At 47.0% G+C, this 121,896-nt stretch overlaps 2 protein-coding genes across 2 annotated transcripts; both read right to left on the minus strand.

Annotated features, from left to right (window-relative positions):
- Positions 1 to 22,282: 22,282 nt before the first annotated feature.
- On the minus strand, positions 22,283 to 43,540 carry RBP2 (retinol binding protein 2). Its single transcript, XM_065876490.1, has 4 exons — positions 43,468 to 43,540; positions 28,737 to 28,915; positions 23,863 to 23,964; positions 22,283 to 22,333 (listed from the first exon to the last, which is right to left on the minus strand). Exons 1-4 carry the CDS (start codon positions 43,538 to 43,540, stop codon positions 22,283 to 22,285), a joined length of 405 nt encoding a protein of 134 aa, XP_065732562.1.
- Positions 43,541 to 79,659: 36,119 nt separating this feature from the next.
- RBP1 (retinol binding protein 1) lies at positions 79,660 to 103,116 on the minus strand. The gene is made up of 4 exons (XM_065876206.1): positions 102,913 to 103,116; positions 102,201 to 102,379; positions 82,553 to 82,654; positions 79,660 to 79,894 (listed from the first exon to the last, which is right to left on the minus strand). Exons 1-4 carry the CDS (start codon positions 102,983 to 102,985, stop codon positions 79,841 to 79,843), a joined length of 408 nt encoding a protein of 135 aa, XP_065732278.1. The 5' UTR covers positions 102,986 to 103,116; the 3' UTR covers positions 79,660 to 79,840.
- Positions 103,117 to 121,896: the final 18,780 nt, after the last annotated feature.

Below are 121,896 nucleotides of genomic sequence, written 5' to 3' on the forward strand. Positions count from 1 at the left end.
GACTAAAATTAAAAAGACAATACCAAGAGTTAGCAAGAATATGGAGCAACTGAAACTTTCATACACTGCTGGTGTGAATATGAAATCATAAGGCCACTTGGGAAAACAGTTTGTCAGTTTCTTATAAAGTAAAACACACACTTAATGTAATTCCTAGAAATTCTACTCCTATGTATTTACCCAAGAGAAATGAAAGCATAAGTCCTCACACTGCTTGTATGTGAATGTTCATAGCAGCTTTATTCATAGTAGCCAAAAACTGGGAGCAGTCCAAATGCCCATCATCTGGTGAATGGATGAAAGGCTGTGGTATGTCCATACAATGCAATGCTATGCAGCAATTTTAAAACCAGGGATGAACATGCAAAACACGAGTGAATCTCAAAAACATGGTAAGTGCACGAAGGCAGACACATAATTACACAATTCCACTTACATGGTGTTCTGTCAACTTTAAACAGGGATGTTCTGGGAAAAGTAATTTAGGGGTGATGTGGAGGTTACTTGACTTGTGGAGAACCCCATGGTGGTGTACCTGCCAGGAGGTTGGCTGTAACCTTGATATGACCTGCTGGGAGCCTGGGGGGATTAGAGAGAAGGTATGAACATCAAGGGCATTATACAGAGACTTGGCTTCTCACCCTGGCTCTACTAGAGATGGGCTGTGTGCCATTGAGCAAGTCACTTAACCTCTCTGGGCCTCAGTTTTCTCATCAGTAAAATAGGGGTAAACTGGAGTTATAGGTAAAGTGTCTCATACCCAGAACAGAGGTGGAGCTTTTTGAAGATTAATTCCTTTCCCTGTGTTTTTCTTCGCCTTGCACCTCATTGACATGTACCTTGCCCCTTCCCTCTGCTTCTCTTTGGTAAGAAATATAAGCATAAACCTGGGCCAAAATGTGTCTCCTGGCCAGCTTTTTCTCAGCACCAGCCCTCAGTTGGGTCTTTCTTCAGCACACCTTAGTCACTAACATCCTGTGTGACCTTGGGCAAGTCAACTTCCTTCTTTGGGCATCTTCTCCAAAATGAAAGGCTTGGGCTAGATGATTGCTCTGGGCTCCACTTATCAGCTCCTTCACTCCAAGATTACAGTCTAGGAGTGAAGAAATGGCAGGACTCAAGAAGCAGTTGCATATGAAAGTCCAAGGGAAGAGACAGATCCTCTGGGACCTTGGGCCTGGGTCTGTGGTCCAGCTGTGAATGGAAAGGGAACCTTCATGTCTGTCTAGAGCTAGAGAAGAAGGATGGTGAATTCAGAGTGGTCTCTGTTTCCCCTCTGGCACAACGCCCCACCCTGCAAAATGTTGTGTGTTGGATGGGGGCACTGTCCTTTCTCGGAGGAAAGTCACTCAGGGTCCCTGAGTATCTAAAGCAGAGGCGCTGACCTGCTCTCTTCCCCAGCACAGCAGACCCATCAGTGGCTTCCAAAGAACAATGGTACTTGGCAGCGGCCCGCCTTCTTGAATTTCTAGTTTTCCTGTTCTTTCCTTCGGACTAAAAGCAGTGAAAACAACAACAACAAACAATCTAACTTCTCAGCCCCCTACTTTTGGTTGGGGGCTACACATTTTGGTATGTCTTTCTGTAACCCAGCAGGACCCTATGGGTCTTTCCCGGGACAGGCCTTCCCTCATATCCTCTGCTTTAGTTCCTCTCTGAAGTACCTAGATAGCAGTATTTCATGCCCATTTCCTGAGTTGTTTTACATATGTGAACCCTGCCCCCCCAAATGGAAGATGTTAACTACTTGATGACCATGAGCACATAGTCCCAGGCCTCCTGGAGCCTACGGACTGATAAGGTTAATCCCTGTGACACTGCCTGGTTACCTCACCTTCAGCCAATCGGAGAATTGTGCCCGAGCTGATCACTTACCCTGGGACCCACCCCTCCCTCACCTGGCTTTTAAAAATGCTTTGCTGAAACCCTTCAGGGAGCTTGGGGCTTTTTAGGGCACGAGCCACCCACCTCCTTGTACGGTCCCGCAATAAACCTTTCTATGATCCAAACTGCGACGTTTTGCTGTGTTTGGCTTCACTATGCGTCGGGCCCACAAACTCGCGCTAACATGTCCTGAGCGGGGGCTGCAGTGTGGACTTGGCTCCTTCCTCACCTGTATTCTTTGTGATGAGTAAGACATCTCCTATGGGAGCAAACTACCATCTAGGGAGTGCTTCAGATCCTGGCCTCACCAGACGGAAAGGGTCTGCCTTCCCAGGTTTCCTCCCGCCCTGCCTGTCCAGCTCCAGCAGTGTGTGGTCTCTGTGGTGAAAAATGAAATGCCAGCTCATCTGGAGCACTTGGCTGCTCTGTGATTCTTTCTGTTCTGCAGGCTTTCATGTGTTGGTGTATTCTCACGGTAGGGGTATGATGGTTGCGGAGATTCTAGATGTCACACCCAGACTTTGTCAACACTGCAAGAAAGAAGTCTATTTTTGTGGCTCTTTCTTTAGGAACCAGGAATCTTTTTCTGCAAGGTCCTGGAAAGTTTCCCTTCAGGTCTCACTGGTTGGTCCTAAACTACATGCCCACTTCTAAACCTGTAACCAGCAAGGTGGTGAAGAACCGTATTGGCTTATACCAATCTTGGGCAGCTGTTATGGGTTGAACTGTGTCCCCATTTCCCATCTCCCAAATTTCCATGTTGAAGTCTTAACCTGCAGTACTTCTGAAGGTGACCTTATTTGGAAATAGGGTCATTGTAGATGTATTAGTTAAGATGAGGTCATACTGGACTAGGGTGGACCCCTACTCCAATATGCTTGTTATCCTTATAAAAAGGGAAGCTTGGACACAGGGAGACCTGCACACAGGGAGAACAGTATGGGTAGAGGAAGGCAGCTATCGGGGTGATGCAGCAGAGGCCAAGGAACACCAAACATTGCCATCAAACCACTAGGAGCCAGGGAAGAGGCTGGGAGTAGATTCTTCCTCACAGCTGTTCGAAGGAACCAGCCCTTCAGACGCATTGATCTTGGCCTTCTAGCCTCCAGAACTATAAGACAATAAATTTCTTTTGCTTAAGTCACTCACTTTTGGTACTTTATTATGGCAGCCCTAGCAAACTAATACAGAGGTAGACTAGACGTTGGGGAGTGAATCACCATGATCACTACATTTACCATCAGGTAATGAATGTTATACTAATATCACTACTATGATGTACACTTAAAATATGAGACAAACAGGATCATGAGATAGAAACTGCCCAGGCTTTGGAATCCGAAGGTCTGGGTTCAAGCTGTATCCGTGACTAGTTATGTGACTTTGCGCAAATCAACTTAAGCTCTCTGAACCAGTAAACTGGAAAGGCCACTACTGAACTTGAGATAAGATACCAATTATTAGCCTGGAGAGATTCAAAGATATTCCCCTTTCCCAGCCCACCAAAGAGAACCCACTCTCCTTAATTTCTACCCGGTTCCATTCTAGCCCTACCTCAATACTTTCCCGCCCCTCGTCCACACCAGGAGAGTAAAGAGTTGAGAGAAAAAATGGAGGGGGTGAGAAAAAAAAAGTTGTGAAGGCTAGAGGTAGGGAGTCATAAGTCTGAGGGCATTTTGGCTGATGAGGGTCTTCAGAGAGGGTGGAGTATAAGAGAATTAGGAAGGAGAGAAAACATTTCCAAGGAGATTTGCTGGGGGTTATGGGTTGGATTCACCTTTGTGTTTTTCAAAACGTTCTAGTAAAGAATATAATTCCTGAGCTCTAGAGAGAGAATGAAGTTGGATCACAAATTCACTTTCCTGGGATACTTAGTGAAAGAATCACAAAATTAAAACCAACCTCCCCCTCCCACCCACCCCACCCCACAAATAAAAACCAGCAGCAGCCATTCAAGGAAAGGGGTACAACTTCATGCCAAAAAGTCCAAAGAGTGGCGGTCAAGGAACAAAGCAAAGAAGTCTGGCTTGACTTGCCATGACTTGTAAACTTTCCAGAAGAATGTGAGTGAACAAAATTCTGAGAATTCACACAACTATGCCCTCATCTGGAGCAAGAGTGACAAAGGCAGGGCTGCCAGCTGAAGTATAGACTATCTAGTGACATGTGAATTTCAGATAAACAGTGAATAATTCTTTGTTCATTGCAATATAATTTTAAATTATACTTATAAATATTAAATATAATATTTATTCCATGCAATACTTGGGACTTACAGATCCTAAAAAATTATTTTTTTTCTTTATCTGAAGTTCAAATTTAACTGGGAATCCTGGTATTATTATTATTATTATTATTAAATCTGGCAACACCAGACCGAGGTAATGAGCAGATACTCTGTAGAAAATTAAAAAACAAAACCTAAGCACCTCAAGTAGAAGCCCCTAACTACCCTAGAAAGGTCTCATTAGCAATAGGACTTAACATTCCTTAGGCTCCTTTCTGAAGGGGGGTTATAAGGGACCATTCTAAAGCCTTAGGGGAGCTGCCTATAGCTTAAATAAAATCCCAGGAGAGAAAGCCAAAATCCTCCAGGTTTATACATGAGTCCTCCTCCTTACTGCACCCTCAGGATATAAAAAATTGGAGAGACTTGCATTACCCCAGTTTCTAGAGCTTGGAGAAGACAAACAACCTTTGGGTACATTGGGACAGAGTCCACAAAGGAAGTTTTGTCAGAGGTACCTACATTATAACGACCAAAGCCAAAAGAAATATGTAAATATGAAAGCAAGCAACACATAGAAGTCAAAGGATAGTTGAAGAACATTGATTAGAAGAAGAACTCAAGGAATAAAAGAAAATTCCCTCTAGCCATTTTGAGGCAGCTGTTTTTGTCCAGTTGGCCATTCACCAGATTTTTATAGCAACAAAAGAAAAAGAAAAGAAAGAAAAGGCCTTAGATCTTTGATTAGCCCTCTACTTCTGGGAATTCATGCTTAAGGAGAAAATGAAACAAACAAAAACAATATACGTTCAGGGATATTTCTACTGTTGTCTACAATCATAAGTAAAACTGATTTATATAGTCAAAAATTGGTTGGGTAAAGGATGGAAATTCATATAGTGGAATACCTTGTAGTGTTGAGATTGAAGATTGGGATTTTAAAATTTCTGAGTGAAAATAATTAGGATATGAAGCAACATGTAAAGGAAGACCCCATCCTCTTTCATTTCTGGCTGCACCATGTGGCTTGTGGGATCTTAGTTCACTGACCAGGGATTGAACCCGGGCCCTTAGCAGTGAGAGCATGGAGTCTTAACCACTGGACCACCAGGGAATTCCCAAGGAAGACCCTTTTGATGCTGATCTGCATACTTGTAGTTGTGTACTTATGTTTGGAAAAGTGCCCAAGAGAGTGTTTGCTAAGATGTTATCAATGGCTGTCTAGGGATGATGGGATTTCTCATTTTTCACTCTCATTTCTCATTCTCTGCATTTCTCTCTATTGAGTTGACTTTTTTCTTCTACGTCATATATATATTGATTTTATTTTTTTTTAAAAAAAGAAGCTTGTACCCCCTTCTGCCTTTCTTGGGCTCAGGGGACTTGCAAGGTTGCTGAAGCCATCTGGGATGAGATGGACAAGACAGAATGAAACCAGGTCACGTTTGCTTTGTAATGAGTGGCTGAACACCTTGCCTGGTCTTAGGACAGTTCTATAGCCCTGAGCCTTTGGGAAGTTTCAGCAACAGCTGCTTGACCTAAAGCTACCTATGACCAGCTGGGCAGGCAGCAGTTGGGACGTCAGACTTGTGGCAGATGACCTGTTTTGGGAAGCAGAATGGGGTGGTGAAAGATTAAGAACCCAGCAACTTTTTGGGAAGGCAATCTTGGGCAATTATTTCTCCTCTCTAGCTCAGTTTCTCTGTCCATAAAATACAGTTAATGGAGCCTATGTTACAGGGTCATAGTAGGAATCAGATAAAATAACATACTAGAAAGATACTCCATAAATGTCAGTTTCCCTCTTTAAAGTTTTTCCATTGTGCTGTTAAAATTAGATTTTTAAAATTTTATTGATGATTGGACCTTGGGTTGAGGGCAAATTTACAAGGAGATATTTGTGGAGGATAAATGCCCTCCCTGTCCCCTGGTCCGTATCCACACGTCTAGCCTTCAACATAATTTAGGATTTCACTACTGGCGGGAGACTTATAACTCAAATATTTGTTTTCAGAACTTGATTTCCCTGTGCATTATCTTATTTGATATGTGGGAAACAAGAGAATTCTACTGTAACTTCTATGAATAGAGTACGATTAAACATTTGTCAGGAAATCAGAACAAAGGGAAAGCTTTGCACTGAAAAGGCTCACAGTCAACGTTGAGAGGTCAGAATGGCATTTGTCATGAGATGAGTAGGGTTTCCATTTCCCCCACGGGGTGACGGGCTCTTGCTTTGCAGCTCTTCATCTCTGGATTTCAGCTCAATCAAACAGCAGAGTCAGCCTGCTGCTCTGGGCGGAAACACAAGTTGAGCACATTCGGTTCCTTCTAGCTTATTCAGAACAGCAATTTGGATTTTAAAAAATAATTAAGATGAGTGAACCAGCCCTCCATGTTGTTTTTGGAGGGACAGTCTGTCCCAGGGTACGGTGAAAACATTCTCTCTGAAGTCAGCTAACACAGGAACCCAGCAAAATGGAGCTGTTCACAGGATCAGAGTTTTGGAAACAACATTTAAAACAAAGACTATTTTATGGCTATTAGTATATCAAAGCGGTGAACTCAAAGAGCTGAGTTCCAGTTCAGGCACCAAGCCTATAGCCATGGAATCCAGGATTCATCACAGCAAACAACACACCTGCACATCGTCCAAGCAATTTCTCCCTCAGAGGACAACATCTGCTTTTTTCACTGAGGTCAGTGTTTAGAAAAGTGGATATACAAGTGAACCTAGGTGTGTGCTTAGGCCAGGGGCTTCAGAATTTAAAAATGCATGAAGGTCCAGGTGATAACTTTCCCAAGTCAGAGTCCCTCCACTAGGTAAATTTCATCTCTGTCAGGTGGGTGTGCCTCTGCAAGGGGCTTGACAATATCTTGACCCTCATCAACCTTCTCTGGATGGGAGGGTATCAACATCCTTGGTGTGGGAGGAGGGGATGAGGTGACGTCTTGGGGTGAACACGATTAGGAAATGATGAAGTTGATGAATCAGCCATGAATCAACCACCATCAAACGGTCAGTCGTTGAGACCAAGCTCTTCAAAATTTCCGTCATTGGTAACCATGGGATTAAGTAACTTGGCCCGTATTGTGAGGGATTGTGTGTGTGTGTGTGTGTGTGTGTGTGTGAGTATGTGGTATGTGTGTGTGGCTTCACACACATTAAGTGGACTAAGAGAACAGAAATAAAAGATTCCAAACAATTAATTGCCCAATTAGCTGTCCTCGTAATCATGGGAATGTGACATTTAGTTAAAAACGCAATGATTGTTTAAATTGAATTGCCCATTTTGAAAGCATCTTCCTGGCTCAGTCGCTGTGCCAAGTGGTTCTTACAGTGGTGCCCTTGCTTTTGAGGGGCAGGCTCAATAGTCTCCCTTACAACCAGGCCTAGTCTGCTTTCTTAACTAACAAGGTTGAAACCAGGGTGGGAAAGTGCTGTGACTGGGAGCTGGGAGCTCAGCTAGACTCCCTTTTCAGTGATTTCTCCGGCTTGAAGGCCGCCTGCCTGGCCTCTGCATTGGAGGAAATACTGCAGGCGGAGGCAGGGCAGGGCCAGAGTCCGGCTGATCAGGGACGTTTTGCAATCAGCTAAAGGTCTCTTTTTTCAAAGCATGGTGGTGGTGAATAAGCAAGAATGAAAGACAAGTGAATATAAATAAAGTCTCAGGGGCTTCCCTGGTGGCGCAGTGGTTGAGAATCTGCCTGCTAATGCAGGGGACACGGGTTCAAGCCCTGGTCTGGGGTGATCCCACATGCCGCGGAGTAACTAGGCCCGTGAGCCACGACTACTGAGCCTGCGCGTCTGGAGCCTGTGCTCTGCAACAAGAGAGGCCGCGATAGTGAGAGGCATTCGCACTGCAATGAAGAGTGGCCCCCGCTTGCCACAACTAGAGAAAGCCTTCGCACAGAAACGAAGACCCAACACAGCAAAAAATAAAAATAAAATAAATTAATAAACTCCTACCCCAACATTTTTTTTTTTTGCGGTACGCAGTCCTCTCACTGTTGTGGCCTCTCCCGTTGCGGAGCACAGGCTCCGGACGCGCAGGCTCAGCGGCCATGGCTCACGGGCCCAGCCGCTCCACGGCATGTGGGATCTTCCCGGACCGGGGCATGAACCCGTGTCCCCTGCATCCGCAGGCAGACTCTCAACCACTGTGCCACCAGGGAAGCCCTAACCCCAACATCTTAAAAAAAAAAAAAGAAAGATCGTGCTTTAAAAAAATAATAATAAAAAAATAAAATAAAATCTCAGGTTCTAGAGATTTAACAACATTACTGATTGAGGTCCTGCTGGATTCTTACCAGCATTTCCCACTGGCATCCAGAAATCCAAAAGGGGACAGATCATGAAAACTTTTCTTCCTCCTCTTCGTTTGCAAGTATCTGGTCTTGTGGACTGACCTGCTCACCCACCCAGGGCCCACCTCTAGGACACACAAGAACCTTGGGGTTTTTTGGCATGCTTTCCCCAGCCCCCCACAGCCGGCATCTTGCCCACCCATAAAGAGAGCACAACCTGAACACAATGGGGCCCACTGTTCCCACATGTATCATTTTCACATCCCTGAGCTCAGAGCCGAGGGGAATCAGGATTCTGAAGGGCCTTGAGACCTCCTACTAGACCGGTCTCTTCTGCCCTGAGTGGCCGCTCAGGTCCCAGAGCCCGGGGAGGGCTCTGCCCCAGTGAACAATGAACAAATACAAGCTTATCCGACACGGTGCTCCTGAGAAAGCCTCGCTGGCCAGCCCTTCTTCTCTCCTGCTCTGTGAGATTTGCTGTTCATGATGTGTGTTATAGGACGGGGACCAGCGCTTGCTTAAGAGCCAGCGGGGCTTTTGGATCTGGGTTTACTGTGGGCTCTGCTGTTTTGCAGCTGGGGGCGCTTGGACAGTTTACATAAAAGTTCTGAACAGCACGGAGCCTCATCTCTAAAATGGGGATCAGAAATGGTTACTGAGTTATTGTGAGGACTCAATAAGTAAATGGTTGGGAGGGGTCTAGCACTGTGCCTGGGATATGGTAAGTGTTCAAAAATGGCAACCTTTATTACTGTATATTTATTATTCCTTTCAAAACAATGACTCAGTGTCAAAGCTGGGACTCCAGAGAAGATTGATCAACCTGTCAGCCTTGCACAGACCCTGGGGCCTGAGGCCCAGACACAGGTCCACTGGGCCCACTTCATGATCCACCCTCCACAGGGCCTCCAGTAGGGTCTTTCTAAACATGGAGTTATTAGACATACCTTTCGTACTACTTGAAGCCCTTCGGTGGCTGCCACTGATGACAGGAGTGGGGCAGGGGCTTCTTGCAAGATGGAGGGTCCCTCTGAGTCCTGTAGGGTCTGGGTGGGCCCCTGAGCAGAGGCAAGGTGTGCAGGTCCAAATGAGGAGCCTGCCCATAAGGGAAGGGCCTGGGGGTCTGCATGGGTCAGCGTCCAGGGTTCCATCCAGGTCTGGAGAAGACTCAGGAACAGAATGGAAACAGAGATTTGGGACAGGCATTCCAGGACGTAAGGCAAGCTGGGAGGAGGAGAGGATCTGAATGACAGGGGGACCTGAGAGTGACTGTTGATCCTGGGGGTAGGGGGAGATAGTGACCTCGCTCTGTCCCACCACCGTGTGGCTGCTTTGCTTCCTAGGGTGTGAGGAGAAGTGTGGCAGTTTCTAGCAGCACCTGGGACAGCTTCAGTGGCTGGTGTGAGAAAGACACCCTCACCTCAGGCAGTTAAGATGCTTGGGTAGCCAGTCTCAGAAACAGGCTTGAAAAATAGGGCTATTTGTTTTCGCACAATTCTAGAAGTCCAGGGGTAAGGCGGTCTCCATGTGAAACCGAGCAGGACCCAGTGGGGCTCTTGGGCACAAAAGCCTTTCTGTGTCCTCCTGTTTTCTTGTTTGCAGGAAATAGGCTTCATTCAGCCTCCAGGACCTTCCCTGAGTTCCAACAGGCAGGTTCAAACAGTTGCTAATCAGAGAAGGGAGGGGATGGAGAAGCAGGAGAGTAACAGTTAAAAGAAACAATAGGGCAGCCTTGGGGCAGGGTCCTGGCACCCCCTCAAGGGATACACACAACAATATCTTTGAGCTCTTCCGCAGATACTGAAACCCCCTGCAGGTGGGAGAAGTAATGGTATGCTGCCCATAAGCACGTAGACCCCAGACCAGTTGGAACCAGAAGGTTGATGATGCTGACTCCCACTTACCTCCCCACCAGCCAATCAGAAGAATGTCCACGAGCTGATCACACCCTCTCTGAACCCTTACTGTAAAACTCCTCACTACCCACTCCAGGTCGGGATGCACAATTTTGAGGGCATTAGCCCACTGTGGCCCCTTTTGCCTGGCAAAGCAATTTTTTTTTTACTTCACCCAAAACTCTCTCTGAGATTCAATTTCGTGTCAAGGTACAGAGGTTGAATTTTGACTACACAGGTGAGGGACTACAGGTGGCTCCACGATGTCATTAAGAATGCTGGCCGTCCTTGTGTCTGGGCTCTGCCATCCTTGCTGTGGACATCCTCCTAAGGGTTTTCTTCAGAGTCTCCACATGGCTGCAGGGAAAATGGCAAGTACCTGCCTTCTTGTGAGGGTGGGGGATGAGTGCAAGAGCCCCCTCCCCTAACCATGAAATGTAAATCCTTGCAGCCCGACCGGACGACTTAGGGCACCCCAGAACCAATAATATGGTTTCCTGCTGGAGCTGGGTGGGTCCCAGAACAAACGTGAGACTGGACTGGAAGGGGGGGCAGGGGAGAATTATGGATTGGGTAGGCAAGCACCCCCCCAACATGTCCTAACATATACATGCCTCACCCTGGCACACGGGAAGCACTCCCAGGGTTTTTTAGGACTGTCATATCCTCTAGCTTCTTTTTTTTTTTTTTTTTTGGCGGTATGCAGGCCTCTCACTGTTGTGGCCTCTCCCGTTGCGGAGCACAGGCTCCGGACGCGCAGGCTCAGCGGCCATGGCTCACGGGCCCAGCCGCTCCGCGGCATGTGGGATCTTCCCGGACTGGGGCACGAACCCGTGTCCCCTGCATCGGCAGGCGGACTCTCAACCACTGCGCCACCAGGGAAGCCCCTCCTCTAGCTTCTTGAAGCCTGTTGGGATACACCCAGGAGGCATACAAGGCCTGTGCTTGCCCAGCTTCAAGACCAAAAAAGAGCCCAGAGTCAGCAACAGAGACGTCTGTGTTTTAATGGATGGGGGAGCTTACACATCTGAAGTAAGGTCCTGGAGTGACACTCCATCGTGTGAGATAGGTGGTAGGCAGGAAGTGGTGGCAGTCTTAGCGCCCAGGGGCAAGGGGAGGTTGCCAGTTATAGGGGCGTGACATCAGGTGGGTTCATTAGTTAGCAGGGAAACCAGTAGAGGCGCACACCCCTCACCACTCCTTTGAGAAGCTGTCGCTAGCTGGGGCAAGTATGTAGAAAGGTCAGTTATGTGTGTAGGGTGTAAGTGAAACAGGCACTGGTTGAGCCGGGGATGTCCAGAGAACAAGAGAACAGCCATCTTGAGTAGCCTGACCATAAGAAGACCCATGGCAACTTTGAGAGGTGGGCAAGGATTAGTCTACCTACTTGCCAGAAGGGGCTCAGAGAGGTAAAGAAAGGACTCAGTGTCACACGGGTGGAGGAGAAACAGTGGGTCTTTCTTTCCCCTCCCTGCCCACTCAGAGCTTCTTTGTGGTCTAGAACACTATGGAGGCCCAGAGGCCATTGAGTTTTTGTTCTGTAGTTGACTGGTACCTAACAATGCGCTCAGAGACAACCCCGCCACATGCACATCCTAGAACTTTGGTGCTAGACTTGTACCAACCCCCAGCCCTTAGCCACCAACCAGCTGCTCCCCGGCACCCGGCCCTTCCCCTGAGTCCTACCCACAGGCAATGCTTTTTCACATTTTCCCTTCCTACCTCTATGTACCTTTGTCTCCCGACACCCCACTATCAGTTAATGATGAAGTCCTCCCAGTGTGGTTGTGACAGGCAGGGGACAGGGAGGAGGGAGAGAAGAAGGACATTCCCATACAGAGGGGCTGGGGCAGCTCCCCCGGAGGCTACATGGCAGTGAAACCCATCCGGGCAGATTTGAGTGGATCAGTACAGGTCCTACCCCTGGAATGTCGATGCCATTGAGGCAAACACACTGACTCATCCATTGGAAGATGTGGTTCCTTCCAAGGAGTTTCCCTGTTGATGTTTGGTGCAAAATAAGGGAATGGAAACAGGACTTTGGACAAGCTGGTTTTCAAAGTAGCCAAGGGGCAGAGTCCACGTGTGGGCTGGAGGCGCCTAACCTTTGCTCCTGGAGGGGTGCAGGGAGATGGGTGTGTGTGGCCTTTTCCTCTTTCTTCTTCTTATTCTGATGGGAGAACCAGAGTCAAAGAATATCCATTCCATCCCCCTGCCCTGGACAAGGGGCCTTCCCTTTCCAGGCGCCAGCAGGAGGCTCTGGGCTCCTCTGGCCTTTCAGACGCCCACCCTCCATGTCAGTGAGTGCCTTGTTCTTTCAGGCTCTTTCTCTCCTTTTCCAAAGGGAGTCCCCCAGACTTGGTGGCTCCCACTGGGGATTTCTGGGCACCCTGAGGTTTCTACTGCCTTTTGGATTTCCTGGGGCTGGAACAAATGTAGTCCTCAGGGTAGTGGGTGATGCCCTGGAACACGGGTTAGGAGAACTGCAGCTGAGGGCCTGCTCTGCTGTTAACATCTGAGTGACCTGGAGAAAGTCACTGAACCCCATTGTGCCACAGTTTCCTCATCTGCCGAGCAACTTTTAACACTACCTGCCTTTTCTTCCTGGTTTTTAAGAAGACTACACACAATAACAAGGATGAAAATTCTGTGCAAACTTAAAGATGTTTCATGAATGTCAGGTGGCCCTTTTAGTGACCCCAGCGCTGTGCCTTGTGATTTCTCCCTATTTGGAAAGAAGGGCATGGGAGTGGGCAGCATGGCATTCAGTGAGGAGGTTATTCTCCTTAGGTGCCATTGTGATTGGGAAGCGATCTAGAGCGGAAGTTGGGAAAACATGAATTCGAGTCCCAGCTTCCACATCAGTAGGCCATTTTAGCAAGTCCCTTCTCTGGCTTCTAGCAGGGAGAGGGGTGTCAGATGACCACCAAGGCTCCTCCTGGCTCCAGTTTTGTGAATTTTATTGAAATCCTTATCTCTACAGCCAGAGTTATAACCAGGTTCCCACCATACAGCTTTGACTTTTAAAAAAAGAGCTCTATTGAGGTGCAATTGACATACGACAAACTAGGGACCCGACCTCTGGCCAAGGTAGAGCAAAGGGACTAGGGTCCCTTTGGTTATGTGTGTAGGGTATCTTGGAAGGTCTTCTATAGCCTCACCTGTTACAGAAAATGTAGCTGCTTCCCAGCTGACACCTCTGCAATCCTAGAACCTCACCCGGATTAGAGAAAGTGGCACCATATTTTCTAATTATCCCTACAATTCCGACAAGGCCACTGTTCTTTAAGTCTAAAGGGATTTGAAGTTGTTCTAATCTGGCTGGGCTCACATCACATGGCGCTGGCCTTCAGATTTCCCATTATTGGAAAGTGCATTAACATTCCCTCAAGATCATAATGGGACTAAGAGGGGCCTCCAGGCCTGTGACAGGGAGAGAAGGAACTCAGAGAGGGAGAGCACTTCAAAATAGGAACTAAGTCTTGGAGTTCTCTTTCTGCAAAGAAGTAGGTCTTGTCTAACTCCTCCATGGTCCCTGAGAGAGCCAACAAGATGGAGGGGGGGTGGGATGAGTCAAAGGGTGGCAACGTGCCGAAGCTCATCTGTGAAGCTGGGATAAAGCAGATTAATCCTATGCTTAGGTTACAAGGAAAAAAGAGTCTTCCAACTGTCTAGATCATCAGCCATGTAATCCATCTCTCTGTGTCTGCTGAAAATAATGTTATAAAAAATAATGATGCAAGAAAAGTCTCCAGGAGACCAGCTTCCCATCCTCTGCACTATTGGCATTGGGGCCACAACATTCTTTGTTGTAGGGCCTTCCTGTGCATTGTAGGTTGTTCAGTAGCATCCCTGGTCTCTACCCATTAGATGCCAGTAGCACCCCACCCCTAGTTACGACAACTGTCTCCAGACAAGGCTGAATGTCCCCTGGAGGGCAAAATTGTTCCTTTTTGGGTTTTAAAATACGGTCCCATTTTGTTCTTAAAAACAAGTAATTACAGACTATTGTCTTAGATCTGTTGTGTGACTGTTACCTGCCAGACACTGGGTTAAGGGCCTTACAGACAAGATCTTGTTTATCAGTGGCTAGTGGATTACAAGGGTCTTTTATTTTCTTCTCTTATTATGGGAAACACATAAAGCAACAGCATCTTCCAATTTCTCTAGTTACTTTGCAGGTTCTCTCTCTGCCTCCTGCCCTGTCCAGCAAGGAGGAGGGGCAGTGCCGGGCAGGGAGAGGAGGTGAGATGCCTGGCCCGGTCACTTCCAAATCAGGAGTGTGCTTTTGGAAGCCTTCTTATCCTGTTTGAGCCTCATGTATAAAAAGAGGATAATGATGCCTGCCTTGCAAGCCTGTGAGGCTTAGAAACAAAATCCGGTAGGAGGGAACATGGCTACTTTGCTTCCCTCTATCCCGTCAGGGCCTGGCCACTGGGTCTGGTTCAGAGTAGATGGTTGATAGTGCTCCTGGAATGAATGGGTTGATGAAGAAAAATGTCTGCATCTGTCACAGGCCCTGGCACCGAGGTGTCTGATAAACACTTCCTGGCTGACCGTGTCTGCGATGCAGACAGGCAAAGGCCAGAGGCAGCAGCAGGCACCAGAGGTTGTAGAGAGCAGGATACAAACCAGAACCGCCTCTGCCCTTGCGGGAGTTTGTGATCCAGGAGGATGGGAATGACAATGCATACGAATTACAAATCACTAAACAATTACAAGTGTGAAAGGTGCCACAAAGGGGGTGTTCAGAGCCACTCACATCTCACACTTGCCCAGACACGTGTAAGCACGCCGGCTACAGCCGTGGGCTAGCCTGTGGGATTGTGGTTAGCCAAAGATCTGGGCTCTGGGGAAGTTTTAGAGAGGTTTCCATTGCTTTTTTTTTTTTTTTTTTTTGCGGTATGCGGGCCTCTCACTGCTGTGGCCTCTCCCGTTGCGGAGCACAGGCTCCGGGCGCGCAGGCTCAGCGGCCATGGCTCACGGGCCCAGCCGCTCCGCGGCATGTGGGATCTTCCCGGACCGGGGCACGAACCCGTGTCCCCTGCATCAGCAGACGGACTCCCAACCATTGCGCCACCAGGGGAGCCCCTTCCATCGCTTTTAAAGCTTAAAACAGTGAACTTTAATAAAAGAAAACATTTCCATTGAGCTTTTAAGTACTTAATAGGAGTTAAAAGTAAGGCGAATAAAATAGTTTGTTTTGTTTCAATTCAGTAAGTGCTCCCTTTTATCAACTTCATTGTCCTTTAGGATTGGGATGAGTTTGTCTGCATTTGGAAAAGGTCACATTAGCCCAAAGGCTGATGGATGTCAGGAGTAAGGCAGCCACAGGCACTGGAAATGCCAACAGGAGCCTGGGCTCTGTGAGGCTGCATCCAAACCCCTGCCCTCCCGTGTCTTTACTGTCACCCTCCCAACCTTGCCAAGCCTCAGTTTCCTCTTGTGTAAAATGGTGATGGTACTGCCATGCAAGATTGTGTTGAGGATTAAGAGAGCTACAGTACATATGGAAAGCACCTGGCACACCGCACGGCACAAGGAAGGGTCAGTTCATGATGACCCCTCCCCTCTTCCCTGGCCTGAGTCAGACTGGGAGCTCTTGGAGGGCAGGGCCTGGGGGCCACTCCCCGGAGTGCCCCTCGGTGTCCATTTGCTCTCAGATGCCTTCCCCTCCTTTCCCTGTGCTGTTGCCTACGTTTCCTAGGCTTCCTGGCAACAGGCTTTGGGCTAATTTCTACTCGTGGGAGCACTGATGGGAGATTGAAAAGTGGAAAGAAAGGAGAAGCCAGGGTGTTTCTCTGTCTTTTCCTCCCTCTTCTGTTACGGTGGTGCTTTTTGGTCTCCTCGGATAGCCCCTCCTGCTATGGTCCAGCCCCTCCTGGCAGCTGGCTTCTGGCTTCTGGCTTCTGATAACCATTTTCCTCCTGACGCATCTGTCCCTCAGCTTCCTGCTGTTGCCAAGCTCCCAGCTGTTCCACATCTCCTAGTAGGCTTCCAAGCTTTCCCATCTTCTGTGTAAGCAACCCCCTGAACTGAATGCCCTCCACGAGTAATGCCTAGCATCGCTCTTTCCCTGACAGGAGCAGACTGACACATCCGTGTCTCCAGCCTCTGACCATGGCAGGAGCTCACTAATCTCTTATTGGTCAAGTGCATTTTCGATTATAATATTCTAAAAAGGTGGGATTTGACCACATTTTCCAGGCCTCCCCCTTGGCGCTCCTTCATTTTCCATAACCTTAGCAATCAGAAGCATGAGGAACAACTGAAGTAAGGGCCAGTCCCAGAAAATCTATGAACAAATCTTGAAAGTTCTGAAAATTCTATTTCATTTTCTTAAGCCCCAGCTTCTAATAGGATCCATCTATATAACCAGTGTAATCAGTGAGCCAAAATTAAATATCCCCAACTCCTGACCTTCTAATCAATCACAAATCACGAGTGAAAAATGCCAGTGCAAGTGGAAAAATCAGTTCCAGGAAGCCTGCTCTGTCCATCAGTTCTGTCAGGCTCTGCACAGCGGCAGGACCCAAACCCCCAGCCGGGAGAATGCAAATGAGTCACTTCCAATGACGTCCTGTCAGCAGCAGAATTAGTCTTGAAGGAGACAAAGTGAATGTTGATTTAAGAAAAATAAAACCTGATTTCAAATGATTGGGAAAAAATGGCCTTCGTGGTCTCCTGAACATGCCGGGGGCCCGGAGCCTGCAGGGGTGGGACTGGACGTCCAGGAATGGGGAGGGCCACCTTGTCCCTGCCAGGGGCTGCCTCCTCGGTGGCAGGTCTCCAACTCTGGAGACAGACCCACCTGGGTTCGAATTCTGCCTCTGTGACTTACCAGCTGTGGAGTCCTGGGTGAGTGTTGGACTCAGTCAGAGCCTCAGTTTCCTGCTCTGTGAAATGGGCTCCTCTATCCTAGTCCTAGAAAGTGCCCCAGTACTGATGAGGTGCCTAACAAAAGGCCCAGTATCCTCTCTTTGAACACCGATTAAGGACCCAGGCCAAGCCTATCGAGCGCCTGTAATTACAACTGCTCTGTGTTGACTTGCCTAGTTATATTTAAAGAAACCTTCCTGTGCTTCGGGAGTGTCTGTGGGGGGAACAAAACTAGAGAAAGCCCCTGGGGTGTGTCTCAGTCACTGCCACTCTGGCTATGGTCTGTGTACTTTGTTAGTCAAGGTATTCCTCCTCCTCCCTCCCCTCCCCTCCCCTCCTCCCCCTCCCCTCCTCCCCTCCCCTCCCCCCTCCCCTCCCTTCCTCCCCCTCCCTCCCCCCTCCCCTCCCCCCCTTCCTTCCCCTCCTCCCCTCCCCTCCTCCTTCCCCTCCCCTTGGTGTCATCATCACTTCCTGGCCTCACAAGTGTCTGTGAGAGCTGGCCACTCCTTCAGTCCCAGCCCCAGCCCAGCCTCCTGCCCCAGCAGGAAGGTAAGATGAAGGGGGTGACACTTAGCCACTGGAGGGTGGCAGTGGGCAATGGGAGAGGCATGTGGGCTTTGCCATCACTGCTCTGTCACCGCATGTGCAGCAGGCCTAACCCAAACCCATGACCTTCCCTCTGGCCCCACTCCCCGCCCACCCCCCCCACTGCTAAGCCGCACTGAGGCCCCTCCTTCCCCTCTTCCCCAAACTCACACCATCCTGTTGCCTCACGTCCTCTAGGAGCTTTGTGCAGCCATCACCTAGTGCAGGGGCCCCCCCCAGCACCTCTCACCTCCCTCCCTCCCTCCTTGCAACCACTCCCTGGCCCTGAGGTGGGTCCCTCGCAGCCTCCTGGGAATGACACTGTAACAGCCTCTGAGCAGGTAATCCTGAGTGCCTCTGCCCGCCTCCATCCGTCCTGCCAACAGTGGCCGAGCATTACTCCTGGTGCATGAATCGGATCACATCACTTGCTGCTCAGAAGCTCGCACTGGCCCCCATGATGCTTCCATGAGGCCCGGCAAGGCCTTTACAACCTCCCTCTGCTGACAAACACCTTCCGCACCTGGCCTCCTCACTGACCCTCACGGCAGGTGCTCCGCTCCCCCCACCCCAGCCCGCTTTGCCTTTTCCGCCCCCTGACTTTGTTCACGTCACTTCCTTCTCTGCTGTGCCCTGTCTCCATCACCCACCGCCATCCTCCAGGGCCCAAGTGCGTTCCCTGTCACACAGCAGCTCCAGAAAGTGTGCCGTCACTTCTGTTACAGGGCTCAGCCACACAGGCAGTGGCCCCGATGCCATATGGCAGGAAAAAAAAAAAAAAAAAATGTGTGGGTGGGTCACGTGACCTTTGGCCACCTGCAGAGATAGACCCGGCTTTTGCTTGAGGGTGTTCATGGGTGACACATGGGTGGGTACACGTTTAAAGTGAATCATGCCTTACCTGAACAACGTAGGGTTTGTCAGTGTGCTTGCCAAGCACCTGAGGGCGCTCACCTAGGGAGCTTGTAAGCACACACACGCCTGGATCCTGCCCGTGACCTCAGGGCCAGAATCTCGGAAGGGGTGTGGGGGGCAGGAATCTGTCTTCTTAGTAAGTCTTACTAGTGATCTTCCCATCTGGGGATTGTAGTAAGGATCTCAGTGTTGAAGCTTTTAGAAAGCAAAGAGTTTTAATGAAGGGAATCACTAGCTCATTATGTATGTATGTATGTATGTATGTATAGATGTGTGGGATTGGGGTGGAGAATGTGTGTATATATGTGTATATGTGTATACGTAATATACACATACATGTGGTCATCCCTCAGTATCCGAGGGGATTGGTTCCAGGCTAGCCACGGATACCAAAGTCCGTGGATGCTTAAATCCCTTATATGAAATGGTATAATACAATTGACCCTCTGCATTGGCCGGTTCTGAACCCACGGATTCAACCAAGCGGGGATCTAAATTCAGAACCTGCGGATACAGAGCACTGAGGGTAGGTAATAAGGGTAACTGACTGTTGGTTCAGTTACCGTGCTAAGATCTTATTCAATCCTGACTACCCCTTATGAATCACAGTCCTTATTCCTCATTTTGCAGATGGACAAACAGAGGTTCAGAGGGGGAGAGTAACTGCCAGACTGTCACACAGCTGGAGAGAGGCGGGGCAGGATTTGACCCAAGGGCTGACAGAGAAGTCCGTGCTTAAACCACTCAGCGGCACTGCCCAGGTGTGCACTGGGATTTTCATGGGACAGATCAGGCCCCCTGGTTTATGTTAACCCCAGTCTCTCTCCTGACACGCCTTGGAGGCTGGGGTCCTGAAGGTCTGGGCGCCTTTCCCACCAAGGTGACCCCTTCCACTCTGTCCCCAGACAGCCTTGTCAGTATCAGGGTGAGGCATTCCTGTCGTGATTTGGTTTTGAAATAGGCTGAGGGAACAGGAATAGGAGGCAGGGGACTCGCCCTATCTTATCCGCAGTGAGTGCAGGACTGGGAGGTCAGCCCTGGCCCCAAATACCTGCCCTTGCTTTAAAATAGGTGCCTCCATCTTGACTACTTCTGATGAGTTCAGATGCATCTTAGTTGAGAAAGAAGGACCAGTCTTTCATACCATATGTAAAGTAATTCAGTTACTCTTCCTTTGTGGAAAGAAAATATACTGAGAAAATCCCACTTGGGAAAGGGGAGTTTTAAATGATATTGTTTGTTTTCTCTCATTGAATGCAGATGTACAGTGTTTCCAAAACACCCTGTGGACAGGAAACGCTGCAGGGTGAAGGTGGTCCTGGGGTTTAAGGCCGGGCTTCTTTGCTACAGGAGTTTTCAGGGCTTTAAACACACTAATGCTCACTGTACATTTCTAAGAAGGCCATATAGTTCTCAGCATTTCCGAAGTTCATTTGACCATGAACTATTTTGCAGAATCTTGAGTGGCTAACATTCCCTAGAATATACTTTGCAAAAACTAGGATCAAATGTTACTAATACATATAACCCCTTACACGTGCAGAACACTTTTTAGCTAGTCCTCAATGATCTCGTTCAACAGAGTTTTCTTGAGCGACAAAGGAGAGGGTCATTTGAGGCTGTGGTGAGCAAAGGCAAGACTTGGGAGGGGTCATCTGGAGACATGGGGCTCCTCGAGAGGCTCTGGGGAAGCTGGGGACAAGGGGCCCACTTCACCAGTCCCTCCACTTGGTCCCTGGTCTGCCCCAGGAGACGGGCCTGCACCTCCTCAGGAGGCTCCCCCTCCCCGGCACCCGAGAGAACACCACACCTCCCCTAGGTCCTCAGCCAGCATGAGGCCCCACCAGGCACTTTCTTGGACATGGCAATGGCTGCTGGGGAGCACGGCCTGCCAGGATGTCCACGTCGCGGCCGCCTATCACAAGCGCTTGAGCGAAGGCTGGCCCTGGGTCACGTGGGCAGCTGACAACCTTTCTCTCCTTTTAGGATGTTCAGGATCAGTGATCATTCAAATTATACCAGAGGGCTTCCCTGGTGGCGCAGTGGTTGAGAGTCCGCCTGCCAATGCAGGGGACACGGGTTCATGCCCCGGTCCGGGAAGATCCCACATGCCGCGGAGCGGCTGGGCCCGTGAGCCATGGCCGCGGAGCCTGCGCGTCCGGAGCCTGTGCTCCGCAACGGGAGAGGCCACAACAGTGAGAGGCACACGTACCACAAAAAAAAAAAAAAAAATCATACCAGAGGGTGCTAATACCACCTGCTATCCCTCCTGGCATGAACCTACCTTTCAAAAGCAGTGCTTGTCTAATGGTGGGATTCCAGGCTCTGCTACAGAAGGATACAGAGATGGCTCTGACCTGCAGTGCCTTCTCAGGATCCCATGAACAATCCGCCATAAATCCATCCCTGTTGACTACTCTCCTGTTCCAGGTGCACTATTCCATTTACGTATCCAGCAGGAAAATACAATGCTGCCTCGGAGTAACGAACCTAATGATCTGGAAGCAGCAGGAAGTCTCGGAGGTGTTGACCTATGCTACTGAGCATCCACTCATCTGGACCCCGAAGGTGGTGGAGGGGGTAGATCCACATAATGACCAGAGCTAGCAGGGACTGAGCCCTTACCACGTACCAGGTCCTGTTCCAAGCACTCTGTACGTGTTAACTCACTTAATCCTCACAGTGACCCATCCCAGTGGAGGAGATGCTATTTTTGTCTTCTCCATTTTATAGAAGAGATCAACAAGGATAGAGAGTCCAAATGATGTGCCTATGGTCACCCAGCTAAGAAGTGGAGCACAGGGCTTGAACTAAGGCTACCTGGCAGAGCTTGGTGACCCCTCTGCAGGGGTGAAAGTCTGCCCAGGGCTGAAGGGCAAAGGACTGGCCTGGACCAAAAGCAGATGATACTGCAGACCTGCAGAGGCCTTTAGAGGTAGAGCCAACTCAGGCTCCTTAAGGGAAAGTACAAACTGGAAAGCGTATGCTTCCTAAAATAGGATCTTGGAGAAATAAATGTGCTATCCATAGGAAAGAATCTCCAATAGGCAATGTCCAAGAATTAGTAGGGGATACGTTGTGCTGGCCAGAGAGTGTTTCCAGGTAAAACAACCCCACACCCAAACTAACGACAAAGAAACGAAGCTAAACTAAACTGAAAACTAAACAACAGAAGCTGCACAGAAAACCACCATGCAGGCAATGACCTCTTTTGCTTGCGGATAAAAGTGACGGTTCTAGAAATAAAGGGGAATAGATGGAAGGGTTTCAAAGTATGGGAGTGATTTTTGTTTTCTCGTTTAATGCCAGTTTTCAAGGAAGGATGGCTATGTCTCTCACTGTTACACACTCGTTCTGTTTAAAACCCATCCAGATGCCTCCATGGGCTCTATCAGGAGTAGGGGGTTTCTGCGGCTGCTCCCCAAAGCCAGCCGAGAGCTCTTCATGGGGAGCATGGAGCGCGTGCTTTTGAGGGTCATTTGAGGCTGTGGTGAGCAAAGGCAAGACTGGGGAGGGGTCATCTGGAGACATGGGGCTCCTCGAGAGGCTCTGGGGAAGCTGGGGACAAGGGGCCCACTTCTCACGGCCATCACTTCTTCTTGAACACTTGATGGCACACCTGGTCGCCGCACGTCAGCTCCTGCAACATCAGAAGCAGGTGAGTGACTAACAAGCCAGGCCTTCCTTCCGCCCACCCCCAGCCCTCTGGGTGTCTGTGAGTTGGGGTGGGGGAGGAGCCGGAATAAAGAGGACACTTAGTCATTCTGCGCAAAGAGCCTCTCAGAGACCCAATCAGCTGGCATGCCCTGCAGGTAGCAGTAATTTGATTTTGACACTTGAATTGAGCTTGAACAACTATAAAAATGAAAAATGCAAAGAAATTATCCTCTTGAGCAGGATTTCTCCTACTCTCGTGATTAAAGCAACATCGCTTAATTTATAAAAGGCAGCAAAGCCACAAAGAAGGGCAGGATCTAGTGGGGAGCATTTGGAAGGCAAGCACCTGGTGAGCTGTCCCTGCACCCTGTGGATTTTCTGGCCTCTGGTGATTAGAACGTTGGTTGGTGGCAGCACAGGCAATGACAGGGCACGGGCTGCGGAAGGGCTCCCCCAGGCCTGCCTGGGCAGACATCTGGACAGAGGGAGCCCCCAGGCCTTATCTGCGCCTCGTGACCCTTTGAGGGAGGAGAGGAAAAACACGAGTGTGGGAACGACCACAAAAATCATTGCAGTTGTTGATGAATCCCTTGGCTTAGCCACAGGGACAGTTGGGGTTTGTACTACAATTAAAAAAAATCCACCTTCCAAACTGGAGCAGGTAGGGAAAACTGTCGATGGAAAACAGTGACTGCCTCCCATTTATCACCAATTGACATTGTCTCTGAAATAAAGAACTCAGGTGAGGCAAGGCTGGCTCTGAAGGGCACCCTGTGACATGAATACTGACACCAGAGCCAGGTACCTGCTTGACTCCACAGGTGAATGAAGAGCCATCCATTAAATGAGCCATTCATTTAACAAACGAGTGACTGAATGCATGAAGGAGTGAAAGATTTCTCACTATTGAATGTTGGACAAATCACTTGCCTTAAAGACTGAAGGGTGAAAAATTAAGCTATCTAGATGGATATAATTTATACAAGGAAATCAGAAATAATTTATTCCAACTGCTCTGTTCCGGTGTCAAATTAAACTAGAATATTTTGGGATCAGGTGGACATAGCTTAGGATAGGAGGCCAGTGCCTGCGGTCTACAGGCAGTTCCCAGTGCAACCTGCTCCCATGCGTCCCGAGCCCGCCGCCACCCCTCTCCTTCCTAGGCTCACATCACTCAGGAGGCCTGGTCTCACCCTCCTCCAGGGCATCTTAATTCTGTGCCTCGCATTTTTCCCCGGCTGACCTTTGACAGGTTCCCTGCCTTTCTCCTTGGATCTCGGCTTCCTAACTCAGCATCTTGAACTTTCCTTTTAATTTCAGCCATTCAGAGAAACAGCCATATAGATTTCCTCCTGGAGTCCCCTGAGCCAGATGGGAATGGCTCACGCATTTGACCACACGCATTTGGCTGGAGCTTAGGGGAGGAGGGCATGGCCATTGTTCTTGTCAAAGCGCCTGGCTGGGTGAACCGGTGGTTGGCATAAGCAGAGTGGAGGGGAGCTGGGGACTTACCAGGTGCAGCTTGTCCCCCTCGACCCACTGCTTCCAGCCTCGGTTCTTCTTTTCCCCCTTCTGCACGCACACGAGGACGTCACCTTCCCAGGTGATCAGAGTCTGTAATGAGAGGTTTCCAGGCAAATCAAATGTATGGTCTTGATGGGGACTGAACACATGTAAACCTGCAGTTGCATTTCCTGCAGCCACTCCTGGGCTTCTGCTCCGTCCCCAGAGCAGAGCTCTCAGCCACAGCCACGCCAGCAGCCCACCAGCCTCATTTCCACATACACCCTTCATTCTAGCCAGACCGACTTATCTTGGCCAGTTCTATTCTCTTTGAAAGACTTCTACTCTTCCATTCTACCATATGGTAAAGACAGCATTCCAAATCGGTGGGGGAAAAGATGATGAATTTAACTATGTCACAACGTAAAATTTCTGGAAGGGAAAGATACCTCAAAGTCAATAGATGAATAACAAACTGGGAAAAATAATTGTAACACATATCAGACAAAGACCTGATTTCCTTACATACAAAGGACACCTGTACATCAATAAGGAAAAAATCATTAACCTAATAGGAATTTCAACACAGGACACCAAACCAACAGCTTACAAGGAAAAACAAAACAAAACGAAACACCCTAGCAAATGGCTTTTAAACATAAGAAAATATATTCAACCTCCCTTATAACAAGAGAAATGCAAGTGAAGTCTGTTTGTTTTTCAGATACAATTCATCCTGTGATCAAAGATCAAAGAGTCTAATAATACACTGGGTTGGAGGGGGTACCGAGAAGCATGGACCCTCATACAGGGCTGGTGCATATATAAATCGGTATGAATCTTTTTGCAGGGCAATTTTACATTACCTTTCAAAATATAACATTGTGTATACTCTTTGACCTAGAAATTTTACTTCTGAGAATTTTCCCTACAGGAAACACATTGTGAGGACTGCCCACTGTAGGGCAATAATAAAGGCAGGGAAGCTACCTAGTTAGCAGGGGGCTGCACATATGGCTCCAAAGCCAGCCTTGTCATCCAGAACCGGGAGATGGACCTTCTCCTGGTCCTGGGTTTCCTCCAGGCAGCAATGCTGATCAATTAGCACAGGGAAGGCAGCAGAGATGCAGAGCTTGTGCTGGACAGCAAGGCTGAGTTGACCAGCAGGTTGGAGAAGCCACAAGAGGCTGAACCACAAGAGGCTCTAACCCCTCTTACTAAATTTGCATGTTTACAAATTTCACACCCTGTCCCAGTTCCTCTTCCTCCTGTTCCCCCCAGTTTACCTGTCTTAGTACCTGCCAAGGGACGATGTGTACTATCCCTAAGTGGTCCTTCAAGGCCACCCACCTCTGTGTCCACATTAGGCTTGCATGTGAGGTTGACGGTATCATTCCCATCCGGGCAGTGGTGGTGTCTTGGTGCTGCCCTTTCTCGGGAATGATCCTGATGTGAGTTGGTTTTCTTCCAAGTATGTGCAAAACCATATTACGCCTCTATGAACAATAGTATGCTAAGGACCAGGCGTTTATTTTTCTCCCTATCTTGCAAACCCAGTTGGTGATAAACGAACCCGTGTTTTTGGGTTTTTTAAAATTCACTTCAGGTCTGTTTTTTGGTAGATATCTGTTTTCTACAGATTGTTAAATCTACCTGTTTCTAAAGCAATATTTGACCTTGACCATATTATATATTTTAGGTACAATTTTACTCCTCCTTATTTTACTCTTCAGCCTATCACAGCGTTGTTTGTTACAGCAAAGACCTGGAAACCTCATAAATTGCATCAGTGGCGGCTGGTTAAATACGGTGTGCTTCCTCCCGGCTCCGTAGCCCTTGAAAGGAGAAGGCAGTTCTGCACTTACAGAGAAGAGCAGTCTCCATAGTGTATAGTTTAAGTTAAAAAAGCAAGGAGGAGGGCCACGTGCGTAAAAGAAAGGAGCAATGGGGACGCGTGCATATGTTTGTACGCATTCTCTCCAAGGAGGCAAAAAAAAAAACCCTTAATAGTAATTGTCCCTTGGGGAGGGAACTAAGGAGCTGGGGGCCAGGATAGGAAGGAAGTTTCACTTTTTAGTGTTTAATTTTTTTTAAAGCATGCATATGTATTAATATTCCCCAAATTAATTTAAAAGTAAAATTCTACATGTTTTCTAAAGATAACATGTCTCCTCCTCCTTTAGGACCATCTTAAGCCTCACAGTTTCGAATGTCTTAGAGAAGCTTAATTCATAGGTTGTTCTCTTTCCTCTTCTGGAAGAGAGATGTTGTCTGGAATATTCCAGAGATCCCTCCCACGTAGATGAGAAAGGACTCACGTCTTCTATTTGGGCAAGGTCTGTGTCTTCCAATCCCCCAGCCCATATTGTCTTGTACATCAAGGACACCTAACGCATGTTGATTGAATGAATATCTGTCTCCCCTCTTTCAGAGGGGCTCGTGAGGGTGACCAAGGAGTTAAGAAGTGGAGTCCTGGAGAATACGAGGACAAGAGTAGAGGAGCACTACACGCACACGCAAGTGCACACATGCACACAGACGCAAGATTTTTGTGCACTTGGGTGTGCCACCAAGGGTGGGCAACAGAAAGTAATCAGAGAGAGAGACTCACCCACTCCCTGCCGTGCCTCTCCAGCTAAAGGGTTGCAGTCAAGTTACAGGAAGAAGGTAGTGCCAAGGGCACCTGCTCTGTGTTGTGATTCTCATGGGAACAGCCCTTTGCTGGGGGCTGGGCAAATTCTGTCTGAGTACTCCTCAGTCTCGTGTGTGTGTGTGTGTGTGTGTGTGTGTGTGTGTGTGTGTGTGTGTTTGTTAGCCCTGGCTTTTTGCTTCAGGCAAAGCAGACACCAGAAGTGAGAAAGGGGATTATCTCTCTCTGCAGGGCTAAGAGCCGATCCTGGAGAGAGGATGGAACTCAGAGAGGACAGAGCATGGAAGGGAGAGGCAGAAGCCTAGGTGTTAACAAATGGAACCCTTTAAGGGTCAGGAAGGGCCAAAAGGACATGACTTATTTCAGTAAGAGTGAGTTCTCCACCATCAAAGGTGATAAAAAATGAGTCAGAGAGGATAGGCCTGCTTTTCAATAGCCCACGCCCCAAACTGAGAAGCAAGGGGAAAATGGATCATTTGGAACTGATTAGGTTAGAACAGCAGAGAGTTGCAAAGATTCTGAGACTGACTTTCCTATCATTTCTGGTGTCTGATGAATTGGCCTCGCAGCCACACAGCTCTGAAAAGCTTGCCGATCCAGCAACTCCTCGGGGCGGGATTTTACAAGGGGCCGTTCCGGAGCTCGGGAGCTTAGCGTCTCCTGCCAAGACTGGTTTGATGGAAGCATTTCCAAAGGGCTTTCCATTTCCCACTTTTCTTTTCAAGGAGCCCAAACGTCATTCAACCCTGACTCATTGGCTGAGATAATCAATGTGGCGGGACAACTTGATTGAGAAATAAAATATGTCCTGCTCTTTTGGCTTTAGAATCATCCCCAAAGAATGATGACAGCTTTTCCTCCCCACCCCGGGAGAGCAGCCAGAGCTTTGGGGGAAGAGTTGAGACTTCGACTTGGAAGGAACTCCTGGAAGCACCAGAAGAGAGTGGGGTTCTGGGGGGAGTGGGGCTCATGGGGAAAGGGGAAGGGCAGGGTGGTGGGTCCTGCTTCGTTGTGGTGCTCTGAGAGGGTGGCCCTCTGCAGGCTTGAGAGCATGGATACCTGGGCACAGGAATCTCAGCCCGGCCGTCCTCAGCTTGGGAGCCAGGGCAGAGGTCTTGGTGGCTGCGTTGGCACAGAGGGAGTGGGTGCCACAAGGGCTCAAGCTGCCCACTCCTGTATAAACCACATGGGCTTGCACTGGACCGTGCAGTCCCCGGCGTTCTTGTATAGATGCTAAGATTTGGGTGCGGGAATCCTTAAATGCGGCTGAGATTGGATTTTCCCCCATTTCTGTTGGGCTGTGATACCACCAGGTGATGCAGGAGGAGAGGGGACCTGCCGATGGCCCCGCCTTTCCCACCACTGCCCTACTTCTCCCCGCTGCTACCAACCTCTGTCTTATTCACAAAGAGCCCCTTGGATGCGGGCCTGCCTACTCTGCAGACTCCAGTTCTCGGGCTTGGAGATAACTCCCCACTCTGCACTCAGAGTTCTCTGCTCATTTTAGGGGCCTCCCTACATCCAAAAGCTTCAAGCGGCTAGAAGTGTGCCTTTTGATGCATGGAGGGTTTCCTCGATTGTGACCTGAGAGTTAAGGTGAGGCCGAGACTGAAGCCATAAGCTTGCCAGAGATTTATGGGAGTTTCTAGGATTGGAGAAAGCCTGACTTCATCTAGTCTACTGATTTTTTGGTGTGATTTGCATTGCATTTTCCTAAAAAAAAAAAAAAAATTAAATCAGTTGGGATCATCTAAAATTGAGATAGTTCATATAAGAACATATGAATGCTCAACAGCTCCTGAAAAGAAAAAAAAATTCTAGCAACACGAGGCCTCAGTCCTCTATGGCAATGCTTGACTGCTGCTGGGGAGCTGCTCCCAGGAGGAAGCTATGCTATCCCGCTGGCACCGTCAACGTCCTTCCCTATGAGCCCACCTGGCCTCTTTGCTTTGCCTGCCAGGCCCATGTCAGTGTATGAGCTGGCCTCCTACCCTGGATCCTGGAGGGGTCAGCATCCTTTAATACCTCCTTGGCTTATAAGCTTCACGCAGAAGCCAGCCTGCTTCTTCCCACTAAACTTTCGATACTTGCTTCTTGCCAGCATCATTAAGTCCATTCTGGTCCCCCTCTCCTGATGCCTCCCAGGTTGTTTCTGTCATTTTTTCGTCGTGCAGCTACACAGCCAGCCCCTGCACCAAGACCGTGCAGATGAAAACTCCACTCTGGTCAGTACCTTAACATTCCGGTTGTCCAGGCCCTTCGTGTACTCGTCAAACTCCACCCCGACTGTGAAATCCAAGTTATAGTTTCGGAATGTGCTGTTGGTTTTTGTCTTGAAGTTATCGCCGTCTTGCTCAATGATCTTCGTCTGAGCCAGATGGATGGCGATCTTGCGGGTGGCAAAATCAATATCTGTTGGCAAAGGGAGTTGTGGAGGTTATGATGTGCTCAGCCAGACGCATTCATTTCTTTAACAAGGCCAAACAGGACCAGAGATGCAGATCTCAGGCCGGCCACATTCTTTGCTCAAGTGGGAAACGAGAGCTGTCTTGCACACGGCCAGTTTGGGCATCTCAGTCAATGGTCGGGAAACCCAGGGTCCCTGGGCATCTCCTCGGGAGCCCTGGTGGGAGGGGAGGTAGCACCCCTGAGCTGCAACTCCCCAGTGTGTGTGTGTGCACACCCATGCGCACATACACATATACACACGCACACGCCTACATATACACACGCACATGCCCCTGCCCTCACAGCAGCTCCCTTCTATCTATTTGACATAATTGGTTTCCTCCTAAGAGTTTGCTGAACAGAAGACTTCATGGCTTAAAAGGAAAAAGACTGTTTAAAAATAACCAGTCTAGATCCTGGGTAAAGATGGATCTTTTTTTCATGCCCACTGAAGGGAAGAATACCTACAAACTTCAATTTTTACAGCAGATCTGGGGGATGCTCTGCCTCAGTCATGGCCCCAGCGCAGCTTAAGCATATTTCAGACACTTAATAAACACTTGCTCAGACATTTCTTTTGTTGTTTTTAAGGAAAAGATGAATCATTGTTTATATTTTTATTATGAAAGATTTCAAACAAACCAAAGTAGAGGGGAGAGTACAAGGAACCCGGCACACCCATCATGCAGATTCAACAATTGTCAAGGTTTTGCCGCATCTACTCCATTTACATCTGTTTTTTTGCCTTGATATTTTAAAGAAAATCTTATTCATTTCTGAGAGACCATTTGTAAGTAAAAGGGAACATGCCCTTCAATAGAGTGTTTTACTTCCTAAGCTAAGTGCTGAGTCCACCTCCTGCTAACCTCTGATTGTGTATAAAATGTCACCCAAGCCAAAATGTCACTGTCCTATAGAAATGAGGTAGAAACAGGATAATACTGGAACTGCTACATCTCTACCCTTGCTACAAACATCATTAAGCTTTTTGTCTCTAGCCAAATCATATTTGACCTTTGACCTCCTTTATGCCTGTGAATTCTCCAGATATCTTCGGATGCCAATATAAATCTTTAATTTTTTTTTTTAAAGAAAGTTTACCTGGAAGATTTCAAAAAACACTGAGATTGATTCACTCATAACCCAAGGTAATAACGACTTCAAAAGTAGGAACAGTTCAGATTCACTGAGGGCCGTTTCTCTGAGAATTGCAGCTTCATCTCCACGGTAGTAGGTGATTAAACTCCACACTGTGTGCTGTCTGGTGGGGGATAAATACTAGCGTGCCCATGAGTGAGACCAGCAGTTACCAACAGTTCATGGAGCCGCTTTCAATTCGGAGAATGAACATCTCCGATGGTCGCATCCCCACCCCTTCTGCTGTCCTTCCCTGGTAGCCAAGCATCACTTCCCTCACCCTCTTTCCCCATTTCCCTTCTGACACATTTCTTCCTGAATCCCTCTTTGGTCATTATCACCTTCCTTCTCCTAAAGGACCAAGAAGAAGAGGTCCAAGCTGGATGCTTGGACCACAGCAGAATCCAGGAAGGACCTTGGCTGGTCTTTTGGACTCTAAATTGTATAAAGTCAGGGAATAATTTCAAGTAATAACAGGCAACCCAGAAGGTAAAAGGATTATATACCTGTATCCTAAGTTGAAAAGAGAAATAGGTTCGAGTTGGCCTGAGCTGGTGTATACACGCCAGTGCTTTGTTCAACTATTGTTCACTACCATCGGTTGAGAACTTGCCCGGTCTAAGAATTCACCAATGGCTGCCCATCAGAATCACCTGGGAAGATGTTAAAAACTACAGATTTCTGAGCTTCATCTCAGACCCTGAATCTCTGGGTGGTTTTAAACCTTGGATTTCCTTTCAGGGGGCTGTTTGGAGAAAGACTTCAATGGTTTAAGAAATTTGAAAGCTACTGTTTAAGCACCTACTCCTCATGAGGTAGGAAAAATCAAGGTTGGGCCCAAGCACAGCCTCCTCGTGCATAGGTATTAGGGAGAAGGCAAAGCCACCTCCTTGTTTTGCAATTAACGAGGCCAGGACACATGGAGGAATGGCATCCAAAACAGAAACTTTGTAACATCTGAGCAAGAAACTCTGCCCATGAAAACCGTGGAGTCTGTGCGATAGAAACACACAGGTGGCTGATGACCGGATGAAAGACAAAGGAGCCCACTGGCAGCCTCCTCATTCTTGCCTTCAGAGAGGACTTCTCAGCCCCACACATGCACAGAGGGGGGTCTCAAGTCGCCCTCTAGTAACCCTGGCCGTATTGTAATATCATTATAATATCATTAGCATTGCCGTTTTGACCCCATCCCCACCCCTGTGGGTTTCGCTTAGGTGCTCAGGGGAAGGATTCAGAATGGTGCCTGGTGGAAGTCCAAATAAGGAACTGCCGATGACACAATCACAGGGGAGGAAAAGGGGAGTCAACCTCATCTAAGCCCCAGAAGATTAACCCCATGTTAACAACCTAAGCTGCCCCTACTGCGTGCCGCTCACTCCCAAGGACGCCCCACTCTTCTCCCTCGAGTGTGTAACTTGCTTCTGCCCTAAGTAAACTGCTTGTGTGCTCTCCCACACGTACTGTGCTTCTAATAAACTCTGTGCCCACTTTACAATCTTGGTCTCTGTTGAATTCTTTCCTCAAAGAAGACAAGGACTGAGGTCCTTTTGCTCGCCAAAATCCCTCATGGTATAGGTGATGACGTGGAGGCCCAGAGAGGTTAAGTGACTTGTCTAAGATTACACAGGTGGAAAGCAATCACAAGGGTTTGATTATTGGAAGGATGTGTGGAAGATCAAGCTGGGAGGTGAAAATAGAGGTTCTGAGTTTAGGTAACCAAGGTAGAAGCAGAGAGGTAAAGAATTTTATGGGGGAACTTAGGAGCTAAGTTTTAGGTAAGGTGACTCTGGGGGCCATGCTGTGTGGACCTTTGGTAGTATTTGGGGTGATAGTTTAGCCATGCCTTTTAACCAACCAGGAATGCTGTCCCATAGTGGAACCTCCCTTGGGAAGCTTCACTCACTTCATTCTCCCAAGAAACACACGAGGTAAGTACTATATTATTCTCCATTTTACCAGTGAAGAGCCTGGCTCAGAGAGGCTGTGTCATTTGCCCTCGATTATATAGTGAGGAAGCAGTAGAGGTGGTAATTGAACCCAGGATGGCCTGGCTCCAGGGCCAGCACCGTGCTCCACGAGCTCTGGGCTGACCCATCCCATCACGTCAGACCACCCCAGTTTGTGCACTTCCAGTGGCTGCCCAAGATACCAGTAACTTCTGACTCTACGTTTCCCCCCTGGAGCCACAGGGGCTTCTGGATCCAGCTGGATGAGCCCTCTCTGTTTGGGGCAGCTTATGTTCTCCAGGGCTCATGCACACTGCCCCCACCAGACAGCAATTGTTTTCTAGGCTTAGGGCTCTACAAGAATTCGGAGCTGGAGCAACCACGTTCCAACGCTGGACATTTTCTGATAGCTTCAGCTTTGTGGCACGTGAAATTGTACCGGGGGCTTCCCTGGTGGCGCAGTGGTGGAGTGTCCGCCTGCCGATGCAGGGGACACGGGTTTGTGCCCCGGTCCGGGAAGATCCCACATGCCGCGGAGCGGCTGGGCCCATTAGCCATGGCCGCTGAGCCTGCGTGTCAGGAGCCTGTGCTCCGCAACGGGAGAGGCCGCAACAGTGAGAGGCCCGCATACTGCCAAAAAAAAAAAAAAAATTGTACTGGGGCAGGTCCAAGCCACACAGCCTGCAGGCCCCAGGACATAGGGGTAGATAAATGCTCTCTCTGCTGCTGTGAACCTTCCTAGGCATCTAGGCCAGCATTCATAGAGCCCAGGGTGCCCCATTGTATTTGCCATGGACTCAGCCTATAAAAGACTGGTGGTCAAAAAATTTTTTTAAAGGGGAGCTCATGATCAGCTAAGTTTGAGAAATGAGCAATTAAAACCAAGACAGGCTGACTGCTTTCTATACTGAAGAATTTCACAGAGATTTTAATCTGGGAAAAATGCTTTGTAACTCCAAGAGCAGGACAGAAGATGCAGCCTTTCCCAATCTTAGGTGGCTGTAGAACCCTCCGTGCTGGGATCTCCAGCTGGCCAGGGTTCCACAGAACATAATACAGGAAAGTTTGACAAACCCCTTTCTGAGGCATTTATCTCTGTCATTTGGTCCCTGAAATTATGGTAATATCCCTTGTTTAAGGCAACTGCTGGCCTGTTTGGAAAGGAGAAGACTAGACAGGACCAAGTGGTCAACTATATCTGACTTCACAATGAATCCTTCCTTAAAGCTGCTAAAACCTGCAAAAGAATGTTCTCTGCATTCTAGTCAGTATAAACATGTGCCTGTGCTAGGCAGAGGCTAACGTGTTACACTCCAATTCGTGTCTCTCTCCTTCTGCCCCAGAAACACAGCCTAAAGGGCCAGGTGACATCTAACTTCAGCTCCATCGCTGGACACTAGGGTCCAGATCTGGAAGCAGCAGAGAGCCAGTAGCTATAAGTAGAGTTATTACTAATTGCATCAGGCTATTTTGAGGATGAAATTTGATGGTGTTTGTGAAGAGATCTGCCCAGTGGCTGGTGGCTTGTGATAATGGCCCCATAAGCGGTAGTTGCTGGCACCATCATAATCAACTCCCTGATCTCATAAGCTGGCTTCCTCGAAGCCCTCTGCATTTTTCCAGATACTCCCTGCACATCTGGTCCCTGAATCCCTGCCCCTCTCCTCCCAGCCCCAGCCTTGCCTGCTCCAGCATGTTCTGTTCTTTCTTACCTCCTTCCTCACCTGCTTTCCAGGCCCAGGGTTTAACCCACAGGAGGTACTACCTGGCATTTCCCTCTCTTTCGTGGGGTTTATTATTTTTTTCTCCAAGTCTCACCTCTGTGAGTTCAAGGATGATGCTGTCTCTTTGCTCCCGTGTCCCCACAGAACCAGGCCCAGGGCTGCGCACACAGTAGGAGCTCAGGAGATACTTATGGTTTGGTTAACGTGGGCACCGTGGTCTAGGATGGTGGTTCTCAAAGTGAGGCCCCTGGGCTGGCAGCAGCCACAGCACGTGGGATCCTCTTAGAAATGTAAATTCTGGGATCCACCCTAGACCTACGGGGGTTGGGCCCCTCTTGTTTTTATAAGCCTTCCAAGCGATTCTGTGCATGCCAAAGTTTAGAACTTCTGGCATAAAAGAGTGAGGGTCAGATCCAGGCATAAATCCTGTCTCTGATCTCCCATCTTTGTGACCTCAGAGAAGTCACTTTCCCTTTCTGAGCCTGTTTCTCACAGTAAAATGGGGAAAAGAAAGCTTATCTCATAGGGTTATTTATGTAAGGATTCAGTTAAAATAATGGCAAAAATGCTTTACACAGTGCCGAGGAGCTGGGGGGTATTTGATGCACATTGGCCTCCACTCCTTGGCCTTTTGCCCTCTGGTCAAACAGTGGTCAGATCGGCATTCAGTCCAGAGTGAAATATTCAGGCCATGTTTATGCATCTCCACAGCCATCTGCCATTCCCTGCGGCCCAAGTGTCCTGGACTCTGAAGAAACAGTCAGAATGGTGGCTGATCTACCCCCTCCCTCGTCACGTAGCCCTGGCCTGTCACATGGGCGTTTAATCCAGCCTGGCCAAACCTTTTTTTTGCATGGACTGGTTTCCTCATTCCATAGGTTGACCAAAGGGTAGAAACGACTTTAGTTCCTGCTCTAGCCCTCTGTGCTGAGTGAGGAGAAGTTTAGGCTGTGCTAAACCATGCTGGAGACACAGTTAGGAGTTGAGGAAAGAAAACCACAGGTCATGAGTTAACCAGATGAAACGGAGGGGAGGGCACCAGGCAAAACTGCAGTTGACCCTTGAAAGACACGGGTTTGAACGGCACGGGTCCACTTACATGTGGATTGTTTTCAATAGTAATTACAGAACTACACCATCTGCGGTTGGTTAAATCCATGGATGCAGAACCACGGATACGGAGGAACCACATATATACGGAGGGCCAACCATAAGTTACACACAGGGTTTTGACTGCACGGAGAGCAGGGCCCCTAACACACCACTGCTGCCTCCGCCCCCACTGTTGTTCAAGGGTCAACTGTACTAAGGAAGAATTGGGAATTACAGAGAAATTTAGAAGTCTAAGTTTAAGTGGTCTTCAGAGAGCAAGTCAATTTTCACTCCACAGATGTGGAAATCAAAGCCCAGAGAATTTAAGTGGCTGGTTCAGAGTTGCCCAGCTAGGACAGCACTCCTGGCAATTTGCCTACAAACACGTTCTCTTCATTGTTCACCACTAAAACACACTGTGTTTAAGCCTCCCCAAATGGAAATTACTGCTTGTCCCTGGTTGCCCAGAGAGGTAGATCACAGCTAAAAACGTCTACTGCCAAGAGAAGAGGTTTGTCCTGGAAACACCACCCCCAGTCAGTCTTTCGGACCAGAGCCGGGGAATCTTACTAGGGGCTCTATGCAAATTGAATCAAACATTGCTTCTTCTCTGGGTTGAAAAATGGCTTGGCCTCTTGGCTACCCTTCACTGTGGGCGCAGGCTAGTTAATCATGACACCTCTGCTCCACTCCAAGGAAGGAAGCCAAACATTCTGTTGGTGGATTTGTGATATTTCTAATCAAAAGGAAACGTTTAACTGCAGCTGTAGAATACACAGGCATACACACACAGACTACAAAAACACTTACTCTTTGTACTTTGCAGGGAAAATTATTTTCCTGGTATGGTGTTTGAACACCAGGGTTATCAAATATGTTTCATCTGCTTTTCTGGATTAAAGGTATCTCCGAGCCTGATTTATAGCCAGGTGAAATGAATTTCTATCTCAGAGGAAAACGTACAAAGGCAAGCTATTTCTGAATAATATATATGGCTTATAGCTGCTGCAGAAGAAAAAACGAAAACACTGAAGTGTTTATTAAAGCATACTTTTTTAAGTATGCTTTAATACTTAAAAGCTTTAAGTATTAAAGCATACTTTTCATAACTGCATTTTGAACAATGCAGGCCATAAAGTTGAAATATGAGTATGCTACTCAACATTAAAATGCTTTGTAATATGCTTGTGGAAAAAGCTAAAGTTGTAGCCTAAAAAGGTAGACGCGATTTGTAAATTAAAGAGCAGAAATACACACGTTTTCATCTTATGAAACCTGGAACCCATTCTAAGTGCAGCTTCCACGGGCTTCGAACCTGAACTCCTTACTTCACAAATCCTCAGCACTCAGGCATTGTGAGAAGCAGAGTGGAAGAGCAATCTTCTCCGTCTTTCCATGTCATTTCCTCCTCCAGATAATCCATGGAAAGAGGAACTGTTTTTGCCCCTTCCTGCCTCCTTCTCTCTTACCCTCAGGGACACCTCCAAATGCATTCAAACCCTTGCCTAGCCAGCAGAGGCAGGCTGGAGACCCTGGGGTGCCTCCCTGCTCCCCTTGTACTTTTCACCTCCCCCCCTACATAATCTAGTCTGCACCATTGGGATGGGGGTCGAGGAGGAGAAGCTGCCACTACACGCCAGGGGAGACCCATAGGAAGGGACCAAACTTATCTTCACTTGGGCTTTTCCCACCTACAGCACTGTCCCTGTTTGAAGGTCCAACTAGGTGCCACACAAGCAAAGTCTTTGGCCAGTGTCCAACTTTATTGACTTGTGAGCACTGGCAGGAATCCAAATGCCGTGAAATTAACTCCTCTTTGGCTAATCAGACATTCATTCATTCATTCATGTATTCATTCATTCATTTTTACCCAGGGACTCCGAGTGACCCTCTTGCAATGTATCTGAGGGTCCTGCCCGCCTGCTCCGGAGGTCCCCATCCTGATGAACTTTGCTCAGCACGAAGCTCCCCCTCCCCTAACCCCACGCTTAGCACCTGCACCTGGAACCGAGCTATGGCAAGTGCTTGGGGGCTAGAAGCAGGCAGACCAGGCTCCTCTCTGAGCAACACCAGTTTCCAGCCACAAGTGATCCCAGGAAAGTTCCTTCACTTCCCTGACCTTCAGATTCCTCACTCCTTAAAATGGCAAGCATTCCTTTGGCTCTATCCCTGGCTCTACCCTAAGCTCTAGATCTTATATCAACATGCCAATTTTAATACTCCACTTGGATGGGTAATGGGCATCTGTAATCAAAAGATGTAAATCAGAATTCTTAACGCATTCCCGCCTGTCTGGCACCCCTGTCCAAACTCACTCCCCGCCATGTCTTCCCCATGTCAGCTGATAGGGCCACAGCCTTCCCAGCTATTCAGGCCTAAGCCTGGGGGCCGTCTTCATTTCTTCCATTTCCTCTCGCTTCATTATTATCTGCAAGCCCTGTCAGCTTTACCATCAAAATATACACTGAATCTGTCCTCTCTTCTCCAGCCCTGGGCACCACCCTAAACCAACCATCATCATTTCTTGCCTGAACAACACAGAAGCTTCCGTAACGGGCCTCCGTGTTTCTAGTCTTGCCCTCCTGTGATTCATTCTTCACGCTGTAGTCATAGCGAACCTTAAAGAATATGAATAAGATGGATTAAGTCTGCCCATCATAAGGCCTGACCTACCCCTGGGCTCACCACACGCCCAACACGCCAGGCTTTGCTGTGCCCTGTGCCCGGAACAACACTTCACAGCATTCAAGCCTCGGCTCCAACGTCACCTCCTCAGACAACCTTCCCTGACCACCCATCACTCTCCACCCAAGAATTCCTTTTTATTTTCTTTAAAGCACTTACCACTACCCAAAGAGTCTTAAACCATTACCCCGTCTCTCTCCCACTCCGCAAGGGCAGGGAACGTGTTGCCTCATTTACCGCCGCTTCACCAATGCCTAGAGCTCTTCCTGGCATGTCACAGGTGCTCGAGGCATTTGTTGAAACTGAATTAATTAAATGACACAATGTATAGAAAGCTCACGCTAGCACGATCTTATCACGGCCTGAGAACGTTTTGTGCATGCGCTCACCTCTGATGTTACACTTTGGCCCCTTACAGTCAGGACAGGCTTTTGAACGTTGTGGGTAATTAGGAAAGATTTCCCAGCAAAGACCACTCAGGTGGCCACTGCTTGACTTCAGCCTCTAAGGTTACCGCTCTCCTGGTAGAATTTTCCAGAGATCCACTAGGACTTTTTGCAGTAGCCACTGCTCTTTATTTATTTTTTTTCTTTTTATTATTTGACCTACATGCTATTTATGATTATATTGATTAATTTTAAATTCTTTTCTTTTTTTTTTTTAACCCCACATTTGTTTAGTTATTTATTTTTTAGTTGTGTTGGGTCTTCGTTTCTGTGCGAGGGCTTTCTCTAGTTGTGGGGAGCGGGGGCCACTCTTCATCGTGGTGCACGGGCCTCTCACTATCGTGGCCTCTCTTGTTGCGGAGCACAGGCTCCAGATGTGCAGGCTCAGTAGTTGTGGCTCACGGGCCTAGTTGCTCCACGGCATGTGGGATCTTCCCAGACCAGGGCTCGAACCCATGTTCCCTGCATTAGCAGGCAGATTCTCAACCACTGTACCACCAGGGAAGCCCCGCCACTGCTCTTTTAAATCTGTACATGTTGACTTCAATGAAAAGATGCTCTTCATAGAAGATGATCCCCACCTTCTTTTGTGAATTAAGAGAACTGGATTTTTCCTAATGGTTACAAATTATTGAACAAAGATTTCCTAAAATATGTCTAAGTTTAATGTTAACTGAGTATTTTTATTTTTATTTATTTATTTATTATTTATTTTTGACTGTGCTGGGTCTTCATTGCTGCGCGTGGGCTTTCTCTAGTTGAGGCGAGCAGGGGCTACTCTTCGTTGCGGTGCACGGGCTTCTCATTGCGGTGGCTTCTCTTGTTGCAGAGCATGGGCTCTAGGCGCGCGGGCTTCAGTAGTTGTGGCGCACGGGCTCAGTAGTTGTGGCGCATGGGCTTAGTTGCCCCTCGGCATGTGGGATCTTCCCGGACCAGGGCTCAAACCCGTGTCCCCTGCATTGGCAGGTGGATTCTTAACCACTGGACCACCAGGGAAGTCCCTGAGTACTTTTGGAACAGATGCCTTCCATTATACGTTCCTGTCTTCCTGATTAAAGTTACATGATGGGGTTTTATTTCTTAGGCTCACCCCCTGCTTCTTCTCCACTTAGTTACCAAATCTAGTCAGTTTCCGGCTATGGACAACCTCTTGGACACCCTCCTTGACACTGCTCTCGCCTCTTCCCAGGACGACTGCAGCCACTTCCTCCTTCAGTTCTCTGACTGTCTCTGCTGATCTATTCACGCCCTGGCTGTCAGTGTGATCATGGCCCTTCTCTCCTCTGTACACTGTTCTTCCCAGGACCCTCTCCTTACCTGATGTCCCTGGGTGATGATCACACATGGTGTCACACCGCTTCAAGATCCAGCCCTGGTACCTCTCTGACTCCTCTTACCCCTGCGGCCGCCCTTGCACTTCACTTCCTGGTAATATGGCTTCTGCTTCCTTTGGCCGCCCACATCCTCATCAGCCTGACCTTGGCACATGCTTACAGGTCCAGACCTGACTCTATCCTTGTGTAGAGCACTCCTCTCCTTCCTTCAAAACCCCACCCAGAAGTACTCAGGAAACCCTCAACGATCCATCTATTGTAGCTCCCTCCACCCTCACTGCCACACACACTGTTTTAAAAAATTATGTACATTTCAGGTGTACAGCATCATAATTCAACGTCTGTATAGACTGCAGAGTGATCACCACCACAAGTCTAGTTACCATCCATCACCATTCAGCGCACACACTTCCGGTCACCACTGTTCTATTGTCACCACAGCCCTTTCAGGCCCAAGGGACAGAATCACCCACTGTCCCATCTGTGGCAGACTATACTTTCTTTAATGGCTGCAATACCACCACCTCTCATCCTACAGGCTGTTCTTACAATAGGATTTTGACATTTTGAGAGGCGGGGTCTATGTACCTTCCCCTTGAATGTGGGTGGGCTCATGACTGCTTCAACCAATAGAATATGGCGGAAGTGATGCTGTGTGACTTCTGAGTCTGGGTTATAAAAGGTCATTCAGCTGCTGCCTCCTGTCTCTTTAGGCACAACCAGAGTGCTATGAGGAAACGCAGGCCACATGGGTCACCACGTTTAGATATCCACAGCCCCTTCTGAGGTCTCAGTGGCTGGCCAGCACCAACTGTCAGACACAGGAGCCAGAAGCCTTTGAGATGGCTCTGGCCCCAGCCACTGTCCTACCGCAATGGAATGAGAGCCTCCTAGCAAGAACCCCCTATGTGAACCTGGTCAGTTCCCATAACTATGAGAGACGATGATAAAATCACTGTATAATAAAATCAAGCCACCACGTTTTGGGGGTGATTTATCACACTATAATAGAGAACAGGAATGCAATTTGTACACAGCTATAGCTTGACTCCCTGCACCAGTTTGAGCTCCTTGAGAACAGAGGCTGGGCCCGGGCCTGCTGCAGATGGCACCGTCCCTGGCTTCCACGGGCGTCGTCTAAAGCTTTGGTAAAGAAGCTGAATGATTCCCCAGGTACGTGCAGTGCTGGTCTCACTCCAGGGCAGAGTGAATGGACTCTCTCCAAGTGTTCTTTCACAGCATGGGGACCTCACTTTGAGAGGTCTGCCCTTTAGACTGAAGACCAATTCTCCACTCCCTGACTCCCCGATCCAAGCTGAAGGAGGACCTCAGGGCATGACAGCTTCCTCAGGGTAGAGGAGTTCACCAGCTGCTCTCCTCACTGCCAAGAAAGAGTCTAGGGCCTCAGGAAACAGGAGATCTAAGAAGGCAGGAGAGGAGGTACAATCTACCCTTGTCACCCATTCTCTGAACAACGAATGACTTTGAAAATTTGGGGCAAACCCAAAGGTTGCCCTGATGTGTCATTGCTGAGGCTGGCAGCCAGGTCATGTGGGGAGGCGGGGGGGTGGAGTGAGTCACCAACTGGGAACAAAGACAGTTTGTCCCCAGACCCACCTCTCGACAGGAGTATCTCCTTCCTAGGGAACCAGCCGCCAGGCCCACAGAGAAAGCCAACTCCCTGGTGCTAGGGATTAACATCTAAGAAAGAGACAGCTCTTTGGCAGGGAATGGAGTTATACTTAGTGATATTTTCATGTCTGGGGATTTGGGAGGATCTCCACATATGTTTTTCCCAAATGCGAAGGGCTTCGCGCTCAAAAGGGCAAGAAGACAAGCTTCACTGACTTGTCAGTGTTGGGAAAGCAACCCCTGTCTTGTGGGGTGGATGTGGAGGAAATTGTACAGATCTGTTGGGTTGCATTTTGGTTTTTTTTTTTTTTTTGGCCACACCACATGGCATAGTTCCCACATACCCTGTATTGGAAGCATGGAGTCTTAACCACTGGGCCACCAGGGAAGTTCCTGCTGGGTTGCTTTCAGCAGATTCAATTGTGGGAGGCAGCCCCACCCGGCTGCTTCTGACTGAGCCCTTGAGAGATACTGTAGGCCATCAGCAGCTGGGTAAACCGAGGCACCAAGCACATCCACATTCTGGGTTTAGCTAGTACCACCCTCTATGGTGTTAATCTCCATCAGGAAAGTGGGAGCCCACCCCTCTCCACTGCAGAGACTCGTACAAAGGGGTCAACCTGTTTGCTCATTACAGTGAAATCAATGTAGTTAAGTTGTTGAATTGGAAGTCATGACTGTAGCTCTGAGATAAGAGGTGTCCGATACCAAGGAGAACTGGAAAGGCCACTCCCTCCAAAACCTCCTGGACAGAGACATCCAAACATCACATTCACGATCCACGCACCCCTCCTGCACAAGGAGGGTGTAAGTGGGTGTGAAAGAGTCCAGAGGAAGGCTGCTTTTAGGAAGAGGATTTTTTTGCACAGAGCTGACAGGGTGCCCTGCATCCCGGCATCCCCCAGAAGGAATAGGGGATGGTGACAGGAGTGCTTGCCTCTCACCTTAAGACTAGAAAGAGGGGCTGCAGGGGCCCAACCTGTACAGCCGAAAACTAAACTGAGACTCGATTTTGTACCTAAAGCCACCGTAGGACTTTATATAATTTAAGAATAAGCAACAAAGGACACAAAATTGCTTTCTTATTATATTCCCTGAGTTGGGCTTGTTCAGTTCACTGCTGAAAGCTTGAAACCACCAAATAGCTCTTGTTAAAGTACTTTCAATCATTCAAAACAACCACTAACATCATCTGGAGAAACAAGGCTGGTGTTATTTCTCTATCTGGTGGATGAGGAGACTGGTGCGGAAAGGTTAAAATATTGGTCAAGGTCAGAGAGAAAGCCTCAGCTGGCCCACTGGTTTTGTTTCCTCTTCTGTATGATCTTGTTCAGAATTCTAGTTCTGAGCTCATATCCAGCCCATTTACTCACGTATGGAAGCAGGACTCCATTTCTAGTCTCACTCAGGGTGCTAAAAGCAGGGGCGACAGGGTTAGGGTTCTGATACGGGGATCTTTGTCTCCTCCCCCCTCTCCCAAGTATATTGGTAACATTCTGCAGCCAGGAGGGGGAAAAAAGCTATCCAGTGTTGTAAACATGTCTAAAGTACATGAAGAAATTTCCAACCTCTGTAAATTGCAAAACATGTCACATGAGCTCTCCTTGTTTGTTGACACGGTGGAAGTGTCATCAAGCTAGAAGTGATTTGCACAGAAAAACCCACAATTCCCATTCCTGATGAGACTTCCCATCATCACATCCAAATTATTGGGTCTCAGATCGCACCCGCAGCCCTTTTTTCTCATGCTTCACGTAGAGAAGTTCCAGCTGGGAACTCCCTATGCGGAGAGATCTAAAGCTAGAAAAGGTGATCAGGAGGTCATTGCAGAAATAAGGACAGGCAGCCAATGCTCCTTGCCGGGGCCTGGCCTATAATATCTGCCCCCAAAAGTGAGCTCCCCTGTGTGGGCCCACTTGCTCTGGTTTTGTGTGTTTTCTGCCAGCCCCACAAGAGATCCCACAGGAGAGTCAACTCAGGATACATGGTGATGGAGCCCCTGGCTTGGAGCCTAATTCAGAAGTCAGGTGAGCAGTGAGTTGTTTGATGTATATGATGAAAGCCTTTCCTAGCCTGATTTTCTCTAGGCTGAGAGCTTTGTTATCTACTCTTTTTTGTGCTTCTCCACTACAAGACTAATGAAAGAGCAATGCAGGGGTCATTTGTGCATCATATCAGATCCAACTTGTTATCTAAGAGATGGCAATCACAAGGCAGGGGAGCTACTGCATTTTCCTCACAAGTCTGGCTTTCCTCACATATGCGTGCGTGTGCCTCCCCCGTTCAGTGAATCTCTTCTGTACGCCAAGGACATTCTAGACATAGCCTCATTTATTATTGCTCCCAACTTGTCGATGAGGAATCTGAGCCTCAGAGAATGAGTGTGACTTGCCTGATATTACACAGCTGGTAAAGAGCGAGGAGTGAGGCTTGAACACAGGTCTGGGGAGCTCCACAGTGCCCTCCCTCTCCCTTTCCCACCTCCTCCCCCTTTCCCACCTCTGGCAACCCCCTTACCCAGAGCCTTCATTAAGCCTTCAAAGTTGTCATTACTCTCCAACTCCCAGGTTCCATTCTGGTCCCTTGTCATGGTGGTGGCCTTTGGTTACCGTGGGTGTGTGCTGGACGGCAAGGAGCAGGCTGCAGGGCGAACGTGTTAGAATGAGCTACTTTTATAATCCAGCGGACCAGGTTTATGGCTTTGAAGATAACACGCTCAAAGGTCAAAAGCACAGCCCAAAGGAACTTTCCTTTCCTTTGCAAAATTCAGCAGGACCATGAGCAACCCATGCTCAAAACCTGACGTGGCCCGGCGTGGGCGTCCTTGTGACCTCCAACGTACACAAGGCCTGGAATAGCTCATTTTTGGTTGGCTGGGCTCCCACAGAGCCCCTGGCCCCATGCAGAATACTCTGTGCAGCAAACACCCAGTACCCACCCAACATGCACAACAGGCCATCAGATCCCAGGCTTCAAACCTGGAGTCTCTCAGCTGTGTAGCCAGAACTTCTGGCCTGGCTGGTAAAGTCACGAAGATGGGAACTCACGCCTGTGGGCATCTACTCTACTTTGCGCTGGGCAGGAGACACCCTTCATCTTGTTTTCTTACAAGAGCCCTGAGCTATGTTTAACCATCTCCATTTTACAGGTGAGAAAGGCTCAAGGAGGTTAAATCACATGCCTAATAACTACTGGTCAGTGGCCGAACTGGGATTCAAACTCAGGCCTGTCTGGCTCCAAAGTTCTTTCTAAGGAAAAGAGCTTTGTTAAGACAGTGTGCTAAGTTCAGCTTGGAAAGGGCAGCTTGGGTTGTGGTTTGACTTGAGAACCTGATTCTCACTTGCTTCCCAGCAAGGTACCCTGAGAGCATCTACGCAGTGGGGTTACTCAAGAAAAGCATTTTCTCAGAGCATGAATCTACTAAAAGCAAGCAGGACCCAGAGGGAGGCCAGATGGAGGGCAGCAGGGTAGTGGGACTCTGCTTTAGACCCCAGGAAAAAGCTGAAGATCACCTGACTAAGGTGAATCTCATGGCTGGCATTTGGTCAAGGACTCTCGGTTCAGGACTGTTCTCCATACTGGCTATCCCAGTGGGTCAGAAAATGGGTTGGCTTACTGCTCTGACACGTGGTTCTGAGAATTGGGGCTTGAGCAGGGGCTCCTACACTCTGAAGAATGGAGGTGTGAGCTGAGATGGATAAACCATGAGTCCCCAGTTTTAATCTTGATACTTTGAAGCTCTAATGTATATATCCTCGTGCTATGAAATCTAAGCAAATGGTTCTGCTGTGTGTGGTTTGAGAGGTATAAAACGACACATTTATTTTTCAGTAAATATACTGGAGTCAGAAAGACACACAGTAAAAATTGACCCAGCTGTTTTCAAAAGACCAATGTAGGATGAAGGGAAGAGGGGAGTAAAGGACAACTTCACTACAAATGGAATGAGTGAAGGCATCAAAAGTGGACAGATAGGGAGCCTTGGGCTTCATCCTTTGAGGTCCAGCCAGAATCTGCTGTAAGCTGAGCACTCAGCCTCCTGGGAGCTAGGTATTCCCCTCCAGGCTCAGATTCCGATTCCTACCTGAGTTCCCTGTAGGCCTCCCTTGCAAGAAAGTAACAATAAGCTGGCCACGTAGGGGAGGAGACCAGGGACAAGAATGTGTTTGCCAGTTGCAAAAAGCCAGGGACTTAGGTTTTAATGGGCATGGGGGTGGGGTTGGGGGTCATTTACCCTGTGTAAGGCAGGAAGTTGAAACTGAGATGCTTGCATAAAGCCAAAATACTTGATGGACTAATCCCTCATTGAGAGTGTGAAATAATCAAAATCTACCTAGAGACAACAAGAAAATTTATTTGGCCTGGGTTCTACATGAGTTAAAAAAAAGGTACTTTGCTGTTCTGACTCTAGTTTGGGGTTTGAATTTATGCTGCCTGGTAGTCAATATATTAAAATAAATGCAGTCTTGAGCTTACAATACTTATAGGCTGCTAGAAAGAAGTAAATGTAAAAGCTATCTGGAGTGACACAACTTCAACCCAGACCAACCAGAACTCTCTGTGATAAAGCCATGCCAGTTGTGAGCACATAATCCAAAATTGCAAAACACACATGAAAATAATCCACCAAAAAGTGAGCACCAGCAGAAACATACAGTCCAATTAGACTTCCAAGAGCTTCAGATAATAAAAATTGTCAGATATAAAGTATAAAATAAGTATGTTAAAATTAAAGAAATTTAAAAGCACTTAAAAACATAAAAAAGGATAAAATGATTCTTTTAAAAGATAGATTAAAAATAACCAGAGAGTAGTAGAAATTTAAAAATATAGTCATTAAAAGTAAAAAGGTAATAGAGGAGTTAAACAGCTGATTAAACACAGCTGAGGAGAGAATTAGTAAATTGGAAGAGAAAGCTAAGGAAATTACCCAGGATATATATACCACAGAACACACTGGTGGAAATTTAGAACCTCAAGATACAAATAAAATTCTAAAATCTTACAGAGAAAACAAAAACAACCATATAGATTACCTATAGAGAAACAATACAATAGTTAAAATGGTATCAGACGTCTCAACAACTCTGATGGAAGACAGTGATGGAAAAATATCCTAGAGGCATAAGGGGAAATACTTTTGAATAAGAGTTATTAACTCAGCCAACTTCATTAAAATATGAGGGTTTTCAAAACTAAAATAGTTTCACATATTATAGCCCCAAACTGGAAATAACCCAAACATCCATCAACAAGTTAATAAAAAAACAAATTGTGGTGTATTCACACAATGGAATACTGCTCAACAGTAAAAGGAACAATCTCCTGATATATATAACAACATGGATGAATCTCAGACATTATGCTGAGGGGCAGAAACTTGACAGAAAAAATCACATACTACATGTTTCCATTCATATGAAAGTCTAGAAAAAACCAAATCTCATCTGTAATGGTAATAAAATAGGCCATGGCTTAATGGGTATGGGAAGAGAAGGTGAAATAGGAAAGGGCACAAGGAATATTTCTTGTGGAGGTAAGATGAAAATGTGCTACAGTTGAGATGGTTGTTGTAAGAAAATTGCCAAAACCCAAACTCTACAATTGATATCTCTTCCTTTTTATTGTATGTAAATTTTACTTAATAAAAATGTTCTTATTCATGTATTAATTCATGATTGTTTATGTAAAAATATTAATTTCAACCAAAACTAAAATCCCTCATTATGCCCACATGAGAGGTTAGCTGACTGATATGAAGTAAACATGTGCTAAGGAGGCTATAATTGTTGATTCACTAGATGTTTATAAGAAATAGAGGTTAAATGATGAACAACACAATAAATGAAATTAAAAATTCTCTAGAAGGAATCAATAGCAGAATAAAAGAGACAGAAGAACAGATAAGTGACCTGGAAGATAAAATAATGGAAATAACTACCACAAAGCAGAATAAAGAACAAAGAATGCAAAGAATTGAGGACAGTCTCAGAGACCTGTGGGACAACATTAAATGTACCAACATTCGAATTATAGGGGTTCCAGAAGAAGAAGAGAAAAAGAAAGGGACTGAGAAATACTTAAGGAGATTATAGTTGAAAACTTCCTTAACATGGGAAAGGAAATAGTCAATCATCCAGGAAGCACAGAGAGTCCCATACAGGATAAATCCAAGGCGAAACACACCAAGACACATATTAATCAAACTACTGAAATTTAAATACAAAGAAAACATATTAAAAGCAGCAAAGGAAAACCAACAAATAACATATAAGGGAATTCCCAAAAGGTTAACAGCTGATCTTTCAGCAGAAACTCTGCAAGCCAGAAGGGAGTGGCAGGACATATTTAAAGTGATGAAAGGGAAAAACCTACAACCAAGATTACTCTACGCAGCAAGGATCTCATTCAGATTCAATGGAGAAATTAAAAGCTTTAAGACAAGCAAAAGCTAAGAGAATTCAGCGCCACCAAACAAGCTTTACAACAAATACTAAAGGAACTTCTCTAAGCAGGAAACACAAGAGAAGGAAAAGACCTATAATAACAAACCCCAAACAATTAAGTAAATGGGAATAGGAACATACATATCGATAATTACCTTAAATGTAAATGGACAAAATGCTCCCACCAAAAGACACAGACTGGCTGAATGGATACAAAAACAAGACCTGTATATATGCTGTCTACAAGAGACCCACTTTAGACTTAGGGACACATACAGACTGAAAGTGAGGGGATAGAAAAAGATATTCCATGCAAATGGAAATCAAAAGAAAGCTGGAGTGGCAATTCACATATCAGACAAAATAGACTTTAAAATAAAGACTATTACAAGAGACAAAGAAGGACACTATATAATGATCAAAGGATCGATCCAAGGAGAAGATATAACAATTGTAAATATTTATGCACCCAACATAGGAGCACCTCAATACATAAGGCAAATGCTAACAGCCATAATAGGGGAAATTGACAGTAACACAATCATAGTAGTGGATTTTAACACCCCACTTTCACCCATGGACAGATCATCCAAAATGAAAATAAATAAGGAAATAAAAGCTTTAAATGATACATTAAACAAGATGAACTTAATTGATATTTATAGGACATTGCATCCAAAAATAACAAAATACATTTTCTTCTCAAGTGCTCATAGAACATTCTCCAGGATAGATCATATCTTGGGTCACAAATCAAGCCTTGGTAAATTTAAGAAAATTAAAATCATATCAAGTATCTTTTCCGACCACAACGCTATGAGACTAGATATCAATTACAGGAAAAAATCTGTAAAGAATACAAACACATGGAGGCTAAACAATACACTACTGAATAACCAAGAGATCACTGAGGAAATCAAAGAGGAAATCAATAAACACCTAGAAATAAATGACGGTGAACACACGACCACCCAAAACCTATGGGATGCAGCAAAAGCAGTTCTAAGCAGGAAGTGTATAGCAATATAAACCTACCTCAATAAATGAGAAAGATCTCAAATAAATAACCTAAACTTACACCTAAAGCAATTAGAGAAAGAAGAAGAACAACAACAAAACCCCGAAAGTTAGCAGAAGGAAAGAAATCATAAAGATCAGTTCAGAAATAAATGAAAAAGAAATGAAGAAAACAATAGCAAAGATCAATAAAACTAAAAGCTGGTTCTTTGAGGAGATGACCAAAATTGATAAACCATTAGCCAGACTTATCAAGAAAAAAAGGGAGAAGACTCAAATCAGTAGAATTAGAAATGAAAAAGGAGAAGTAACAACTGACACTGCAGAAATACAAAGGATCATGAGAGATTACTACAAGCAACTATATGCCAATAAATTGGACAACACGGAAGAAATGGACAAATTCTTAGAAAAGCACAAGCTTCCGAGACTGAACCAGGAAGAAATAGAAAATATAAACAGACCAATCACAAGCACTGAAGTTGACACTGTGATTAAAAATCTTCCAAAAAACAAAAGCCCAGGACCAGATGGCTTCACAGGAGAATTCTATTAAACATTTAGAGAAGAGCTAACACCTACCTTCTCAAACTCTTCCAAAATAAAGCAGATGGAGGAATACTCCCAAACTCATTCTATGAGGCCACCATCACCCTGATACAAAAACCAGACAAAGATGTCACAAAGAAAGAAAACTACACGCCAATGTCACTGATAAACATAGATACAAAAATCCTCAACAAAATACTAGCAAACAGAATCCAACAGCACATTTAAAGGCTCATACACCATGATCAGGTGGGGAATATCCCAGGAATGCAAGGATTCTTCAATATATGCAAATCAATCAATGTGATACACCATATTAACAAACTGAAAGAGAAAAACCATATGATCCTCTCAATAGACGCAGAAAAAGCTTTCAACAAGATTCAAGACCTGTTTATGAAAAAAATCCTCCAGAAAGTAGGCATAGAGGGAACCTACCTCAACATAATAAAGGCCATATATGGCAAACCCACAGCCAACATCTTTCTCAATGGTGAAAAACAGAAACCATTTCCTCTAAGTTCAGGAACAAGACAAAGTTGCCCAACCTCACCACTATTACTCAACATAGTTTTGGAAGCTTTAGCCACAGCAAACAGAAGAAAAAGAAATAAAAGGAATCCAAATCAGAAAAGAAGACGTAAAACTGTCACTGTTTGCAGATGACATGATACTACACATAGAGAATCCTAAAGATGCTACCAGAAAGCTACTAGAGCTAATCAATGAATTTGTTAAAGTAGCAGGATACAAAATTAATGCACAGAAATCTCCAGCATTCCTATATACTAATGTTGAAAAACTCTGAAAGAGAAATTAAGGGAACACTCCCATTTACCATTGCAACAAAGAGAATAAAATACCTAGGAATAAACCTACCTAGGGAGACAAAAGACCTGTATGCAGAAAAGTATAAAACACTGATGAAAGAAATTAAAGATGGTACAAACAGAGGGAGAGATATACCATGTTCTTGGATTGGAAGAATCAACATTGTGAAAATGAGTCTACTACCCAAAGCAATCTACAGATTCAGTGCAATCCCTATCAAGCTACCAATGGCATTTTTCACAGAACTAGAACACAAATTTCACAATTTGTATGGAAACACAAAAGACCCTGAATAGTCAAAGCAATCTTGAGAAAGAAAAATGGAGCTGGAGGAATCAAGCTCCCTGACTTCAGACTATACTGCAAAGCTACAGTAACCAAGACAGTATGGTACTGGCACAAAAACAGAAATATAGATCAATGGAACAGGATAGAAAGCCCAGAGATAAACCGATGCACATATGGTCACCTTACCTTTGATAAAGGAGGCAAGAGTATACAATGGAGAAAAGACATCCTCTTCAATAAGTGGTGCTGGGAAAACTGGACAGCTACACAAAAGAATGAAATTAGAACACTTTCTAACACCGTATACAGAAATAAACTCAAAATGGATTAAAGACCTAAATATAAAGCCAGATACTATAAAACTCTTAGAAGAAAACAGAGGCAGAATACTCTATGACATAAATCACAGCAAGATCCTTTTTGACACACCTCCTAGAGAAATGGAAATAAAAACAAAAATAAACAAATGGGACCTAATGAAACTTCAAAGCTTTTGCACAGCAAAGGAAACCATAAACAAGACGAAAAGACAACCCTCGGAATGGGAGAAAATATTTGCAAATGAAGCAACTGACAAAGGATTAATCTCCAAAATTTACAAGCAGCTAATGCAGCTCAATATCAAAAAAACAAACAACCCAATCCAAAAATGGGCAGAAGATCTAAATAGACATTTCTCCAAAGAAGATATACAGACTGCCAATAAACACATGAAAGGATGCTCAACATCACTAATCATTAGAGAAACGCAAATTAAAATACAATGAGGGGCTTCCCTGGTGGCGCAGTGGTTGAGAGTCGGCCTGCCGATGCAGGGGACACGGGTTCGTGCCCCAGTCCGGGGACATCCCACATGCCGCGGAGCTACTGGGCCCGTGAGCCGTGGACGCTGAGCCTGCGTGTCCGGAGCCTGTGCTCCTCAACGGGAGAGGCCACAACAGTGAGAGGCCCATGTACCGCAAAAAACAAACAAACAAACAAAAAACTACAATGAGGTATCACCTCACACCAGTCAGAATGACCGTCATCAAAAATTTTACAAACAATAAGTGTAGGAGAGTGTGTGGAGAAAAGAGAACCCTCTTGCACTATTGGTGGGAATGTAAATTGGTACAGCTACTATGGAGAACAGTATGGAGGTTCCTTAAAAGACTAAAAATAGAACTACCATACGAGCCAGCAATCCCACTACTGGGCATATACCCTGAGAAAACCATAAGTCAAATATAGTCATGTACCACAATGTTCATTGCAGCACTATTTACAATAGTCAGGACATGGAAGCAACCTAAGTGTCCATCGACAGATGAATGGATAAAGAAGATGTGGCACATATATACAATGGAATATATACACATATACTCAGCCATAAAAAGAAACGAAGTTGAGTTATTTGTAGTGGATGGACCTAGAGTCTGTCATACAAAGTGAAGTAAGTCAGAAAGAGAAAAACAAATACCGTGTGCTAACAGATATATATGGAATCTAAAAAAAAACGGTTCTGAAGAACCTAGGGGCAGGACAGGAATAAAGACGCAGACGTAGAGCATGGACTTGAGGACACGGGGAGGGAAGGGTAAGCTGGGAGAAAGTGAGAGAGTGGCATGGACATATATACACTATCAAACGTAAAGTAGATAGCTAGTGGGAAGCAGCCACATAGCACAGGGAGATCAGCTCAGTGCTTTGTGACCACCTAGAGAGGTGGGTTAGGGACAGTAGAAGGTAGACGCAAGAGGGAGGAGATTTAGGGATGTATGTATATGTATAGCTGATTCACTTTGTTATAAAGCAGAAACTAACACACCATTGTAAAGCAATTATACTCCAATAAAGATGTTAAAAATAAAAGAAATGTAAGTTTAAATATCTTAAAAACTTCTGAGAAACCTGTAGAGCAGTGGTTCTCCAACTCTAACAAGCATTATATTCATTTGGGGGGCTTATGAAAACAGAGATTGTTGGATACTATACCTAGAATTTGATTTAAAGGGTCTGGGGTGGGACTGAAGAATTTACATTTCTAATAAGTTCCCTGGTGGCGATAATGTTGCTGGTCCACGACCATGATTTGAGAACTACTGTCAGAGAGTAATGGAAATAAAAAAGGAAACCAATGGAAAAATAAAATCTTAAAAAAATTTTGGAGCTGGACACATGCAGTTTTGAATCCAGTTTCACTACTTCCTAGCAGTGGGATCCTTGGACACCTATCTTGTTTGAGTTTCAGATTCAGTTTTGGAGTCTTGGGGTCTTGGTAGGGATTAAAGGAGATCACAAACATAAAGCTGTTGGCAGAGTCCCTGACACATAGCACACATTTATTCCAAGGTAGTGGCAGTGGTAGGTGTCGTAGCTCAAGCTCCTAGCAATGCTTGACATATGTCCTCAACAGAACACAGCTTTGGCACACTCTTCCATCTCAGATTGTGTGTGTAGAGGATGGCGTGGGCAGGGGAGGGCTCTAAGGGGAAAAAGTGAGGGACAGTGGATAAAAGAAGACAATTGTCACTCAACAACTCAGCCAGTATTGTCCCCTACACCTTCTATTCAAGGAGGACCACTCATTTTAGAATTGGCAGCAAGAGCCCAAGTTTCAAAAGTTCTGTCCTAGGGCCCCTTAACTCTCCACTCGTACTAACAAATCGCATGCCAAATGTTCCATTTTCTCAGGCACCTGGTGTCTCCACTTCTGAATTTATGTACCTGACTCTTTGTGGAATCCCTCAGGTGACTCTTAAGACTGGGAAAACTCATAAGTCATAAACTAAATCTTTCTAGGTTGCAAGAAGCTTTCTGGAGACCACACTAAAAACTGAAGATGTGGACCTGTCAAGAAGCTTGGGTCTGAGATAGATCAGTCAGCTAAGAGCAAACACAGCCAAGATCCCGAGGCGTTTACCGGAAGTCCTGTGTACCATCTGACTGCGGGCAGCTGGGCTCCTGCAAGCCAGACAACCCCTCCAGCCCAGGCCTGCTTAGCTCCGCCCTCTCTCCTTCTCTTGAGGTGAGAAGGCGATTCCTTAGAAGACAAATGGCATCAGCTGGGTACTCACTGAGCTTCTCTGCATGGCCCACTCCTTCCGTTCCCATTGAGCAACGCCCTTTCGACTTGCATGTCTGGTCCAACTGAATGTGCTTGTTATGGGAACTAGATATTCCATCAAATTTGCCTTCATCTGGAGACCCAGGAAGAAGGGGACCTGGGACTTTCTCCAGCCACCATGCAGCACTGGGCCTTGATTTAGTTTTATGTAAATTGTGCTGCTTTTCCACTTTTGCCCCCAGAAGTCAGGCCTGGAGAGTAGGAGGTCACAAGCCCTCATCCCTCTCTTGGCCACAGGGATCAAATTGCTCTGGCCCAGGAAGGGGCCCGTTTGTGATTCTCTTCTCCTCCACCCTCCCCACAGCCCGGAGGAGGTAAGGAGCTGGCAGGGGTCACCCCAGACCACCTCTTCCCAAGGGGTCTGTTCCTGCCTTTCCTCCTAGGATTCTTGGACTGCCCTTGGCAGTTACACCGGGTAGAAACTTGCTCCCACTGACCTTTTCTTCCACCAGACCTAAGGAATGTCTCACATTTCCCAGGTTAGGCACAATCTGTTTATTTACTGTTTCTCTCCCTGAGACTAGGGGTCATTTTCTCTTTTGTTCACCACCATATCCCCAGTGCCTGGCACGTGGCAGATGAGAAATAAACAAATGTTTGTGGCGGGAACACTGCTTGTCTTGAGTGTGAGTAGGGGAGGGTCTTTCTACAGCAGAAAGCCCCAATTTTCTGCATATTCTGTGGAAGGAAGGGCAGAAAGACTGTGATTACCAGTGGTGCTACGAGCTACTAGCAATCTTTCTTTTCAAGACTTCAAATTAAATGAAAGCATTGGTGAGTTAATCGATAATATATTGGTCCGTATACTCTCCCATCATTTATCAAATGCCATTTGACGTGTTAAAAACAATGAAGATGTACCCATTCAAAAACTGTTATTACATAGTGTTTTGTTTCCAATAAGTGGTTTGAGCCATGATTAGAAAAAGAGTGTGACTTTACGTTGTGAGCGCTGAGCACTTGTCCCGGCTTGTTTCTTTTAACTCTCTTAGCAACCCTTTAAGAGAGGGGGATGTTACTGTAAGGACGATGAAGATGAGGTTCAGAGAGGTTAGGTGCCTTCCCAATGGTCACACAGCTAGTAAGAAGACAGTGGATTTGAACCCAGACACTTTTCTATCTGGCCTATTAGGTCTTATTTTCTAATCGAGGAACATAGTAGTTACCTCTTAAAGCAGGGTTGGGGGTTAAATTGGATGTCTGAAAGATTTAGTGCAGTGGTTCTCCAACTTTGGTCCTATCGGAATCACCTGGTGAACTTGGTGAAAACACAGAGATCAGGCCCTATGCTACTTTAAGGATCCTGAGCCTCTGTGTGCCTTATTCCTCCCCCAGGTGATTCTGATACCTGCCAAAGTGGGAGAACCATTGATACAGTACATTATATACACTAAAACATGGGAAGAGATAGAAAACAAACAAGCAAATATAAAATTCCCAAGAGGTCAGGTGTAAAGAGAAAAGAGGGTGGCCAAAGATGTTGGGCCAGAAAAACCACCAGATTTTGATAGTCCCCTCAGTGCCCTGCTTTCTGGAGGCTCTGCCCCCTGGACTTGGGAGAGCCAGGCCTCAGGAACAGGTATTGGTAATGGCTATGGCCATGGCCGCGGCCATCCTCGTGCCCACAGTGTCCTCAAGACAGCCACTGGGAGCATGTAAGTGTGTTTGGATCAATGCTGGGCTGGTGAGGAGAATCTCGTCATGCTGCCCTTGGCTGGGCAGACTGCCCACCTCAGCCATGGACGTGAATCAGATTGAATGTTTCCCGAAGAAGCCACTGGATTTGTCTTCACCTGGAGACCCAGGAGGAAGGGGACCTGGGACTTCCTTCAGCCACCAGGCAGCAGTGGGCCTTGCTTTAGTTTTATATAAATTGTGCTGCTTCTCCACTTTTGCTCCCAGAAGGCAGGACAGGAGAGCAGGAGTCATAAAGCCTCATTTTGGGATCAGATTTCTCAGACCCAGGAAGGGACCCATTTGCAGTTCTCTTGTCCTCCACCCTCCCCATCCCCTTACTTAGGAGGAGGTAGAGAGCTGGCAGGGGTCACCCTAGACCACCTTTTCCCAGGGGGACTATTCCTGCCTCTCCAGGAATCCCTGAACTGCCCTTGGCAGTCACACCTGATGGAAACTTCTTACCACTGACCTTTCCTTCCACCAGACCTAAGGAGTATCTGACATTTCCATTTAATATATCTTGGAAATCTTTTCAAATCAGCACATGTGATCTACTTCATTCTTATTTATTTATCTATTCATATTTTATTGAATTTTTGAACAGGTAACATATTCACATGGTTAGAAATTCAAGTAGTAGGAAAAAATATATCAAAAAAATGAAAATTCTGGGTCACCTGTGTTCAGGTCCCACTGCTGTTACTGCCGAATACGAAGCCATTTGTATTAATTAATTAATTAATTGCTTGTGTGTCTTTTCAGGGTTTCTTTATGCACAGAAAGCCAATTTTCAAGACATTTTCTCCCTCTTTCCTGTTTATCCAGAAAGGAAAATACAACGAACTTGGATCTGCATTTTTCCTTTTACTTATCTTGGCAAACTTTCCATATCAATACAGAGACTTTTCTCATTCTTTCTGACTGTCGTATAGTATCCTGTGGATTACAACACCATAATTAATTTAGCCTGTCCTGAGTTGAAGGTCATTGTGTTGTTACCATTACTTGCAATTACAAACTGTGCTCTTCTGATCTATCGTGTACATGTGTTTTTGTGCAAATTACAGAAAATGTCAAAGTGGTTTTCAAGTAGGTTGTCCCAGTGTAGGAGAGTTCTTATTTCATCACATTCTTGGCAACCCAGTGTATGAGCAAATAATTTTAAAAAACTTTTTCATTCAGATAGGTTTTTAAAAATGTATTTTGTTATTTTAAAATAGATTCTTGGGCTTCCCTGGTGGCGCAGTGGTTGAGAGTCCACCTGCCGATGCTGGGGACACGGGTTCGTGCCCCGGTCCGGGAAGATCCCCCATGCCGCAGAGCGGCTGGGCCCGTGAGCCATGGCCGCTGAGCCTGCGCGTCCGGAGCCTGCGCTCTGCAACGGGAGAGGCCACAACAGTGAGAGGGCCCGCATACTCAAAAAAAAAAAAAAAAAATAGATTCTTTATTATAAGTACAGTTGAACGTATTTTCAAATATTTGTGAACCTTTTTTCTTTTTCTATGAGCTACCTTTTCATGTCCTTTGTTCATTTTAAATTTGGTTGTTAGTCTTTTTTATTGATTTAAAGAGTTTTTTGTATATTAATGAAATTAATCTTATTATATAACTGTTACAATGATTTCTCTCAGTTGCTTTTACCTTTATTGCACCGTTTTTTTAATTTTCTACTTTTCTCAAAACAGTGCATGCAGATATTACAAAAATCAAAGTAGTACAAGGCTTATAATAAATGGAGAAGTTTTTCATATGACTCAGTAATTCCACTCCTGGGTATATGTCCAAAAAACCCAAAATCACTAATTCAGAAAGATACATGCACCCCAATGTTCATAGCCTCATTATTTTCAATTGCCAAGATATGGAAGCAACTTAAGTGTCCATCAACAAATGAATGAATAAAGAAGATGTGGTATATACATATATATATATATATATATATATATATATATATATATAATGGAATATTACTCAGCCATCAAAAAGAATGAAATTTTGCTATTTGCAGCAACATGGATGGACTTACAGTGTATTATGCTTAGTGAAATAAGTAAGACAGAGAAAGAAAATTATGTATGATATCACTTATATGTGGAATCTAAAAAATAAAGCAGACTAGTGAACATAACAGAAAAGAAACAGACTTGAAGATGTAGAGAACAAGCTAGTGGTTACCAGTGGGGAGAGGAAAGGGAGAGGGGCAAGATAGCAGTAGGGAATTGAGATATAAACTACTGTGTATAAAATAAGCTACAATGATATGGTGTACAGCACAGAGAATATAGTCAATATATTATAATAACTATAAATGAAGTATAACTTTAAAAATTGTGAATCACTGTGTTGTACACCTGAAAGTTATATAATATTGTACATCATCTATACCTCAATAAAAAAAAATTTTTTAAACGTAGAAGTCTTTTATCCCATCCCTACTCACTAACTTCCTACTTCCCAGAAGCAACTCTTTTACCACTTTTAGCTGTTTTGCTGGCCCTTGCCTCTGCATTTCTAAAGAAAATTATATCACTTTAAAAATTATATCAATTTTAAACATTTTCTACTGACTTCTGTCAATGGATGTTGAAGACGTAGCACTCATACCAGCTCCTCTTTCCCTTCCCACATATACATTTATGTCCTCTATTTGCTCTGTCTCTTTTATATATATATATATATATATAGTCCAGTAGAGAATATAAATCTCTGTAAGTCAAATCCTCATTTGAACCAGTTGCGACATCTTACTGTTTGCCTCATTAATTAATGAGTTAATTTAAAATCTTTGCTAAGTGTTCATTTTATGTTTGCATGAGAGTTATGATTTCATCTTTTTAAAAAATCATCTTTTAACAGTTTTGGAGTTCTTGCTGAGATGCACAATAGATTCACCTTGACAGAGTCAGGTAGTCTCTGTGCCCAGAGAATCCTTCATGAACAGCTGAAGCCAGAGCATATTTTTTTCTTGGCTCCTGGAGATGAGTCCCAAGTGTAAATAGAACTTTAACTTCGCCAACTCTATATTCTCTGGGTTTTTTCCAACTCTCAATTATTTTCTGTTTTGGTTTTGGTTTACTTAGAGCCCATAAGTTATACCTCATTGGTGACAGCAATGACTGGGAATTTGGCTTAACGGTCTGACCGTTTGGGGATTTCTGTAGATGAATGATAGGTATCTATTCTCTGCTGGGTGAGCGATAACAGAGAACCTGGCTATTTATTTATGTTTGCTTATGTGTTTGACTACAAATTAGTTAAAAAATTCATGCCCACTAGGAAAGAGAACAGTTCTTTTGGATATATGAAATGGTAAAAAAAAGTTTTTGGACTAAAATTAAAGCTGTAAGCTCTCTGTCTGTAATTTGGAAAGGCCTTACCTTTCTTCTTTTTAAAAAAATATTTATTTATTTGGCTGCGTTGGGTCTTTGCTGCTGCCTGCGGGCTTTTCTCTAGTTGTTGCGAGCAGGGGCTACATTTCGTTGCGGTGCGTGGGCTTCTCATTGCAGCGGCTTCTCTTGTTGTGGAGCACGGGCTCTAGGCACGCGGGCTTCTGTAGTTGTGGCACGTGGGCTCAGTAGTTGTGGCACACGGGCTTAGGTGCTCCGCAGCGTGTGGGATCTTCCTGGATCAGGGGTCGAACCCGTGTCCCCTGAACTGGCAGGCGGATTCTTAACCACTGCTGCATCAGGGAAGTCTGGAAAGGCCTTTACCTTTCAATGTGTGTGTGTGTATTTTCCTATTTCTGGAGGGTGTAAATGAATTAAATTACAAAGTCTTTTAAATTAAAGGAGCTATGTCCTGATTGGTTTATGGAATAAATGCCAACATAAAATCCTGAAAAATAAGATAAGTAAACTTCTAATACTTTAAATGTGCTATAAAAATGTGCCAAAAATTGTTCTTTGTACAGCTCACTCAGAAACATTTTAAGAATCCAAATTCACATAATTAAAGTAAATGTTTGGCAAACAAGACCAGTTTACTAATGTGGGTTTAACGAAAACAACTTTGTCTTCCTCTAATTAATCACTGTTAAGTATACAGCTGATCCTTGAACAACACAGGTTTGAATTGTGTGAGTCCACTTATACACAGATTTTTTTCTCTAAATAATTTTTTCGTTACACAATCCACAATTGGTTGACTCCAGAGATGCTGAACTGTGGACAGGAAGAGCTGACTGTAAAGTTCTCTGAGGATTTTCAGTTGTGTGGAGGCTTGGTGCTCCTAACCTTCCTGTTGTTCAAGGGTCAACTGTAATACAAGCAAACAGTTTTTTCTAATTGGGTATATTTTCCCCAAAGATTATAACAGGTTTGCTGATTGAATTAGCTCGCTTTACTCCTCCATAATGTTTAAGATGATGAAAAATGTAAATTTATGTCTGACTCAATTGAATCATGATTCTGACAAACTTAATTTCAACAGTAATTGTGTTTTGTAGTATGCCAGCTTGAAGATCATTTGCAAGATTTCTTGGTAACTTAAAATTTTAAGCTGATATTAAATTAAATTAATCATGTAATCAATGGATATCTAGGCACTTTCTAAGTAGCCTGGAACACTGACACATTGATTACTGAGCATAATTGTTCTTATTTGTATGTGCTATAAGTAATAACCACAAGTCATGTTAGTGAATGTGCTCATTTTTGCCACACAGGAATGCGTGTGACTGTAAAAAATTGTATTATAAACTTCACTAATCTGCTAAAATGCTTCAGTGTGACAGAAAGTTCTCAGTGATCTGCTCTCTAGTTTCCTCTGTGAAATAGAAGTTAATTACTTTAGTGAAAGTTATAATTAATATGAGTGGTTACAACTGCAATAATCAGAGAAATACAACTGAGAATATGCTTTTGCTTTTCCATAAGCAGTGGTTCTTGGGATTTTTGTTCTTCAAACTACTTTGCACGTATCGAGAGACACAAAGAGCTTTTATTTATGTGGTTACAACTATTTGTGTTTACTCTATTAAAAATCAAAACTAAGAAATACTTAGAATATTCATTTATCCATTTGAAGATGGCAATGATGAATGCATAGCATGCTAATAGAAATAGCATCTAAATACTATTATGAAATTAGAGTTGAACGTGTGGACCCCTTGAGATCTGTGTTAGAATAAAAGTGTCACCAGAGTATAAAAGAGCATAATAAAGGCTAAAACTTGGATTTGTCCTGAGTCAAACAAGTGAATTTTACTTGTCCTGGTTTATAATACTAAATCTCACAAGTTACAAAATGTGTTAAAATTTTTGCAAAGTTCTCAATCTTGATGGACTTGTTCCCTTGGTTTTCTGATTAATGTCTTCAGCTACAGTGTGAATGGTTATTCTTTCTAGGGTGATCCACCTTTCTGATTGGCCTGGGACTATGGGGTTTCCGGGGATGTGGAATTTTCAGTGCTAAAACCAGGAGAGTCTTGGGGAAACCAAAGTGGATGGTTACCTTATTTACTCTCTGTGTAATCTGCCTAGAAAGCAAAGATTCTGTGATCTACCCGAATAATTTTGCATGCTGTATGTTGATTTTACACTCTTAATTATAAAAAAGATGACGACGAGGAGGAAAAAGATTCCTTGTTTATGAAAATATTAAGGTTCTTGTTTATTTTTAAATGTTTTATTCTCCCTTTGATTCAATAAGCAACCAAGTATTGTTTCACAGGTACTCATGAGCCTGTCTTAATCAAGTGTCCAAATCTCCTCTGACAACACTTTTGATTTTTGCCTTCCAAAAATCAGGTCTGCAAAATAGAAGAAAATAAAACTTGCCAGACATCTTATACACCTTAAATAGTCTTAGAGATTTCCCATAGGATTCCTGGAAAAAAATCAGGAAAATGTGTCTTTTTACCTTATAAAAAGGGATGCTAGAAGTAATCAGGTTTGGTGAGTTGCATGGGAAGAGTTGTCAAATCAGAAGAGATGCTCACCCTTCCATAGGTTAAATTTGTATAGGTAAGATGTTATTAATAAAAATATTTCAGAAACTTTATGCTTTATGGGAAGCCCCTGGAGATTTTTCAATGCCTCACTTTCTGTATATGTTTTAATTTCAAGGAAAACACATTGAAAGTCTTATAAAATTGTTCTGTTGAATTTTCCCCTACTTATCTGAGCCCTGGTAGTGTTTTACCTGATGATATTGAGCAACAATATATTTCAATTATTATTTAAAATGTTGATTGTCACTCTTTTTTCTTTTTTAAAAGACTTTGAACCAAGTCATTTTTAGGCCAGTGGTTCTCAATGCATATCAGACTTAATCATGAAGTTTTACAGCAATACAGATGTCTAGGCCCTACTTCAGATTTATTTATTCTCTTTACTCAATAGTCTAGGTATATTATATACATATCACATCAAAGGATTATCATGTTATATCTCAAGATTCTTTTCCTCTATAAAATCCAACTTTATAAATCAGACGCAGCATTCACTGGCTTCTTAGAAAGTAGACTTCATCATTGAGCTAAGAGACATTTGTTTAAAATTTTTTCTTGGAGAATGGGTTTATTATCTTTGTTTTGCATGTCACCAACCAAACACCCATATATCCTCGTCAGTTGTATTATTCTTGCATTATATTTCTTATAAACTCTCATCAGTCCTTCCACACTTGAAATTTTTCAGTAATAAAATAACCACAGCTTTGTCATTTATAAATAGTTTGTGTTCACTCTAATGCCTGCTGAGGTCTCTCTTAGCAGCAGCAAGCCAGAGTTTGTGTCTTCAACAAAGAAGGAAAATTTCAGAGCCTTGTGGAAAGAGGTACTTCAAAATATTGACCTTTCAAAGAATCAAGTCTTGGATAGAAGTATCTGAGCTGGAATCACTTGGGCAACTTTCAGACCATATCAGTGGACTGATTTAGGATTTCCAGAACTCTTTTTAGTTGAGAAACATATGGCTTCATGAGACTACTAACCCAAGATCCAGTGGAACAAGAATTAATTATATAGAACTGAATGAATCAATGAGCAAAATTTTATCGTGGGTATTTATTTGGAATATTGCTAATGTTGTTTTAATGTACTATTTTCTAGATCTATAAGGAAGCCCTTTCTATTTCTTCTCATGCTCCCTGTAACCCATAGCAATTTGGTGGACTCTGCTTTTTTAAACTAAAGTGAAACACTTGAAGGTGATATCTAATTGTACCAACTCCCTAGAGTTCAGAAACTCTGAGTCTCCTTTTCATGGCAATATAATTATTTGCATAAGTTTAATAAGAATCTGTCTTTCTACCAGAACATAATTAAATGAATTGATTAAACATCCAGGGCTTTCCTGCAGTATCATATTTGAGTACGATGCTCTTTTAATCAGGCTTGACAAGTCACACTTAAGGAACAAAGTCTGGTAGTACTTAAAGAGACATTGCGTATTATGACCTCCCAGGATAACTGGCCTGGGTGCCTCGTTTACAGGGTCCAGTCTCACAGGTAGTAAGGGAGGTCACTTCCTGGTGCGCCAAGAGACCTAAGTTATTTTGGGAACCTTGAGAAAAGAAGAATTCATCGAACTTTGCAAGTAGAATCTGGTAGAGAGAGTTTCTTGGGCTTATTTCTTAGCCTTGGGATGACAAATAATAGACATTTTTATTTTACTTATTTATTTATTTATTGGCTGTGTTGGGTCTTCGTTGCTGCGTGCAGGCTTTTTCTCTCTAGTTGTGGAGAGCAGGGGCTACTCTTCGTTGTGGTGTGCAGGCTCCTCATTGCGGTGGCTTCTCTTGTTGTGGAACACGGGCTCTAGGCGTGGGGGCTTAGTAGTTGTGGCACATGGGCTCAGTAGTTGTGGCTTGCGGACTTAGTTGCTCCGCAGCATGTGGGATCTTCCCAGACCAGGGATCGAACCCGTGTCCCCTGCATTGGCAGGTGGATTCTTTTTTTTTTTTTTTTTTTTTTTTTTTTTGCGGTACGCGGGCCTCTCACTGTTGTGGCCTCTCCCATTGCGGAGCACAGGCTCCGGACGCGCAGGCTCAGCGGCCATGGCTCACGGGCCCAGCTGCTCCGTGGCATGTGGGATCTTCCCGGACCGGGGCACGAACCCGTGTCCCCTGCATCGGCAGGCAGACTCTCAACCACTGCGCCACCAGGGAAGCCCTGGCAGGTGGATTCTTAACCACTGCGCCACCAGGAAAGTCCCAATAGACTTTTTAAAAAGTTCAGTGAGATGCCTTATGAAGATTTTCAGATGGAAATTAATTTTATAATGGTTCAAACTTGTTTTGCCCTTGGTATCACAAAGCAAATTTGAAGAGACCTGTATGAACACTCCCCCTGCACCTATGTAAATAATCAGGCCAAACCTTATGAGAAGAGTGTTATTTTGTCATCAAGAATAATCTTTCTTGAGATTATTATGATTACAAGTGGGGGAGACTATCAGGAAAATTGCAAAAGATTTTGAAATGGGCAAAAAATGTTAATGAGTGTCCTGTCTAACCTACCTATTCAAGTTATCCTTGGTTGTCTTTGACTAGGCTGTTTTCCAACTCTGCAGGGATAGAAATTAACTTGTAGGACTAGTAATAATGAAAATGCTTCCAGTCTACAGCTATGCAAAGGACTCCTGAACAGGGCAATGTGAACAGATTCTGTTAGGTGGGGAATAGAAATCTGTAAGCCAAAGCTTCCTTTGTAAGAATTGTAACATCTTTCCGGTTCCCTCATTAATTAATAAGTTAAATAAAATCTTTGTGAAGTGTATATGTTTGTACGAGGGTCATGATTTCATCTTCTTTAAAAATTTTTTTCTTCAACACTTTGTCATTTTAGTGAAATTTGGGGAAAAAGCAGTGATAAATTCATGTATTCAATCCACATTTTTAAACTGAAAGTTCTGTGCAGACATTTTAATTTATAAGTACTTAAAAATATCAAACTTACATCATTGGTTCTGAAGTTTGTGTTTTGAACTAGGCTTCCCTACCTTAAGATTAACTTTAAAAATACAAACAAAAACCTCTCGTTTACTTCTAGAACCTTTACACTTTCATTTTTAGCTTATAAACTTTGGTTCAGTTTATTTCCCCAAATGTGTGATTGATTATCTAGCACCATTTCAAATCATTTCCTCACTAATGTAAAATTCCATTTTGTTATGAAAATTTTCATATTCAATTTATATATTAATTTAGGAAGAAAGGACATTTTTATAAGGTTGAGTTCTCCTATACAAGAACAGGGTAGGGCTTTCCATTAAACCAAATCTTATTTTATATGAAGACTTGAGTTTAAAGTTTTTGTGACTATATCTTTCATATTTTTTATTAGTTATTTCTAAAGATTTTGTCAGTTGTTACCACTATAAATGGAATATTTTCTCCCACTCTATTTTCTAATTGCTTCTTGTTTGTATTAGAAAAGCTACTGACTGACATGAGCATATTTTGTGACCAATTACCTTTAGGAATTTTCTTATTATCTGTAATAGTTTTTTAGTTGATTTGCTTGTATTTTCATGAATATGATATCATCTACAAATAATGATAGTTTTGCTTCCTTATTTCCAATTTTTATACTTTTACTCCTTTTGATTGTCCAGCAGCAATGTCTAATCCTTCCACAAAAATATTAGTGGTATCTATAGCTTATTCTTGACTTCAGTAGAAATGCTTTTAATGTCTTGCCAATAGGACTGATTAGTTTTTAGTCTAATATATCTTGTTAAGAAGTCAGTCATCTATGTCTGTTTTACTAAGCTTTTATTTTTAAGTTAGTCAGAAATGGATGTTCATCATCTAAGGAGATGATCATATAATTTTCTCCTTTGACATATTAATGTGATGAATTACATCAAACCTACTTTACTTTCTAGGAATTAACACCATTTTTCTGGGTGAATTGTTCTTTTAATGTACTTTTTTATTATTTTTATTTAGGATGTTTACATAGATATTTATGAATTAGGTTAATATTTAGTTTTCTTTGTTTAGACTATCTTGTCTGCTTTGGGTATAAATACTGCACTAGTTTGTAAAACGAATTTGGAAGCTTTTCTTCTTTTTCTCTCTGCTCTTGACTGTTTTATATAAGCAGCGTAGGGATCGGAAGACTTAAAACTGTCATTATTTGAGGTGATATAATCATTTACCTAGGAAAAATCAGAATCAACACACAATTTGTTAGAACTGATAAAAGATTTCAGAAACTGCCAGGTATAAGAGCAAACTATAAAAATCAACAGCATTGCCTTATGCCAACCATAACTTACTAGAAAATATAATAGAAAAGAAGAAATTTTTCACAAGGGCAGGAAATCTACAAAGAGTATAGGAATTAACAAAAGTGAAAACATACACAATCTCTCTGGAGAAATCTTGAAACCTCTATTAAAGGACACATAAGATGATTGAATAAAAGAAGAGATGTGCTATACTCTTGGATTAGATAATTTAACATTCTGAAGGCTTCTATTCCCCACAAATTCATCTATAAATTCAATATATTCCCAAACAAAATTCTAGGTAGAAATTTTTAGTGGGGGAACATGATAAAATTGCTCTGAAATTTATATGGAGGAATAAAGGTCCATGAATAGTTTAGTTTAAAAGATTGAAGTGTGGGGATTTGTCTTAACAATATTAAGATATACTACAATGCCCAAGTAATAAATACACTGTGGTATTAACACAAGTAGGGACAGATAGGCCAAAGGAGCAGAATAGAGAGCTCAGAGACAGACCCCTCTGTGTATGGGAAGTTAATGTATAATAGAAGTGACACCACAAATCAATGGGAAAGGGACAGAGAGTGAGCAAACTGATTAATTATACAGAGAAAAACAAAACCATATATCTCCCTGATTCCCCATGCAAACGTGTGTTCTAAGTGAACGAAAGATCTCAGTGCAAATGGTAAAACTATAACATTTTTGGAAGAAAATGTAGGGGACTGTTTATGGGCCTAAGGGCAAGGAAAGACTTCGTACAATTTCAGAAGCATAAGGTAAAACCATAAGGCAAAACAATGATTACATTTATTACCTATAAAATGAGGATTTTTATTCAATAGATACCATTGACAAGTTTAATTTACAACAGGATGGAAGAAGACAGTTGCAATATCTAAAACCAACAAGTAAATAATATCTAGAATATTCAAGGAATTCCTGCAAATCGATGAAAAAAAGACAGCAATCGTAATTTTTAAAAAATTATCAAAGGACACATACTAGCACTAGTACCGGTACAGAAGAGAAAACTCAAAATTCTAACAGACGTGTGAAATGATGTGTAAACGCATTAGGACAGCTGGACTTTTTTTAGACTTTGGCTATTACACATAAAGCAGCTATGAACATCCACACACAGGTTTTGGTGTGAATATAAGGTTTCATGTCTCTGGGGAAAATAGCCGGGAGTGTGATTGCTGGGTTGTATGATAAGTGTACATTTAATTTTTAAAGAGACTGCCAGACTCATTTCCAGGGTGTCCCTACCATTTTATATTCCCATAAAAAAAATGTATGAATGAGCTAGTATCTCTGCATCCTTGCTAATACTTGGTATTATCAGATTTTAAATGTAGCCATTCTATGGCAGAAAATATTTGTAAATGATGTGACTGACAAGGGATTAATTTTCAAAATATATAGACAGCTCATACAACTCAATATCAAAAAAAACAAACAACTCAGTCAAACGATGGGCAGAATATCTAAATAGACATTTCTCCAAGGAAGGCATACAGATGGCCAACAGGCGTGTAAAAAATTATCAACATTGCTAGTTATTAGAGAAATGCAAATTAAAACTACAATGAGGTATCACCTCACACCAGTCAGAATGGCCATCAACAAAATATCTACAAATGATAAATGCCAGAGAGGGTGTGGAGAAAAAGGAGCCCTCCTGCATTATTGGTGAGACTGTAAATTGGTACAGCCACTATGGGAAACAGTATGGAGGTTCCTTAAAAAACTACAAATAGAACTACCATACGACCCAGCAATCCCACTACTGGGCATATATCCAGAGAAAACTATAATTTGAAAAGATACATGCAGCCCAATGTTCATTGCAGCACTATTTACAATAACCAAGACATGGAAGCAACCTAAATGTCCATTGATAGATGAATGGATGAAGAAGATGTGGTACATATATACAATGGAATACTACTCAGCCATAAAAAAGAATGAAATAATGCCATTTGCAGCAACATGAATGGATTTAGAGATTATCATACTAAGTGAAGTAAGTCAGACAGAGAAAGACAAATATCATATATCACTTATATGTGGAATCTTAAAAAAAAAAGGATACAAAAGAACTTATTTACAAAACAGAAACAGACTCACAGACACAGAAAACAAATTTATGGTTACCAAAGGGGAAAGGTGGTGGGGGGAGGGATAAATTAGGAGTTTGGGATTAACATATACACACTACTATATATAAAATAGATAACCGGCAAAGACTTACTGTATAGCACAGGGTACTATAATCAGTATTTTGTAATAACTTATAAGGGAAAAGAATCTGAAAAACAATGTGTATATATATATATATATATATATATATATATATATATATACACACATACACACACACACACACATATATATATGACTGAATCACTGTGCTGTAACTAACACAACATTGCAAACCAACTATACTTCAATTAAAAAATATAAATAAATAAATTAGCCATTCTAACAAGTGCATCAAGGTATGTATTGTGATTTAATTTGCATTTTTCCAATGATGATTAATGAACATCTTTTAACCTTTTTACTTGCTATCCTTATATTTTCATTGAAGAAGTATCTAATCTGGTCTTTCACCCATTTTTTAACTGGATTCTTTGTTTTCTTACTGTTAAATTTATAGCGTTCTTTACATATTTCATATATGTGTCCTTTGCCAGATATGTGATTTTCAAATATTTTCTCCCATGTAGTCTTTTTATGATTAATTTCTAACTATTTTTCAATTTCAGTTTTGATTTACTCTTTGAGCCAAAATTTTCTTAAGTGAGTTAATGGGCCACAAAAAAGAATGGAACTTAATAATAATACAATGTGGGTGTGGAGACGGGTCATCCAGGGCTGATGGGAGATGTGTCTTGCTTAGGCAGGGCCTTTATCTGAGTCTTGAAGAATAAGTAGGGCTTGGGGAAAAAGTCTGTAGTGATTACAGCAACCTTGAGAGTTATCAGTTAGGGGCTATAAAGTGGTAAGAGTCCCAAAGTACAAAATAGCAGAGACTTTTTCTTAAGACATCCCCAGGCATTATCTTGATACCTCAGATTAGGTGATGCAATGCTCACTTCATCTGAAGAGCAGCACCCCCTCAGACGTGGCCTTTTTTGTGGGCCAAAGGTCCCCACCTACTGCTGCGTGGCAGGAAGATTTCTTAACATGGTCTGGAGGTCTCCTTAGAAGGGCCATAAATGAAAGTGTGGCCAAGGTTGGGCTGATAACCACAGTGTATGAAGTTCGGTCTATTCATTAACTTACTTGCACAGTCCAGTCGTTCAGAGAACACAGGGCGAAGTGATGAGGGAGAGCATAATGGCAGGAGACCAGGTCCTGCCTGGCTGGAGAAAGCCTGATGGAGGTCATGCAGAAATCAACAAGAGAGAGCTCCTAGATGGGAAGCCTGGCTGTCCCTTCTCTGCCAAGGTCACAGCAGCACCAAACCAATCAAAACTGAGTGGGATTTTTAGGAAAGAGCCAGTAAAAGAAGTCTTCTTGGAGAGGGAGGGACTTTTTTTTTTAACTGAAGTATAGTTAATATATTTACAATGTTGTATTAGGTTCAGGTGTACAGCAAAGTGATTCATACATATATATATGTCTGATTCATTTCAGATTCTTTTCCATTATAGTTAATTACAAGATATTGAATATAGTTCCCTGTGCTACACAGTAGGTCCTTGTTGTTTATCTATTTTATATATAGTTTGGGGTTTTTTTTTGCTTTTTTTTTTTGCGGTATGCAGGCCTCTCAGTGTTGTGGCCTCTCCCGTTGCAGAGCACAGGCTCTGGACGTGCAGGCTCAGCGGCCATGGCTCACAGGCCCAGCCGTTCCGCGGCATGTGGGATCTTCCTGGACCGGGGCACGAACCCGTGTCCCCTGCATCGGCAGGCGGACTCTCAACCACTGCGCCACCAGGGAAGCCCCATAGTTTGCTTTTTGCTTTTGTTTTTTTGGCCACGCCTCATGACATGCGGGATCTTAGTTCCTTGACCAGGGGTTGAACACGTGCCTCCTGCAGTGGAAGCGTAGAGTCTTAACCACTGGACTCCAGGGAAGTAGTGTGTATCTGCTAATTCCAAACTCTTAATTTAATCCTTCCCCCCACCTTTCCCTTTTGGTAACCATGTAGGAAACATAGGAAAAGTTTGTTTCCTATGTCTGTGAGTTTGTTTCTGTTTTGTAAATAAGTTCATTTGTATCATTTTTTTAGATTCCCCATATAAGTGATATCATATGATATTTGTCTCTGCCTGACTTACTTCACTTAGTATGATAATCTGTAGGTCCATCCATGTTGCTGCAAATGGCAATATTTCATTCTTTTTTATGGCTGAGTAGTATTCTACTGTGTATATATACCACATCTTATTTATCCATTCATCTGTCAATGGACATTTAGGTTGCTTCCATGTCTTGGTTATTGTAAATAGTGCTCCAATGAACATTGGGGTGCATATATCTTTTTGAATAAGAGTTTTCTCTGGATATATGCCCAGGAGTGGAATTGCTGAATCATGTGTAACTTTATTTTTAGTTTTTTAAGGAACCTCCATACTGTTTTCCATAGTGGTTGCACCAGTTTACATTCCCACCAGCAGTGTAGGAGGGTTCCCTTTTCTCTACAGGAGGAGAGACTTTTTGAGCAAATTCATAAGAATTTTCTAGAAAGGGAAGAACTAGGCATTTTTCAGGGGGAACAGGAAGAACACTAGTGTGGGGCAGGAACCGTCACATCACTTCAGGAGACAAGCTTGGCTCAGACAGGGAGGGTGTGTCCCGGAGCTTCAGGGGAGGGACTTCTGAAGGGGGCCTTGAACATTAAAATGAGGAGACAGGTGCTATAGTGCAGGAGTTAATACGCCCCTTGTCCCTCTGGTTTTCCACCCACATGATGGACCAGCCCAGAGTGCATCACCTGGGGCTGCATCTCTGTGCCTGCTAGAAATTTCCTCCCTCTCACCTTTCCAAATATCTACCCAACTTGCTCAGTCCACCCCCTGCAGGGGGCGTCTTTCTAGATCCTGTACTCCACCCTGCTCTCTATATGCCAGTGAGCTCCTATAGCACGGTCCATCTGAGGAGTTCATTTGGCCCCTGGCCCTGATGTAAAGTTTCCAATGTGAACGCTCCAGACATGGCCCTGGCACTGATCAGGTGATCAGTGTACATTTACAGAGGAATGAAAGACATCAGGGGACATCCCAATCCAGTAAGGCCATTTTGAAACTGGTATCTGTTATTGCCCCACTATTTATTTAATATCATTGGCAGGGGTTTTGATTTTGGATTTTTTGGGTTTGTTTTTGTTTGGCTTAAAATAACAGAAATTTAGTCTCTCACTTTGGGAAGCCAGAAGTCCAAAATCCAGTTACTGACAGGGTTGGTTCCTTTTGGAGTTTCTGAGTAAGAATCAGCTGAGTGCCTCTCTCCTCGCTTCTAGTGGTTACTAGCAATCATGGCATGCTTTGGTGTGTAGACACATCACTCCAATTTCTGCCTCCATATTCAAATTGACCTCTTCTGTGTGTGTCCCTTTCTGTCCCCTATAAGGATAGACTTGTTAGATTTTAGGGCCCCCCTAATCCAAGATGCTTTCATCTTGATCTCTACCCTAATCACATCTCCACTCGGTTTTAAATAATTAAATTAATAAGAGAAGCACCGGGACTTCCCTGGTGGTGCAGTGGTTGAGAGCCCGCCTGCCGATGCAGGGAACACGGGTTCGTGCCCCGGTCCGGGAAGATCCCACATGCCGCGGGGCGGCTGGGCCCGTGAGCCATGGCCGCTGAGCCTGCGCGTCCAGAGCCCGTGCTCCGCAATGGGAGAGGCCATGACAGTAAGAGGCCCGCGTACCGCAAAAAATAAATAAATAAAAAAAATAAAAAAAGAATCCACCTACCGATGCAGGGGACACGGGTTCGAGACCTGGTCTGGGAAGATCCCACAGGCCACGGAGCAACTAAGCCCGTGTGCCACAACTACTGAGCCTGTGAGCCACAACTACTGAAGCCTGTGCACCTAGAGCCCGTGCTCTGCAACAAGAGAAGCCACCGCAATGAGGAGCCTGCGCACTGCAACGAAGAGTAGCCCCCGCTCGCAGCAACTAGAGGAAGCCCGTGCGCAGCAACGAAGACTCAACACAGCCAAAAATATAAATAAATAAATAAATAAATAAATTAATTAATATAAGAGAAGCACCATCTTATTCTGTCCTCTAATTCTTGGCCTCTGTCAGATTCAAAGGAACAACCTGAGGTTTCTCAGCTCTTCTTTCCTGCTCTTCCAGCTCCTTGACATCCAGACTCTGAAATATGGCCCTATGGAAAGGCACAGTCTTTGGCATCAGAAAGACCCAGGTGCCAACCCCAGTGCTGCCTCTGGGTTCTGCCTAGAAAGCCCTACAGAGAAGAAAGGAAGTCTTGCCATTGGCGGATATGTCGTACTCATGGGGTTCAGAGGACAAGGCATAGCTGTCGGTTATGGTTTCCACTGAGATACTGTCAGTCCACACAGAGGCCACCCTGACTGTATCAGACAGTTTCTGTATTAGTTATTAATTGCTGTGTAACAAATTACCCCCAAAACTTAGCGGCTTAAAACAACATAAACATTTATTATCTCGTAGTTTCTGTGGGGGCCAGGAGTTTGAGAACAGCTTAGCTGGACTAGAGGATCTGCTCTGGAAGGTGGCTCACAGGTTGTTGGTGAGAGGCCTCCACTGCTCTCCCTGTGGACAAGGGCTGCTCAAGTGTCCTCATGACGTGGTGACGAGCTTCCCTCAGACTGAATGATTGTAGAGTGAGCAAGGAGGAAGTTGTATCCTTCCACGACCTGGCCTTGGAAGTCACGCACCATCACTTCTGCCATCAGTCCACGTTCAAGGCCTGGGGTGGGGGGGTGGGCCCAGGGACAGTGAGGTTTCACCTTTCGAAAGAAGGCATGTGAAAGAATTGGCCAAAATATTTTAAAAACACCACAGCTCTCTTCTGCACTAGGTCTCCACCCTTCTTCTACTCTGTCTTCAGCTACTTGGTCTAATTACTATTCTGCTCATCTCCACCTTCTCTCCCAGAGCCCCAGGGTCCAGTGTCTCTGCCAGAGTGGGGTGTGTATGTGTGTGGTGCTGATGGGGTGCTGCATTTGCTCACAAAAATCTCTTCCTGTTCTGTATGCCAAAGAACCTTCTCAATAAAAGGTAAGGACAGACAGAAAGGGGCTGGGGGAAGAAAACATCCTATTTGACACATGAAAGTGCGTAACTTTAAGCAGAGATTCCGTTTTATCATCAGGAGGTTGGGGATGGTAAGATTTATCACACAAGATTGATATATTAGGACTATTTTAGTCACAGGTAATGGAACTCTGACTCACACTAGTTAAGGAAAAGCAAAGGAGCTAATTGGCTCATAAGTCAACAGCCCAGTGTTAGGGTTGGCGTCAGGCAGGGCTGGATCCTGATGCTTAAATAATGAAGCATCTCTTCATCTCTTGCCTCTGCTTTCCTCCGTGAAGACTTCAGTCCAATAAGGCTCCCTCCACGTGATGGCTCTCAGCAGTCCCAAGCTGACATTCTACCCTTTCAGCATTCCCAAATGACAGAGAGTATCTCTTTCCCAGTTTAAACTAAAAACCCAAGATTATGTGCCAGGGCCAGTGACCCTGGGTCTGATTAGCCAGGCTGGTGTTGTGTGTCCAACCCTGGAACTGGCTGGGGGCAAGGGAGTTAAGTCCTGTTTGAACAACATGGACCAGAAGAAAGGGGACCAGACTTGGAACAAGCAAACTGTCCGTGGTCTACTACACTGATGGTGAAGGTTGAAGGAGATAAAGGGAATAAGCTGCCTGGCACTTTATGGGGAATGTTTTTTTCTAGATTCTTCTCTTTTCCTCTCTCTCCAAATTTAATCATTTGATAAGTCAATGGATTCTCTGTTAGGTTTGTTGCTTGCAACCGCCACTCCTCTCCATCCCACTGCCTTGCTATGGCCTCTCACTGCCACTCTCCTGGACCATTGTTGGAGGACCACTTCCCTGACCCCACTCCAGCTCTCTCAGAGCACCTAAACCAGAATCTGGCTCTGAGAGATCCATCACCTCCATACACTTTCCAATGTCCCCTCAGCCACAGAGGTCCATATGGATGGTTTATGGCAGAGAAAGCTGGCTGCAGTTGGGTGACAGTTAGCTAGCTGGGATGGAGTAGAGATGCATGGTAGCCATGGAGCTGGGCACCACAGTTCCCATTGCAGCCCCGGAAATCGGAGCATATATGAGCTGAGGGAGACCAGATGGCCAGAGTGTACTACAGATTCTCAGCCTCCACATCCAAGTAGCTCCACCCTCCAACTCCCCAAGGAGAGAAGAAATTGCTTCCCATGCTTTGATCTAAAACGGAAAGTGCTTGGCTAACCCAGCCCATCAGTTCTGTAAGGGTGTTCATAGTTAAGCCAGATGGAGTTTGATTTAATGCAGAATCATCTATTTATTTTAAATTTTATTTATTTTAACTGGTTTTTAAAAACGTTTTTATCGTGGAATATTTCAAACATCTACCCAAGCGGACAAGATAGTTTAATGAATTCCATGCACCCATCATCCAGCTCTGACATTTATAAAGTCATGGCCAGTGTTATTTCATCTCTATTCCTTCTGCTCTTCCCCTTCATAATTATCTTGAAACAAATCCCAGACAGTGTGCCATAAATATTTCAGTGTGTTATCTCTAAAAGATAAGAACTCTTAAAATACATGACCATAATGCCATTATCACACCTAAAAATTGAACAGTATTTCTGGTAATATTATCAAACGTTGTCAGTGTACAAATTTCACTGTTTATCTCCTGTCCTTTGTGATTCATTTTAGTTTTTGTTTTTGTAGTTCATTTGTGTGAATTAGGATTCAAATAAAGGCTAAATAGTATGATTAGTTCATATGTCTCCTGAATCTCTTTTAGTCTATAGGTTCCCTGTCTGTATCTTTTTTTTCCCCTTGCAATTCATTTGTGGAAGAAACCAAGTTGTTTGTCCTCTAGTTTCTCATTGCTGATCGAATTCCTGAAATGGCCTTTAACATGTCCTTCTGCCCCTGTGTTGCTTGTAAATATGCAGTTAGATTGGAGACTTGACCAGATTCAAAGTTGAATTTTTGGAGAGACCACTCACAGGTGGTGTGTGTAGGAAGCACATAGGTCTGGTGGCCTCTCTCTTTTGCATCCACTGCCAGTGTAGATAGCAACCATGACACTGGACACCAGGAACCATAAGCTCTGCCACTGGTGCCATCCCAAAGCCAATCCCTGTGGATTCCCAAAGAATCCAATCAACATTATCCACCTCACATAGTTCTTTTTCCAAATCTTTTCTGTTGGGGGCATATAATTGAGGGCACCTCGGTCTTACACCTGGAGCCTGGGTGCAAGTAGGCTGGGAAAGCTAGTTCTCCCTTCTATTAATACCTTGAAGAGATGGAATTCCTAATGAAGAAAGTTCCTTAAACATGGGAGAATTGCTCACAAGATGGCAGACAGCCATAAATGTGACAAATGTCCACTAGGGTGTCTGAAACAATGGTAGGACTGAGAGTTAAGTGCTAGGAGTTCAAATAGGGCCTCCAGTGGGAGCCTGCGGTATTGGGGAAAGGGACCCATTAGCCCAGACATCACATTCATGAGGGGCTCTTCAACTTTTGACATTATCACCAAAGGAAGTTACACATGAAGGTCACAGAGAGACAGTAATGAAGTTCATTCTCCACCTTTAAACTTGTGAACCATTATTGGACCAGACTGTCTCAGGGACACTATGAATTCACTAATTTTACAAATTCTGTAATGATCTTGGAATTAGCACAGCATAATTATATTACACTGTATTTTTGTCTGCTAAACTATTGGTTACATGCAACCACTTAAAATAAACAACAGGGCTTCCCTGGTGGCGCAGTGGTTGAGAGTCCGCCTGCCGATGCAGGGGACACGGGTTCGTGCCCCGGTCTGGGAAGATCCCACATACCGCGGAGCGGCTGGGCCCGTGAGCCATGGCCGCTAAGCCTGCGCGTCCGGAGCCTGTGCTCCGCAACGGGAGAGGCCACAACAGTGAGAGGCCCGCGTACAGAAAATAATAAAATAAAATAAACAACAATTTTGTCATTCTGATCTGGTATTTCTTTATTGAGATCATCTCAAAAAGGGGAAATGGCCAGGATCACCCTTGAGAGGATGAGAACTCAAAGAAGCAGGGGTTGTGGGCTGTGGAGAAGGGAAAAGAGGACTCCAAAATTGTCTCTGAAGGGTGGGTTGGGTTTTGGTTATTGGAGGGGAAATGGGAGAAGTCATGATTGGTGAGTATCCTTCCCAGAGCAAAACAAGTCCTTTTTTCCAAAGAGACAGCCATCCCTTTCCTTGTCCCAACTCTGCCTGAGAGGAAACACATTCCTGTGACATGGGTGATTAGCAGGTCCCTGCCACCTCTGTTGACTCAGCTCTGCAGGTCTGCAGGTCCCCAGCTCAGGGCGGGATGTGGGGCTGGGGGTGAGTGGGTGAAGGCCCTGGAGACTCAGTTCTGCAGGTTGGGTCGGGTAGCGTGGATAAGGGATATTTCAGAGAATTAAGCAGAGTTGAATTGCAATGCAGCATAGAGCTGTTTAATTTGCACCTGAAAGGAACAGTAGTGGTGTCCTAATTAACCAAGACAGCGGTTATATATTTGGGTGTCCAGAGAGTTCCTTGGGGTTCACGTGTTAGAGTTTTCTTGTGGGAAGGTTTGGGAAGCTGCCCAGAGAATGACATTTTAGGGGCATTGGGGGTTTCATGTCAGAAGTCCATCCTCCTGCCAGCTCTGTGATGGAGGGTCACTGTGTCTGCATCAGAAGCTCTGTATCCTTTGGGGGTGTGGTGGCAGACAACCTGCACTGGGGTCTGCACCCCCAGGAGGTCGGAGAGAGGCTCTGCACGAGCCTCCTCCACCCACCCCCCCAGCTGAGGCAGCCTGGGGGCTTCCTGCCCTAGAAACCCACCCCTCCTGATTTCTGTTAACTGCTTCCCGGGCTGCCCTGACCTTGGCTTCTCCCGCTCTTCTGTCACCCACACTGTGTTGTGTTGTCGTGTCTGTAGTGAAGTTATGTTGCTTCTACTCTGAAGTGCCTCTCAGATCTCTGATTTTTTGTTTGTTTGTTTTGTTTTTTGCGGTACGAGGGCCTCTCACTGTTGTGGCCTCTCCCATTGCGGAGCTCAGGCTCCGGACGCGCGGGCTCAGCGGCCATGGCTCATGGGCCCAGCCGCTCTGCGGCATGTGGGATCTTCCCGGACCGGGGCATGAACCCGTGTCCCCTGCATCGGCAGGCGGACTCTCAACCACTGCGCCACCAGGGAAGCCCCTGATTTTTTTTTTTTTTTTACCCATACATAAATTAGCTTGTTATACAACAGGCACTGTTCAAATCTCTTTGCAGATAAAATATACATCTGCTCTAAGTTGCTTACATAGATTAATTTAATCCTCACAAAAAGTCTATGAGGAATCATTAGTCCCAATTTACAGATGAGCAAACTGAGGCGCAGAGAGGTTGCATGACTTGCCTTAATCTCACAGAGCTAGGAAGTAGCAGAGATGGGACTCGAACCCGGGCCACGTGGCCAGAGCTTAGCCACTCAGCCACTTCACCCCGAGTTCCCAGTGAGGGCCTTCCATTGCCCGAAGCCCAGCCTCAGCCCTCCCACCTGAGTTGCTGCACATGGCAGTCCTGGTTTTTTGGGGTTTTTAAAATTCTTTTATTTTTTAAATTTTTTGGCCACACCATGCAGCATGAGAGTTCATAGTTCCCTGACCAGGGATCGAACCCACGCCCCCTGCGGTGGAAGGATGGAGTCTTAACCACTGGATGATTAGGGAAGTCCCCTTAGGTTTTGAATATTTGAAATTATGTGATGTAAATACTTTAATAAGGTCTCACTTCAGGTGTATTTTGAAATAATGTAACCCTTCCATTTGAAAAATGTGAAAAAAACAGCAAAAATTTCCAAGTTGGCAGGTCCAGAGATTTGCGAGATGGAGTGACACAATTTCCACAGCCTCGTGGCACCAGGTGAGCTGGTAACTAGGCAAACTCCATCATTTGTCATCCTGTGGGCATCACAGTATTTTTGCCATGCTTTGGAAATTCAGTAAGTGAATCCATTCCTAGTGCCCAGTTATGTGATCAGTCACTGTTGTTAGAATTGAAAATCTTTTTTATAACCTGTAACAATGGCATCCAAGTGCCAGTTAAGTGGTAGAGCTTGCGGTAGTGTTCCCAAAATGGAGCCAACATCAATACCTTTGCACTGGACGTCAGAAGTGCTAAAATGCCTCAAAGAGGGCTGAACAAGCACCACGATACATACAGCTGCCAATTTAGGAGCAAGCCTTTTCCAAGCCATTGGAAATGGAGCTGAGAAAATGGAAAGCAGCGGTTAAAAGCCCAAAGCCTGCTTCCCTGGTTATAGATGTATGTACAAAAAGAAGCATCCTTCCCATTTGACCTGTACTTCTTTGGGAAGATTAATCTTATATGAAGTGAATTTCAATTAAATGTGACTGCCCTGTGCTAAACTCCAACTGGAGTCCTCACCTTTTCTTACTATGGAGAGAACGGCCACCAGATTAGTTCTGCTGAAAGGTGAATCGTGCCACTCTCCTGCTCAAAAACCTCCTGTGGCTCCCACTGCCCACTGAAATAGGTCCTAGTATTCAAGCTATTCAATCAGAGTGAGGAGTCTCCCCTGGGTACCAGAGGCTCCCAAGGGCGGGGTCAGGACCCCTACATCACATGCACACTCACACCAGCAGGGCCACACCATTGAGACCCCCGTCAGAACCTAACTGTTGGGTTGAGGCATTTATGTATTGGGAGTGGAAGTCTGATGGGGTCTCAGTACCTGGGATGGGATGGGAACGCCTGGATCCCCAACAGGTGTGGTGTTCAGTCAGTGCCCGGCACACAGTAGGCCTTCATTAAACATTTGTGTGGTGAATGAACGAACGGTCTTTACAAGAATCGTTGCCTTTGAGTTCTCTACCCTCAGGGACAAAAAGACCAAGGTCACAAACGTGAAGGGGGTCTCCAGGATCTTAGGCCATTCTGGGATTTCATCTCCTTGGTGTAGGCTAGGGAAATGACCTCGGTAATCAAAAAATTTAAACATTTCTTATGTTTGTCTAGGGCAGGGTTTCTCAACCTTGACATACTGGGCTGGATGATTCTTTGTTGTGGGAGCTGTCCTGGGCATTGAAGGCTATTTAGCTGCATCCCTGGCCGCTACCCAACTAGATGCCAGGAGAGCCACCCCCCAGCCCAAGGCGTGAAATCAAGGATATCTCCAGACTTTGTCAAATGCCCCTGGGCGGGGGCTGGATTACCCCCAGGTTAGAAACACTGGTCTAGGGCAGTGATTCTCACCTCCAGTGGCATACTAGAATCACCTGGGGAGCTTCAAAAAAAAACCCTGATGCCTGGGTCCCACCTTAAGACATTCTGATGTAATTGGTCCTGGGTAGTGGCCTGGGTACACGGAATTTTAAAAGCTCCCTAGGTAGTTCTAAGATTTAGCTAAGTCTGAGAGCCACTGATTTAGCACTGGGCAGCCTACAAGTTTTATATGCATGACAAGCCTCACGAACCTATCTGTGTAGGAAGGGAGCGGGATTATTACTGTGAGTTTCTGACTAGAGATGTGAGGTCCAGAGCAATGTGGTAGCCCTGTGAGTGGTGGTGTTGGGATTCCATCCCAGCACATCTGACTCCTAACCCAGCGCTCTTCCCAAAGGGCAGGGCCCAGCCTGGGCAGGTTTGGTGTTCAGGGTCCTCAATGTGAGTCTTTCCTTTCCCAGTGGTTCTTCCTACCCATGGTGTCCCCCCTCCTCACTCAGTGTCCCCATTTCTTTATGCAAAGGCACAGCTAGCAGTCATTTACACTTTAGTGAGAACACGAGGCTGCTTTTCTTCTTCCAGGGGGATTAGCAAGTTATGCCTCATCCGTAACAGTGAAGAGGAAGGCTTTACATAAGCCCATAGATGGGGTGCGGATGGTTTTGGGGTGATGAGGTGTGTATTCATGACATCTCTGAAATTAAATCCAATTGGCAATTGTCTTTCATTAACGTTCACCTCATCCTAGCTTTGAGTTTAAAATTCTATCCAGTTCCATTTCGTTTACAAACAATTTTTGCAGCATCTCTTGTACACTTGTAAGCGCAGTCATGAAGTCACTGTTGGTCTGACCTTAACAAGGCTCTAAGTTCCGAGGTAGAGGGCATCCTGGCCTGCTTCCGGCACTCACTACACCTTGGCCCTGACTGGACATATGATATGGTAGGTACTTAAAACATAGATGACTGAATGTCAGGCCACAGACCCGGGACCCAGGCCTGTGCCCTGGAGAGAGACCGTACAGGTGTAACATCGGGACCAAATCTGCAGGCGTGTGGCTGAATCTCTCCCATCTGCTCAGGGCTGGTGTCAAGAGCAGCCAGCTTCAGAAGCCTTCAGAGAAAATGTGAGCGCAGTGGGGTTTCAAAGCTTTTCCAAAATAGACATATCGAGCAGAGACCACTTTTATTGGGATGGCTTCGTTTGAAGAAAAGGGAAAGAGACAAAGCCAGGAGAGACAGACTCTGCTAACAGATGCAGGCTGGCTCTCTGCCCCAGGCTGAGCAGAGAGGGGGACCCTGTCCCCCCCTTCCATGCCACTCATTCCTCGAGACTAAGGTATGTTCAGGCTTCAGTTCACCTTTTTGAACACTTGCTTGCAGACCACACCCTGCGCTCTCATCTCCTGAAACAAAAACAGATTCTTGTTATTGGCCAAAGCAAGGTCACACTTGGGGCTCAGAGGATCCAGGGGCAGGGACGTGGAAAATACTCCGTGACTGCTATTTCTCCCCAAGAGTTGGTCTGAACTAGACAATTCCTTGGCGAGTCAGTTGAACTGGATCAGTGGACATCGGTCTTGGCTATGCACTACAGACAGAGCTGGCTGGAGACAGATGTGGCTCAGAGCTGACTGACAGGACTCTCAGATGCCTCCCTCCGTCTACTACCCTCGACAAGCCAAAGGCTTTAAGAACGTCAGGCCTGAGCCCAGGTCAGAGTCTGTGTGCAGGGCTGCAAGAAATCAGGGCCAGACACAAGGCTCAACCCCCAAAGGGGTCACTGCAGACCAGGTTTGCAAACCAGCATGGTGGTTCCAAGCTTCAGCCGCACGCCAGAGTTACTGGGGGAGTTTGAAAAATGCCTGGGTTCTAGGCTAGACTGGTATCAGTATCTCAGAGGGTGAGGTCCTGGAATTGCTATTTTTAAAAGCTCCAGGGTAGTGCTAAATGCAGCTAAGAAAGTCCATGCTCTGCCTCCAGGGCAACCCCTGCTGAGTGTTGCCAGCAAGAATGACAGCACAGTGTCGCCGCACCTGCGGAAGCTTTTTGTTTGTTTGTTTGTTTTGGTAGGAGTCTAGAAATCTGAATATTTATGTGACATCTCCTAATTTTTAAATTACTGGCTGAAGAAATTTGAAGCCCACGGATGGCCAAATAAAAGAGGCCTGTGGCCCGCACTTTGCAACCTCTGGCAAAAAGCCACAGAACTACTGAGCTGACAGGGCCAGTGGAGATCACATAACCTACCCTCATTGCTCTGCAGTTGAGGAAACAGAGGCCCAGGAGGGAGAAAGGCTCAAGGTCAGACATTGCAGCCCAGGCTCTACACGAGCCGACACTGCCTCTGAATATGATGTGTCTCCTCTCAGCGCTCACATGTCCCAAAGCTCCTGCAGACCCTGACCTTGGCAGGAGCCCTATGTACTAGGATGGCGTTTTGCAGATGAGGTTGAGGGAAGGAAGGCACCTCCCCAAAAGTACGCGGTGAGTCAGAATAGACCCCAGGTCACCTGGACGAGGCTCCTTTCTCAGAAGGAAAGTAGCTGGGGAGTTCCAAGGTGGCAGAAGGAATGACAGGAGGTCGCTGCTCAGAGGGCAGGTGTTATTTTTAGCCCCCCAGAGGCTAAGGCCCCTACTCTGGATTTGGATGTGCTTTATCCAGACAATGGATAGAGTAGAAGTGGCTTTGACGAGCGATCCCAAGGCTGGAGGACAGGGTGAGTGGGGCCCACACCTGAGCCGAGAAAGGCTTCTCCTCCTCCAACCTAGATTGTAGAGATTGTAAGCAGATAGGGTAGGGAGTGCCCGGATATAAAGAAGCCATTTTTGGCCTGAGCCATTTTGTGATCTAAGCCTGGCTACAGTGCTTGCCCTTGAACAGGTCTCAGCAATTACTGATCTTAAGGGAAGTGAAGAAATGCAGGAACCAAGGAAAAGCAGTCAAGGTCAGTGACTTGTTTATCACAGTTCAGTGATAAAACAGAGGCTTGGTTCTTTCTCAAGGAATACACGTAACCAGCTTTGAGTTCCTCGGGAACTAAGGCCTCCAACGCAGGTGGAGGATGGGATTATGATGTGGACCTTTTCTGACCCTCATGATTTCAATCAATTAAAGCTTGGGGCTTCCCTGGTGGTGCAGTGGTTGAGAGTCCGCCTGCCGATGCAGGGAACACGGGTTCGTGACCCGGTCCGGAAGGATCCTATATGCCGCGGAGCGGCTGGGCCCGTGAGCCTTGGCCGCTGAGCCTGCGCGTCCAGAGCCTGTGCTCTGCAACGGGAGAGGCCACAACAGTGAGAGGCCCGCATACCGCAAAAAAAAAAAAAAAAAAAAAAAGCTTGGACTCTGTTGACCTTTGCCCCATTTCAATGCTGAATTCTCCTCTGCTTAAGCCCCTTCATGAATACACATGTGCCCCTGGTTTAAAACTTCCCCAATTTTGCTGTTCAGGGAGACACAGCTTTGGGAAAGGTCCCCGGTGTTCTCCTCACTTGATCCAAGTAATAAACCCTTCCTTCTCCGGATCGCTGGCTTGGTTGTATCTTTTGGCTCGACACGCACCAAGAGGTGAGCCCAATTTTCAGGTAACAAGATCATGTCTTGAGAATCTTAGAGAACTCGCCTGGCTCTGGCTAGCCACAATTTGACATGGTGAAAACAGGTATCATTTGGGAGCAAATGTAAGTTCTATCTTCTGGCTGTGTTACTTGGATGTGAGCCTCTGTGTTCTCATCTCCAAAATAAGAACCTTAACAGTACCTGGCCCATCGGGCTGCTGAGACAATGGAAAGAGATACAGAATGCTCCACATCTCATGCTTCGCAGATGCATCTCCTCCCCTCCTCCCTCTGATTGGACAAGTGGGTCAGCCTAGACCTTGAAAACACATTGCTCAGTTTTTAAAGTCACTCAAGCATCTTCCCCAGGGCCTTGGAAGTGAAGCTTCAGAGCAGAACCAAGGTCCACCCATGGTGCATACTTCCAAAGTCCATCCAGACCCCAACATGACCAGGGCCTCTGGGGCCCAGCTTGGCTTACCTACTCCCGTACCCCCGGAACCTACCAGGTGCAGCTCGTCACCCTCAATCCACTGGGTCCAGCCACGTCCCTCCTTCTCGCCCTTCTGCACACACTCGAGCTTGTCCCCGTCCCAGCTCACCGTGGTCTGCGGAGCCAAAAATCACAGTTGTCAGTCTGGAGCCAGCGGCCCCTGGGCGCTGGGGGAGGGGCAGCCCCAACCTTGAGAATCCAGGGTGCGCTCAAGTCAATTTCATTTCAGAAAATCTGCAGCCTCATACTCCTTGTCCATCACGTGCTCTTACTAAAGCAGGCAAATCGGGTTTTTTTTTTTTTTTTTGGTACGCGGGCCTCTCACTGCTGTGGCCTCTCCCGTTGCGGAGCACAGGCTCCGGACCCGCAGGCTCAGCGGCCATGGCTCACGGGCCCAGCCGCTCCGCGGCATGTGAGATCTTCCTGGACCGGGGCACGAACCCGTGTCCCCTGCATCGGCAGGCGGACTCTCAACCACTGTGCCACCAGGGAAGCCCGCAAATCGGTTTTAAACTTCACAAAAACCTTCATAAATTTCATTTAAATGGGTAATTAGGGGAGAAAAGGTCACTGGGGCGGGAGCTGTCGGTGCAAAGGCTGAGAATGGGGCTGGGAAGGGAGGAGGGGTTTCTGAGAGTTGAGCGCACACGAGGTTTGGGGGTGCGTGAAGGCTGCTGGCCTGCATCTCGGTGGTGAGAGGTAGACTTCTTAGAATATCCTGCTCATCCCCAGACATTCATTCATTCATTCACTGTTTCAACCTTTGCAAGGTCTTGGGACACCAAAAAAGAGGCCCCCCACCCGCCTCAAACATCTTTTCACTGCCTGGAGAATGACCTTAGATATACATCACCCTCTGCGGGTACAAACGGCAGCTCTTCCAGGCACTCTCGGCGCTGACTCTGGATCCTCATGACTGTCCACGTGGAGCACGGGCTAGCATCTCTGCTCTACAGATCAGGCTACGGGACTTGCCAAGTCCACCCAGGGGTCAATGGCAGAGCCAGATCTGAACACGGATCTGTGATGTTCAGAGGTCCCCCTCCCCACTGGACTACGCTGCCTCCCTAGGTGCCCAGCGTCACCAGAGTTACAGACCAGAGGCTGCGGGAGCCCAGAGGAGACTCAGGGAAGGGAGGCGCTGGCAGGAGAAGGCACCAGGCTGGGCTTTGAAAGACAGGAGAGCGAAGCGGAAGCAGAGACAAGCAGGCGCTGGGAGAGAGCGTTTCTCTGCGGACCACGACCAGACAAAGGCACAGAGATTGAACAGCGCGGGGCGTGCTCAGGAAGCTCCTCAGGCAGGTTCCGCATTCCAGGGGACCGTGGGGGAAAGAGGAGGAAGCCCCCGGTCTGCCCGCCCGTCTGGCCTCCACCCCTGCCTCCGGCCCCACCTTTGAGCGCTCACATCTTCCCTGAGCCCCGCATGCCCCGCCAAGTACTGGGCGTGCTGAAGGGCAGACAGACAGCAGGAGGAGGCCCAGCCTGTGCACATGGACCCACCCAGAAATACAGGGCTCGAAGTGCTGGAATTTAGAGGGGAGATGGTCCAGGAGCTCACACAGGTCTAGACTGGGACCTGTGTGCAGTGGGCATCTCCCATATCCGCAGCTACCCACCTGCCATCCACATGGGCCCTGCCTCCCCCTGTAGACGTTAGAACCCCATTTGCCCCTTCACTGTGTGGCTCTGAGCAAGTCCATCACTTCTCTGGCCCCCCCACGTCTGTCATATGAGGTGTCAGAGGCCATGAACTCAGAGGCCTTGGCTTTACAGAGGTAAGGTTCTAGGATTCTTCTGTTCCTGCCATGCTCAGCTGAGAGAACAGGCAGCTAGAGCCTGATAAAGATTTAGGAGAGAAAGAGGAATCTGGGAAATGGGTGTGGAGTGAGTGGGCCTCTCCCTAGGGAGCACCACCTCCCCCTTCCTCCCCAACCCCCAGTCTCACTGTGGATCTCTACCGTCCTCTACTGTTGGGATGAAGAATGCAATGAGAGGCGGGCACAAGGGGGACAGGTGGAGCCAGTGTGCCCTCAGCTCTGCACAGGCATCAATCTGCCCTCTGCTCCTGGAGCCCAGAGGGGGAGGGGCACAGGAGGACCTGGTGGGGGGCAGGCGGTTCCTCACCCTGGTGCACAGATCACTCGGGGCACATGTCCAGCCCCAAGCCAGAAAGAAGGTCCCACCTCCAAGTCAGGACAGAATGAAGTGAATGTCTGACGAGGTGGGTCGAGGGTAAAGGCCACTAACGACCTCAGGCCACAGACAAGATGCCCATTCACTGGGTGCCTTGTCCATGCCCAGACTGTGAAGGGAAGTGGGGACTGAAATCAGACGGTCCTCAAATTCAAGGAGCTCGTAAGAACACTTGGCCTCCTCATCAACTGAGCTTCTCTTCATGAGTTTATCCCGAAGTCTACCCTGCACACTGAGGGCTCCAGACGCTATCAGAGGCCAAGAGAGACTCACTGGTGCTCAGTTACAATAGATACACTTCTGTCTCTACCGGAAATATTAGAGTCTATGAGCATATTCATACCCTCTGTCCTGGAAAACTCGAGAAATGCTCAAAAAAGAATATAGTAGTAACAAGAATACCTAAAATCTTGTTTCTTCAGAGATAATTAGATTTTGGTGTATTTCTGCCCAGTCTTTATACGTGTGTGTGTGTGTGTGTGTGTGTGTATACACACACACGCACACATATATTTTTGTTTTTAAAAAGTTCGGATTGCATCATTTATGGTTTTGCACTCTAGTTTCTTCACTTGATAGAAGCAATTTTCCATTTCAACAGATATTCTTCATAAGCATTATTTTAATTGTTATATAATATTTAGGAAATGGCTATGTAATTTGTAGTGTCCACCTAGCACAAAATGAAAATGAGGGCTCCTTTTTAAAAAATGATTAAGAATTTTAAGACAGTGACAGCAGAGCATTAAACCAAGTGAGGGGCCCTTCTGGGCACAGAAGCCTCTGGGACTGCACTGGTCACAGGCCCATGAGGACAATCCTGGTAGTATTTCATTGTACATACATACTTACTTAGCCCATTACCCATTCTTGGACTTTTAGGTTATTTATAATTCTGTGCTACTACAAAAAAGACTTCCTTGTATACAGTTTTGAGCACAACGTTTATTTAGAATAAATTTCCAGAGGAAAAACTGTCACATGAAAGAGTGAGCATATTTTTAAGGGTTTTGATAAGGATCACCACCTTGATCTCCAAAAGGCTCACACCTGCTTCCCTTCCAAGGTCAATGTCAGAGAATGAGCACGAAAGAGATGTCCATTAATAGTAAAGCAGGTTAGGCGCTTCCCTGGTGGTGCAGTGGTTAAGAATCCGCCTGCCGATGCAGGGGACATGGGTTCGAGCCCCGGTCTGGTAAGATCTCACATGCCGTGGAGCAGCTAAGTCCGTGCACCACAACTACTGAGCCCACACTCTAGACGCCAGGAGCCACAACTACTGAGCCCACGTGCCACAACTACTGAAGCCTGTGCACCTAGAGCCTGTGCTCCGCAACAAGAGAAGCCATCACAACGAAAAGCCTGCACCCTGCAACGAAGAGTAGCCCCCGCTCACCGCAGCAATAGAAGCCCGCGTGCAGCAACGAAGACCCAACACAGACAAAAATAAATTAAAAAAAAAAATCTAAAAAAAAAAATAGTAAGGCAGGCTAGGGAGAGTGGGATTGACATATATACACTTACATGTATAAAACAGATAACTAATAAGAACCTGCTGTATATAAAAAAAATTAAATTAAATTTAAAAAAACCCAGTAAAGCAGGCTTTGCTCCTGTGCTAACATGTTACACTTTCTGATTCATTTGACATCTTTTAACAGGGACCGTTTGGATATAGATAATAAAAATACCTTACCAAAAGAATGATGGATGGTGCAATTTCAGGCTTCATGATAGATCGAGGGATTCAGGGAGCGGAAGGCTCTTTGAGTGTAGAGAACCCTTTCTTAGAGCCCTACAAATCAGGCCCTCCAAGAGAAGGATCCTTAATGCACAAATGCTATGTCAGTGTCCAGAGCAGGCACTTTCTCAAGCCCCGAGTTCCCGCTGACTCTTGACCCAGAGTGAGTGGGACAGAAAAGAGACTATTCTCGTCTGTACTGGATATACAGAGGCTGAGCTCAGAGAGCTTAAGTGACTTTCTCAGTGTCACCCAGCTAATGAGGAAAACAATTTGGGCTGGAACACGGGCCTTGCGTGACTCAGTGCCCCCTTGTTTCCCAGGCCAGGCTACACACCCAGCCAATGTCTGCTCAGTTTTTTGGGGGTGCAGAGAAAACATGGGCATTATGCTAAGACTGAGCAGCCCCCGGGAGGAACACACTTCAGTTCAGCCCAACCATTGCTGGGTGTGGGGTGCTGGGAGCCAGAGATGTGTCCTGAAAGCCCCTGGGCTAAGAGATCACCAAAGAGACGGGCAGACAGAGGAGTGCCAGGCAGTTACGGCTCAGGGTGGTAGGTGCTGCCATCAGGGGAAGCACAGGGGCTGCAGTGCCCAGGAGGGGCGGGCCCTCACTCTCAGAGGAAACGCAGCTAGGTTTTTAAAGTGGGAAGGCATCCCAAACAGAGTGAATAACGACAAGCAGGCCAGTGCTGAAGGAGGGGCAAGTACGAGGCTGGGGGGTAGACAGGGTCATAGCGCCAGACTATAACTGGGACTGTGGCCTGGAGCATGTTTTCAACACCCCGCAGTGCTGCCTGCGCCCTCACATAGCCCCATGGCTCTGATCTGCCGGGTGGAACACTCCCCAGTGGGCCAGGGAGTCTGCCGGGCTGTCCTCTGGGAAGCTCAGCTGTAATTTACCCTGGGCTTCAGGTACCTGCCGCCCTCCCACCCTGTATCAGGTTGACCCAGTGTTGTCAGCATCGTCAACAGACCTGGGTCCTCTGTCCCTGTGTGGAATGACCTTGGGCGATAGGATGAACCTCTCTGAGCCTCAGTGCCCTCATCTACAAAAGGGGGATTCATGGTACCTGCTATGGCAGACTGTTCCATTGGGGCTCCCAATGGGTCACATGACATTCACGCCCTTGTGAGGCCCCACCCACATTGATTCTGGCCTTGGCTGTGCGACTGGCTCCGGCCAACAGGACAGCAGCCAGCGTGAGGTAAGAGGCACCTTCAAAAGCCCTTGTACGCTGGGGGCTCGTCCTCTCGGGACCCTCGCCTCTTGGAACCGAGCTGCTGTGCTTTAAGGAAGTGAAGGCTATTCTATTAGAGTGAAAGCCCACATGACCTGTCGAAGCTGAACAATAACTAGAGCCTTTCTTTTTTAAGTTGGAGATTTGTGAAGAAGTGCCGGACAGGCTATTCACCATGGCTAAGTGTTTCAGGAGCTCCTTCTTTTCCGGGAGACTTGGCTCCAAGAGGAGAGCCTGCAGGGGCTGCCTGCTGAGCCGGGTGCCCAGGAGTCCTGCGATGTCCGCTTCCCCTAAAATTTAATTAGTCTTTGTTTAAAAAGAAGATCTATTTGGAGACTCCCCACGGACAGCCGCGATGGCTCTGAAAATGCGATTTAGTTCTCCCACTTTGCTGTTCCATGTTCACATGGGGTGGGCATGGATTTTCCTTTCTAAGCTTTGTACCCTGTGGGAATAAACCAGCCATTTCTCAGAGGATCAGATTTCTCCTAAGAACAGAAAAGGGGGGCGGGGAGTCAGGGAGGAGGACCATCACCTACAAACAAATGAGAGGAAAGAAGCAAAAGAAAGAACGTTGGGAGGGGGATGTGGCAAACAATGGTCACTTGTTTCCTTGTGACACGAAACATAGCTTCTGGTAACGAGGACTCCTTCTGTGACCTCCCTCTGTGGTGAGCAGCCACCTCTGCCACACCAGGCAAAGTCTGGGACGAGGCTCAGCTTGCCCTGTGAATGCAGATCTGAAAGGGTCCTTAAGAGATCAATCAGTTCAGTCGCCCAGCTTGGACACTCATCATTGCTTAATCCATTTAATCAGGGTCTAGTGGGGGAGTTTCAGGCAAGAAGATGTTTCTGGTGCTTTTCAAGTGACACAGGAAGGCAGATACCAGTGGGGGCTGAGGTGGGCATGGTACCAACCATGGGGATAGGCAGAGGCTGCCCAGAACCCCACTTCTGGGAACTCCACCTTGTAACGAAGCCCAGACAAACCCAAGAACGGGGGGAAAGTGTGGCCACCTTCAACTCCCCTCCCAATGGTAATTCTCACCACCTAGACCATCTGAAGTCTGCAAAAGAGCTGGTGCCCAGGGCAGCTGGTTCTAAAGCAAAGCCGGTCTCACTTTTCTATTGAAAACTAATAACCTCCAACACTTTGGCCTTGTCAGCAGCTTTCCCGGAGATACATGCACCAAAGGGTGAGTGAAGACAGCTTTGTATTACTCTGACAGGGGACTGTCACTTCAAAAGCCGTTATCCAGCTCCCTTGACCACTTAGAAACCCAAGCTGGCCCTGGGGTGACATAGAAAACTCAGCTCCCGCAGGCAGCCTGGGGAAGCTGGCTCCAAGGAAGCCTCGAGGCCCCTCACCCTGTATGAGTGACCTATACTGGGAGTGACAGACCGTTCCCACTAAATGGACTCATCTCTTGGCAGTGACCTGGCATGAACCACAAATAGTGGGATTCAACTTGGCTGCCAAGAATTTGTGACGTTCCTTAAAGCTCCCACGTGCCCCAAACATCCACTCTCATGAGCAGGGGAAAGATGGATCAGCGGTCCCCCCAACTCGCCCACCCAGCTCTGGGAGGCCCTCTGCTTACAGAGCCACTTCCCAGAGGGCTGGGACTGGACCTTACTGTCTCTGTGGTTCCAGAGCCAGGTCCTCAGAAGGGAGGTCTTGTCCATGGCAGTTCTGCTTGCAAAGGGCAGAGCCAGGACTGACCCAGGTCTGACTCCCAAGCCTGTGCTCTTTAAATTTAAGGGGGAAACTGAAAAACCAGACAGTGACTAGACACTTTCTAAGCTGACGTGAATCGCTAAAAGATACAAACTGGCCATTCCTCCTGGAGTTTGATGTCACAGTGTGCTTCACCCTTTGAGGGTTTCTGAAATAACGAGAAGGTTCTCAGCCTCCGGTGCCTGTGAAATAAGTGGGTGGGTGGGAAGGGCAGGGAAGGTAACTGAGAACCTGCCAAGTGCCAGGTGTGGTGCTGGGGGCTTTCCACCTCAAGATTTAGAGCCAATCAAAATTAGGCTTGTTAAGTAACCAGCCCAAGTCTCCTTGGGGTTAGGGCTTGAGCCATCATTTGAACCCAGTTCTTTCTGGCTGAGTCCATGAGCTGCCCTGCCTGGGAGGTCAGGTTGGGTGAGCCTCTGATCCTTTCCCAGGGGAACGGCAATGACCTAAAATCAGCACATTCGGGGGAAAAGCCGATTCATTCTGTAAGCATATTAAAGCTAGATTAATAAGGCCTTAAAACACGAACGAGTAATTAGGCACATAAAAGCCATTAGAAGCAACAGCTACAGACCAGTAAAGCCACAGCAGGGCTTCGTGGGCATGGGCAAATGTGATTCCAACACCATGAGGAAGCGGACAGCAAATGATAACACGATTCTTAGGACAAACTAAATGATAAAATTTAAGACTAACGTTGACATGAAATATTTTAAATTCCTTAAACATTCCAGAAAGTGCCCAGGCTTAATTTTAAAACAACAAACCGTCAGAAAGCTCAAGGCCCCATGAGGCCAAGGTTCTGGATGCGGCGGGTGGGGGGGGAGAGTGAGGCTGGAGAAGGTCACAGGGATCCTGTGGAACTGGGCTCAGTCATTGCAGGGGCCCAGCACTGAGGGTGGCCCTAAGGGTGGGCTGGACCCAAGCTCTGCCATGGAGCAGCTCAGGCTGGAGGGAAGACACGCATGTAAACTGGCATCAACAGCACCTGTGTGTTGTGTGCTGGGTACTTCCTGGTGTAAGTAATAACAGCAGTGTCATTATCACCATCACCATCATCACCCTAAAATCATCTATTTAATACTCACTATGTACTGGGCAGGGTATTAAAGTGTGGGTCATATCAAGTTGATTCTTTAAACCTCCTGGAGCAGTTATGCTTCTCCCCATTTTACAGATGTGGAGACTGAGGCTTTAAGGTCACCCAGCCATGAAATACGGAGATGAGGTTTGACTCTACAGCCCATGCTCTTGGCTACTGGGCTCTGCGGTTCCCTGGTCTAAGCTGACCCTTGAATGAGCAGTAAGACTTTGCATCATGGTTCTGCGTAAGGAAGCATCATTTAGCAAATGCAGGTGCCACACCTGCACACCAGCCTCGTGTGCTAGAAATAGAGGCAGGGAAGATGAGGATTCTGTTCTCAAGAGCTCACAGACTATTGAAGACAAGCAGACAGAGAATTCCAGCAAAACGGCAAGTGCTGGGTAGAGGCAGGTGATGGTGATTTTGTCAGTGGGAAGGCACCTCGTCTGCCTCTGAAGTAGAGACAGAGGTCCATCAGGGAAGGCTTCCCGGAGGAGGTAATGCTGGAACCGACACCAAAAAACATCAAGAGAGTCAGGTGAAGAAGTAGAAACTGGAAAAGAGGAACGAGGGAATCCCAGGCAGAGGGGACAGCCTGCACAGAGGCAGGGAGGTCAGGGGCTGCATGAGTGAGGCTTCTAAATGGGCTTTGCCAGGCTGGACTCTCATGGCATGACACTCCCCAGGGAGTGTGATCCTGCACCTCTGACCCTAGAAGTTACCAGCATCTCTTCTTCCTCACTTCACACCTACGTGGCTCCAACCAGCCAAACCTGATACAATGGAAAATCCAAATATTTGCTTAGCTGGCAGGCGGAGCTGGCTTTGCTACTTGGGCAAGTGTAAGAAATCGGCCTATTCTCAGGTTCACCTGCAGTGGGGGTGGAATAAAGGAGGGGCCGTCCTGCCAGAAGGTGCTCAGAGGGGCTCAGGAGGGCAGAGCCCACCCAAGGCCTCACCTCTTCCACGAGAGTCTCCGGCCCCTATTTTCTATCTTTCAAGGCGAACAGAAACAAACAGTTCCCAGAAGATAAAAGATGGTTGCTCAGTAACCAGGGAAGAGACAGCAGGTCAGGGTCTCTTGACCAAGAGTTCTCTGGGCTCTGGAATCCTTTTATTCACTGTAGGATACCAGCCCCTACCTCAGAATCTATGGCAGAGAAAATGCACATTACCATTTGTTGAATCAACAGAAGAATGAATGGCGGAAAACATTCCAGGGGTACTCTTGTAATTGACACCTTTTTGTAAATGACAAAATATCCCAGGCCTATGTTTCTTCTTCCATAGATTAGTCTTACATAAACAAGTTAACCACTGGAGTGACATTGGCCCCGAGTTTCTGAGGCCTGGCGCGCTTAGTCATCATACCAGGAAGAGCATGAGTCATGGTTTCAACCCCCTTCTCCCCAGCTCTGAACCCATGTCCCTACTGCGCCCACGTGAACATCTTCCTACCATGGATGCCATTGCCATTGAACCTGGCAGGCTGTGGGGCTCGTCTGGCCAGCAGACAGCAGCTTGCCTGACTGAGCTGGGCGTTCAGGAGGGACCTGAAGATGGCCTTGGATAGAGGCGGGCCTGAGCTCCAATCCATCCCCACCTCTTTCTAGCTGGGTGACCCCAGCAATTTACCTTTTGAGCCTCCATTTTTTCATCTGCAAAATGGGGCTAATGAGTCCCGCCACAGAACAGAGCCACCAGGATGAAATGAAACAAGGGGTCGCAAGGACCTGTTGCAGCTCTGGACTCTCAGTAAGCACTGGTTTCCCCTCTGCTCTTGGCCTTGAGGCCCACCCCACTGCCCCGCACCGTCCTCCATCAGGGTGGAGAGGCAAGTGCCCTTTCAGGCCAGCCTCTGAACATGTAACCCCGCTAGCTCTTCTCTGGATGGCCAGGTGTCCCTTCACACATCGCCACCTCCAGAATTTGTCTTCTGGAGCACACAGTTTACAAGGTGAGAGAATTACTAACAACAGCTCGTATTGATGGAGCAGTTGACTGCAGGCTTTCTTGCATCCAATCCTCATTGTGAAGTAGCTTGTGAAGTAGATCCCTTACTTGATAATAACTCCCATTTCACAGACAAGTGAAGGCACAGGGAGGCGAAGTAACTTGCTTAATGCCACCCAGTTTGTAAGTGGCGGAGATGGGATTCCAAAGATGACAGTCTGGTTCATGGACTGAACCGGTTATGACACAGCCGGACTGCCAGGTCTTCCCTCAGAGGGAGATGGGCTGTGAACAAGTAAGAGCTTAGAGGAGGGCCAGGAACAGCTGCCCTCAGCCCGGAAGCCGCAGATCTCGGCCAGCAGTGCCAAGCCTGGCACATAATAAGCATGAGAGACATTAACTGTTATTATTATTACAGGCAAGAGATATTCAGAAGATGGGGAAAGGGGAGAGAGATATTAAGAAGCAGAATCTATGGAACTTGTGGACTGATTGCCCATAAACACTTACCATTTATCTTCACAGCGATCACTTTCATGGCTACCTAGTGGTCTACGGAATTAAAAACCCACAGTCACTCTAACGGCCTGTGGTTCCTGGGCACTTAGGGACACCAGCAGAAGGCAGCCTGTTCTGTAAACCACACAAAGTTGGGAGTCAGAGAGATCTGAAGTTCAGTCCCTGGGCTGTAGTTAACTGGGAATGCGACCCTGGCAGGACCTCAGGTCCCTGTCTGTTAAATGGGAGAGTAGCCCCTCTGTGCTAGGATTGTTGGAGGGCTGAATACATAACATATATCAAGTGCTTTTGGAGGTGGGTGCAGGGCTGAAGGTGAAGCCCTGCGCCACTCCCAACACTCTGAGGCCATCCTTTCTTCCTTCAACTCACACGCCAGCCTCCCACGCAGGGCCTGCCTTGGGTGGCAGGCAGCCCAGGGAGGTGGAGTTCCCACCCTGCCTGCAGAGACCCAGCTCCAGGCACCACATACCTTCTCCCACCCCCACGGAGTCCTTGTGGGCTCTCCTGCTACTTGAGATCAGCCAGAAACGAGAGCCCAGCCCTGACAGACCTGCAAACTTCAGCCAGAGAGAATAATATTCCAACTCCCACTGTGTACTCACCGGACACCAGGCACTGTGGTCACAGCTTAGTTTGCATAGAGCACACTGAACTTTTCTAAAGTATCTTCCACCCGACGTGCTCCCCCACTGAGATGTGGAGTCCATGTCCCCTTCCTTGGGAAGATGGGTGGGCCTTTGTGACTGCTTCAACCAACAGAGTATGGCAAAATTCTTGCTATGTGACTTCAGAGGCTAAGTAGATTATAAGAATGTCATACACTCTGCCTTGTTCTCTTGGCTCTCTCGTTCTCAGAACCCACTGCCATGTTGTAAGGAAGCTCAGCAGCCAGTAGAGAGTGAGTATGAGTGAGCCATCTGGAAAGTGGACCCTCCAACACCTCACGGACATTGCATGCTGCAGGGACAAGTCACCCCCTTTGAGCCCTGCCTAACTGCAGATTCATGAAGAAAATAAACAACTGTTATTGTTTCGGAGTTTCGGAGCACTAAGTTTTGAAGTGGTTTGTTACATAGCAATAGAAATTTGAAACAATTCATCACCGCATTTAATTTTCACAACATCCCATCAGTGGTGCTACCTCTGGCTCCTTTTTACAAATGAGGACACTGAAGTCCAGAGGGATAGAGTACCTTCCCCAAGGAAACACAGCTGGAGAGTGGACCCAGGATTCAAATCCAGGTTCATCTCAAAGACAAGCCTCCCCGTTGCTCTGCTGTATCCCATGCTTGTCCAGCTGAACACACTACGGGTATCACTTATTCGGACCCTCAGTTGCAGACCATCATGGGCTGCTGCAAGTTTGGTGTCCCCAGGCAGACTCCATCCACAGGGACTGCATCTCTCCACTCTCATTCATCCCCCATAACTGGGCACCCTTAACCCCAGCACAGGCTTATTACACTGAATCATGACGAGACCATTGCTGGAACCCGGGCGTGGGCCAGCCCACTTCCTCATTTCTCTTTCTTAATAGTTATGACAAGCACGATCTTTGAACCCACGGCATCGGCATTAGTCAGGAACTTGTTAGAAAAGTTCTTGGTCCCTGCTCTAGACCTTCTGAATCAGAAACTCTGGATGTGGGGCAAGTTCAAGTCTGAGAACTACTGCTTTAACTACTTACGTGGTTTTTAACCTATGATCTGTGAGCTCTGTATGTCATAGGATGTTTTTAGGTGCAAGCAACAGGAAACCAGTTCAAATAGTTTCAGGGGAAAGAAAGGGCATGTATTTGCTGGTTCTAGTACAGACGAAAAGTCTCAGAATGGCATTAAGTGTCAGGAGTTCCAGCAACCCTCCGATGCTGAGGTTTGTCTCTCTCTCTCTCTCTCATTTCTGCTTATCTACCAGCCTCATCTTATTTTCTCCTTCTGTTGGACTTCTGCATGCAGCCATGGAGGGTGGCAGGAAACGTACGACTGGCCCAGTGCAGGTCAAACGCACAATCATGGGACAGGCCACGGGATACTGTCATGGCCCTGGTTTAAGGTGCTCATCCCAGGAGACACAATGTACTGGGATTTGCAGCTTCACCAGAACCCACAGGTAAGTAGGGGTCATTCCCACCAAATAAGGGGAGCAATGACGGTCAGAAAAACAAACAGCTGTAATCCTCCAGTAAACATCTGGCCAACACAAGTTCGCTTTGCCTGCAGTCTAGGGTATCAGAAGGGCTTTGCCCACTTATTGCACATAGTACTGTGGCTTCACCAGGCCCTGTCTTCTGTGCTATCACCATGGTCCTCAGAATTTGCTGTGAGCCGGGTGAAGCAGCAATCGTGATGCCCATTTTGCAGATGTGAAAACAGAGGCAGCGGGTCCAAGTCATTTAAGGTCACTTTGTTAACTGAGTAATAGAGGAGGATTTAAAACCAGATGTCTGACTCCACTACCAGCACTCCTTCTCCACACCCCCAAGCCTTGTCAGTACTGTCTGTGCTCACCTCCAGGTTGCGATGAGCCTCACAATAAGGAACTCCGCAGAGCTCCACAGGAGACCTTGTAACAGCTTTATAAATAAACTAGTTAGAACCCTTCCTCTGCCACCAGCTGGCTGGATGACCTCGGGCTGATTCCTCAACTCGGAGCCTCAGATTCCCATCTGTAAAATGGGCATAATGATACTCACTGAACAGCATTTGCTGTGGGGACCAAAAGAGAAAAAGTGCTAAAATCATCTGGGACAGGCATGGCACTCAGTAAGGATTTAGCACGTTATTTTCCTTTGTTCCTGCCTAATAAAAAACAAAACCTAACAAACAAGTGTGTGATTCTTGAAAGTTACTTTGTGAATTTTATTTGGGTTGCTTTAATTCTTCCTTTTGTAATCCTCAAAAGTATGCTGCTGACACCGATTTCAAAGGTCGAAGAACTTTAGCTAAGACATGAAAGAGACTCCGTGTTTCCTTCCTGGAAAAGACCCTGCCAAATGCTGGGGGCATGATCTGAGCAGGGGCGGCTCTCAGAAGGCTTCCAAATCCAACGGCATTCTCAGCTCTGCAGCCCAGGGAGTGAATTCTGCCTTCGGCAAATAAGAACCAAAAAAGAAACCTCTTTAATGAATCAAGAATAGGATCAGAAGAAAGCTGGCAAAAGAATTTAAACCAAAGCATTAACAGCAGTTTGGTAGATATCATGTATTACCATATATACTTAGATGAATGGATGGATGGAGGAAAGTCAGTCAGGGAGGGAAGGGAAGGAAACATGTAAGTGCTGATACGGAAGTGAGAAAACAATGTGCTAAGAAGTAGATTTTTTTTTCTTTCTTCCTTCCTTCCTTCCTCCCTTTCTTCTTTCTTTCTCTCTCTCTGTCTCTCCCTCTTTCTGTCTTTTTCGGCTTTAGATAGAAATATTGACAAATCACCTTCTCAATAACTCCATGGCTGGATGGCTTCTATATTCGAGGAAGATTTCTGCACAGATCCACCAGAAACAGTAACAGCGATAACCTCTAGGGGGTGGGAATGAGGCCAAGTAAGGGAAGGGGTCCTTTCCTTTTCAGTCCACTTTCTCCTGTGCCATTTGAATTCTTTTTTTCCTTTTACAGTGAAAACAAAGAAAGCAACAGAGGGCTGGAAGTGGAAGGCAGGCTCTGTGGAAGGGGTCATCCTGAGTTCAAGGCTGGAGATGAAGCCAAGGCCGCAGCCTGGGAGGAGGTGCTGGCTGCTGAGTGAACATAGCTGCCTCCCCCAGGGAAAACCTGACCTGGTGTCCACAGGGATGACAAATGGCCCTTCTGCCCCCACCATGCAGAGCCAGGCTCCCGGCTGGGAATTCTGCCGAGGCTCGTCTTCTCCCACAAAAGCTTGCTTGTGCCGGGGAAGCTGGGAACCAGGAACCCGATCATTCCTTGTGCCGAAGGGCTCCCTGGCCCCGGCGTGGGGAACGGTATTTGAAGCCAAGGAGCATCTCCTTTTAGGAAGGTCCCCACCCTGCCAAAGCCTCCATCTGCTAGATTCAATAAATAATACTGGTTTCAAACTGAACCTGAGATTTCATTTTAATGGATAAAGGCGTGCAGGAGGCGGTGGAGAAAAGCTGAGTCCAGTCTTGATACACTTCTACCAAAACCACAGCCCTGGCTACTTGTGGTCATGTAAAGATCTGAATAGAAAAGACTGCAGGTGGGAGCTGAGCGATCCCGGCTACACAGATCTGAGCCCCTCCACCCATCAGCCTGGGGAGAGACCGCAGAGCCATTTCAGGTGGTTCTGGGCATGGACTGCCATGTCCACAGGGGTCCAGCGACGGACTAAGCCAGCATGTGGCCCTCTACACCTGAGTGCCTAAGAAACATCATGAGTGTTGCCCACTTTTTACAGAGACACAGGTACAGAGAGGTTTCTTTTCTCCAAAGCGGTGGTTCTCAAGGTTTAGTTGCACCAGAACCACCTGGCGGGCTTACTGAAACCCAGATTGCTGGCCCCGCTCCCAGAGTTTCTGATCCACCAGGGGTCTGGCTGGAGAATCTGTGTTTCTCACAAGTTCTCACGCTGCTGCTGCCGCCACTGCCAGTCTCAGCTTCGGGAACCACTGCTCTAAGGAACACACGGTGCAAACAGTGACGTACGGCTGTTTGATCTTTGACTTTAGGTACCGGGTCGGGGGAGGGCTGTGGAAGAGTGGAGAAGGTCCCATCTTAAAGAAGGAGCTGCGACAGTATCCTGGGCATCCACAAGGTGCAGGAATAAAAGGGCACCCAGCATTTTCAGCAGTCTTGATTTTACTGGGGTACAAACAGCCAGAAATATGGATTTTTCTATGACATCTTACAATCTTTGGCAATCATTGGCAACTGGCTCTTAAATTTGTCAAACATTGTGTGAGCCAAACAAAACACATCTGCAGGCCAGATTTCATCCTCTGGCTGCTGTTCCAGAAGACAGATAAGGTTCCCACGGAAAGAGGCAGGAGCAGAGCTCTCTGAGCCTCTGGGCCCTTTGCAGAGGATGGCAGCCTGACCACGCCTCTCCCAGAAGGCTCCCTGGGGCATGTCGCGGCCACATCCAGGCTCCCCACTGGGTCCTCAGCACTGCCCTCTTTCCCAGCCACACCCTGCACTCTGGCCACATGAAGTCTTTGCAGACTGCACCTCTGTCCCGGATGAAACCCCTCCCAGCCAGGCCTTTTCTGACCTCTGGGCCTTTGTGCACGTGGTTCCCTTCGCCTGAAATGCTCTCCACATCCGCCCTAATTCTTACTTGTCCTTCAAGGCTGCCTCAGCCGTCACCTCCTCCCGGGAGCCCTCCCTGACCACTGCCTGTCCCCCATTCCCCCATCCCTGCCCTCCTAGCCTGCTGTGCTTCCATCACTGCACTGGGCTGTAATGGCCTGAGGCTGTGTCTGTCTCCTCCACTGGCCTGGGTGCTCCAGGAGGCCTTGCTGCCTCTGTGTCCCCGGGCTTGAGCCCAGGACTGGTGTGGGACAGGTCTGAAATAGCACCTTCCAAGTGCTGTTCTCTTGGCCTTGGCCTTCCTCTCGTCCCCTTTCTGTTCGCCTAATTCCTGCCTATCCTTCAAGCCACTACTCAGACTCTACTTCCTGTGGGAACAGCCCCTGATCTCCCAGACCCGGGGGGGCCCTTCTCTGCCTGTCCTTCTCCATCAACACACCATCTCAGTATGAGTGACTGCTTTGGTCTGCTGCCCACACTACACTGAACTCCACGAGGGCGGGACTCTTGTGCGATTCATCTTAGTAACGCAAGGGCCGCAAAGACAGAGTGAGCACCACGAAATGCTTATAGGACCAAGAGAGGAATGAACAGAACAGGTGAGCAATGAGATCCTTGTAATGTGCTGGGAAGTACATGTTAGAATGAGGCCAACCTGATGCTGAGAGCTGGCTTCCTCCAGCCACTGCTCCCGGCTGGTGGCTGCAGAGCACGGGGATTAGAAGGGGTAGTGGTGCGCTCTCTTTGGCAACCACCTTGCCCAGGACCCCCCGAGGGGGGTCCCCGAGGACCCTCCAGGCCTTGGCCATGTGGTCTATTGCAGGCAGCTCCCCTTCATTCACAAGCACGAGGCTGGACAGTTGCCATCATTCTATTATCCTAGGCTCTCCCCCAGCCGTGCTCTTCCCTGTGGCCCCCCTCCAGCTGGGCAGCAGGGGAGAAGGGCTTCTCTGCAGTGCAAGGGCCAAGGGAAGGCCAGAGCAGAGGGCCGTCCATCCTCCCAACAGGCAACAGCACGGTTAGCGCGTGCCATCTATAATACTTGGGAGGGGGCCGCCCTGAGTCCCGGGACAGCAAAGGTGACCACGAGTCCTCATACAATGTCATTGAGTTTGCCCAGCTGCTGGGCTCCCTGATCTGTTCACCTACTACTGTCCTAATGCTTAAGGGCCGAAAAAAGAGGGTGGCCATGTGCCCCTTCCTTTGTGTCCAAACCCATCCCATCCACCTCTTTTTTTTTTTTTTTTTTTTTGTGGTACGCGGGTCTCTCACTGTTGTGGCCTCTCCCGTTGCGGAGCACAGGCTCCGGACGCGCAGGCTCAGCGACCATGGCTCACGGGCCCAGCCGCTCCGCGGCATGTGGGATCTTCCTGGACCAGGGCACGAACCCGCGTCCCCTGCATCGGCAGGCGGACTCTCAACCACTGCGCCACCAGGGAAGCCCCCCACCTCTTTTTTGTTACAAGTAACTGGAGAAGTCACCACCTCCAGAATTCCTTCTGAGATGCCCTCCTCTGGAGCTTCCCTTTGTCACCACTGATCACACTGTGTTCTGACTGTGTGTGCGTCTGTCTCTACCACAAAGACTGTGAGTTCCTGGACATCAGAGATTGTGACATGTTCCGCTGGGTCAGACCGCATTCAAATCCTCCCTCTGCCATTTCCTTAACCTCCCAAGGTCACACAACAAGAAATCCTGCCTTGGTTTTCTTATCTGTAAAATGGGGTTGAAACCAGCATTGTGAAGATTCACTGAGTTAAAATAAAATGGGAAAGGTACTTCAGCCTTGAAGAGTACAGGCATACCTCGTTTGATTGCACGTCAAAGATATTGTGTTTTTTACAAATTAAAGGTTTGTGGCAACTTTCATCAAGCAAGTCTATTGGTGCCATCTTCCCAACAGCATTTGCTCACTTTGGGTCTCTGTGTCACCTTTTGGTAATTCCCGCAGTATTTCAAACTCTTTCGTTATTTGTTACGGTGATCTGTGATCAGTGATCTTTGACATTACTATTGCAAAAAGATTACGACTTGCCAAAGGCTCAGATGGTGGTGAGCATTTTTTTAGCTATAAAGTAGTTTTTCTTTTTTTTTTTTGGCCGCGCCACCTGTGGGATCTTAGTTCCCCGACCAGGGCTCGAACCCGTGCCCCCAGGTTTAGAGGTGTGAGGTATAAACTACTGGACCGCCAGGGAAGTCCCTAAAGTAGTTTTTAACTAAGGTATATACACTGTTGTTTACACAGAATACTACTGCACATTTAATAGACCACAGTATAGTGTAACCGTAAGTTTGATATGCACTGGGAAACAGAAAACTTCGTGTCACTTGCTTTATTGTGATGTTCGTTTTTTTGCGGGGGTCTGGGGCTGAACCTACAATATCTCCGAGGTCTGCCTATATTAACTAGTATTACTAGGTGATCAATAAATGTTTCATACAGTAATGGATGAGGGTGGGACTGAAACAGCGAAGACAATTAGCCAAGTAAGTGTAAGCCAGCACATTCCAGAGGTGGCAGTGACCCAAAATAAATAGAGATGTTTGTTGTGCCCTGTAAGTACCTCAAGAGTGGGCTGGCACAACCTGACATTTCCCTACAACAGTAGTGTTTTCTCCCCACGGTGGCCTCTCCAAGGATCCTCCCTGGCGGCCACCCCTCTTCCGCCACCATTCCAAGCGCAGACTCAGACACTAACTCAGATCCTCTTCAGATGAATCAACAAGTAGGGGGGTGAGTCATCCTGGCCCGGGGTTCCTCATCCCCAGACACCGGCACTCCTTCAACCACAGTCCTGACAAACCCCAGACACCTGGTTTCTACAAAGGGTAGCCACAGAGGAGCCTGGCCCCGAGCAGGAGTGTGGGCCTCAAAGTGCAGTCTCTGGAATCTCCTCTGGGAGCCTCAGTCATTGTAAAATATGGGATTACTAACCCCTCCCTCACTGGGCTGTGGTGTAAAGCAGCTGGCACAGTGCAGGGCACAGAGCAGACTCTCAGTAAAGGGTAGGAGGGGGAGGGGAAGAGGCGTAGGGGAGAAGCTTATCAGTAAGCAAAGCAGCTCCCTGGGGGTGGGAGTGAGCTAGCTCTGGACCCAGGACTGGGAAAGGGAGACCCGGAGCACCCTGACCTCCCAGCGACCCCAAGAATGTTGATGGAGGCCCCGGGCTGACCTTCCGGAGGCTGCTGTGGTGGCGCTAATTGGGGTCTCCGGGTCACCAGCTTCCCACCCTTGGGGGCAGGGGGCTCACTCCCTTCCCCCACTGTTGCCTCCTCTGGCCTGGGCTGCTGTGGCACTGACCTACTGAGTAGGTTGTTGGCTGCAAGCTTCAAAGGAAGCTTGGGGGCAGCGGAGGACAGGGTGGGGAAGGGGGTGGCCAAGAGCCAAACCCCACTTTGGGGATGAAGAGGGGCAGGTCAGAAGGCAGAGTCACGGTGCCCCCTGCTTCCTAGAGTGGCTTCGTGCTAGGTCCTGTAGGAAGTTTACACTTCAGAAGGGTTGCCTGTGTTTCATCTTGCTTTCCTCCCTTCTCTCCTTCCTCCCCCAGCCTACAGTTCAGCCAGGGAAGAGAGTCAACAGATTTGCCTGGAATTCCTGCGCAGCCCCTCCCTAGCTGTGTCACTCTGGGCATGTTGCTTCGTCTCTTTGAGACTGTTTCTTCATCTGTAAAATGGGCGTACTGAGACCTCCTTCAGGGGTTGTTATGAGGATTAGATGAAGGCAAGTGTATAAAGCACCAATGCCGGGACACAGCAGAGACTCAACAAACCACAGCTTTCATTTCGGAGGGTATGCTTGATAAGTCGAGAGCTGCCTACCTTGGGGGCTGGGAGCGTGAAGATCTTGGGCCCCTAAGAACACAAAGGTGCTTGCTCCCCTCTCAGATGAACTAGCCCTGCCTTCCGTCAGGACCCCGGGGCAGCAGATGCCCAGGTGTATGCAAAGCCTCACCATGCACTTGCGGTCGTCTATGCCCGTCAGATCCTCCTCAAACTCCTCCCCAACCTGGAAGTCCATGATGTAGTTCCTAAAAGTGCTCAGCGTTCGGATGATCATGTGGTCGCCGTTCTGCACGATCTCTTTGTCTGGCTTCAGCAAGTTGGCGATTTTGCGCAAGGCCACGTTGACATCTGCAGGGAGCGCAGGGGCAGAAAGGAGCAGAGGGTTGACTGGAAAATTCAGAGAACTGTTGCCAAGGTAGCGGGCCCTAGGAGCCCGCTTCTCCCCCCACCCGCCCCCCCCGACCCAAGAAAACCATCGGGGTCCTCTGCTCGAATAGCAAGGCCTCTGCGTGCAGCTAGCTGGTCTGTCTTTTTCTTTCTTTCTTTTCTTTGCTTTTTTTTTTTTTTTACAACAAAGTTTTCTACCCTTATGCTAACCTTTTGAAAACTAAAGCTGCCAACCAAGCCCAGCTTTCCTAATGAAATTATCCACTTCGAGAGCCAACCATCAGACACTGACCACCATGAACCCTAATAAGCCCCGTCCTCCAATTCGCACTTGCTGGTCCCCTGGAGACGCCCCTTCCCCGGTCGGGGTGCTCAGGACGGCGGCTTGGCCGGCGGAGGCAGGCGGGTGGGTGGCCGGCTCGGGAGGGCGCCGGGATCCCACCCCCAGCGGCCCGGCCGGGCGCCCCGGGCAGAGCGCGGCGGGCAGCGCTTACCCAGCGCGCGCAGGTACTCCTCGAAATTCTCGTTGGCCAGCATCTTCCAGTACCCGGTAAAGTCGACCGGCATTTCAGGGGGCGACTGGGGCCGGAGCGGGACAGAGCGGGCGGGAGCAGATCTGGGCTCGCGGTGCGATCCGGGTGGTGGGCGGCCCGGAAATGTGCGCCCTCGGGGGGCAGGGGCTCGTGGGGCGGCGACAGCTGGATTGCAAGCGCGCACAAAGCCAGCGGGAGGATCCACCGTAGCTGTCGCTCCTCCCCCCTCAGCGGGGCGGGGCCGGGGATGTCGGAGGGCCAGGTTGTCCCAGGCCCGCCTCCGCCTAGTTCAGACGTTCAGTTTCCTTTCCTAGGAAGGAAAAGGAGATGGCGGTGGAGGTGAGGGGTGTTTTATTGATTCCAACTTTTCGGTTCCTGCGGGATTCCTTCAAACGCCTTGAACTTCTCACATTCAGCGGCCACTTGAGGGTGGGGAAACATTCTCCTGCATTTGCTGGAGTGATTAGGGAAGGAGACCACGTACAGGCTTACAGCGCGGGTGGCCGGTGGGGATCCAAGATCCAGAAAGCTGGGCAGTTCAACTCCGGGAAAGAAAAGTTGGGCACTCCCCACATCCCTCCCCCAAATAAAAGCAAGGCTGGGAGACTTCTCTGGTGGCACAGTGGTTAAGAATCCGCCTGCCAATGCAGGGGACACATGTTCGATCCCTGGTCCGGGAAGATCCCACTTACCGCGGAGCAGCTAAGCCCGTGCGCCATAACTACTGAGCCTGCGCTCTAGAGCTCACGCGCCACAACTACTGAAGCCCACGTGCCTAGAGCCTGTGTTCTGCAACAAGAGAAGCCACCACAATGAGACGCACCTCAACGAAGGGTACCCCCTGCTCGCCGAAACTAGAGAAAGCCTGCGCACAGCAACGAAGACCCGACGCAGCCAAAAATAAAAAGTAAAATTAAAAAATAAATAAATTAAAAAATAAAAATAAACAAGGCTGATGTTGCTTGAAGTAAGTGTGGTTAAAAAAAGGCCCTCTGCAGAGTGAAGTTTGAGATCCACTGCTTTATGCAAATGTAAGCAATTATCAGTACACTGTCGACTTTCCCCTGGCTTTCACCTAGTGGCAGTCCAACACTTCACAGTGCTGTGCACTTAGCTTTCTTCACTTACTCTGTTCTGGAGACCTCATTCTTTTGCAGGATATTCCATTGTGTATCCAGCTTGTCCCCCACTGCTGGACATGTATGTATATATTATGCTCCGATCTTTTACTATAAGAAGCAGTACTGCAATGAAGATCTTTGAGCACATCTTATTTCTCACTTGGTGAGTATGTTATGGTGTTTTAAAACCTCTGTCTTTGCCAGCAAGGAGATGACATAATCATGTGGGTTGACTTTTTGACCTCTATTAAAGACTAAACAACTCTTTTAAATTGCTTTTTGCACAACTCACAGCACAACTCACAGCAGGTACATTCTCCTCCCACTCTAGCTCTACAATGGCTCCAACCCCACCCCCTCCCCGCCCACCCTCCCCAGGCTCTTGTGAGTCTTCACACTACATCTGGCTGAGTTAGGAAAAGATACCTCTTCATCAGAGTAGGGGCAGCTTCATCCCAGGGAGTGGCTTGGATTTCAGCCTCTCTCATCTGACCTGCTCTACACCAGGGTTTCTTAACCTTGGCACTGTCTCCAGTTTGGACCGCATAATTTTTTGTCGGTGGGGAGGGGTCTGTCCTACGTAATGTAGGAGTTTTAGCAGCATCCCTGGCTTCTACATGCCAGATATCAGTTGGCACCTCCCACAAAGATGTCTCCAGACATTGCCAAATGCCCCAGGCCGGGGGCCGGGGGGGCAAAATCACCCCTGGTTGAGGGCCACGGCTGTGGACAGCTGTACCCCTCATCAGGCCTGTTTCCCATCTCATCTCACGCTCACACCATCAGTCGTTCACACAGGCCTTGGCTCTGCAGCCTTCCCTGGCCAGCCCAGGGCTCATCTCAATGGGACAGTGGGCAGCCTATCCCCGCCCCGCCCAGTCTGAAGGTGCACAGCAAGGGCCGGTCAGGGCTGGCTCTCTGCCATGCCCAGTGGGTCCCCTCATGCACTAGGCAGAGGCCGCCCCTTCCCCACCTCTCTAGTCGGTTCTCCTTTGTTCAGCCCAAGATGAACGGTCTGGCCGCTGCCCCCTCCCCTGGCAGCTTCGGTCATCTGCTCAGCCAGCCTCAGTCTTCTGAGCTGGCCCATGGCGCTTAGTTCAGCCTGCTTTTGCCCGGTTCCTGTCTGTCTTGGTCTAGTCTCCCAGTGGCTAAGTATACTCCTGCCCTGCTGGGTCTCCTCCCAGGAGGGCTCTCCCAAGTGTAGCCCCTGCTGGCTGTGCTGTTACCTGCAGCTGGGGGCTGGTTGTGAGGGAAGGCTTTAGAGGCAGAACACTTGGTTTGAAGCTGGCTGTGTCACTGTGTAGTTGAGTGACCTTGGTTAAGTTGCTTATCCCTTCTGTGCCTCAGTTTCCACATCTGTAAAATGGGGACGCTCTGACTAGCTACCTCTTCAGGTGGTGAGGAGCAAAGGAGATAAGGGATACAAAGGGCATGGCACAGAGTACTGCTCCAGATACACGGCTGTTTGAGCCAGAGGAGTGAGGGAAAAGGCAAGGGAGAGAAGAGGTGCTGGCCTGTGCCCCCTGCTTCTGGGGCCTTAAGATCAATCCAGTGAGTTGCGTGAAAGTGCTCTGTGGACGTGTTGCAGGAGCGTTAAATATCATCACCCTTATCCTTCCTCAGCCCACTCCATCATGCTTGATTTACTCCATTAATCAGTATTTTTGGGGCGCTCCTTTCTATATGGGGTGATATCTCTTGGGATGTGTAAAGCAAGGAGAGAATCTGAGGACCGAGTGTGAAGAGAGAGGGGACCCGTGAGGGGCTGGCAGGCAGTGAGGGCTCCCTGGAGGGGGTGAGGCTCCAGCTGGATGTTGAGGATGGCCGGGATCAGAGAGGTAGGGGAGCGGGGGAACGCAAAAGCTAGGGGAGGAGGGAGAGAGGTGAACAAGGGGGTGCTGAGGAAGGGGCAGACTTGTTCATGGCTGAGAGATTTGTAAACACTCTAGGACATCCTAACCAGACTTCTGTCATTCATTAGCCTTAGAGAAGAGCAGTGGAGATCCAGAGATCCATGAGCAGTCCCAGAGAGCCAGCAGGACCACGAAGGAACCAGGCCAGTGGGGAACCACCCTGAGGCTGTATGTGTGAGGCCTGTGAGCGATCCTGGGTTGGGTGGAGGGAGGACAGGAGACAGCCAAGGGCCCCCAAGGTGGTCGCCTGGGGGAGAGGATTGCTCAGGGGCGCTGGGGAGGAAATGTGCCGTTGCATTTGTTAGCAGTCTGCTCCCTGGGGATAAATCAGAGCTCAGGGAACCATCTCCATGAAAGGATACCTCGATTTCCCACGATCCTTACAAGCTCTGTGTAAGGCGGGCAGTCCTATTCCCGTATCACTGAGTGGTCAAGCAGCTTGCCCTGGGTGTCCCTAGCTGGTGGAGCAGCAGAGCTTCCCGAGGGCAGTGGGGTTGGAGCAGAGAGCCCTGGGACAGACCCTGAGGCTCCATCCCTCCCCCAGAGATGCTCCTCACAAGAAGCTGGGCGGGAGCATGCCTCCCAGGGCCTACCGTCTTTGCTGGGTCTCCAACTCCCTGAGACTCAAGCGTCCTAGCCGGGGACAGGTGGCCTCACACTCCTGCCTCATGCTGGTAAAGAAAACCTTCCTCATCCACGTTTCTCTTCTCAAGAGTTCTTTTTACTTTAGAGACTGGTAAACTCTTCTCTTTTCCTGTGTTCAAATAATATGTGTCTGGAATTGTGTTGTGGAGAACAACCCCCTCCAGTCTCTGAGCTGTTGCCGTGCCATGTGAGAAGCTAATGCCTGAAAGTATGAGGGTGACCCAACAAAGCTGCCTCTCTGTGTCCACCATGTTCGGGGGTGAGAGGGCTTGTCAAGAGGCCACAGGGGCTGAGGGGCACCAAGGTCTACACAGGACGCTTGTCTTTGATGCATTTATGAATATGCAAATATGCAAATCAAACACCAGGTCTTCAAGTCCCAGAATCTTAAACCCACTTTGGGGAGGTGGACTGGGGATTTATTTCTGTATAGAAAATGGTTCTGCAGAGTAGGTTTGTTACCTTTCATTGACACATGACAATTGTTTCTACAGACTGTGATAAACCCTGCGTGGGACGTGTTTCTCTTTCGTTCTTTCTTTCTTCCTTTCTTTCCCTCCCTCCCTCCCTCCCTCCCTCCCTTCCTTCCTTCCTTCCTTTCCTCCTCCCTCCCTCCTCTCTCTCTCTCTCTTTCTTTCCTCTCACTGTTTTTTGCTTTCTTAACTACTTTATTATGGAAACATTTAAACCTCCATAAACAGAGAGAAAATTAATTGTATACTGACCTCCCATGGATTCAACCTCACCAGCTTCAACAATTATTAACCCATGGCCAATCTGGTTTCATCTATATCCCCACCCATGCCTCATTTTCCAAAATTATTTTGAGTCAAATACCAGATATCACATCCTTTCATCTGGAAACATTTCAGGAAGTATCTCTAAAAGATAAAGACTCATTTAACAAAAATAACACAACACCATTATCACAACTAAAAACCAATAATATTAATTCCTTAATATCATCACATATCCAGAAAGAGCTTACGTATAATTTTTTGTTTCAGTTTGTTCGTTTGAATCAGGATCCAAACAAGTTTCGTACATTACGCAGTCATGGTAACGGGTCTTGGGCATGAGCCTCTGTGCAAGCCGGCCAGCCCAGAAGGAACAGAGCATCTGGTGGAGTGCAGTAGGCAGGGAGGTGACTCATTTGCCTGCCAGGAGATTGCAAGGGCTGCACGATGGCAAGCACACCTGTCTTGTTCCTTTGTGACCATGCCCCTGGGCCCTAGGGATGAGGGTAGGATGTGAAAGAAGGCAGAAGCAGATCCAAGGACACTCAATGAAGAGACATTTTTGGTAGTGGTAGTTCTGTGAAGAACAGAGCACCCTTTACTTTATCTACTCCAGTCCACCTCCCCAGACTAACATCCTGCAAAGATACCTGGGTCCCAACTTTCCAATCCTGTGGCCGCACAGACATATATCTGCAATTACCTCCTGGTAAATGAAGCCTGGGTCCTGTGGAATCCTGTGATTTCTGTGGGGCAGGCATAGATGTCAGGTAGGTAGGGGGATTACCCATAAGCTCTGTCGACTGAAAAAATGCACAAGTTGAGAATTACGTTTTATTCGGCGGGCAAAACTGAGGACTTAAGCCTGGGACACAGCCTCTCAGATGGCTCTAAGGGACCGCTCCAAAGAGGGCATGGAGGAGCCGGGATACACAGGGGGTTTTGCAACAAAGACCAGGGAGTTGGAGCATCAAAAGATTACTGTTAATTAAAGAAAACGAGACATCTCAAGTTCATGAATTTAGCGCTTTCCTACGTATGGGAAGATGCAAGGGTCTGGGCTTGCTAAAATCGTTCCTTTGATACGCACCTCAGCTACCTGGGGCCAGTATCCTGTGTTTCTCCTCCTGAGTCTCCTCAGGCTGTACTGTCAAGGGCAGCTGCAGCGACTGACGGCTAGATGGCCGGCATTCTGTGTCCATCCTGAGTGCCCTCGGGGCTCACCCTAGGCGCGGCTGTAATGTGATGGTTTGATGGCTGCAGCGTCCTTTGCTTACTGATTCGGCAGACAACATTTTTTCATCGACAGTTGGTGTAAGCCCCCCGCCACGTGAGTTCCGAAGCTGTGCCAGGGAGGCAACTGTGCTGGATGTCTCCTGACCTGACAGCCCTAGAGTGGGATGGAGACTTTATGGAATAGAGGCTCACCAACCCGGATGACAGGACCAGGAGGATTTGGGTGGAGTTACAGATGTCTGACAGGAAGGTTCCCCAGGGCACTGGTTCAGCTGAGAGATCTTGTATAGTGGCATAGCTGGTAGGAAATCAGAAGAAGTCAGTCTTTGAGTTCCAGTCTAATTTCGGTCTTTAAGTGGCCATTTCATCCAATGAAATGGATCAAATGATACAGTGGACGGGAAGATGGGAGATGTCACGATTCCATGCCTTGCCATGCCATGACAATGATGCGGGAAGTGTTTTTGGTCAAAAGCAAAGCAGAGGAATTTTTAAGTGAGATGTCATTAGCAATTGGGTTATAGCAGGGTCGCTAAAAGGTGGGAAAAGGGTCCACATCATTTATCTGCCTACTGGTGGCCAGTCAGCCTACCTCCCCGGGACATGCCCACAAAAGGACTAAAGTGGGAGGTGGCATAGCTTATCGGAGAAGCTAGGCAACTAAGAGCAGCCCTTGCCAACTATTAGATAGAAAATAGGTGTAGGCAGATTCTTGACCCACGTGGTGTTTGCTGTGGTTTCAGTAGGTCCATTGGGCCAGTGACTGGGTAGAGATGGCCAAGTTTTGTATTTTTTTTTAAATCACTTCCCTTGAGCAGCCTTTCTCAAGTACTTGGTGTGCTTGGCCTTGAGGGTTTGAGATTTAACAAAAGATTTATAAATTTTGTGTTTTCACTTTGATGATACTTTTTCTCATTGAAGTATAGTTGATTTACAATGTTGTGTTAATTTCTGCTATACATCAAAGTGATTCAGTTATATATATATACACACACACACATATGTGTGTGTGTGTGTGTGTGTGTGTATACACACATAATGATACTCTTAAAATATATTTTTGGCCAGTAATGAATTTGAGAAAAAAAATGCATCCTACATATTCTCAACTTTACCCACCTCCCTGCCTTTTATGGAGGATTGTGGTTTTGTGTGCTTCATCCCAGGCCTTCATACAGGGCTAGTGGGAGGTGCTGGGTGGAAGGGAGGATTAGAGGTGGCCCCCAAAAGTTGACTTAGTGGACAGAGAAAGAGCAGGCAGCTACTCTTAGAAGAAAAGGGGAGGCCGGACAAAGGTGAGGAATGGGGCTGAGGAGACGGCAGTCCTTGCAGAGTCAAGGACTTTTCAGAAGTAATTGTTATGACTGTGTGTGGGCTTTGTGCTGATAATACAACCTCGGGTGAGATATGACTGCCTTGGGTCTTCATTTTCAGAGGACAATGAGCCATAGAGAGGCTTGCGGATTGCTCGAGGTCCCACGGGTGGAGTGGCAGGGCTGGGGACTGGATTTGTGTGACCCCAAGCCCAAGGTCTCCTGACCTTGCGGATTATCTCCTGAATGAGGCAAAGATGTATGGGGATCTTGGTGTCCTGGCTGTGATGAATCAGCCCACGGAAGAAAACCCCAGAGAGAACATAAGTCTCCCAAGTTGTCATCAATATAGAAGCAGAACTTGAATCCCCACGTGAAATGTAAGCACAGGGCATATATTCTAAGTGGAAAAATCTATAAAGAGTTAAAGATTAATGGCCTTAGTGAGGCTCCGGCCAGATTTAAAAAGAACAAATCTTGCCAAACCAATGTTTTTGCTTTCTGGGGGAAGAATTATACAATGAAGAGATGAAAGGGAAGCAGCTGGTCAAACACACATTGATTTCTGGGCAGCACGTGATCTGTCCTCTGAGGACCTCCCTGAGATGGAACACAGAGCTGGCTGTGCTGACCGGGACGAGGGGAGGCCTCGGAGGGGAGGCTCGCTGGGGTAGGACGGGCCAAGGTCACCTGTTCTGTCCAGGGCTAGCCTCAAGGCCTCGGTCTCTGTCCTGTCTCCTTAGAAGCAGTGGAGGTAAACACACTGTTTAGGTGGTTCATGGAGGGTTTGTGTTTCCAACAAGGGAAGAAATAGGCCAGGAGCTCGTTGATACAGGGACAGAGAACACAGTTCAAATAGCGTTATCGTAATCTTTGTAAAGACGCTTCTCATCTGTGACCTCCCTTCCTGCTGCATCCTGCCCTCTGCCTCTGGATTAGAGTCCAGTGGAATGAAGAGCTGGGCACTAGAGTCAGACTGGTTTTGAACCCCAGGCCTACCATTTCCTAGCTGTGTGATCTTGGGTAAGTTGCTTAATGTCTCTGAGCCATCATCTCATAGGGTAGTTTTGAGGCACCTGGCCCACACATCCTCAATAAATTCTAGTTTCCTTCTCGTCCTTGTCATCCGAGGCCCTTCACTGTCTGATCTCAGCATCTTCTCCCAGCCCTATACTCTGCTTTCCCTTGAGTCACCCTCTTGGGCTGGTGGCTTTGTCTTCTGTATCGTCACAGCCCAGCCTCACTCCTGCAGGTCCCTGGTCCCAAAAGCCTTCTTCTCCTCCGCATCCATCAAAGTCCTCATGTTCCAGTTTCGCTGTGATCTCTTCCCTGAGTTCTGAGCGCCTGAGCTCTCCCAGCACGTTCCTGTTGCTCACTGCCTCAAGCGGACAGAGCTTTGATTTCCGGGGAATCATGTGTGCACACGCCTGCTTCCGCTTCCTCAATGAGACTGTCAACGCTTTGTGGCCAGTGACTGTGTCTCCCAGCACCATGTCAGGAGCTGGGCACACAGTGGACACACGCCGAGAGAACAGGGGGGACGTGTCAAAGCTGCAAGTGATGGGTGCTTTCAGCAAACGGGCACCTTCTAGGCGCCTAGAGCTGGGCTGGATGCTGAGGACACTGCCATGAGCGAGACACGACCCCGAGGAAGTTACGTCTAGTGGAAGAGAGAAATGTAACAAGTGGAGGCTTGTACAAGGTGCTTCAAGGACAAGATGGCGGTTGAGCACAGGGATGAAATCTTGGAGGACAAGTAGGCATTTGCCTGACGGAGGGGGGAGACGGTATTCCCGAGAGGGAACAGCACATGCCACACAGAGAGGTGTAGGAAAGCCTGGTGTCTTCAGGGAAAGTGGGGGGTCACGTGTGGCTGCAGCATGGCTAAGGGGGAGTTCTGGGGGGACGGGAGGGATGGCACGGTCCAACACAGTGGAAGAAAATGTTGGAGGGACAAGTGGAGCCAGGCCATGGGGACCCTTAGATGCTGCAGCAAGGTACTTGGCCTCTGTCCTGAGGGAAAAGGGCGGCCACTGAAAAGTTTAAGTACAGGAGTGTCACCATGAGGGAAGGGAGAGACACGCAGTCATGGTAACAGGCCTTGGGCATGAGCCTGTGTGCAAGCCGGCCAGCCCAGAAGGAACAGAACATCTGGTGGAGTGCAGTAGGCAGGGAGGTGACTCATTTGCCCGCCAGGAGATTGCAAGGGCTGCACGATGGCAAGCACACCTGTCTTGTTCCTTTGTGACCATGCCCCTGGGCCCTAGGGATGAGGGTAGGATGTGAAAGCCTTCTGTCCACCATCCACAAATCCACCATCCATCCAAACAACCTCCATTTATCCACCCTCTAGCACACAGAATACATCCAACACCTACCCGTTCACCCATCAAACCACTCATTCATGTACAGCAGCGCCCCAGTCCATTCCAGTCTTTCCAGGTCAGGCAGTTTAAATGGAGTTCTCCTCATTGACCCTTTGACCTTCCTCTGACTCAGAGGGACGGGGAAACCCTTTGTCAGCCTCAGTCACCTGATACAAAGTGATCCCAGCATGGGTTTGGAGGAGGGGAGGTCCCCGGGGACCAGAGTGGGGAGGGAGGGCTTCCTGGAAGGTGGAGCCTGAGAGGGTCCCAAGGAATGAGTGGTGTTGAGAGAGGCTTCGAGAAGCAGGAAGGGTGTCCCAGCTTAGAGAAAAGGCTCACACAAACAGTGGGAAGCGGGAAACCATGGTTGGTTACAGACATGATCTCAAGCTGTCCAGAGGAGAGGGTTCCTGGATGACCATTCAGAGAACAGGCAGGAGCAAAAGAGAGCGACCAGGGCTTCCCTGGTGGCGTAGTGGTTGAGAGTCCGCCTGCTGATGCAGGGGACACGGGTTCATGCCCCGGTCCGGGAGGATCCTACATGCTGCGGAGCGGCTGGGCCCGTGAGCCATGGCCGCTGAGCCTGCGCGTCCGGAGCCTGTGCTCCGCAACGGGAGAGGCCACAACAGTGAGAGAGGCCCGCGTACCGCCAAAAAAAAAAAAAAAAAAAAGAGAGTGACCAGACTTGGAGGCTCAAATGCTGACTGAGAAGTTGGGCTTTTCCCATGAGGTGAGGGAGGATGTTGAATGTTTCTGACACCAGAGTGACAGCAGCACAAGGTAAAGATAGTTTAGGAGGAGTTGCCTTGGGAGGGGGTGGAGGACAGATGCGCTCCATCTTCTAAAATCTCTACAGAGCCTCGGCCACGCTGCTTGCTGAACAGGACACACCCCTCTGAATTTCTTCTTTCTTCTCCCGACTCTTAGATAGCGTCTTCCAGAGAGAGTCCGCTTGCCTCAGGCTCCTGGGGTTTTGTTAGAACTTGGATCTCTGGGTCCACTGCAGCTCGTTGGAGCGCAGGCTGGGAGAGCGCAGAAAAGGGCCCTTTTACCAGGCCCTCCACATTATGCTTATGCCCCCGGCATTTTGAAGTCCCGACTCCTGGCATCTTTACTGCTCGGTTGTCCTGGCCCCTTCCCTGCACCCTGACTCACTGGGTGCTGTACACCCAGCACGAGAGGATGCTGGGTGTACACCGGATGTGGGGTTCTCCCATGAGGCTGGGAGCGACTGGAGGGTGGAGGCCTGGGCTTTCCTGCCTCTACTAGCAGGAGCTTGGTAGGTGTCTGTTAGTCAGTACCATGACGGGAGGACACCCTGAGCCTGACGGCATTTGTGAGCACTGAGAGAATTGTCTGAAACCATCTCCATGGCTGGTCCAGCACTAACATAGATGTGAATGTATGGGCTGGGCCTGGCTGTTCCAGGAAAACAATACTGCTCATCATGGCCACCATCACCCCGTCCACAGCTGCCCTGCGGATGGTAGGCTTTCCAGCTGGACTGCGGTCTGGTCTCAGTCACTCACTCACCGCATGTTTGAGTTAGCTTTCCTCCCTCCCTTCCTCCTTCCCTCCTTCCTATTCTTCCTCTCCCCCACTCCCCCCCGTAGTTACAAGCAACAGAAACAAATTCTGGAGAATTTAAGAAATGAGGAAATTTACTAGAAGGATTACCAAAGGCACAACGAATTTGGGGCGGGAAAGAGGAAAAACAAATGGGACCCTCTATTGGGAACGGTCAGGACATGGCCACCAGGGCAGACCGACTCCAGGCATTTTTAGTGGTCGATGTGTTCTAGATTTAAATTCCGGGAAATGAGCATCTGGGTGTGCCCTGCCAGACTGAATCCAGTGAGGAAGAGAAGTTCTTAAAAGGAACTCAGGGTGCTGTTAGGAAGGAGAGTGGGTGCTAGGCCTTCACCAGACCATCTGGGTGTTCACCCCGTGGGGCACTTGGTCCGGGCACTGTGAGACATTGAGCCCCTTCCTCTTGTAATAGGGAAGAACAAATCTGACTCCATATTGGATGTTTCTTTTACTTTAACCTTTGTATTCTATTGCTTTTGCTACAAGTTTGTCACTAAAGGGATGTTGCCTGTGAGCTTAAATTATAAATAATGGTCCCTCTCTGGGAACCCTGCCTCCCATGTAATGAGTGTTAAACTAAAACACCTTGGTTTAGCTCACAGAAAACCTCCTGACTAGGCCCACCTGGCTGCAGGAAGGAAGAAATTAATACATCCCCAAAGCAGGACTTTACCCCCTCCTCTTTTAGTATGAAGGAAGCCTGAACACTAACTCAGGGAAGATGGTGCTTTGGGACACTAGTCCTCCATCTTCTTGGTCTGCTGGCTTTCTGAATAAAGTCGCTATTGCTTGCCCCAAAGACTCATCTCTCAATTTACTGGCCCGTCATGTGGCAAGCAGTACGAGGTTGGACTCAGTAACACTCTCTGGGTGCTGTCAGGTCAGGGAGACAGCCACGGAAACAGGGGCACCAGGGTGGCTGGGGCCAGGACGGGGACAAGCAGGGGCTCTAGGATCGCCAAGGAGAGGCTCTTCCCAGAGCAGAGAGAGGGAGGTTCCGGCAGAAATTGGGAAAGACAGGTCTCTGGATGACATCACATCTTGAGACGCCCGGGAAATCCACACTCACCTCACAAACATCCACGTACGAACTTGTTGTCCTGCCAAGACGCCAGTTGAATTGTGGCCGAGTTAGGATGCCCAGTGAGGCTGCGAGGTCCGGACAAGGCTCTGGGCTGCTGCCGAGGAGTGGGACCCGCCCCTGGCTTGACACTTCTTGCTCTATGCTTGATGTTGCATCCTCTGCAGGATCCGGCTGAGGGGACCGGCTCACTAGTCCAGCTGCAGCCCATGTACTCTGCCCTCCCCTGGGAGGCCAGGCTCTCCCAGACCCACGGCTACTCAAGCACAGGCCTGTGGGCCCTGGGGGACTCCCTCTAGTTTCTGCCCAACCCGCCCTGGGCCCCGGTCTGTCTGCCCACAGTGGAGGGAGGAGAGATTGACACCTGGCTGTCGTTCTACTCTCCCTTCCCTTTCTCCCTCCAGGAACGTGCATCTTCCACCAGCATCCTTTCCTATAGCACCACCCGCAATGGAACAGGAGTAGAGGCGTGTACACAGATGGCTGGGTTACCGTGCGATTTTGTGGGCGCTTACCCGAGTGTGGGAAGTGTCCGTCACTTCTTTCCTGCCCACCCTCCCCCCTTGCAGAGACGTCACCGCCACGTGGACCAGGTGGACAAGTCCATCCAGGGCCAGGGAATCTCTTGGGGAGTCTAGAATTGTGACAATGAAACAGGGGTTAAGGTGGAGGGTCACGTGGGCACAAGTGTGCCAGCTGCTGGATGATGAACAGGGGCTGCGAAGCAGAGATAGTCTGGGGATGGGGCAGAGCAGGAGGGAGGGAGAGAGAAAGTGAGAGGAGGAGGAAGGAGAGAGGGGAAGGGAGCGAGGGAGGGAACGCCAATTTCTTCTTTCTCTCCAGAATCCCATATACATGTTCTGTCCTTGGGCCCTCCCATTCCTGACATCTGTGTGACACCTGTGCTCCCACCTCTGTTATTTGGGTGACTTTGAGGAGTTCCTGTGTACCAAAAAGAAAAAAGAATCCTCAACGGAGGCACCCAGCAAACACTAGGAACAGGGTTTGCCTGCAAACTGCTATGTCTCTGTAAGGCGAGTGAGTCCCTGAAACTCTTCCACACAGACTGTTGGAATAAAGAGATGGATATTGCAGTGGCTTGTATGAAAGACAATGAAGGTGACTCCCTGCAAAGGAATACGGAAATGAAATTTTCAGCCACTCTATGAGATTCTGTTTTCTAAAAAAATTAAATTTACTTAAAAAAAAATCAATCTGGTAACACTGATTAGAATAAAAAGTACACATACCATTTGACCCAGCAGTACCACTCCTGGAATCTATCCCACAAATGCACTAGCTTAAAGGGCTTATGTATAAGGGAGTCTATTGCAGCAAAAAATTGGTAGAAAACTTTAGATAAGAACTTTGTAAACTGCTCCTTTGAGATCTGTGTTCCTCATAGATACACAGCCTCATGCAGAGGCTGTGTTCCTCAAGCGTGTGTGTATAAAAAGGATTCCAAGTGCAAACATGCTTCAAAAACACTGATTTATATAAAGTCAAACAGGTGTGTTTATCACGGGCTTCTCCGAGCTCGTAAGATTCTTATTTGGATATTACTGAATGAAATATTTATTGAGCCCCTACTATGATCCAGGAGTTGTGCTGGGGAAAAAGAACAATGATCGAGACAAATTCTTGCTTTCAGGGAACTTGGTGTCACCATCGAATCAGTCATTTCACGAGTGATAAAATTCTCTCACAAAAGGGAGCAGGGAGCTGGGAGTACTATGGGCAAGTCTAACTTAATCAGGACTCAGAGAGGGCTTCCTGGAAGAAGCGGCTTGAGGCTGAGAACTGAAGAAGAAATGGGAATTAGCCCAAAGAAGAGGATGAGACAGCTTGTGGGCAGAGGGAAGGGTATATGCAGAAGCGCTAATGGGCCCAGGAAGGGAGTGTGAGATACTGAAAAATGCCCTGGGCTGGGGGGAGCAGGCCAACCCCAGGAGAAGCCGGGTCTTCACTCCGAAAGCATGTAAAGGAAGCTCAGGAGGATTTTTTTTTTGCAGTACGTGGGCCTCTCCCGTTGCGGAGCACAGGGTCCAGACGTGCAGGCTCAGCGGCCATGGCTCATGGGCCCAACCGCTCTGCGGCATGTGGGATCCTCCCGGACGGGGGCACGAACCCGTGTCCCCTGCGTCGGCAGGCGGACTCTCAACCACTGCGCCACCAGGGAAGCCCTTTTTGTTAAGACACCTTTATTGAGGTGTAATTTAAATACCACAAAATCTATCTGTTTTATGTGTGTAGCTTGATGAGCTTTAGTAAATTTATATAAATGAGTAACCATCACCACAATCTAGTTCTAGAACACTCCTAACACCCCCAAAAGTTCCCTTGTGCCCACTGTGGCCAATCCCCAGTCCTACCCTCAGGCAACCACTGGTCTGCTTTCTGCCTCTATAGTTTTGCCTTTTCTAGAAATTTCATACTAATGGAATCATATAATATGTCGTCCTATATGCCTGACTCCTTCCACTTGGCACGTCTTTGAGATTTATCCACTTTGTTGCAGGTATCCATCAACCAGCTCTTCCTTTTAATTGCTGGATCATATTCCATTGTATGGACAAAACACACTTCTTTATCCATTTACCAGTTGCTGGACCTTTGAATTTCCCCAGTTTTTAGTTATAGTGAATAACGCTGCTACAAACATTCACATTCAAGCCTGCATAGTAAATGATTTCCTCTCTCTTGGGCGGATACCTAGGAGTGGGGTTGCTGCATTGATTCTACCCATTCCAGTGGGTGGGGAATGGTAGCTCACTGTGGTTCTCTAAAGACTAACAGGGCTGAGCATCTCTTCTGGGCTTATTTGTCATTCCTGTGTCGCCTTTGGCGAAGTGTCTTGTTTCCAGGATTCCATGTTTGGTGACTTGCTTGAAGGATTCGTAGGACTCAGAGGCAGTTACCTGTCTTGGCAATGAGTCATTGCAGTGAGGGGACACACGGCAGGGCTGGCCAGGGGAGAAGACACATGGGGTGGAGTCTGGAGGAGCCCAGGTGAAGGCTTCCCAAGTTCTCCCTCGGAGAGAGAACACACACAGAACACGCCTCTTCCTCCAGCAGTGAAATGCTGCAACACTGCGCATTGTTTCTCTCCAGGGGAGCCTGCCTGAGACTCAGAATCCAGGGTTTTTATCGTGGGCTGGTGATGTAGCATTCTGCCTGCACGACCTGCCGTGATTACCGACATTCCAAACTCCTAGAAAGAAGGCAGATGTTCACTACAAATCACATTGCTTGTACAAACAATCTAGGCAAGCTGGTGTACCCAGATTCAGTGCCCCAGGCAGACAAAACAGCCTTATCAGTTAGACACGTAGGCAATATTCCAAAAGCCAATTTCTCAGATGCCAGCCAAGGGCCAGCCTTCTATCGAGCAGCGTCAGGCCTGCTAGGTTAACCCTCTCCTGCACATCCTCAGTCAAATCTTTGGATTGTTTTTAATTGGGTTTTTAGGCTTATTTTTAAGAGTCCTTTACATATTCTGGACACGAGTCATTTATTAGATACACATTTTGGAAATGTGTTCTTCAGTCTGTGGCTTCCATTGGAGTCCCCTGGTGTCCCTTGGAAGGAGTGTGGGCAGGGGAGGGATATGCCCAGATTTGCACACACACATGACTGCTCTGGGCCTGATGTAGAGAACAGATCTCAGGGGCCGGGAGTGGATTAAGGAGGCCATCACAGTGGTCCAGGTAAGAGATGATGGGGGTCTACATTGGGAGGGGACAGGGTGGATGGAGAAAAGAGGCTGCATATGAGGGATGTACAGAAAGTAAGACTGACAAGGCATGCAAACACTCATTGTGAATTTCCAACAGGAGGAAGAAAGTTAGGTAGGGCTCCCTAAACTTAACCGCAAAACACAATACTATTGTTTCTAATAGTGATATTTCCATACCTTTGTGGGATTTTAGCGTTCTGATAATTTGGGAAAGGTGGGACCAACCAGATGAACTTTAGGGTCCCTTATAGTGCCATGAGCAAGTCTTTTGGGGATTATTTTAACAATTCTAAAATATTCTGAGGTGTGTGCCTAGGTGCATTATGATGGATTGTTTAAGAGTTACACACACACGTGTATCTAACATGTTGAGCTTTGGTCCAAGAAAATAACTTCATGACTGAAATGGAACACAGTCTATGCATGGAGACCCTTGTAAAAAGTGAAGGCAGAAACACTGTTAGCATAGGAAGTGTGAGAACGGGGAGAAGAAATTCATATCCACGTATTAACTCAATTACCACATGTGCCTTGCAAATCCAGAGCACTATCTGTTTAACATGGGATTTCACATCATTCTGTCCCAAGTGATACAGACAGTGCTGTAAATGAAAAATCCTTTCCTCAGGCCGGGATCCAGAGCTCCGCTCATCCGTGCAGCGTGTGCTATCACAGGAGAACCTTTATTTAAGGTTGGAAATTCTATTTACCCAGGAGCCCAAACCACTGCTTAATCTGTTCTTGCAAAATAAACAAAACACCCTGGCAAACTAGCTGCAAAGAAGGCCCGAGGGAATGGAGAAGAACGTGAAATCAGGTACGCAGGTCGGTGTCAATGCAATAAATCAAGAGCACAGCAGTGATACATATTTTCTCTTCTGATACCAAAAAAAGGGAGGTTACATGAATCAATGGGACAAAACGAGAGTATAAAAATTTATATATATGTATAAATATAAATAAATAAATAAATAAATAAAAATATAAATATATATACACACACACACACACACACACACACACACACACACGTGGTAGGTTTTTTTTGTGCTGTTTTATTTTAGGGAACAATGTATGTGAAGGCTAAGAAATGAATGTTTTGCCCGGTGGGAGCCACAAGATACAGCCATGAATCAGACAGATGAAGGCATCTCCTCCAACCTAGCTGGGCCTGGTTCCCTGAGCCCGTGGAAAGGCTGGACAGGGAGATAGATGGTGGCGTGCCAAGATGCCTGCTATCGGGTGCACATGGTAATGGTCAGCCCCTCCTTAAGGAGGTGATGAGGAATCTAGCTGGTCATGCTATTTTGCCCTCTCCTGCCACAAGGCCTTTGTACCTGCTGTTCATTCTGCCTGAAAGCCAGTTGCCTCCATCCATCCCCAAGTCTTGTGGATTCATCTTTCAGGTCTCAAATCTATCCTTTCTTCCCTGCTATCTATACTCTGTCATCAGGGTGAATCCCTGATGCCTTACGGAGCCTAAACTTTGTACAGTCTTGAAGGCCCCTTTCCAGAAAAAGAATAACAATTATGAATGTGAAATTAGATACCTAAATAACTGAGGTCCCTCCAGAGTGTTGAGAAGGGCCTGGTGAGCGAGGGGCTAGAGCTTAAGCTTCCTTACTTCACAGGGAACCTGCTCTCTCTGGCTGGCATATCACGTGGTGTGTTTGCCCAACAGAGCCCTCAACACGCTTTGCAATCATGTTTAGTGGCGTGAATAGTTGATTCCTAGCCATCTCCACCCTGGACTGTAAGCTCCTTGAGGGGAGAGACTGTGTCCATTTTGCTCACCATTGTTCGTTTTCCTACTGTTTAGTCTAGTGGCTGGCATAGGAGAGGTCCTCAGTAAAAGGATTTGTGTAAATGAATCCTGAATTTTGAATCATAGTTATAATCACAGTACTACTAGCTCCCACTCATCAGGAGTCTACGCTTGTCAGGCCCTGACCATGAGGACTGAGGGCACGGGGGGCGGGGGGTAGGTTGGAAGCCTCAGCCTGTGAAACATGGAAGAGAAAAGCACTCTGAACACCGGGAGTAGAGGGAGGCTGAAGTTGGGGTGCCTCTGAGTCAAGGATGTAGCATCTAATTCCGACTGTCTACAGCACTGTGTCCCCCAGAATAAACATGACTTCATGAGTGGTAGGGATCCCCCCGCCCCCAAACTAGTCCTTTGTAAGAACAAGCTGTGGCTTCCTAATTTTCCCTCTTGGGAAACAGAGACCCCTTCCTCATATACATATCCTCCCTTCCCAGCCATACTCTTAAACTAGAGGGCCTGGTGATTATTTTGTGCCCAGGGGACATTTGGCAATGCCTGGGGGCATTTTTTGTGGTTACAATGGGCAGGTGTTATTACCAGCTAATGAACAGAGGCCAGGGATATTGCTAGGCACCCTACAGGACACACGACAGCCCCTCCCAGCAAAGAATTCTGTGGCCCAGAATGTCACTAGTGCCCAGGGTGAGAAGCCCTGCCTCAAACCCACAGGCTCCCTCTCTATCACTTTTCCTGGACACATATAGCTTCTTTTTTCGCGGTACGCGGCACTCTCGCTGTTGTGGCCTCTCCCGTTGCGGAGCACAGGCTCCGGACGCGCAGGCTCAGCGGCCGTGGCTCACGGGCCCAGCCGCTCCACAGCATGTGGGATCTTCCTGGGCTGGGGCACGAACCCGTGTCCCCAGCATCGGCAGGCGGACTCTCAACTACTACGCCACCAGGGAAGCCCTTCCTTTTTTTTTCATCCTTTGCCTTCTGTACTCCACACAGAACAGCGGGGACAATGTTGGAAAGCTATTCACCAGAGTAAATGTGACGCAATTTCAGCCATACGTTCAGTTTATTTAAAACAAAATGAATATTTATTATAACAGGGGCTATTCTAGGCCGATGCATTGAATGGCTTGTGAATCTTATTCAAATACAAATAGTGAGTCAGTAGGTCTGGGGTGGAGCCTGAGAGTCTGCGTTTCTAACCAGCTCGCAGCCTGAGAATCTGCATTTCTTCCCAGGATGAAAACACTGGGCCTGGAAGCACACTTGGAGTAGCAAATTTCTTGGCACTTAGGATACAGCAGCAAAGAAAACAAAGACTCCTGCCCTTGGGGAGCTTCCAGTTGGGCTAGAAAGTGTACTGGACCCAAAGAAGGGTGGAGAGGCTGAAGTCAGAGGCACTCAGAGTCTTAGAAAATCAGCTGGAAGAG

This window comes from Phocoena phocoena, chromosome 4, assembly GCF_963924675.1.
Source record: "Phocoena phocoena chromosome 4, mPhoPho1.1, whole genome shotgun sequence".
NCBI lineage: Eukaryota > Metazoa > Chordata > Mammalia > Artiodactyla > Phocoenidae > Phocoena > Phocoena phocoena.

Bases quoted from the DNA above. Each gene is read 5' to 3' on its own strand.
- RBP2 (XM_065876490.1), bottom strand. From the start codon at position 43,540: ATGACAAGGGACCAGAATGGAACCTGGGAGTTGGAGAGTAATGACAAC. The intron at 28,916-43,467 runs GTAAGGGGGTTG...CTTTGCCAACAG, and splicing joins AGGCTTAATGAAGGCTCTGG to ATATTGATTTTGCCACCCGC. The intron at 22,334-23,862 runs GTAAGTCCCCAG...CTGATGTTGCAG, and splicing joins AGGGGGACAAGCTGCACCTG to GAGCTGACGTGCGGCGACCA.
- RBP1 (XM_065876206.1), bottom strand. From the start codon at position 102,985: ATGCCGGTCGACTTTACCGGGTACTGGAAGATGCTGGCCAACGAGAAT. The intron at 102,380-102,912 runs GTAAGCGCTGCC...CGCTCCCTGCAG, and splicing joins GGAGTACCTGCGCGCGCTGG to ATGTCAACGTGGCCTTGCGC. The intron at 82,655-102,200 runs GTGAGGCTTTGC...TTGGCTCCGCAG, and splicing joins TAGACGACCGCAAGTGCATG to ACCACGGTGAGCTGGGACGG.